Raw genomic sequence first — 125,816 nt, 5'->3', positions numbered from 1 at the left:
CCTGTTTTGAAAAAGTGGCTTCGATGCACTCAAGAACCGAACTAATGGCGATCGCAAAACGCCGCCATTTCTCCCGCAGCGGCCACTCCGGGAACTGCAGGTATCAGTTCAGGTCGAGTCGCTCAAGGGCCGGTGGCGCCATCTCGCAGCGCCATTTCGCAGGAGCAATATAAGTGAATATTCATGTTTTTGCTAGTCGATAAAGGGTGGCGCTGTTATAGTATTTAGTTTGGTCTCGGTGGACGCGAGGGGTCCGGTTTCCAAGGGCGAGTTTCCCAACTGAGTGTTGTAGTAACTTTGTTCATAGAGTACGTTGAAACGCCCTCTAGACGCTGAGCTTCGAAACATACGTATTCCATAGAGAACACACTGCAGTTACCATAGCAGCCGTCCCCCAGAAACGGTGGCGCGTCGAACGACGGGAGGCGAGCCGTGGCGAGAGTGAGGGGTAGGGGTGGGTGTACTGTTCGTGCAAGCAGCGTCTATGGGCATTTCCATAACTGACCTAATCTAGTAACGTAATTGGTGCACACACTGCATGAACACGAGTGCCGTGTCAGCGTTCGGCCGGGGCTCGTGTCCAATCAATGTGCCGAAGGACGGTCACAGTCGTGTCACTAGACGTGTCCGAAAAATCGCACGACGCCTTTCGTCAATCCCACGTTGCAAGGCACGGCGGTGGGAATTGTGGGGCCGTTCCGAGTTGAGCACTCCGTACACCCTAAATGTGGCTCGATTCCTACTCTCTTACCACTGCGAGTTAAAAAAAAAAATTATCAGAGAAAACGCATGACAAAGTTCCTACGTATACCTGGTTTGTTACCGTCCTGCTTCCTTTACGTTCTAAAATCGCGAAATCCTCAACAAACATGAGTAGCTCCTATTTATGCGCCGTACATCGACTAGCTTTAGTGCGTCGAAAAGACGGCATGAGAGTTGCCGTGTGTTTCGCAGTATGGTCTATTGCCGAGCTGTCGCCGTGTGGTCAGTTTAGCTGGAGGTATAGTGCAGGCTGTTTACAGGTTTCGATTATTCGATTTGGTGTTGGTCTGGTGCGCTATGGTTCAACATGGCGTTCCGATGGCCTCCTTTTCGAAGCCAACAGGGGGTCATTCTGTGGCAACCGGGTGCTTTGCAGGGCTGGCCAGAGGCGAAGCAGGGACCTCGCCACAACAGAGCTAACTGAGCCTCACAAGAGTAGCGACACCGGGGAAAGGTGGAACCTACGCAGCAAATAGACTCCAATAGGTGCCGGCGGAATGTGGCAGTGAAGTGTCGAAAATGGCGGCTACAGGACGAAAGCTGTAGTCTACTATCGTAACCCGGTGGCTCCGCTGCCGTCGACCATCTGGTCACATCACAGGCGCCGTTCATAGTGAAGAGTCGCTTCGTCATGACAAACAATAACTCTCTTTAATTGCATCCATTGCCACATAATAGGAGATGTATCTGTACACACAGCAAAGCGGTGCCCAGGCGCAGTGATCACCAGAAGCCCGGTGGGGTGCTCACCAAGCGGCCCGACCATCGCGGTGGAGGCACTCGCGAGAAAAGCGCGGGGAGGCACAAATAACCGCGGATCGATTCAAATAAATATACGCTCTCTGGGTTACGCGATGGATTAGCCGAAAGAAACACCTCGGTCACTGGGTCCGTTATCCGTGAGATCTGTCCATGTAATACAGGTGCGGGCGTTCTTTGTTTGGTCAATGAAGCTGCGAGTCTTGCGCACTCGCGGTGGTGGTGGCGGGGGGTGGTGACGATGACGATAGGAATGACGGTGAAGGGGTGGTGTTTGTTCGTTGTTTTTTTTCTCGTTCTTATGTACACTAACTTGCCACAACGTTGTCGGCAGAAATTGGTATCAAAAGACTGCCCAGGGGACGTAATACTGAAACTTATGTACACACAAACACACGTACAAAACCCAAACTTCGCATTTCTGTCTTAGTTTGGCGAACCGGGCATCAGTAACATATCTGGGCTAGGATGCGTCACTTTAGTCGACGAAGGCACTTTTGTTTTTCTTGTTTTTTTCTTGTTTTTTTTAACAAACTAACAAACGGTAGGGGACAAAGCACTGGTTTACTTTGATTGTTTGGTGCTGCGTAGGTGGTTGTTTCGGACGCGGCTACAATTGTGCTTTTTATGTAGTGAAAATAAAGACTAAACTACACACTGTGCATTGAAGCTATTGTAAAAAAAAAATATAAGAACAGACACTAAACCGAACGAGAACTCGCTTGCCAGAACAATATTTTAAAATTTTCACTTTTTTCTGTATTTGTAGTCAAGAAGCGATTCTGTGTTCGACCTGTTCGTACTTTGAGACGGCCAAATAGCTTACGTTGGTGGCTTATTTTTTTTTTTTTTCTTTTCGTTACAAATTGCACTTCCAATACTTTTAACTTTTCAAACTCACCACAAAAAAAAAAAAAAAAGAAATCTTAATTTGATGGCAACACTGTTTCTGGAACTGTCTCGTTTCAAACGTGTCGGACGTACTGTATTCCAAAGAATTTGAACGCCACCTTGGCCCGAGACATCAAAGTGAACATGAAAAAGTTTGAAATCACTTACGAAGAATAAGGGCAGTAACCACAGACAAAACGAGCACGCAAATCTAGCACGAGTGCTGGAAAAAAAATTATAACGGATAGTTGCACAATAGTTTACCTCAACTGGTTGAAGGGGGTGTGAAATGGTATGAATCGGACATGGGTGGGAACAGTCCCCATCTCACTCAGTTCTTCGCTTGTTTTGAAACAATTAACCGCTTTACGTCTTCCTACGGCTGGCTCTTGGCTAGAACGTTCCTGAAAAAATGATTGTGTGGCTTCTTAGGAGCTTTCCTCGGAGCCGCTTGCACGGCAATCAAAACGGACGGAAATGATATCTGGCCTTGGGTTGCGTTCGATTATTCAACTCTCGCGAACGCGGGGGTCGAGGACATGCTACTCCTACTGTCCAAGAACATTCTCTCGACACCTTGCAGGCTAGTTTCTTTCACTGAAGGAAACGTAAGTGAGAGTCGCCCGGAGGTACGTCACATTGCAACCACTAGGTCCCTAACTGCACTGGCCGCGACATTGCAACCACTAGGTCCCTAACTGCACTGGCCGCGACATTGCAACCACTAGGTCCCTAACTGCACTGGCCGCGATCGCGACTCCTGGTGAACCCCTGCCGAAGGAAGTTTACCAGTGTTGTGTCGGAAGAACATCAAGGTCGCGAGAGTTGATTAACCGAACGACACCTACGCGGGCACGATGCAGTCGCCACGGCATGTTGGCTTTCCGTGATGAATCCGGTGTCTTCCGCTCTTTGGTGCCCGCAGAGTTTCTGCTGCGTCATCGCATGTCCCACCGGTGACGTCACCACCGTCATTCTCGCACACTCGCAACACATCGGTGGTCTTGCAAGATTTGTTCCGGAGAAGAGAACGCACTGCACAAGGAGATTTGGCGTCGTTCTCTTCAAATAAATAAAGGCACTCGGATAACGGCTCGTTGTCCAGTCCTGGGCCCTTGCAGACGGCCCGATGGCGGACGGTGGCTTCACTCGCGGGGGCTGTGAGGAAAGGATGGTCGACGTGGAAGGGTATGGAGGCATGGGCATCCTGGCTCCAAGTGCCAGGTTCTCCGCTGACAATATGCCATACTGCCGCCGCCGTCTTCAGGCTGCAGACTTCTCCGCCTCGCGGATTCCAGCTTCATCTGGAACAGAAGAAGGAAATGGTTTATTATTACTGCTCTCCAAAGAGACGGCCTGCCGATGCCATAGGCTGACTTTTTGGACACTGGCCTCCGTATTTAAAAAAAAAAATAATGGTGGATATTTTGTTTATGTTGCGCCCGACTTGCTTGAAGACTGAAAAGTTTACAATGGACCCTCAAGCTGTGAGGAACGTTGTGCCCTGCGCTATATTTTCTTGCCCGCACCAAGCGGAAGTGTTCTTTCAGAAAAATCTTAATAAAACCGCAATAAAGAATTACGACATCAACATCGGACAGCTGAGGTCTTGTTACAGAAAGTGCAGCATGGTCTAAGGTGACTTAAGATGGTTGTGGCATTCACACACTTCATGTGGGTATGCTGCATTTACGGGACATGTTCCAATGACGGTTATAAGTGTATAGCTTACATTTGTTAAATAGGCTGAAACGTCTTTCATGCGACTTACTCGGTCAGGACTCGACAGATGCCGCCTCTTCAGCCATGTTCCTGACACTTTGAGATGCGTGGCAAGCGGCAGCCACTTCCGCACCCGAGCTGAGGCTGCAGCCTCCCGAAGCTGGTCGGTGCCAGTAATGGTGCGGTACTCCGGCCATGGGCACGTCCATCTCCACAGGCCTGTGCTCCTCATCGCAGGACAGTCTCGGAGGCGCGAAGGCGCCTCGGTGGTACAGGAACCCTTCGCGAAGATCTGCCGAGCTCTGCGCGGCCGCCGCGTACTGCTCCTTGCCGTCGGCGAGCTCCAGGGTCAGACTGAGCTCCAGGTAGCGCGGGTAGTAGGCGGGCGGTTCCAACGCTGAAGGGTACGGAGCCACGCTTCGCGCCGCCTTGGCCACTTCGGGGTCGTCCAGGGACACGTAGGTGGGACGCAGATAGCCCGCTCCGCCGGCGATCATCTGGGACACGTCTTCGGTGTTGGTCGGCGTCAACGACTGTTCCACGTCGGCCAACCGGTCATCTGGAAGTTTCGTAGGGGCACGAAATGCAGCGGGCACCGGTGCCGCTGCGGCAAGGACTTGGCCCGGCCCACCATAGTATCCAGAAGGCAAGAGGGGCGCCAGTTCCGCAAAGGCGCCATAGCTGGGTCTGGGCGCCTTGGGGACCGGAGGACTGCCAGGACAGGGGGACACGGAGCGCTTCAGGCTTCCTGTTGCGGAGCCCCATTTGCGGTCCGGCGAGGTTGGGCTGCCGGCAGCAATGCTGCTGTAGGGTAGTCCGCCGTGCGGTGGTCCTCCGTACTGGAGAACTCCTGGGTGATGTGGGTGTTGGGGCACGGGTGTTCCGTTCAAGTGATGCGGTAGCGGGTAAGGCGAGTGGGGAAGGGGCGCCTGGGGCTGTTCCCGGGGTGGAGGATACGGCATCACGGTGGCGGGGTAGTAGGCGGGCAGCCGGGTGGCCTCGTAAGCGAGCCCGTAGTGCATCTTGGAGTGGAGCGAGTAGTACTGGTAGAGCCACGAGTTGGCCCGCATCACCGCCGCTTCCCGCTCGCTGCGGGAAAAAAACAACAACAAGGAAAGTTAGGGAACTCTTGATAGAGCTGATGCGACAGATATTGTGAGTTAATTGCTATCTAACGATGGAAATATTGTTCATATACAAGGTGGCAAAGGCAACCTTGTTAAACTAATAGCTTACGTTAAAAGTTTATACACTTCATAAAAAAAAAACAAAAAAAACATCGTCGCCGCCTTTTAGTTTTAAATTAGCGGAATTCGTCAGCCCGCCCCTTGCTACCCTTCATTTCATGGCGTGTATTTCACTTTCAGTTCACTAACGGGCACATATCATATATTTCACGTGATTATTCTACGTGCCCTGTTTACGCAGCTGCAGTTATCACGCATCTCGTGACTTGTTCCTGCACTTCAAGAAATGCACCTTCGTGAGCGGCGACGATCTGGCACCGGCCGCACAAATGCGGCAGTGCTTGTCGATATCGTGTGCCGCCTTTGCGTAGCGCTTCCAGTATCAAATGACTGTTCATCCCGCACTTTGTATAAAAGTTTCGACCCGCATACTTCAATAAAACGACAAATAGTCCGATCTCACCAAGCGTTCGGCGCGTGCGTGAAGCCGCCATAACTTTAGTTCTTAGAAGTGAGGTGAATGTGCCCGAGACAGGCTCGTTCCTTATCGTGCTCTGCAGTGCATGCGCAGAGCTCCAGCGAGGATGCCGCACGCGCAAGAAGACTGAGGTTTCTGCGATGCATTGCATCAGTGGTGGCGTAGTGACAGTGGCTGGTGAGGTCGATCTATTGAATGCTAGCCACTGCTCTAGACAGGTCAAAGGGCAAGGAGCAGGGTTTCATTTCATTTCATTTATTTTTCCCTCAGGGCCCGAGGGCATTACAGAGGGGAGTGGGTTACATAATATAAAGTAAATCTAAGATATGCACATGAAACAGAACAAGAAAAATAACAATAGGTTAGTCAAATTCTGGAATATAAATATTGGCAATACAGTTTTTAAACGCCACACCATCGGAAATCGATACCGCAGAGGCTGGAAGGTGGTTCCAGTCAAGAGTGGTGCGAGGTATGAACGAACTATGAAAAGATGTAGTTTTACACGAGGGTACGTCCATTTTATGTTGATGATCGAGACGTGACGAGATGTAAGGTGCAGGTGTTAGTAACCTTTCACGTAGGAAAGGGTTATGATGGTATAGCTTGTGATACAGGCACAAGCGAAACATTTTTCTGCGCAAAGCAAGCGTTGGCAGTTTTAGGCCCAATTTCATTGATGTTACGCTAGCGATGCGGTGATAATTAGTGAGGATGTAGCGAGCAGAACGGTTTTGGACCGCTTCAACTGCAAAGGTTAGTACGTCAGTACCGGGGTCCCAGATGCAGGAGGCATAATCCAGTTTTGAGCGAACGAGTGTTTTGTAGAGAAGTAATTTTAGCGACACAGGAACTGTTGAAAAATTCCGTTTTAGGAATCCGAGCATGCGGTTAGCATTATTTGTTATGTATTGGATATGCCTGACTTTTGGGAGAATTCCATGAGAATTGGTAGGATCCGCCTTCTCTGGCTACACTCCCCCCACTCCAGGAATAGATGGTTGGATGGTAATGAGTAAACCTTTAGTGTCAGGCGGTAGCTTGCGCCACCTGGCCACACTGTTCTCGAATGGAGGGATGAATGGATGCTAATGTCTGCACCTTTTATAACGGGTGGTAGCTTGCGCCACCTAGCCCAGAAACCAAAGAAAAGAAAATGATTCCTTCCCTCGCTCTTCTCCCCAACTGCTGAGAACAGCGTGGTCTGCCATACAGCCGAACGCTCTAGAAAGCTGATCCAGGGACGCACTTCAATTTCGCGTGTCTCTGAGCCAGGCGAAGGGTATGACCAGGCATGCTCCAGCAATGGTCTGCGCTCACCTGAGCACTTGGTTGGTGCACACGATGACGGGCTGCTGGGAGCTGTCCGAACCGTCCTTGACTTGGAGCACTGCGTGCACCCAGAGCCACCCCGACCGGCTGGTCTGCAGCCGCACCAGCAAGATGCAGGACCGCTCCTGCTCCGACTGCGTGACTGCAAGGGACGCGCGAACAATGTCACCTCTCACTGCGCTTCAAAGGTCATCTCCCTCTTCTTTGTCATGGCATCCAGTCTTATGCAAGTCTGTTCTTGTAAACAGGGAGAAAGAGATAGGTAGTTGTTTCGAGCCCGCTTACAAGTTCTGCCTCTGGGCACCGCCATCTTGCTGTTGGTGTGTGTAGAACGTCTGATAGTGTAAGGCATGCCCACGGCTGCCAGACGGGTGCCCCAACAAAACGTGTTTCACCCACGGTGGCGATTCTAGCCTTTGAAGTGTGTCTGGTTGCAAACGTGTATATGTATATATATATAATATACAGGGTACACTAGTGCGCTTTTGTGCAGGTGAGCTATGCGGTCAATGGGGCATAGTATAGGGGTCTAATAACGATCAGTCTGCCAAAATATATTGATTAACATTTTAATGACTAAAAATAAACATACGGTACAAATTAAAACCTTCCTGAGGGTCGTCGAAAACCACTAAATCAGTCAATATGAGAAGGACTTGGAGCACGGTGGAGCGCTAACGTTACCGCTCTTGCAACAAGAGCAAAGTAGTGTGTGATAACTCGCCCGTGCGGTTTTTTCCGACTCTTATTATAGCCTTTCCATAAAAAGCGTATGAGGGCGCGTTCATTCCTGCGTTTGTGTGTTATGCACGCGCACTTTCTGGCTCATGTGGATTGTGATTTTGTAAAGAGTGGAAGCGTTTATACTTTGTCTCACCTTAGCGCGGACTATTCTTAGCCGCGCATGCTAAAAGCGCGAGCTAGGTGCTTTGGATGAAGCCTCGGCGGCTGCGCGGAGTGCTCCAGTCAAAGCAATCAAAACTTGACGCTCGCGCTTGCACAGCCTTCGCAGTTAGTCCATGCTAAGGTGAGACAAAGTATATAGCCCCAGCCTTTTGCCTGTTCCTCAAGTGGTAACTTTAACGCACTCGCGCTTTCCAAGCGCTCAAAGTCTTTCTAAAAATGATTGATTTAGTACGCTCAGCAAGTTCTTAATTGAAACCATGTGTCTCTTCACTAATTAAAAAGTTAATCAACAAATTTTAGTGCAATATTTGACTTATCGCGACGATTAGCACACTACATTATATTTCCCCGGCCGCAGGAGTCACCCGCACAAACCGCATTAATGTAGCTTTCACGGCTTTCTCTTTTTCTTTTGGAAAATTTTTTTAAGCTTTAATGAAACACATTGTATGTGTGGCTGGACTCGAAACACAGAGGAGCCCGCGCCGAAAGTGTGCAAACAGGACTTGCAATGGACATAATTAACTCTCACAGTCAGGCAGTACGGCTTTAGAGCAATCAACTTTCGGGGGTTGGCCTGGTGAGAAGGGAACGGCAAGAGGAACTCACTGAGTCTGTGCTTGGACTGGGCCTCCCGGAGGTGTTCCCAATGAACCAGTTCGTACCAGGAGATGCTCTGCAGGCTCGACTTTTGGTACCCCAGGTGGAACTCGCCGCTGGGGACAGGGGAGAAACATCCGAGGGGTCAAAAGCCGTTGCTAACTAATGCTTCTACTGCTGCGATAACATGAAGCGTGATCTGAACAACCCGAATTCAGAGTCCGTTGGCCAAGACGGTCACTATAAAGCTTCATCGTTTTTGGGCGGTATCACAGTTATCGAAAACTGTTGATCGTCTGGGACTGGAAGGGTAACAATACAAGAGGCGACCGTTGCTGAGTGGAACTAGCACGCATTCATCTAAATAAGCCTTTTTCAAAAGGCGGCGCCAACGCCTCTCTGCCACTGCTAGACCACATACTCTGAGCACGTCTTCGACACGAAGGTGTACGTCAGCGCTCGGTGTGAACTCGCTTCAGCTTGTATTGGAAACGAGCGCTGCGTCAGCGTTCGTACTATGGATGGATGCATGTTAATGGCTATACCCTTTGAAACTGGCGGTACGTTGCGCCACCTAGCATTGGCGAACGCCAAAGTTGCTTGACGGACTTCTGAAGATCTGCTGGGTATGAACTAGAGTAATATAGGCACCTGTGTTCGTCACGTTTTTCTTTTTTTATCGTGCCGTAATGTGTCTTATTCCACTAAATTAGTTGATGCTTCCGAGATATTTACCGTGGATGACGCACGCCTGCAGAACAGGGCAACACAAAGAAATATTTGTAATGCACAGCATAGCGATCTGGGTCATTTTGGCGAGTGCCGCTCGTTCACCTACACGCTTTGCTTTTGGCAGTTTGTCAACACTCGAGCGAAACATTGTATGCGGTACGCCTGCAAGCACTGTCGTTGCTGTCTGATCCACAAAGCAAACTCGCTGCAAGCGCTGCGGGATGCTTTATCGAAGGTCGCGAACACTCTGGTCCAACGAACGCACGCTTAAAAGATCACAGTCTTATAATTATAATGCAATTAAATGCAAAGGTGCAAGCGAGCTGGACATGTCCCTCTTGTTCCCCTTCTCCAGTGATTATTTTCGTCAACAGTCTTATACTTTGTTTTTCTTTTTTGTCCGAAGCCCTAGGTGAGATCGATGCATCTTGACGGCATCTTAGCATACACGGATTAAGAGTCAATTCTCGGACCGCTCCGCTTTGTATATACATTCTCGAGCGCGATCATCGACCAGGAGCCATCTCGGTTATAAAAACGTCTCGTTTAGTGTTTTCTTTTTTTTTCTTTTTTTTTTTTTGGGTAGATTGTAGAACGTAATCGGGATTTTGCTGCACTGCCTTCTTAGAAAAGAATTGTATGCCTCTTGGATTCTCGATAGTGGATACGCTTATACGAAGGCGCCACACGCAGGGAGGCAGGCCCAACGATAGACCGAGATATGGAGATAAACCCCGAAGGATTGCCGTTTTTTTAATCTGTTCCGATTCGAGATTCTCGGGGGAGGGGGGGGGGGGGGGGGGGGGGGGGTACACCGCCGAGAACGCGCAGCCGCCGTGGAAGTAGCGGTGGGATCGTATACATCAGGCACATTCCGGAGGACGAATGGGCCGAGAGGGGATGGATGCATTTCGAGCAGTTATTGTATACGCGGTCCTCCAAAAAACAGGAACAAAAACTCGTTCCTCGTTCCTTCTATACCTTGAACGCGATTCCCGTTACAAGCTCCTAGTGGTTCGAAAGGAACGCGTTTTCGTTACGTTTCTAAGATTACATGTCGCTACTTTAACATGTACCGAGTTCTTAACCTGTGACGGACTGTATGTCTGCTCCGTTTCACTCCAAGTCCGACGACAGCCGACGCTATATAGATACGATGGAGCCGATGAAACAGCTCCAAAAGCGCATCGTCACGGCACTCGCCGTTTTTGTACTATGTCACCGGCTGAACCATATCACGCACTGCGAATGCGCCGTGATCCTGCGCTTCTGCGCGCCATTGGTTTAGACGGTGATACCAAAAACACGAAGAAGACGCGAGCGTCGGCTGCAGTTGCGGACACAGAGTGAAAGGGAGTATAATAAGTGATACGAGTAGGAATGCGAAAGCATTCGTACACGCAGCGCACTCCTACAAGCAGCGCGCCAGGTCTTCCTTTTGCACACGGCGCTCAGGCGGTGACGTAACACTCCCCCACTGCGCAGGCGCGTCGAACCCCGTCAACTCCACGGCTTCCGTGGCGATGCATCTGCGTTGCTGTGCTTTTCTTTGTGTTCTATTTCTGAGACGCGTCCGCTTCGACCTTGAGCGCCCCGCCGGCTTCCGTAAAGAAGCATCTGTGTTGCTGTGCTTTTGACCAGTGGGAATTTAGCTGCCGTTTCGCTGCTACAGATGGTTACAGACAACGCCGGCTTCGCTCCATGGGACACTTAATGTTTTCGAATTAAAACTACCCCGCGCTTTAAACAAAAATATCACGGGTCATATTATTACACGCATGTGTCAAGAAGCGGATGAAGGCTTTAAATATCTGCCCCACAGTAGCACCGTTTGGAAGGAAAAAGAAGCGTTTAGTGGGTGCGATCGACACACCCCTAGATATCACTTGGCGTCTCATCGCTGTCCCCCCCGTTCCGTATACATTAGGCGTAACGACCCTGTTCGGACCCATTTTAATTATCGGTTTCGGGGGTCGATCCAGTGCCACACTGGTTTTTATATAGACGGTGCAGCTCTATATGCACGCCCTAATAGTCAACAAGGCGTGGCATCCATATTACGGCCGCGGGTACATGTAAATGGTTCTGCGGGCGCACCCGCGATCCCGCGTCGTTAGATGGTACAGGTGTGGCCCCGCTTCTATGATTCGGCCCACGAAGCGATTAGTGGGGGAATTAACGTTGCGGGTTCTGTCCTCACCTCCGGTGTGAAATTGAAGGCGGTAATGGGGCGAGATTAGATTAGCTCATGGCAGACGATAAGTAGCTGACGGCACGTGAGGAGCGCTACATCAGCGCTTCGCTGCATGTGAGAACCGGCCTTTAATGTGAAGGCCCAGGCGCTACTGCCGCTGCGTTTGTTCTTGTCTATTCGGGATACTACAACGAAATTTCGGTGCTCATGTTTTTGGTCTATATGTGTTCAAAAGAGCAGTATCACATGGAACATACCAATATCTTGTTAAAAAAGTCTCGAAAAGGAATTTTAAAACGAATTAAACGATTAGCAAAGAGCACCTGGTGGATGTCGCTAACGCCTCGTTTGTAATGCTCGTCTAGGAACCTTGACAGCTAGTGACGGAGGTTGTCTCGTCTTCGGCCACGAGGAGAGAAGGGGGGAAGGAGGAACTCCCTTCTTCCCGAGAATCCCTTTTGTGTGTCGCAGAAGTCGCTATTGTCCCCCTAGAAGATTATAGAAGATTAACCCGTCACTCAAAATTCGTACAAAAGCAGCCGCTTCGGTGGCTGAAGCGACTAGGCCACCCTCTCTACGTCTGCCTCGCCGTAGCTTTGCTCGTCTTGAGACGACCTACGTCACGATTACGTTGGATGTCACGTGCTCTAAGCTGGGCCTTCTCCGAGCGCTTGCCAGAGTGGGCCGTTTATAACGAAAAATACAGCCACCAGGATCAAAATACAAACGTGCGATTGTCATTTACGGATATTGTGCATCATATTCAACCTATTTTTGAACACGACGGGAATATTTCAAATTTCGTTGAAGTATCCCTTTAAGGCCTGTTCCCACATGCAGCGGAGCGCTACAAGCATAGCGCTTACCTCGCGCTAAGCGCGTGCTGATGGGAGCGTTCACCAGCTTTGTATTGCACCGTCGATACTGTTGCTCATGGCAGACGATAAGTAGCTGACGGCACGTGAGGAGCGCTACATCAGCGCTTCGCTGCATGTGAGAACCGGCCTTTAATGTGAAGGCCCAGGCGCTACTGCCGCTGCGTTTGTTCTAGTCTATTCGCGAAATAAAGTTATGGTTTGAAGAACAAAGCTATCGAGCCGTACATTACCGATTTTAAGATATGCGGTGCTTCCAAACTTACATGCGAAAATTGCCAGGGGTACCACCTCGGTGGCAAGGAGTTTCACTTGGATTGCAAGGGGTGCAACTTTGGCTGTAGGTGGTACTACATGGGCTGCAAGAGGTACTACTTGGGCTGCAAGTGGTTCCACACGGTGGCTCTGCCGCGGGACCGCAAGGGCTTTTCTAAGGTTTGATGCCTCTAGAACCTAACTGGCACCACTCAAACACTGAGCACACGGGCCAGCATCTAGAACATGTAAAGCCCGCGCACTAGCATTTGGGCGTGATCACAGCTTGATCAAGCGCACACACAGATTGGAGGCGAGCGCTGCTTCGGCGTTCGGCTGATCTTCGTGTCCAATGAACGCGTCGAAGGACGCCTGACGTCGAGCTCGGGACCGATTGCTGAGTTGATGACGTTTCACGAAGGTAGATGAGGATGTTCGCAGGCTCTTCATATCCTAGGTGGTGTTGACACGCAGGAAGTGTGTTCACGTGGTGCAAGACAGACGGTCTATACTCGTCCGACCAGCACGTAGCTTCCTCCGCCTTGGCAACTCTTCGGAGTGCGTACTATACGTAAAAGTGAAGCCTGCGACGCGATAGCGAGCACGAGATTTCTCACACTCACGTCATGCCCTGGAGACCAGCGCGATCGGCTCTACAAGTAGATGCACCGGCGCCATGACGAGTGTAATGCCATCGAAAGATGTCCAAATGGTTCGCTTGAAGACGCAACCTGATCATCTTCGTTTTTAATGGACATAAAACCAACAAAAAACAGACTAGGACTAATTTTTTGCGCCGTTTTTGTTTGCGTTTAAACAAAACCGCGTGCATTTTCGAGCCTCAACATGCCCCGAAAGTTATAAAACCGCGTTCCGGCCCTATAGCACCCGCATCCCTCTTTGGTCTAGACCGCCCTTTACCCGTCAAATCGAAATCCTGTCAACGGTAGATAAAAGAAGGAGGGGAGTGGACGGGCTAAATCGTTCAACCACCGAGCGGACTCATATATATATATATATACCGGTATGTATAGATGCCGTATCCGTTGACGTGTAACAACACGGACGACGAAGTTGCGCTAGAGGTAATTCTCGTTTCGCTTTTTCATTATTTTTATTTTATGCTTTAGGTAAATTCTAACGCCGACGCCAAGGTCCGTCATGGTTCCGGGTTTTGCGGCAATGCATATGCGTGTTGCGTTGCAAAAGATACGCTTCCGTCATCGCATAAATCTCGACTCTTCCCTCCACTGTAACATAACGTACCAACCGAGCAACAAACATACCGGAACACCACGGCTGGCGGGTTATAATATAAAAAAGAAGGACAAAAAATACGCAAAGAAACCAAAAATGACGTCAGGAACCCCTGGCTGCACAAGGTCCGTGCACAACAACACGGCGGACTGAGGTAAACCCAGGCCCCGTCCAAAGGCATCTCGAAAGCGCAAAAATTCCTCTCGCGGCGTTTGGCAACGTTTCAAGCGCCGGGTTTTACGGCGGCGGCGCTTTAATTGCGTTAGTCACAGCTCCGGCGGTCGGCGGACCGCGAGGGACGAACTCCTTCTTCGGACAGAAGGCGCACGCGCTTTTAGCATACTTTAGCAAACACGCCGCGTGTTGTTCGGCAGCAACCGCCACAGCAAGCAAGCAAGCAAGCAGCGAAGGAACCCGCACATCCGGGTAACCCTGCATTTAGATTGGCTGCTCATTCGCTCCGCCACTTTTCATTCTGTTGCGTTCGTTTGTCCTGTTTTAGGCTTCGTCTGTTTTTTTTTTCTTCTGTTTTGTTGTTGTTGTTGTTGTTTTCGGCGAGACTGCGAAAGCGTTATCGTTTCGGTCCTATCGTCTCTTTTTTTTTTCTTTTTTTTTTTTTGCTTTTTCGATGACTCCCTTCTCCTCCCCCGAAAGAATGGCGGTGCCCGCACTAGAGGCCAATTTGTGTAATTACCTAGCATCGTGTCCTGCACTCCGTGCCACTCCTAAGACGGATCGAAGGCGACGCTACGAAACCGTCTCCCAGCCAATCCGGTACAGCGAGCGCATGACCACTTGACCTCGCGCTCCGCCCAGCCAGACGGTCACGTGGTTGCGATCTCAGCGCTGGGATAGGCTGGGTGATGGTTCGCAGCGCTGCCTGCGGTCCAACCTTAAAGGTGGGACGCGGCATCGCATTTTCAAACCCTATCCAGATATACGAACGCGACCGGCTCGTCGAATCCGATGCCTATGGTCATCGACAGTTTAAGAAACCAAGGGGCGCTGCGGACCCTCCAGGCTCCGCCCCGCCTTTCTTAAGCCGACAGTGACTCTGAGCGCGTTGATCACGAAAACGAGGAAGGCTTTCTTGGCTCGTCGCTGGCTCGGGAAATAAAACTTCGCCGTCGAACCGTTCGACCTCTCAAGAAAGTGCCAACCACATCGGTCGCAGCTCGTCGAAAATTCACCGCGCGTTCGTTGTAGTAGCGCGATTACAGGTCGATAGATTCCTTTCTCGCGCCTTCGCGCACACTTGCGGAGTGCGGTCATCGCGCGCCAAAAATAAGTTGGAAAGAACTGGCGAGCGGCCTGACCCGTTTCGAACAACCGGCCAGCGCGCGGTGGTAAAATGCCGCGTGCCGTAACCATCCCGTGTGTCTTGTTTCGGTGCGTCGTTATATTAGAACGCGCGCTTACGCACAAACACGCAAAAAAGAAAAGAGCGTGTAAGTGTGTGTTTGTCTGGGTTCAAAACGTGACGAGATATCTGAGTGCGTCGTTATATTAGAACGCGCACTTACGCAGAGACACGCGCAAAACACGTATTAGTGTGTGTCTGTCTGGGTTCAAAACGTGACGAGACGTTTCATCCCCAGTATAACAAAAAGAAAAAAAAGGAGCGTCCGAGAGTTTGCTTTGGGCGCTTATATACAAAGAAACGTTCGCCTAATAGAGATAAGGGAGTTTTAGTAGATCGTTTTCAAATGCCGGCTACCTCTACGGTCGCGCGCTTCAAAGCACGCACCGAAGTGGCAGCGCGAGATCCCGCTACAAATAGCGTGACCCGAAAACACGACCTACTAAAACTCTCTATATACTGTTCTTTATAGTATATCTCTAATAGAGTTATACTGTTCGCCATATAGAGATATACTGTTATAACGAACATGTGTTTGTTGTTCTGGTTCGCATGCCTGTTTCCGCAAATTTTAAGTTGCTCGCTAATCCCGACGTGACCTTGTGTCATCCTAATTTTACCAAGAGCGTACCACAAAGAGCAGTTTCCGACTCATGTTTTAAAGTTTCGGCGACGAAACTAGAACTACATATCGTGCACCTTTTTTGCTGACGTCATCAGTTTGAAGCGTGAAAACGGCACCTAGTTTCTGCAATCCCAATAGGAGCAAAGTTTTCATTGCTTTCATTTTCGGTTTCATTGGCTGGCACGCGATGACGGGGCTCCCATTGGCCGCTGTGCTCGTCAGTTTCCACGACCGCTCACCCCATGGCGCTGCGTGTCCATCAGCGCGCCGTCGGCACGGAGCGTCCAAGGTCACCAGGGGAGCACGCGCGCTGATCGGCGACGAAAAGTACGCAGCAGACGAAAAAGGGAGCGGACGAGCGGCTTGCCTGCTTTCGCATTCACAACTCATAAGTGCTTAAGTGTACCTCGAGCTTTTTTTTTTCTTTTCCGACGGTTAGTCAAATATGTGAGCTCTTAGCTCACATATTTGACTAATCCGCCTGCATCTTGCAGTAGGGGAGTCACGTGGCAGGTGAACGAGGCACGACCATGGGTCCAGATGGCTCGCGTCTCAGGCCTCCTGTCAGGGGCTAAGATTGAAACGCTACATGGCGTCATCTGGGAGGCTACTTTCACCAAACAATCATTCTATCACATATTCGGCAAGGAAAACTGCGGATGGTCGGATACGACCTGCTGGTTCAGGTTACAAAACAGTCGGACGAGAATACGCTCCGACACAATTCATCTTGAAGAAACGAAGCTCGAAAGCGGCCGCTCTTGCACATTTCACGCGAAGCGAAAATGCCACGTAGCTTAGACGTTACACGCACTAAAGGGAATGACGGTAAACGAAGCTAGCAGCTCGGGACGTGCCGGAGGCAGGGTATAATCGCGCTGGAGTCCAGGCGGCCCATTATAGGTTCGCCATCTCCTCGCCCCCGTTTTTTTATTTTTTTTTCCGAGTCTGTTCTTGATTAGAGACAAGCTGTAAAACGCTAGCTCGCCATGTGTTCCAATCCATGGCTTCCTCTTGTGCGCGTCTCTGTAGACAACATGCATGGCTCGTTTGTCAATGTCCATCGGCTTTCTTCTATAGAGCCTCTCATCCGAGAGAGTGGTCAGATCGCGGTCAAGCGTGGCCATCTTTAGTTTCGTTTTCCTCCACGGTGGGAGGATCCTGCCAATTTTTTTTTTCTTTTTAAGTGAGTCGACGATTCTTTAGTTGAACCAAGCGTAGCCGCGCTGAGGTGCAGAGTGGAGTATTCGTGTATCAGATACAAAGACGCGAAGCGAGGATCATAGGGGTTGCCAGACGTTGGCGGCCATAGCTGTGTGCTCCGTGGTCAAGAGCGTGCTGCCGAAGCAAGCTTTTGTTTGGATTCCTTTTTGCGCCATCAGAACTGTTCACAACACGCGATACCTCGTTTTACCCAGATTTCCTGCTGACGAGGACACCTGAATACTTCCTAATGACGTTCGCAAGCACGGCCTCTGCTGGCTCCGCCATCCATGCTGCTGACGTGAGCAGAATTAGATCATCTGACAGGCAAGCATTGCTACGGCATGCCCACGGTTGCCGAACTGGCGCCCAAACAAAGCATATTGCATACACGGTGGGCTAGACTATAGCTTTTGAAACGTGGCTGCATGGCAACCGAGGTTCCGCGCTAATCTTGAGAAGTACTGTTTGTTCGCCAACAAAGTTTTCTGACCGCTAAATAATGACGCCCATTAGTGGATAAATAAATAAATAAATAAAATAAAAACCTAGCGGTGTGTATTCGGAATGTTTCCAATCAGTGTTTGCCCTTCGTTGGCGTGCATTGACCGACAACTCAAGGGAAGCAGGGCGCGTAGAATCTTGCGTGCCTCTTATTATGGCTCCATTGCCAATGAGGCTGCGACATTAGCTAATAAAAACGTTCGAAAAAGAAAAACGAATTTTGAAGCATGTAGCATGGACAGAATACGCCGAACGCTGAGCTTTTTAGGTTGTCAGTTACTACAGTAAAATTGGGCCATCGCAAGGGTGCCGGAACAACTTGTCTCCCAAATCACGATGAAATCACAAAAAGAAAACAAAGGGCTAAAGCACTACTCGGTTCACTTAAAAACGATAGGGAGCTTCAGGTGTTATGGGAGGTGCTTAAGTAATATCTGGGCAGTTCCATAGGTGCACTACATACATACGCTATACTAGGGAATAATAATTATATTATGAATAAAAAAAGTTAGGTACGCTCGGATATAACACACCAGTGTTCGACTTTCTCATCGGCACATATATATGTTTCTACTAGGCCGTGAGGGAGCGTGCTTGAAAGCATTGCCGCAGTCCTTTTTGTCTAACCGAAAAGTTACCTCCCTGCGGTATTACCACACAAAGTTGCTTCATGGTGCCTTTATGATATTGTTCCACAATAGACCTCGACATTAGACGGCTGAATTATGACGCCGCTGCATTTTTTTCTTTGGGCACGCCATATTTGTGAGGTGTTCTTTCTTTCGCTTTCCTTTGCATCCTTATAGATTTTATCTCCGTTTCTATCGCCCAAGCCGGGCGACAGAGATTTGTTCCCGACCCTCGTCGTCTTAGCTGGTCGGGACGTTCACAATCATTTGACATCAAATGATCATCTGACACTATAAGAATAGCGCAAATCGGTTGCTCTGTTCTTGAATAGTACATCTCCCTTAGAGCTTAACTGTGTATGCTGAACTATAGAAAAGGCGAGCGAACTCACAAAAGCTGCAACACACGAGAGCGAAACACGATCGCACATTTCCGTAGTTTTAAGAGGCGGAGCTTCGCAGATGGGCTCATAAAAAGCAGCTTAGCGTTCTAAACACGACAGAGGTAATATTTATGTTAATTGTACGCTTAGACACCGGCAAATTAATCGGCCCCAATGGGTGTTTGGTGTCTTCGCCGTAGGTGAGAAAATTAGTTAGTGCAGTCTACCACTGCTAGCCCGGGGTCTTTAACGTACATCACGCAGTTGAGCCTTTCCCCAGCACACCGCCATCATTAGCCAGGACCCACTAGCTTCAGCTCACATCAAGCACATGCTTGGCCCTAAAGCGCACTTCCTCTCAAATTTCACCCATGGTCTATCTATAGCAGTTCTTCACGGGTGTCCAAGCACGTACGTATATACACGCAGAGCTCGGAATAAGAGCCGAAGAAACGCTTCCACGACGCCATGATGGCCGATTGTAGGCTCTTTACCGCCAAACACATCCACGTCCGTATGGAGCTTCGCCCCTTCCCGCCTTAATTGGACGATGGCCCGAGGGCCGGTCCAGTCGGTCAGCAGATCGTGCTGTGGCCCTCCTATTCCCCCCGCGCTTTCGAACACGGTACACATGCGTGTCCCTCGTGAGACCCTTCTCCCGCTCACGGGACTTCCTGCTGCAAGGGAGCCCTCCTCCGAACGTGACGGTGGTATTGAAGTCCTGCTTGTGGCGAAGATATATAGGCCAACCGATGCTGCTGCTGCATGCTGCAAACTTCCAAATGAAACGGTTTCCTATAACGAGAACAAAGGGTCGCTGCCAGCAGAGACGCCTGGCCGCTCTCTGCGCCGCGGCCCAGAATAGCGGGGGAAGGGCCTCTTGGGCATGCAGAACGCATCTGTGGGCAAGAACGGGGCGCGTGCGAGATATGCGAGGACCAATTTGACCGGCGCGCGAATCAGCGGCGCCGAATCGCTCATTACGCATTCACGCGGCCGATTGCGTCCATCGATTCCGTGCGTTTCTTTTTAGTTTAGTCGTTGAAGGGTAGGTTTGTATCGGGAGGACCACCCATGAGGGCATACATTCTTGAAGGATGTTGCGGATGTGTGGTGATTTAGGAGACCCCTTTCGAGAACTAATTCAAAGGGCGTTTCGACGCTGACTGTTTCGTCTGGCTCTGTGGTGTTCGGCGTCCAGCCTTGTAGCCACTCAGAGGCTGGCGATGAGTGTAGACCTTTTCAGCGCTTGGCACGCAGGTAAGAAAATATAGAGTCACTGGAGTGTGGATACGTGCGCTACGTGATCTTCTGGGGAAAGAAAAAAAGAGCTACTGTGCATGCTGACTTGTAACAGAAAGAATACAGTGTAATCCACTTATAACGATACCAGATATAACGATATATCGCTTATAGCGATCAAATTTTTTAGATTTGATCGCTATTTTTTTAGATTTGATTTGATCCAGATATAACGATAATCGGCTATAACGATTGGATTTTGCGGTTTTCTCAATATCGTTATAAGTGGACTGCACTGTAAACAAAAAGGACGGACAAGGACGGACATCTTGCTGCAGAACGCGTTACAGCCTTATAGAACAATGATGGCAAGCGCGTAAAAGGCGAATATTGGAATGATTTAGGATTGAGAGTAAAAGTATAGGATGTCGTCGACGCGCTTTACGTTTCACAAGCAAGTGTTATGCTATATATCCTCAGCGGTTGCAGGATTTCAGCACCACGAAATAATAACAGCTATTATATTAAACAACCCGGACGATAGGCCGAATAACATCTACACTAGTACCCAATATTAGCCGAAGATAGCCTAAAAAAAACCTTAAAATAAATATTAATAAAAACACGAAAGGCACCGCTTCATGCTATTCAGCATTTGTGAACGTTCTGTTGCCATATCCGCGGCTTTTCGTCGTGAAGCATGCGATCGGCCGAGTGAGCGAGTATTGTTTTCGGAAAGTCAGCCATCTTAACAGGTAACAATTATCTGATGAGAAGCAAAATGCTTAACTTTATCTACGCGCACGTGTTGATGGCATGTGGCTGACAGATTATAGAGCTGAAGACGGCAAGGACAGAGGGACCAGGAAGAAGTTTTAGAAGCATGGTCCAGACCATAATCTAGGTCCACAGTATACTGACATATTATAGAGCTGGAGACGGCAAGGACAGAGGGACCAGGAGGAAGTTTTAGAAGCATGGTCCAGACCATAATCTAGGTCCACAGTATACTCTGGACCAAGGCTTGGTATTTGACCCACACCTTAGTCCAGAGTTTAAGGTCCGGTGCTTGGTTCAGAGATGCCTCCATAGTACCAGGGCGTTCATGTCCCGGACCTCGTGTCTTAGTTCAGCGGGCATACTGGAGCTCAATCCTGAGCTCATTGTCGATTCATCGTAGAAACATGCTTCCAGTATCACGAGATTTTTTCGCCCTCGTTTAAAATAAAAGCTGGAACCGTCGCATATGCGTGCATCAATCCAATACCAACCTGCTAAATAAAAAAAAATAATGTGCTACTCACTTGCGGTCAAGGTGTAGGAACTTCATGTCCATAGAGTGGATGGAGGTGAAGACTGACGTCGATCCCTGGACGACGCACTCTCGGGTCTCGGGCATGGCGACAGGTGTACACGTGGCCAGGAACACGGGCTCGTTGCGACTGCAGAGCGGCAGGTAGGACGCGAAGTGCCCCTGCACCAGTACGACCTGCGTGGCGGAAGAATACCAGCACACTGTGTCATCATGGCTGCTGCTTCCTCTCCAGAACTCGCCGTTGTCACTGGCGACACTATTTTGTGTGGAACGTCTACACGAGATCTAAAAGCGTCAAGACCGATTTATATTTCATAAAATAAAGACATTCGTTGTTCAATTGACCCGCGAACGCCTTATCACAGCGTCTACCCGATCAATATGTTTTTCTTCTTCTTCCGAGAATCAGGTTTTACGCGGGAAAACTCCCAACGCCAGTTCCCATTCTTCGTCGACAACGACAGTATACACATTCTCACCGAGTTCTAGAGAGCTTTCATTTCATCATCGATATCAATCAGGGACAAGCCTCCTCTTCGAGCGTCTGGGAAAAGTCAGAAACGAAACGATGCCAGCCACGGTGAGACAGATGGAAAAAAACCTCATCGTTGGTCCGACCAAGCGGAACGCAGCCCAGTACGCACACACACGGACAGCAGCGCAGGTCTACCGCAGCTCTATGTCTGGCAGACCGGGAGACCTGCCAGCTCATCCCACGTGCGTATGCGAAGCGACCAAAAGGAAGGGGAAATTGTTTCGTTCCCAGCGCCGACAACAAAAGGATCTCAATTTCGAGGCACAAATCGGTCCCCTTCTCTCCGTCGCGCCCCCTAACCTCCTCGTGTGTCAATAAACAGGGGAAGAGCCATCTTCAGGACATACCAGGCATGCCCTCCCGCGCGCCTCGTCGATTACGCCGAGCCCCATTCTCGTTCGGTTTCCGTTTCGACGTCGAACACAATAAGGTACGCTCCGCTTATAGTCACGTCGAACATGCAGGGCGGCTGAAATGGCATTATAAGTGGCCGGAATCGTAGGCATGCGAAACTATTGGGCATTGCTTTAGCCGCTTTAGGCACTTCCCAAAGAGACCGATGTCGCAGATGGCTGGCAAGATACGGAAGTTGCAAGGCACAACGTTAGCTTTGATCAAAAGTTGCAACCGAATTCGTTTTACTAAGTTCAATGGGAACATGTCATTAGCTAGCAGACAAACAGACACTGTTCGTCTCTTGGACATAGCTTGGACATGCATAGTATTGAAAAATATTTTTCATTTATTTTAAGTTCGCTCTTTTCATACAGGTATAGACCTGTCCTCAAACCATATACCATGATCGCACGGCTAGGGACCTTGAGGCGTAACTTCAGATTTGTGCGGAGTGTTTATTCTTCACGCTGTACGCTGTACGCAGAAACGGGGCAACGTTTTCCTACGAACACCCTGCACATTGTCGTTCTTACGGGAAGCCGCATCGCCAAAAGGTTGATCTCCTGTACACAACCAGCGTAAAAGACTCAAAAACTAGTGCAGTTTAGTATCCAAAAAAAAAAAAAAGCCAGCATATTTATTTTACGGCGAAATGGTTCGGTACGTCGTGGTGCAATGCCCCTGTGTCAAATCCGTCAAGAGTTTCAGTGTTACTATAAACACAGTGTGACTGCACGCGATGTCGCTATAAGCCGAGTCGTCTGTATTCTTCTCAGAGAAGCGAATGCATGCGATTTTTTCGGGGTGGTCGACGGGTCCTCAGAATGACTCGGTAATAAGGAAAAAAAAAAAACAAAAAAACCAACGAGCAGGGCGATAAAAATAAAACGAAAACGAGAAAACAATATTCTTTAATTGAACACAGCCACCATTGTGTGCCATCGACCATACTGGTGGATAGTATACAGACTGGCGGCCGTCTGACCTTAGAGCTTTCTCGTTGTAAGAGCGAGAGAAAAAGACGAGAGCGAGAAGAGAGAAAACGAAGACGGCACTTTTTCCCCGGCTGCCGAGGAAAGACGGAGTCGGGCAATGCTAATAACCCGGAGGAACCGTCTTCCATCGGTGCCGGGCGGCTGCATGATCGACGGCCCATACACGTCGCCCAGAGCACTCGGGCGTCTTCTTGCTCCCTCAAGTCTTGACTCACGGGAGACACCCGAGGCATTGCACGGTCCGTTCACCCTTTAAAGGTGACAGTGCGGCAAGCGCCGGACCAATCAAACGCCTCCTTTTCATCATGTGACTTCGCTCTGGGAGGGTGAGCACGGGTGGGAGCGTAATCCCGTGCCGAGGAATAGACGCGGGACCGGTCCAAGGAGGACGTATAGCTTCCAAAGGCACTGTCAGCTTGTAGAGTTGAGCGGAGTTTAGCAGATTAACGTTTTTGTGGCGATGGTAGCTAGTGGTTAGCGGGTTGTCGGTCATCGCGGATTCCTAGGGGGGCCGCGTCTGGTTTCTCGAAGCGTACACGGGCCCTAAGTGGAAGCGAGCTGAGGGAGCCTCACTTGCGCGGCCCAGGACGGCGCGTGTCTAGTTTAATCTTTGCGATGGACGTTGAGGAACCGTTTTGGAGGGATCGAATTAGGTCGGATGTCTCGTCGGTTTTGGCGCGGTCGGGACGACGCTGACCCTCACTCTAACTGGCTCCCGATTGAAGCGTTAATGGGGACAGCTGAATTTTGACAAAAGATTTGACTAAAAAGCAATGAATCTAGGTATTGAAACATTTTGTTTAAATAATCACGTATCAACTAGCCCATCTCTCCATTCCAGTACCGAAACAGCGGCGTCTTCGTCCGTCCCATCGTGTACTGTCAAAATTCAGCTTTCCACATTAACCAGCACGAAACAACTAGCCCAGCTAAAGCCCGTAGCGATGTAAGCTTTACGGAGATTAAATGAATAAACAAATATTGAAAATGATTTGTCCATAGTTTTCTTACTGGGGGCGTGGATGTCAGGCCGTTTTAGTGAGCCGTGTTTTGCGTTTGCTTCATATAAAGAATCTCGGACAAGAAGTACAGAGGAAAAAAAAAAAAATCTCACTCGGCAATTATGCTTGGTCAAGTAATCATTTATGTTTTCTAATTATGTTGTTTTGTTTTTAAATCGAGCGGCAAGATTGAGACACCGTTATCAAAATGTATGGTTCGCGGTATATGGCTATACGTGTTTTTGCTTGAATAGCTTCGGGTGCTTGTTGCAGACGATGAAGGCAGCGTACATCGATCAATCGATCCAATTATTAATTATTTTATTCAAGAAGAAATGCGAAGTCGATCATCTTTAAAACGCGATGAAGGATTGGAGCGATCAAGGTCATGCGATGGGAAAGTGCGGGTATCGGGGCTACTAAGCATTACCTCCTGGCGGTAATAAAAAAAAAAAATTGGGCTGGGATAATGTTTTTGCCCTATCAACGTCTCGGTGTTTATCATCATCAATTTGATTATTACAATCCGAACGATGACGATGACAAGATTAGAATAACTAAGGTGGGACTAAAAGATTCAGGGCAAAACTAGGGGCGAGAGGTTAGAGCATTCGAAGGCTCTGGTGCTGAGTGCTGGTCCTTGCACTTGAAGCAACTTTAACGGGATTAAGAACAGGAATTGGTGAGGAGTTCGAACTATAATGGGCGCTTTGTACATCTCGTCTTCCACACAGCTCGGTGCTGACTCAACACAATGCCTGTGCACTGGATTTTATGTCCTCTATCACAATCAAACAAAAATACGCTTCATAAAAAAAATCACGTGTAGTGGTTGATTGCTATTTATTAGGGTGCATAAATACGCTGACTATTTTTGAGCAATGTGTCGCTATTTCAATCGCATAAAATATTAGATGCAGGCACGAGCTATTTCACACTATGTTGGAGCTACTTAAACATTGCTTCACCACTCAGCTTACATGCAATGCGCTAAAACCAACTCTCTGCAGCTTACCATTTTTTTTTAATCAGAAGGGTTGGGTAACACATATCCTGTATTCAATGAGGTGACTTTGCCCACCAATGAGATAGTTTTTTTTAAACACGACATACTGTGCGCGACACTTTTAGCTGAAACAAGCGATCGGCGGTGTTTTTTTTTTTTATTCCCCTTTTTTTCTAAAATATAGGCGCTGTCATCAAAACTACCGTGGTGCTGAAAAGTGCTCATTAGTGCAGTAACCTAAACGGCAGCATTTGGTGCCTGCAATACCCTTTCAAAATAACAGTGAAAGAAAAAGACTGATGTCGTTTTTTGCACTATCGGGTCGCCCAGTGCATGTCGTACGCTTTGCATTTTTGTTGTTTACTTCTTATCTTTCATCTTTCCTCTCAGAAAAGCTTCTAATCTCGGACAGAGTGCGGAACCTTTGTCCCGACATCATAACAAGGCTGTACTTCTGGATCTTCCACGTCATCTATTGGAGGCCGTTGCCAGGTACACATTGAACGTGGGCACTGCCCTGCGTCTGCGTTCAGCTGGAACTCGTGTCTTCACTGATTAAATACGAGCCCCAAGCCTAACGCTGTCGCAGTACTCGTGTCTAGCGTGTACCTTGTACTGGCCTCCGAGGTGTGACGTAGTAGATCCCGCACTATAGGCCTTGTCATTTATGAGGCGCGTTGCTTGTCTCCCTATGCCCCGCGTTAATCCCCTTTTCAGCTCTTTCACTACTCTCACGGGTTCGGAGAAAAGTACGCCGAGAGGACCATCTTCCTCGCAGAAAACCAAAGTGGTACGTCGGTATTTGTTACAAAAAAAAAAAATCGGTTGTGTGTAGGTTTATACAGCCTAGAACTTAGTCTGCCTCAACGGGCGATGCGTCTCCCAGCTGTAGATGAGCAATTTAGCCAGTGAAGTACAACCGCTAGCCTGGGGTCTCTAACGTGCATCACGCAGTAGTGATCGGTATTTGTTAAAGGGACCATGAAGGCGATCTTTAAACTTCTTCCTCCTTAGCTTTCCTCCTCAACTCAAAAGCGAAATGAGAAATCACGTGGTCCTGACGTAGTATTTTACCTGGAGCGGATGACTCCGAGCTTCCACCGTGATGTTCTAAGCACACCATGGAACAATTGTCGTTTGCAAGTGACGATAATATTAAGTGCCGTTACGGCGCTCATCGGCCGCGATCGCGAATCCAAATATTCGTCGACAAATCGAGTGTTGACGAGCGCATCCGTCCGAGCGACGCATTGCGCTCGTGTCCACCGCGTGAGCTGGTTTCGACTGACGTGCTTTGGGCACTGCAAATGGATCACAGTGAAAAGGGCGGAGAGCTTTGGAAGAAAAGGAGGTCCAAAAAAGTTCGCTATACTTTCAAACTTTCGCACGAAAAAGCGAGGCATCTGTCTTTCTGGCTTCGTGTACTTAGTTTTCTTTTGCCCCACTAAACGATTTGCGATTAGTAAAATTCCAGTCTAAAATAATTTATCACAGCCCAAAATTTGTGTTACGGTCCTTTTATTATATATGAGACCATTTCAATAATGCCATTCCGCGTGCTGCCGTCATCGTCTACTGAACCGTGGAACGCGTTTAGGGCACGCGCAGTATACCGCTCATTTGTGGAATGCGAGACGCTGAGCGTATCTTTAGAACCCAATCACTCGTCATTTTGTGCGAAAGTCATACGCTTTGAAAAGGCATATACTCGTAACGGACGAAAATAATTCGGGAAAGCATAGAATTCGACATAGAAGCAGGGAACAAATTAGAATGCTCGAGCGAGTCGGTGACTAAATACGTAAACGAGAAAGAGGGACATAAAGGACAATACAGACGACACGGTATTTTCGAGCCGCGTCCTCTGCATGCCCTTCTGCGTATTTCGTCTTCATAGGCAGGGAGAGAAGGCGTACCTTCTGGTCTCCGAAGCGCATCTGCCGCCTGGCGTTCCTGGAGACGTTCATGCGGCAGAGGAAGAGCCGGGCGTCCGGGGCCAGACTCAGCGGGTTCGGGCTGCGCATGAGCTCGGCCTGGATGGCCTGGTGGTCCTGCTTCTCGATGATGTCGTACACGCTGTCCCCGTGGATCAGCAGGTCCTCCTGGGACGGGGCACGGGACCACGGGAGTTAGTGCTTTCACATCGATCGCCGGGAGACGCCACTCGAGACCGAACGATGCTAAGCTTAGGTCGACACCATTTCACGCGTGAAATTACGAGGCGCCTGGAGATTCACTAATTTTGCCATCGGGTACAGGCCGTTCCAATGTTCGCAAGATGTCCCAGTAGAGCTTGTGGTACCCTATGCCCTATGGGGCATAGGGTACCGCAAGGACACGGGCACACATAAGGCTCATTCACGCTGTCCCATTTTCTTACTTTACGTTACGTATAAGTCACCGAAGCAATCGTGTCTCGAATGTCGTACGTCATGCTTTGTGCTTTAACTGGCAGCCTCCATTAATAGGAAACAGTGAGGACCCGGTGACTTCAACGTAATATTTCGTAACGTAACTTAACGTAAGAAAACGGGGGTGTGTGAACCAGTCTTTAAACGTACACAAATCTGACTTCAGTAGCACTGAACTGCTGCTAACGGTGCCCGTGTAAATGGGGTTTTACACGGGCAACACTAACCACGGTTTAGCGTGACTGAAAAATAAACTAAAAACCCCTTGTTTAGCAGCATTAGACCCCTTTTTTTTAAGTGTGTGTTTTCTAGTATCTGCTCCTAGGCCACCATGTCTTGGGATCCCAGCTCGAGCATGTACTGGAGGACACGAACTCTGCGAGCGCTCGGTCTGTACTCGGGTGCGCATCATTCGACGCGAGTGGCGCGTCATTACTCGGCGTAAATTCGGATCCAATCGCACGCTTCGCGCAGAAAGCGATGCCCAAAAATATGGCGGCCGTCAGTGTTGCTTGATAGACTTTTCAAAACAGCATTTTCACTACAAAACCACAAAGGCAGTGACGCGCTAAAAATAAAAAAAGATCGTTTATATGACGACCGCCGCGGTGATTTGTTTCGCCAGCACGTTTCGAGTGTGCAAGAATCAAAGAACGAAGAAAGGTTACAAGCAACTTATATTCGTAGATAGCAAAATACGGGAGGTACGATTGCCTCTTTACGTTTTGTTCTTTTTCTGAAATACTGATTTTGCGGTGAGGGTGTAAGCGTGCTTTAAAGTCACAGCGGGAGCTCCCGAGCCATTAACCGCTCTTATGCGATAGCGCTAGCTGAACCCTCTGCTTGGTACTGCGTTACGCCAAGGTACAACTGTCAATTACAAGCTAGCTGTCAGCTACAAGCGCTAGCTGTCAGTTAAAAGCGCTAGCTGAACCCTCTGCTTGGTACTGCGTTACGCCAAGATACAACTGTCAATTACAAGCTAACTGTCAGCTACAAGCGCTAGCTGTCAGTTAAAAGTGCTAGCTGAACCCTCCGCTTGATACTGCGTTACGCCAAGGTACAAGTGACAGTCCTCGGCACGTCAATGCTTCGTATGCCGCGCGCCAAGCTATTCCATAGTTTGTGTAACTGCGAACTGCATCAATGCTCAAAATCCCCAAAGCTGGATAGTCCCAAGTGGACTCTAAATCTGCTCTAAACGCTCTGTTAAATATGTATGTATAAAGAATGGCCCAAATTTTTAATTGAGCCATGAAATTCTACAACTTTGCCACATATAACGTTGCGTTACAGTGAATTTCTGGTCATATCGGTATACACGGGGGAACACCTATGCAGATATATGGGCTGCTAGGGAGGCCGAAGCGGATGAAGTCGACCTCGAAATTCCTCTATCAAGATCAAATTCCAACTACATGATAATGTAGTGATTGCGCAGGCGAGCTGGTGGATGTTAACCATTTTGTTCTTAGCCCGAGACTGAGGCAGGAAAAGAGGAAAGTTTCAAAGTAGAAGAAAAATGAACAGTCGAGGACACGTCTCTAGAGACGTGTAGAGACGTGTCCTCGACTGTTCATTTTTCTTCTACTTTGAAACTTTCCTCTTTTCCTGCTTTATTCTCCAACTACATAATCGGAAAGATTTTAAAATGTATTCCATCCGCGTTTTGGAGAGACCCATGCCATTATTACGCATACCTGAAAAATATTGATCCAGATATGACATTTCGAATTCCGAGAAACTTGAATAGAGGAGATAGAACTGTGATACGCCGGCTACGCCTCGCTGTGTCACACACAATGAGAAATCTTCGTAGGATTGGTCGAATTTGCTCACTCACATGCCCAGTATGTTCAGTACTTCGTGTCATCAAACATATTTTATGCAGTTGACAATACTTATCACAAAGAGAAACACTGATGCAAGCCGTGAATATAAAACACGATGAATTTATTGAAATTACTCATATATTAGGCCCTCAGACATCAGCCCATAATCAAAACACGGCCATCAGTGCCCTCCCACTATTTCTCCGAGACACTGGTTTAAAAGACAAACTGTGAAATGAACTGAACTCACTGCTTTTTCTTGTGTGTGATTGCATTTTCCTAGTGCCGTACACTGTGTGTACGGCATATATATATATTTGTTGCTGCTTTCACTAAGGGTTATTTCATTCTTATATATTTATTTATTTATTTCAGGAGGGACATACGGCCCACAAAAGGACCGAATATTTTTCTTTCTAATCCTCGTTCATTCAAAGTACTCTAAATGTTTGTGTAAATAGTGTATATCTTGCTTTTGTTTTGTTTTATAACCTCTTTCCTTTTCGATTCTCTCCCTTCTGTTCTATCGGGTCCCCAACCCTACTCCTCTCCTTCTTTTCTTGGCGAAGTAGCAAATCAGCTATAAATGCAGGTTGACATTTTCGTGTATGTATATCAACAAACCTCATCTCTCTCTTTACTCCATAATTTGGTTCACACCCTTCATTCGAAGCATGAATGTCCCAGTAGCTCGCGGTCCTAGTCAAACTTTCAGACAAAACCAGACAACAATTGGACAAAATTTCGAATAAGCGAAACTATGCTATTAAAGAAAGAAAGAAAGAAAGCAAGAACGAAAGAAAGAAACATACATACAAACAAGCAAAACAAAAAAAAACAAGGCTATTTAGTGTACGGAAATCGCAAGAAAACTTCGTTAAAATTATATGCTTGTGTTGTTCCTTTATTTTGTGTGTGCCTGTGCGTGCGCGTGTGTGTGTATGTGTGTGTGCGTGCGTGCGTGCGTGCGTGCGTGTGTGTGTATGTGTGTGTGTGTATTCGACCGGCGCTTCCTTCTCGATGGTCGTGCGAGCCGGCAGATATCGAACTCGTTGCTGCGCGTCAAGCACGCGCGCTAACGTTCTGTGGCGCGCTCCATTGTGCCCTGCGTGTAGAATTCAAATCCAGTAACCGGATCAGCGGCGGGCGAGCTCTGTTCTCCCGGGAGCCATTTGGACTGACGCTCCGATCTGGCATTGGCTTGGCGCCACCGGGCCTCGCTCACGCCTCGACTTGAGCGCCTGCAGCGGTGCTCCACTTGACCCTAATTAATTTTCTCTTCCTTCACAGCTTTGAGCAATTATCCCCGGGGATCGGGGCGCGCCGCCGCCACCGCCGACCGACGTGTGCTTACGCGGAAGGCGTTTGGTTCTCCCGGGTTTTGTTCCAAGACGTTTATTTTCTCGCTCTCTGCGTGGTCTTGTGGTTCAGCAACGTAAGCTTGGTGTAACACACTATAGTCCTGGACTAGTTAGTAGAGCACTATTGACCCTCTTTGAAAGTGCGCGCCACCTAGGGGCCGCTGCGCCAATCGTGCGAGTTCGTCATTGTTTTGGTACTCGAGGGCTGCGTGAGCGCTCGGAGTGAACTCGGCTCAGCCTCGTGTCGAAAAAGAGTGACGTCATCGTTCGGCGATGACTCAAATCCAATCAGACGCCTCGTGCACAAAAAATGACGATCGACAATGTTTCCCCATGAAATTTTGAAAAAAAAGGGTCTATCGCAAAAAGTTTGATGTTCCAAAAGACTACTGAGGAGAGGCGCTCTTTTGTGTGTGTGTGTGTGTGTGTCTGTGTGTGTGTGTGTGTTAATATAATTGTTAAAAAACGCCAAATTTTCTTCACCAACTGGGTGCCTCGAAAGTTGATTAAAGTATGGTCCTCCCTTCCCCTTTACCGCCCGTAATGACGACTTCAAATATACCTCATTGCGGAGGATGTCAATTTGTTGTCGGTCTCCTATCGGCTGCGAGACGACTGACTCACGCCGATCAGTCAACATACATCTGGTGACGATTGTAGTGTTCTCTAGTGGCGCGGACAGCTAAGAAATCCTGAGCGTGGAGGGTCCCCGACCATTTTAATTAGCGTCTTTTTGCAGCCAATGAAAGTAATGCATTACAACGACGAAGAACGAATGACGAAAAGCATTTAAACACAATAAACCACATCGTACCTTTCTCGAACTGAATCAATGACTAAAGAGCGTCTCAATGTATGTATATGTGTGGTGACGTGATTTTTTTTTTTTTGTAATTAATGCAAAACAGCATTTTCTAGAGTGACGATTATCAAAAATTTACAATTTACATCTTGTAAATGGGGAAGGATAAAAAAAAAAAAAAAAAAAAACGGACGGACACACATCGTTCCCCATCTCAGGGTTTACAAGATGTCGATTAATTACCAGCTCGCCTGCACTCTCTCACTGCTTACAACAATTTACAATTGTAAAAAAAAGGAGGGGGGGGGGGGAGGGGAGTCAATCTCCAATTAGTTCTTGCAACATAAACATGGGTATTTTTTTATTTAAGCGTACGTGTTATGCCGTCTTTTTTACATTAATGTTTAAATGAGTCAATAAACCCGAAATCGATTCACGCCCTTTATGTGTCACCCTTTCAATAGCCAGAAAATCTTTATTGATGTAAGGTGTTGTTCTCGTGTGACTAAGGCCTTCCCGGTACTGCTCGCCTTCTTTCAAAGTACCTTTTTTGAATCGTGACCGGTCCACAGGGAACCCAAGCAGATACGCAGACATCCACACCTGCAGGGACGACTTCTTCGAAATAGCTTCGACACTTCGCTCGAGGCGCGCGAACTTCGTCGGTAAGATTAAACTCGGCCAGAGGCGAGAATAAGTACCCCAGAAATAAGAAAAATAAAATAAAAAAATAAAGAAACTTTCCGCAGATTACAAGAAAGCCCAAGCGGCAATATAGTACCCACAGGTGCGAGTAAGTTGCAAAAGATAGCAGGTTGTTCTCGAAAATGAGCTTCCGATAACGTGTAGCGACTTTCGAGTGTACCTTGGTCTCGCTTTTACGAGCCCATAAAAAGGAAACAAGACGGCAGGCATATCGATCTCGGAATCGTTCCAACATGACGCCAGGAACCAGATCCTTGGTATACAAGTCATACAACAAGTATATAGACTGTTTCCTCTCTCGCTCTCTTACTCTGTCTTTATGGCGTTTCGTTTTTTTCTTAAGCTCCGTGAACAAACAAACAGAAGCGATTGCCGTAGAAGCCGGGTTTTTTCCCCCAATAATCGTGCCTCGGCAGTCGCCACTACGTACCTTACCAAGCCCTCCACCAAACCACCGCAATTACTTCTCGGGAATGATTATTTTACGAAATGTATTACTTGCGCATCACGAGTTTATATACCGCAGTACGTTTCAGCATTATCGCTTATCCTCGTGCTATCTAACCCTGCGTTTTAGTTAGCGATATGGCGTGACCTTTCCGAGTTATCACGGAGTGTTTACACGCAAGCAACGTATGAAACTATCGCTTTTTTGTTTTTAGACGTAGGTACGTTTGTTTTGTTGTAGTAAATTCCTCTTTTATTGACTCAGTGGGCTCGTTAATTACCTTACTGCAATACGCATATGCACTGCAAATCAAATGTGTCTGTATTTCGAGTACAAGTATAGGCCTTGGGCAAGGTTAATGTAGCAATCATCTGCTCCGCGCGCATTTACAAAGAGATAAAGCTCTGCCACCAAACTTACAAGCAAGAATGACCATGTTGTAAGGGGCAGAATGCCCTTTTGCGTATTAATTAAAATCTCGAGTTTTCAAGGAGGGCGTGCCGCTGCAGACTATTATGGAGCAATCTCTTTATTAAAAATAAAAAAAAAAAATTATATTTTATCTAGTTGTGCCAGCGGCTCACCCGATAGAAACCGAAATAATTGGACCTAATTATTAAGTCGTTCTAATTCAAACCGCGAATTCGGTGGGGACCAACTCGTGAATGTTGTTCACTGTTAAAACACTGAAATAAGTTTGAATGCTTCATGGGTGATATCGACGTGCTAGGCCCGTAGAACCTGCATAGCTGGGACACTCGACACTGACTAGAGCTTGCAGGTGTCTCCGGTGAATCGGTGGCCGAGTGGGCTTGCGCACGCCAAATCGGGGCATGTGGAGCGCAAGCTCGCGCTGCAGAACCCAGGGATCCTGGGCTCGATCCCCACCCCTGCCCATTTCAGTCTGGACGAGCATCGTGCCGGCATCCGGTCATGGTGCACGTTAAATACACAGGGCTAGCGGTTGCACCGCCGCTGGCTAAATCTCTCATCTACAGCCGAGACACCAGACGCCCACTAAGGCAGACTATAACTTCCGGCTGTATAAACATACAGACAACATTATTTTAGGTGTCTTTGTTTCGAAAGTGTCCCACATATGAGTGGTTTCGTTTTCACTCATCGCCTTAAATTTAATCTCGGGTACTACTATCTCAAAGAGTTCATAAGTGTATGCAAGTTCTGCAAAGAGCAACGCTTCAAAAAGGCTAGTCTGGTCGCCTTGGGTGAAAAACGCTTTGTTGGGGCATCAGTCTGATAACCGTGGGCACGCCCTAGCAAGGCTCGACTAGCAGACGGTTAGTTCTACACGCAACACAAGCGAGATGGCGGCGCCCACAGGCTATACACATGCGGACGTGTATACTGCACCGCGGTGCACGTGGATCCCCTATAATATATCCTTTTCAGAAGGGCGCGCCATCTAGTAACTGCTGCGGCAATCATCGGAGTCCGCCCATGCTTATGGGCACGTACACTAAGCGCCCATTGAACACGAGGACTCCGTTCGACGTGAACTCGGCTCAGCTAGTATTGAGAAAAGGTGCTTCGTCAGTGTTCGGTGGGGACTCAAGTCCAATCACACGCTCGGTGCTCAAGAAATGGCAAGCACCGCCGTTGCTTGATGCAGTTTTGAAAAGGATCTATTGGACGTCCTTTTTTTGTTAAACCAGTGAGAAATGTAATGGGCGCCATTCTTCAACGGCCGTGCTGCTGATGTGTTTTGTTCATCGCATAGTGGGGGGGCCTGGATAAATAGATAGATGTATCGGCTACAGGCTTTGTATTACGCGGTAGCTTGCGCCACCTAGCCTAGAAACGTTTACACCCATCACCCGTGAAGTTTGCTCAAGCTTCCTTCCCTCTTTAAACCGTCTACCCCATCAATCGTGTGTATTATCACACTTGTCTTTGCTGGTTACGTGCCTCGCTAAGGTGTACCCGCTGTTGCCAGAATGGTGCCCAAACAAAGCGTTTTACATCCCGGTAGCGGGACTATAGCGTTTTGAGGTGTGGTTAGCTGTTCGAACACGCGACTCTATGAGCTACCGAAAGCCCAGGCATGTGGCGACCTTGGCGCCGAGTCCGCATCGCAGTATATATAATCTGAAGCATGTTTCTGCTTCCTGAAAGGGAGAAAGAGAGAGAGAGAGGGGGCCTTAGGGGAGTGAAGAAGTCACGTGACTATTAACTGCTCATTAAGATACCGGAGCCGTGAACCAAGCCACCTATCCCACGCCTGCGTCGTCACCAGACACCCCGCGGGTAGGCATGGAAACAGCTTAAAAAGAAATCTTCAAACTTCTTTCTTTCTCAATTGGATGCGTTGCGCTATTCACGACACCAGCCACGTCAGAATTGATGGATGGATGGATGCTACCAAGAGTTCATCCAGGATTGTCCATCGGGGGAAGGGGGATTAATGTGTGTTGTGTGTGTGTGTGGGGGGGGGGGGGGGGGGGTAACACATTTCTGGTAGGGGCTGCGGGCTGGGGTGGGTGTCCGAATAAACTATACTGGATGCTGCTGAACCGTTTGGATAGGGCGGCGACTTGCGCCACCTACCGTGCGATGTAAAACAGCATTAATGCGTATGCCTGGCCTTTCGCGGAATCCAATAGCCTACTCCTTCCAACGTTCGATGCAACTCCCGTGCTCCACACGGCGTACGCGGACGTACTCTCTCCTGCGCCCGGAGCTACATTCCGGGTGTCTCCGCGGGGCCGCGCGATTAGCATGCGCCAACCTTGTCCCACTGAGAGTCCGCGGCGACGGACAAACGAACAAATGTCCGATTTAATTTACGAGCGCCCGGCAGGCAGCCGTGCCCGGAAGCACTGTACACTCTTTTGCGACGCGTTGGCGCGCGCGCTTGCATTCGCACCCTTTTACCCCCATCTCTCTCCCCGCTTTGTCTTCGGTAACATACCCTTTTTTTTCACGTAAAGGCGCTATTAAGCGGCAAGGGGACTTGAAATTACCATCCTGCCTTCTCCGAGGCGCATCTGAGTCGCAGAGGAGACGAGAGAGGTAATGCAACTCCCCTTCCCCACGTCAACCGTAGTTCCAGCTTTAGCCGCTGCGTGGCAGATCGCCAGGAGAAGCGGCCGCCGAAATGGAAAAAGTTGCAGCGGCAGACAACGGATGAGAGGAGAGGCACGTGACTGGCGCCCCGCGGCGGCGGGTCACCGAAACACATTTCTCCCGGGCAACCGATGTGTTTCGTGTCCTCGCCGCTGCAAAAGCTGTGCTCTGACGTCCAGGTTCCCCGAGAAATGGCTTTTTGATGCTCTGTGCTACCAGATCCTCACGCTCGAAATCTGCGACCGGGCACTCTATGGCTCCGCCGTCGAACTGCCAGGCTTTGTGAGTATGGAGGAGGGTATGGCTATACCCACTAATCATGCATTCCAGTTGGAGCTCGGCATTCTGGCGTCCCCGCGCCCTCTCGTCTCCTGCTCTCCCTCAGTTTCTGCCCGCACAGTGGCCGAAATCTTTACGTGCACCGAGTCCCGCGCATCTAATTATCGCTCCCCAGCCAATCGGATTGCGACATCATGCCGATGAGAACTCCGAAGGACCAATCGCGATGGCAGGAAGCGTGCGCATAATTATAGGCCCCGCCCCGCGTCTCTTAAACTGTCTGTGTCCACAGAGACAGTAATCGCGGTCTCGTTTTGGGGGGAGGTATAACCGTCCGTAGTGCCCGCAATCTGACGGAGGATCATTACGAGTAAACGCACACGGTCCTTTCCTTCTTAATGTGAGGCGTGTTTGCTCCTCGTATGTCGGTCCTTTCACACCGGTCATACAAAAACCGTCCGCAGGAAACATATCAAACACTCGGACGCCATTTTCGGGTCGACAGATCGTTGAGCTGCGAATCTTTCCCACCACCTTCAACCGCGTTTTCTTCCGTCAATCGGGTACAATTAATCGCATACCGCTAAAAAGATAAAAAAAAAAAAGAATGGCTGACGCTGGATGTCATTTAACTACCTCCTCCCCCGACCCTACGAGTTGGCAGCTCGCCGAGACGATCTTTTCGAGCACGACTATAGGAGAAAGGCGCGAGACAACGGGAGACACAGGCACAACGCTCCGTCACCGCTGTGCACCTGTCTTTCGTGATGCGTATATACGTGCTCGATATCACTTTCACGTTTCGGTATACGGGGTCGGACAATCAAACGGCTTTGTCTCCGTCTATCTAGCGTGTGTATACATTCAAGTTCTGAGCCGGATGTAGCCGGAACGCGGACTGCAAGCGTGCACCCAGCTTCCCTCCCCTTTCCTCGCTCGAGGAGGTCACGAGCCATCGATAGATGCATCGCCCGATTACCGCAAAATTAGGCGCGAGCAGGCTCCAATATAGAGAGAACGAGCAAAGGGGAGGGTAGTGTATATGAGTGTATAGAGAGAAAGAGGGTGATAGTGGTAGAGAGAGAGAGAGTAGTGGCTAACGACAGCAACCCGTAAGTTAACTCGGGAGTCGGGCGAGGGGCGGCGCCGCAGGCAGCAAACGCATTACGCCCAATGGACGTGCACAAGAAACGCTACACGCATGGGTCGGCTCGGCGCTCGTTCTTGTCGCGGATAAAGTGGCGTGTTGGCCAACCGTGCGCGACGTGTCGACTAAGTGATTCCCAGGGAAACGACTCAAGTGTGTCTCTTTTCACTCTTGTGGTGTCTAATGTCGCGTTTAGTTTTAAGTGCGCCAATAGAGTCTTCTTGAAAGTGTGCGCCAGCTACTACGCGAATTATACGAGTCCACCATCGTTTGGAGATGCACTCTGAGCTAGTAGTATAGACCGTCTTCGTGTGACGGTTGCCTTATTGAAATATAACGTAGTTTGGTTGGGCGACAAAAAATAAAGTAAATTGTGTAAAGGGATGGTGAACCGAAATTTGGATTTCGCAATAAAAGGCCGCAGAAGCGTTGAACGGGACTTTACAAACTCCAAAACATCACTCATACGTCGTGGATATCTCAAACGGATGGCCGCATTTTCGTAAAAGATAGGCGCGATCGAGCGAGGAGTGTGACGTAACAATTCCTTTCGAACAGTTGAGAATGAGGGGAAGCGGCCTCGCGTCTCTCCTCTTTTCGCTTCAGTTCACCTGCTCCTCCAGGGGATGAGACGAAGAAGAGAAGGAATGAGAATCGCGACGTCACAGGTCTCGTCGGCCCCGTCGTGCCCGTCGGCCCCGTCGGCCGTGTTCAATCGCGCACTTGTTTTCCAAAAAGCACGGCCATCCGTTAGATATATCGCGGGATGAGTGATGTTTCTGAATTTTGCAGCGTTCCGCCTATCGCTCCAGCCTCGTGTTGTGAGCTCTGAATTCCGGTTCAGCATTCCTTTAAGCATAACTATAATTAAAATAAAATATATATATAGTTTATAGAAAAAAAAAGTAGACCCATTGGAACGATCCCCTTGAATTCTAGCGCCTTCCAATCGACAAGTAAAGTGATTTGCTATTTTGCCCCAACTCACGTCCAAATTCAACATGGCGTCCGTGACGAAGAAACGGTCTGTACTGGACGCGAGGTGTGCGTCGGCATTTGAAGACTTGGATCCGATTAGACGCTTTGTGTCCTAGACATAACGACCTCAAAGGTTGCTTGGTGGGGCTTTCAAAAGGGACGTTTGCAGGTACGGCTTCTGACCGCCGCCATATTGCTTCTGGTGGTGGTGTATCGTCTGATAGTCAAGTATTGCTGAGGCGTACCCACAGCCTCAGCAATGCTCGACCATAGGCCGTACTTGCAAATGTCTGGAGAGCAACCAAAAGGCAAGAGCCATGAAAGAAACGTCACGTATTGTGGAGTGGGATTATCTTCGCCAATTCTTCTTCAGCCAACACCACCGCAGAATTATAATCATAGCCCGTGCACTCGAGTTTTCGACGTACCGATAGTAAAATCGAGCACAGTCGCGAATAGATCTCTCGAAAATTCGACGCGAAACTAGCGGCGTAGTGCCGTGCAAAGCATCTTAGAAATCCCTTGGCCACAGTTTCAGTTTCGAGTAGTCAACCTTACTTTACAACAGGCACGTAGCCAAGAAACAGGGGAGGGGGGGGGGGGGGCGCACGCCCCCCCCCCCCCCCCCCCCCCCGAAATTTTCTATTTTGCTGGGGCTTCCTCTCCCCCCTCCCCGAAACAAAATCCTGGCTACGTGCCTGCTTCACAACATTCCGCCATGACCAGGCGTTGCCTGTAGGTGTTGGCTGTAAGTGTTGCTTACCAATACAAATAAAATGGGTACTTTTTTTTTTGACGTGCCAGAGTTTGTTTTTATGTAAACCGGACTACCAAGGCACATGGAGGGATGGATATACTGGAACAGTCACCTTGTTCCACATTCTCTCCTCAATGGGCTTGTTAATTTATTCGTGAGCCGGGAGAGTCATTTTGCCCTTTGGTGCGGTAGCCAGGCCATAAGAAAGGCCCTACTCCTACTCCTCGCTAAGCCTGCAGCAGGTCCTTGCGGCCGCTGGAGGTCCGTGTTTCAATGGGGACTCTCGCGAAGATGAAGGGGTGCAGTGGGACCGAGCGCTAAGTTTATTTTATGCGGTGCTGAAATGCACTACTTCGTCAACGGGTCAATTGAAATCGAAACCATGCCAGTCCTCCACGACAAAAAGACGTCCCATATTGCAACGCGCGCAGTGTTACTTACAGGGATTTTTGGAAGAGTCTATTGGACACAAGCACTGTGTCAGCGGTCGGCTGAGCTTTCTTCTTCAAACAATGCGTCGAAGGACGCAGACTCGGGCTCGATCGCTGAGTCATCAGAGTTTGATGACTCAGTGACGTCATCAGACTCTGTACCATCAGAGTTTGATAGCGTCACGTGGGGGTAGCGGAGGCCGCTCACAGACTTTGATTCTTCTAGGCGGTGTTGCCTCGGCTAAGGGCGGATGCGAGTTAACATTTTAGAAGTTCGCTGTTAGCGATGCTCTCGTTTACCGACAGTTCAGCTTAACCCAACAGAAGGTTAGCCCTGTCTGAGCCTATACCTACCGAACATTACGTAACTAGCCCGACCCAGACTAGCCTAACGACGGAATCAGGATTCAGGCCATCATGTCGAGCCGACAATAGCCGGGCTTTTGACATCAGCTAACATTTTCATTCACTGCACACTGTATTGCTCTATAAATCGGTATAAGATACACTCAGATAGAGTAAATCATATTGGGGATTAACCGCTCCCGAATAATACAAAAATGGCTAAGCAGTGAGAGCGCGAGAAAACCGGTTTATATGCCTGGAAAACACGACAGAGTTCATGATCCGTTATCGTGCAAATAATAGCTAGAGGTGCACAGAAACTAGCGTCAAAATTTTCACCACTTACACAACCTCCGAGGAGTTTTCTGAAGTATGAAGATCCTCAGATAATGGAACGGAAGAGGGAACTCACCATCGAGTGCCCCAGGTACTCTGCCGCGTTGTCGGAGATGTAGAGCAGCTTGCCATTTTGCGTCATCATCATCAGGAAGCCGCTCATTGCCTGCAATTCGAGGGAACGAAAAAAACAAAGATGAGCCGCTCAATTCACACCCACTGTTGACGCACCTCGTGGACAGTTTTGCGTCACCTTCTTCACAAAGTCATACTTCAAATCATTCGTTTTCATGGGGCATTTATTCCTAGACGTTCCCTATAATTACAGCTTGAACCGAACCGTTGGGCGTAATGAGAAAAATGTCCGGCATGTGACCTTGAAACGGCACATATTGCAGAACAAAGAAATCGTCGTTCATCAATACTATATAGTCGTTCTTTTAGGGTCAGCTCATCCTGCAATAAGCCATAGTGTCCTCAACTTCATGCGACTGGCATTTTCCTAGTCCCGACCACCGTATATGCTAACATCTTCGTCGGCATTGTTCTACTGCCAAAGGGATATAGATGCCATGCCAGGAGCTCGATCACTTTTCTTCGATTCAGGCGTGCTCTACGAAAGCGAGCCTGCAGAGGATGCAAAGTTTAGAACTGCGGCAAGACGCATTGCAGTGTAGCACTTCACTGCGAACTGAACTGTATGCTCTGGCGCAAGCACGTAGCCAGGTTTTTGTTTGGGGGGGGGGGGGGGGGGGCGCCCATGACAAAATGCTGTATGAGGGGGAGGGGGAGAGGAGGTTCCAGCGAAATGGAAGATTTCGGGGGGGGGGGGAGGGGGGGGGGAGGGGGGGGGGGGCGGGCCCCATAGGCCACCCCCCGGCTGCGTGCCTGCTCTGGCGGCAGGCTTATGTTGTTGCAAATGGCAAAGTTGTTGCAAAAAACTTGCCAACAGACTCCAGCATATGCCATCGCCAAAAACAAGCATATAGACGCATGAGTTGCACCAGGACCTTTGTCAGGGATGCAGGGGTCACGGAGTCGCCCATAGCGTAGCGGGTCGTAGCAGCTCGATCGCGTGACTGATCTCGAAGACCCCGAGGAATGCCAATCATATCCTGGTCATAAGGCACCGCGGTGTTCCCTGAGCGCGCGGCGCTCTTCCGTTTTAGTGCAGGATCATCGATGAGGACAGCTTCACACGCGAGCCCCTGCCGGCCCTATAAGCCGTCATCCGGGCGTCGTAAAGCACGCCCTTGCAGGGTCCCTTTTTTATTGAACACGCTCGGATCCGACGCTATCTCCAAAGGACCTCGCACCGACTACGACGTCCGATGGCCGTCTCTTTTACGGTGGAGCGTTAAAGGAGACACACTAGCACCTGCGTTCCGTTCTCTTCACAACTGGAGCAAGGGGAGGCGACGGCAGAAGCGCTGTTGGACGCAGTAAAGTCATCGAGACATCCGCCGCCGATCACCTTCCCTTTCTCTCAGTTCAACCTCTCTTCTGTTTTTGTTTTCAGTTTTCGGTTTACGTGAATCCTGTTAGTGTGGACTCCTTCGCAATGTGTGGGAGGCGCCTTGCAGAGTGCGCCGAGTCCGCGATCTCACGATTGTCTTCGGTGTGGGCGCTGACGGTGAAGTTTGGCTCGACGAAAATTGCGGAGAGTTACATCATCGGCGAACAATGCGCGGTTCTGTCTCGGGATGCGATATGACCGAACGGCGGCAGTGTATGCACACGTGACTGATTTCACTTTCCTTTGTTCTGCACCCTGAAAAAAAGAAAAAAAAAAAAGAATGAAGCCCGCCCGTTTGTTTTTTCTGCATGACACTCGTAAGGCCGACCACATGGTGAACTCGATGAACGAAGAGACTGACAAAAAACGCTTCGACCTATAGAACACGTCTGCGATGTGACACTGATCATCACGTTTCGTATGCTCACGTCCCGTTGACATTTAGGTCGAGACGGCTTTATCGGCTTTCGTCATATGCCGAGCTCCTTCTGTATACACAGCTGTGATTGGCTCTCGTAGCGGGCTGTGAGAAAGTAGGACCGTGGGAAGTTTTCTGCATAGTCATCCTCTGTTGCATGAATGGTTTTAAATGTGGTAACGGTTCTTTACCTCACGTCCCTAAAACATTCCGCGTATTACATCGAAGCGCATGCGATGGGGGAGTGAATTACACGTGATGCCCTCAGTGCCCTCCTTAATGTGCGCATGTGCGGGTGTGCGGCACGCTATGTGCCGTTCTCTCCTCCTTGTCGCCCGCACGTCGCTCACGGGGTGCGCCGCAGTCCACTTTACAATGCCTCGCAAGAGGAAGGAACGAACTGAAGAGGAGATTGCTGAACTGAAGCGGCGACGTGCTGAGTATGGCCGCACTCGACGTGCCGAAGAGGTATCGGAGGCAAGAGAGGGCGACGTTCGGCTGGGCAGAGAAGCAAGCCTTCAGAGAAGACAAGCTGTGCTTAGAACTTCTACCGCATGTCACCGTAGTCTGCAGTGAAGCATCGCAAAAACGTAACCTCGTTTTCTGAGTAGAAACCGATTGATCTTGAAGACGAATTGGAGTGACACGGGTTAAAATGTATGTTTGTCGTAGTATTGAAACTGATATTCGTCATTTCTGTGTTTGCAAACAAATTCATGTGGCGCCACCTACTGGGTAGCCTCGGCACACTTCCGGTTCACGTATATTTCCTAATTTTTTTACTCGTCGTTCTTTTACCATAAGAGTGAATTAAGTCTGACAGTGCTATAAGTGGCCATTTCGAGAAGATAGCGTGAATATGTGATTTCGAAAATACCGCGAAACCCGCCGTCTAGTTCAGAACCGGAAATGGTGCGGGGCTCTTTGCACAATGGCGCCACCACATGTCAACTCACGCGCGAAAGAGCGTAATATAGTGAAAATCTACTGACCTGCTTATTCTTAACATGCACAACTTAAGCTGGCATCTAGGTTTTATACGAAAATGCTGGATACCCAATAGTGAAGAAATGGGCTTCTTTTCGGGGTCGCCATTGCACATGCGCAATAGTAGCAGACGTGGCCGTCCGTCGTTTTTGGTGGCGCCTAAGTCGTGCCATATGCCAGTGGTCACTAAAGACGGAACCGCATGCCAGCAATTTGGCGAGCGATGAGACGAGAGACGGCATAAGCGACGAGAGTCAGCGACGAGCGACGGAGGTTTCTCACTGTTGCTCGTCGCGTCGCTCGGTTTTTGGATTTCTAGAAAACGTCACTCATCGCCTTGGTTGCTTGCTCCCGTCGCTTTCATGCGGTTTGCTTCATCGCGCGACTGAACCAGCGTGTCGCCGTCGCTTGACTCGTCTCTCGTCAAAGCGCTTACATGCGGTTTATACATAACAGACCGGAGATAATGACCCAACGTTTTGACTGCACCACGGCATAATTCTGTCTTGCCTTCGTTTGTAAAACAAAAACAGAGGTGCACTAGTTTTCGAAAGTTTTCTTGGTCACCAAAAACCATTCCTGGTGTGCAGAGAGGAGGCGGCGACTAACTGCGGAAAAAGGCCTAAAGGACAGAGAAATACATAAGTTTTGAACTAGAACTATTTTTCTTGACTTTCAGTTAGTTTTCTAGGAAGTCTCTGCAAGTTAGTCTCTTTTATCACCTTAACTTCAATATAAATTATTTCATTAGAGAAATCCCAATTTAAGTGAGGAATGGTTCGGACATGAAAATAAGCACGACTTTGAGGCGGTGGTCACAAGTAGACTCCATATCTGGAAATTTTATGAAAGCTCCACATATTTAGTTATTGATATTAACATTCGCAAACATCGATATATCATCGATAGCAGACTTACACTGATTTGAAAAAAAGCTCTATAGGGGAAAAATCTGTCATTATTGCCAGCACGCTTCAAGAGCACGTATTACTTTTGCTTAGGGCTGGGAGCAATGCTATTAAGATATTTAGAACGAAATATTTAGATTAACGGGGGAATTTGTCCCATCACATCACATCTATAAACATGTGCAAGCGTTGCCACTTCTCAAAAAAAAAAAAAAAAAAAGGAAACCGCGTCTGCTCACATCGACGCTATTTTGTGCAGCATAGCCTGTCGTTACGTCACAAAGAGAATGCACACCAGAAAAAGCCGGAGAATTCACTTTCCCGCAGAACACGAAAACAACCACTTACGGCGGAAAAAAAAAAAAAAAAATCTCTGCGATTGACGCAGCTTGACGTACGTTTAGGTCCGAAAACTGCAGTGTGCGCGGGGACAATCAACAAGTGGAACTCTGCGCATATCGCATTTATTTTTGCCTAATCTTATTTCAAGCTTAGTTATTCGCTATGATTTTTTTTCGACACTAATTCAAAAATCATTGACAATTCCCTTTTTATTTGGGGGGGGGGGGGGGGGGGGCGACATGGTGAATTTGCTCTGTGTTCCAACATTTCTTTAATGTGTACGAGTAGACACCGATCGGCACCGTAAACGTCAACAAAAAAAGAAAAAAAGAAAAGAAGAGCAGAGGAAATTGAGGAGGTAACCAGCAAAAAAGCAGAGCAGTAGCCATAGCCACAGACAAAGCGGGCGGCGTCTCTGCTTGATATACAGCCCTCCTCGCAAGCTGCATAAGAACAACACCGACAGCAATAACGAACAAAGAGGGGGGTTTACGTGCGTTGCGGTGTGGCGGCGGTGTCGGCCGGTGGATACACGTAGCATATCGCCAGCGCGAGTCGTGATCTGGGGTCGTGATTGGGCGAGGGCAGCTTCACGTTCGCCGCTGTACATACGCCTCTTGGCGAGCAATTACTGAAAGGAGGGGGCTCAATTTCGCTCCGCCTTTATACGACGCCGGTCCTGTTGCCCTTTCTTGCTCTTGTTGTTGTTGTTACTGCTGTACCTGGCGTTGTTTCGAAGTGAATTATTCGCCGCCCTTTTTCTTAAAAAAAAAAAAAAAAAGAGAGCAAGAAATAAATAAGCCGTATAAAACGCCAGGGAATTATAATACGCGCTTTGTTTGGTGGAGGGGCCGTCCTTATCTTGGTGCGGGATGAGTCGCGTGACTCCTGGATCCTGGTATGGTACACGGCGAGTAAAAGGCCATCTTGCCTTTCTTGACGAGCTCTCCATGGCATCGGCAAAGAGAAAAATGCTCTACTACTCTACTTTTTTTTTTTTTTTGTATACGAAACCAGGTTGAGGGGAGAGGAGGCATTCACATGCAGTCGAACTTGAAATAGATCATACAAAAGAAAGTCTGCAGCCTGAGGCATGTTTCTACATTGGTCATTCAAAAAATTGTCCGCACCGCAGTATTCACTGCGATTAGGTTCCGACGACGACGAGACTTTCCAGTTGCTGGAAGATGTGCATCGCCGTCGTCAACGACGTTACGTGTGACGGAAGACTTTGAAGGACGTAGCCGTCCAACAGGAGACACGATTTTTTAATTTTTTTTTTTTTTTTTGCGGATTTAGTAGGGACCGACTTTTTCGAGCCTATACAACGTCCCGTACTGGAAAGCGGCACTGAAAGAGACGCAGGGACGGAGGGGGGCCAAAAAAACATGGAACAAGGCGCCTTGTCCTCTTTTGGTCTTTCGTCGTCCCTGTGCTTCTGCCCCAGCGCCTTTTTTTTTTCTGGTGCTTAATTAATTGATTGCCCAGACCACTCCTTGGTGACGGGCTAGCTCAAACTTGCGAGAGCAAAAAAAAAAAAAAAAAACCCGTTAAAATCAGAGATAGAAGAAAGAGACAGAGATAGAGATAGAAGAGAGGGAGAGACAGATTTAGAAGAGATAAAAATGGAGGCAGAGATCTCTATCTCGGTCTCTTTCTTCTATCTCTGATTTTTTTACGTTTTCCGTCTCCCCAGTTCAAGCTGGCCCTATCCTAACCAACCCTTTGCTCTTATGTCAGTACCGACCGTTTCGGAATTATTAAATTCAAATGCCAATAAGCCTCGCTGTGGAACGGAGGCTGTTCCTGTGATTATCAAATAACAGCCGCTCTGGCGGTTTTATGAGGAATCATCGCGCACTAATGGATTCGCGATAATCTTGCATGCCTACGGACAGCATAAACTGTATTGTTATAGTGAATGACCACATTGGAATTCATCACACCGGAACTACCAGGCGATGATCTAATGACAGGCCGACCCTCCGAATTATGAAAACGAATCGAAGCCATTAGCCGGCATTCTTTTTGCAAACATCCAACGGTCGATGACCGGTAAGGTAACAAAAGATGGCGCAGCTGCGTACAAAGTAAATAACAGCCCATTCTCCTCTGGTTGGCGGAGCGGCCACCATAACACCGCCTAAGGACACGGGGCATTACATAACGCGCGGATCACCGCTCCGCCGCGCATGCGCATGTTAGACGAGAGCCGCGTCCGCCATCGCGTTACAGCGATGGCGATGGGACGGCCCGGAGTGTCAGAGGTTAATGCGGGCTCCGCCACATCGCAGACCTTCGGAAAGGTCAGAGGTCAGTACCGTCTTTTCCCTTCCCCACCTCCTCCCTCTCGTATTGTTGTCATGCCTGCTAGCTATTAGGGATTTTGTTTTAAGATTCGTCTGTTCGCTTGCTTCTACCGCTATCGCGTTTATAGTATAGTCGTTGCTATGGGTTGTTTTTGACGCATTTCGTTCGACCCCTAAGCGGGGGGAGGAGGGGTGGAGAGAGAGAGAGAAAGAGAGAAAGAGAGAAAGAGAAATGGGGAGGGGGGGGGGTGTAGAAGGTGTTTTGTTCTGTCATCCGGGAACCTCCGTCTGAGCTATACCCTCGGGGTGGGGAGAGAATCTTCGCCTCTTATTCGCTCACCGTAATTTAGTCGCAATTTGGAACCCCTCCGAGACACAAAAGGTGCCGAGCTTGCGTTCTGCTGGCGGGTGTTTTATATGCTATAGCATAGATCGCGTACGTGAGTGCTCGCTCGGATCCCACGGTGAATAGAGATACGTGTCAGAGCTTCTAGCCTAGAACAAATCTATAAATTAAAAAAAAAAAAAAAAAAAAACATAGTGGGGTGCGAGCTTTGGAACGCAGAAGGTCGGGTCGTTAGTTGTACGACGTTCGAACGAAGACGGATAAACGGCGCCAGGGATTCAATAGTAATCAAAGAAGTGTAACAACGAGGAACGCGCTATAGCTACTTTGCGAGAGGTCATTTTTCAAACCTGGAGCGGGAAAGAAGGTTGGGGGAATGGCGGAGCATGTTTGGAGACACACGACGCTGCTTTGACGTTGTTGTTGTTGGGCGGTTCAGGAAGAAGGTTGGTTCTAATCTAATAACGGGAGGGCAATTAGGAAGGGGACATCGTGACGCATCGCTCGTCGCGCGAAAAACCTGTTGAAGATTATGGAGCTCGGTGTGGCTGTTGATACTTTAGGGAGCTAAAGTGTCGCCCCCTACTTCTTTTGCTGTTTTTTCCTTCTTTAATTAAACATTAGCCGCGCGTGGCCTTGTAGCCTTATACTCCAAAACAGCTTCATTGTTTTTTTGTTTTGTTTTGTTTTTTTTTCTTGGGGGGGGGGGGAACATTGAGATTTTGGTGCTAAGTTAGTATAGAACGTATGTGAGTGCTGCTAGAAAACAGAATAGCCGAATCTAATTAGGTGTGTTTTAAAGTGTCACCTGACGTCCTAATGTTTTTCTTCATTTTTTTTTCTTTGTTTTTCCGTCAGGTTAATTTTTACTGGCTGTTAACAACAACTTATTCCAGCAGTCAAATTGTGTGTGTGTGTATGTCCGTGTGTGTGTGTTTTAATATAGCCCTACTGAAAACACAGTTATTGTATCTTTCTTGAGTTCATGACAAAGAAACCAAATGCACCTGTGTGTAAATTGGAGAGCATAGACACACTTATCGCAGCTCGTCTGCTGCCGTTGTACGGAAACGAAGAAAATCGAGCAACCGTAACCCCAAAAAAAAAAACTTAAAAAAAAAAAAAAAAAAGAAAACGAAGGAAGCACCGCGAAAGGCGAGAAACCTCAAGATGATTACGGGAAGGCCGGGGACCCATACGGCAAGCCATAAAGCTGCTGACTTGAAGCAATAAACCTACATAGTCTGAGGTTGACCGCGACAACCCATAATCAACGCTCGCGATCGTCGAGCCTCTTCCTTTGTTTTAAAACGTTTTCTCCGTTGCTTCGGTTGTTGCTTTTTGTTGTTGCTTTCAGCCTGGCTTAGAGAGGTCGATGGGGCCACGGTTGGGTGGTGTAGTGGGGTACGGGAGCAGGTAATGACAGGTCACAAGTGTACGTGACTCGGTTAAACCGCAGGCTGCGAAGTTATAATTAGTATATATACACACACACGCAGCCCGCACCCATATTGTTACGGGCGTCTCAGCAGACGCACGCGTTTCGATCTGCGCCCAAGTTTGCCATTCTGCGCGCATTTATCGTGGCTGCGTTTTAGGGGAAGGTTCGAGGGGAGGTGACTCGTAATCGAACTTGGAGGCGTAAAACTGGTTTAGGATGACTGACAGGCGTTTCATTCGTTCCGGCTGCCACGTGTTGAAGGGCCGACTTTTTCACCTTTTAGCTAATGCATGTGGTTTGATTTGTTCGAATCAATCGCCGTGTTTTGAGGTGTGAGGTGCCGGTCGACGAGTCAGGCGTGCCGATCTGACGAGCGAGTGTTTATTTATACACCAAATTAACTCTCTGACGTCACACGCCACTGGGGTGGCGCTGCCGTCGGCACTGCGCATGCGCAGAAGCTTTACCTCACGCGAATCTGGTTTATGCACAAACATGGGCTCGTCTGTAAACACTGCGTCGGTTTATAGGATGGTTGTCGGTCTCTAAAGTGGTATCGATGACACCCATAAACGACTCGCCGTGTCTGCCAGGCTCTGCAGTTGCATAACCCGATTATAATGTATTCTTTATAGTAACAGTTTGTATTTACCGGAGGCCGGATTACAGTTTTTTTTTTCCTCTTCAGAATGGTGGAGGACATGCACTATATGGTAGAACACTTAGTTCTGTGAAACGTCCTTTAGGGTGTTTTAGGATGTCTTAACGTTCTGGGGACGTCCTATATGAACCCGCCCACAGGACGTCCCCACTGAACGCTAGCTACATCCTAAGGGCATCCTAAGGACCATTCACAAAACTTAGTGCGCTACTATAGGGTGGTCACTGCGGAGCTTCAAAAACCGCAGGGCCCGTGCACCGTTCATCTCATTACCGCTCTCTACAGCCAATAGGATTGCGGGAACAGCCGAAGAAACGGCGTGTAACCCTTTGTCTCGCAAAGCAAACGAAACTAAATTCCACTCACTTTGGAGAAACCGAAGTGCAGCATGGGAACCTCGGGCATGACGTCATGTTTCCGGAACACTGTGGAAGGAGGGAGAAAAAAAGTGTTTTGTTACTTCCAGTTCGTCGTAGGGTTCACTTTCTACAACACCACACCTTCGCCGTATAAAAGTTAAAAAAAAATATCTGCTGGAGTTGTTTGCGTCTGTAAATTTGACACGTGCACGAATACGACTGGATCATTTCCGTTTATAGTCGTCTGTCTCCTTTTCGCACCGTTATGATTTCCGTTTTCTTTTTACAACATCCCCTTCCCTTCTGACGTCATCATGATGCGACTTATACAGCGCGTCTCGCAGCGCACTCCTATCGGCTTGTGAGCATTCGCTCCTATAACATTCTGCTCGCGATCGAATTAAGCTATTGCAAACGCTGTAACGCAATAACCTTTTGATAACTGAACCAGCACGAGGTGCGAGTGCACGGACTCCAGTTCCGAGAAGATGGGAATCGTCCCCAGCGTGGATTGTCGTCCAAGCACGGAAGTGGGGATATATATATATATATATATATATATATATATATTATTTCTTTAATTCTGCGCGGTTGTGTGTTAAAAAAGAGAATTGCAACAGTGACCCCTGGTGATCTTCTAGTCACCAATGGAGCAGTCGGGTAAAGATTGACATGCCACCCTTCAGTACTAAGTTGAGAACTTGCACGCGAACACTGCTGCCTCGCGTTTCGCTCGCATTAATACCCGGGGCACATCGACCGCCGCCCATTTCAAGACCTACGCTTTACCAGTTCGGCATGATAAGAAAATAATAAAAAAAGTACGGAACATAAAACGGACTAGAGGCACTCCTCGCGCCAGCCCACGCTCGCTCCCCCTCCCAGTCTTGCCGCCCCGCAGCATCGGAACGAAAGGAGGACAGCCTCGATATCAGAACGCGCGCAACCCACACGGATGGAGGAAAAACAAACAGTGAATGAAGCGGATAAAGTGCCGAATGAAACGGGGGCCCTATTGGACGGCCGCTGTTAGGGCGTTCGGTGCCGCCCCCCAGCGGCTGGGTGGGGAACTTTTGGGCGCGCCCTCCCCTCTGTATACTCTTTCGCCTGCCCGCTTCGGCATTATTACCGGCACGCACGCAGAGCACGTTATTGCACTCGAGTGCATGCGTGTATACTCTCCTAGCACAGGTAGTAGGCACACGCACTGTCGCTTTGGAAACCCGTTTCGAGGATGACTTAGTTGCAGCGCTATTTCGCCGAATCGGTTTCTTGTTTCTGTTTACTGCTTTAGTTGTTCTCTTAATTTCAACGTCGGGCGTGCTTCAGGCGGACGATTTCATACTCGATTAACGCGTGTTACAAAATGTGGCGCGAAAAGCTACAGAAAAAAGAGTCGGTTATATTTTTAAAGGCAATGTTTGCTTACTTTTTTATTATATCTTCATTCAAAACCACGAGAATTGAGGAACGCAAAAAGAAAAGGGGGACAAACACTTGATTTACTGTAATTTCAGTTGCTGTAGTTTGTCCGGCTCGATGACACAGCAGGCTAGATTCGAGTACAGTTCCTCGATATGCTCCACCGAAGGTTGCGCATCTGATTTTCCCGTGCCGCCACGCCGCTATTCGCCGAGATCGATCACGTGAGGAGCAAGGCATCCAGCGCCGTGCAGGAAAGTCACCGCTACCGTCGCTCCGCCGACGTTGCACGCTCCCAGGCATGTGTTCTCCTGCTTCCACCTCCTTCTCCTCCTTTTCTGTCTTTCACGCATGGCGGCACGCGCGGTGCCGCTATTCGCCGAATTCAGTCACGTGACGAGCAAAGGATCCGGGGCCGTGCAGGAAAGCCGGCGCTACGGCCACCCGCCGAGGCTGAATACGCAACTCTGCTACCGTATAGGTATAGCTATATATAGGAACTCTATACATTCGAGTATTGAAAGAGCTGTGGCTGTAGCTCCTCGTGCCTGTATTGCATACACTAAACGGAATGGGCGATCGCTGACACATCTTCGGCGCAACATGTAATTTGTTTCCGTCTGCATGCTTGATTTGGTTGCTGTTGTTTTTGATGTTTTTGTTTTGTTTCTTTTCTAACCAAACCGCTAATTTCCATCTTGTGCAACCAAGTCACACAAGTCTGGGAATCCCAGAACAAACTGGTCAAGGCTATCCGGAAATAGAGGATTTCAGGATTACTTCACTCTAGGCTCTGGGTGACTCGTGTGCTCAGTGCTCCTCCCACAAGCAGCAGTCCCAGTGCTCATGCATCATAGAAAAGAGAAGGGACTCGCTGCGGACATAATATTTGAATTATTTGCGAGCATTGATCGAAAAATGTTTATTTCATACATATGAGTATGCTTCAAACCTCTCTGCAGACAGTGTTTTTTTTAGCAATTTGACAGGACCGCCGTACGAGGAGCAAACACGCCTCAGACAGTCAGTGCCTGCAGATTGTTTTTTTTTTTTTTTGTACGATGTCTTAGCGTTGTGACCCCGGCTTAAAGGAGTATTGACACCCCGAAGGTCGCTATTTTTTTTTTTTTTTTTTTTGTAAAAGACGATGCAAGTTGTAGTCATAAACACGCAAAAATATACCACAACACACACACAAAAAAAAGTTACCGCCCGCGCGCATGCTTTTTATTTTTAATTTTTGGCACCTTTCTCTCTCGCTCCTCATTTCCTCGCTTCTTTTTATTTCTGACGTAATTTATTATGAAATTTAGAAGCTTTCTAAGTGACATTTGATAATATTTAATAACGGCATTCGTTAAACATGTTTCTAAACGCAATTCCAAACGCACTACGGCCGTTTTTTTTTTGTTTTTTTTTTAATACCGAAAATTGGAGTTTAGAGTGGTGTCGCCTCCTGGCTTTTTATCCTCCCTCGGAAAACATGGCGGCGGTCGACGGATGTAGCACTGAGGATGATCGATGAGTCGGAGAATCAAACGAAGTTCTCTTCTTTAGGTGCCCGACGGCCCCTCAGATGTCGAGAAGAAAATCGTCAAACGGTCCAAACAACCAGGTTTGGTGTCTGTGTACATAGTTTCGGTTGTGACTCCGCCGGGGCAGCCTTTCACGCAGAACCGGCACGACGTGGCCCTTCACGTCGCTCACAAAAGTCCGCTGCGCGTTCTCTTCGACCACATACCGTTTTAAAGAATTTGAGATCACTGAAAGAGACCTAAAAGAACTTCGAACTCGGAAATGAAGCGATGTCTGCTCACAGCGATTAGGAGCACGCACTGAGCGGTTGATCGCGAGACGCGGGCGAAGACGTCACGGAGCTGTAAGAGAAACTCGAGTTGCAGGACGACTCAATCTTTGACGTCACTGCACTGCCGCGGATCGCGCAAGAACTTCAAATTCGGCTTTTGGAATTTTTTTTTTTTTTACTTCTCAAATACAAGTTTCGAATTTTGAGGGTAATGCCAAGGTATCGTTTCCAATCGTTTCGGATAATAAAATTTAAAAAAAAAAAAAAGATTTTGACCTGACAGTGCCTCTTTAAGACAGAGCACACTTTTCCGGCGTTTGGTACCAAAGATTAGCCAATATATATATTTTTCCTCTTTTATTTATGAAGTACTGCAAACCACACGTGTTTCTAGCTCGGACGAATAAAAAGCGACAAATGTACACCAACGGAAACTGGAAGCTCCCAGTTTTCTTTTCCTTGCAGGACGAGAGCAGTAAAAAAGCTATTATGGTCGCGCTTTATATCAGATAAGGAACTAAGGCAGTGAGCGTGAACGCCAAGTATTGCTCGAAAAAGCGATCATCCAAGGTTCGAGAGCTACACCTCGCGCCTTCAAAAGTTATTTTTTTTTTTTTTAGTTTAGAGGAGGTTACAATTTACGATGACACGCGTCTTTTATCATAATACTGACGAGTACATATATACTATTTATTTTGTCTCAATTAAAGAGCCCGGGGACAGCAGGCCCTTATCAGAAGCCAGTCTATGCACCGAATCCGGCAACGCAGAATTAATTTAAGGAAACCTCGGGGCACCTGTGTCCGACATCACCGCCAATCAAACTCCGATTTAAAAGATTTTTTTTTTTTTTTTTTTTTGTGGCGGCCACTACAGTAATTTACAGGTTAAGAAATGAAGGGCGTGGTGCATTCCGAGCATTTTATTATCGCTTTTGGAGCCGGGGACTAGAGATGACTTAATCTTAATATGTATGTTAGCAGCTGACAAAGGAAAAAAAAAAAGGAAAGAAGCACCGCTAGGTGGCGTAATTCACCGCCCGATTCGAAGGTTTTAGCAGCTCCATCCATAATCCACCCAACCATCCACTTATGCACACCCTGGTTTGAGTAGAACTTTTGATGCACTCGTCTTAAACCATACGTTCTGTGCCTCGAATGAACTCTCGAATGATGAAATTCTGGAAACATATACTATATATATTCCGTCGCACCCCACAATGAGGGTGAAGTGTCCCTCTAGCTTAGCAGACGTATATATGTATTCTCGGTCGTCGTATCGTCTGCTCCCGTCTCCGAAGACCGAGAGTGAAAGGACCAACGTGGAAAGGGGGCTGAGGAACAGGTAAACGGGGAGAGGAGGCTATAGGGAAAGGAGGGGGGTTGCTGGCGGCCACTTTAATCGTTGGGGTGACCCGTGCAAACTGGGGTCTATCTGCCCTCTCTCTCCCTGCCCGAGAAGAGCCTCGGGGCAGTCGAAGGTCGGTGTCAGAGGTCGTCTGAGCCGGAACTCCAGTTTGCATGCCGCGCTCCCGATGTAATTAAATAAGCCCGATAGACGGCTAGATGGACGCCCAGATAGACCGATAATTGGAGACATGAAACATGCGCGGCTAGATCTTTCTAAAAGAAGAAATGTGGTTGAGTAACCGTCTAATGGCTACCTTTGTTTTTGCTACCTCAGTTTCTCTTTTTTTAAGTAAACGTTTTTTTTACGTAAAGATTCTTCTTAGTTTGAATAAAAAACAGAAGCTAAATGTTTCTTCTTTTATTTTTTCATGGCGCTACGGCTAATCACGTTTACTCATACGTTTTCGCTCGAATAAAGTTCGTTCTCGGTCGTACTCTATTATTAGCTTTGTCTGAATCTGTGTAACTACACCGCGAGACGTAATCTTTTGGCTTCTTAACTAGTACCACGGGACGTACACTGCGGTACCATCCCGGTACTGGTAAGTTGGCGGCCAGTCGACTTCGTGTCAGCACCAGAGACAACACCCACGAATATAGAGCGATAGAAATAAGCCCTATCCATTTTCTTCTTCAAACTTAAACTGGAAAGTATACTCCCTCACCAACAGCAGCAGATAGGCACTTTCTGCGCAACTGAAGGAGAAGTACTCAAGAAGAAAGCATTTAACCCTCGTGTCGATTTTAATAGCTGCACTGCATTGCCTCTCAATATAAAGTGATAAAAGCCTAACTGAGTGCACGTCCGATGATTTCTGCGTGTCTTTGGCACGCGTGCTCTTCACACTTCCAAAGATATTCCCAATTCCGACTCGTACACCTCTACTGCAGAACCTGCAGCAACCCGGAGTAACCTCCCCACCCCCTTTCCCCCCTGTAAGACAAACAAGAGAGTGAAAGGGGTCCTCTTTAAAGAAAGCACCTGTTCTGACCGGGTCTCTGTCTTTCCTTTGTTTGTTAGCCCCTATTCACCATTTTCGAAGAGAGCAAAGCGCGCCGGAATGGATAGATGCCCGCAGTGGCCGTACACACGCACTGATTGAGGGTTAGGAGAAAAATGGAGGTCCCGCGGCACCGCGTAGCAGACTGCGCTTGGGGCCGTAGCAGACGCCGCATCGGCCGTGGCGTCGGCGTCGTCTGCTCGTCTTGTACTCTGGCGCGCGCTAACCGACCGGACTTGAAGCCGGATTCTGTGATCCCCTTTTCAAAAAATAAAAGAAAGGACCCAGTCCCGCTGTCCCTCCCCCACGCCATTCTGTACGCCTTCTTCGAGTTTCTCCGACCATCGGAACTGCTAAGGAAAACAACTGTACAAATAAAAGACGTAACAACCAGAGACCGCCAAACGGACGGTAGACGAAACGTCGTCTGTTATACAACCTGTCGTTATGAGGCTTTCGTTGTACTTCCATTTTGTGCCGACTTTTCTTTTTTGAGATGGTGCGTATGGACCGCTACCGCCTCTATGGCGGCCGGTATGCACAAAGGGCACCAGTGTATAATGTGGGGTATGGGACGCAGATTTGTGGTCGACTCGGCTCGACTTGGCTTCGCTGCTGGATTAGAGGCTAACACGGGTTTGCGGGGTCCGAGTCTGTCGCCAGGTATTACAGGGAACTTGCCGTCCGCTGAAAAGAAGATGACTGGTATTGGGCGCTTGCAAAGCCGGCGGATACCATTTTCGGCTTGGGCTTGTTTTTGCCGGCACGTATCGCGCATGCGCGGAGAAGAACGTCGTCATTTTGGGCAAGGGTTTCATCGGCGAGGTCTTGGAGTGTGCTTTACACGGTCTCTTGTATACCTAAAATATTCTTGGACAGACTTTAAGAGATAGAGAAAGAAGAATGCGATTTACTTGCTGCGCAAACTTTCTCTTTTAACTTTTTTAAAGGCGCTAGTATTTCTTTATGTCACCTACACGAACAAACAAACAAAAAAAATTCACTGGATGATGTGCCTGGTCTTTGGAATGACTCGCAGGAGAGGGGAGCGAGCTGAACATAATATAGCTGGACAGAACGGCGACGTGATAAGTAACCGTGCTCGATGTGGCAAAAAATACACCAGTGCAGAAAGAGAGAGCGATATGGATAGAAAAGCAAGCCTTCATAGAAGGCAAGCAACGCTATACCGCATTTCGACAGAATCTGCAGCGAATCAAACACCGTAAAACGACAGCCCCGTTTTTTCTTTGTGCTATATATGGTTGTATTAGCGATGACTAATTATATTTATCGACATAGTTCGCACAATCGTAGAATGAACCATGATGACAGTATGGCATACATGCTCGAAACACACATATATGTATGAAGCAAGCATACTTTCAACAAGATTGAGTCTAATTCTGCGCAGACAATTCTCTCACCATGCGCGTGCGAACATCGCATCTTGTGTATGATGTATTCGAGCAGTCTAAATGTGGCTTTCTGGCTTTCCACCAAGGAAGTTTGGGCGACTACTATGCGTTTCCGATCCATATACATGAGCTTACGAACTGAGAATTGATTGCTGAAGAGATGGCCGGTCGTTGCAGAATCGTGCTTTGAGAAAAAAGAGAGCCTGCCAGTATCCCAAGACCGTACAAACACTCGTGTGGCTCTATCCTGTGTTGTCGAGATCTCTAATCCTTCAGAGCCACGACGGAACTTCCATAGCGAAGCGTGCGATGTGATTCAGCGATCAGTCAAACGCGTCGTTGGCTATACGAAAGCGAAACAAACGAGCCGTCGCTCAAAAGGTCGTCCTGAATTACTTCCAGCTTGATATCTTTCCCACGCTCGGCCGATACGCGCAGGGAGCCGATACGCGCGCGCTTGAGCGTTCGTAAGGACACCTCCATTAAACAATCGGTAGTCGTGTTGCCTCGCTTGTTCCGTGCGAAGACTCGAGCATTTGAATAACCTGGTGGATAAGGCGTGTAAATGGTATATGTGGCTATTGGGGAACCAGTAGCCACTTCAATCTTGATTTAAATAGCTCTATGTATTCTCTTTCCGAGTGATCGCATCGGCAACTTTGGTGGCGTCACAACTGGGCTCGGTTCATCCCAAATGCCTGTGCAGTCACCAAAAAAGACGTTATCTCTGTGAAGGGGCCTTTTGTACGACCTGTTTATCTGTTCGCTGCTTGTGAAGTCGTAGGAAACCTAACTGACTATTAGTGGGAAGCAGCATCCTCTCAGAGCCGTAGACAACCCTAAAGATAGGCTGAATATTTACATAGCGGGATACGTTTTGAGGCAGGAGAGATTCCGAAATGGTGCTTCTATTTCGGACGCTGACCCCCAAAATAAAAGCAGTTTCGGAGTCGCTCAACGGGAACTTTTCTTTTGTGATAGTGTTCTATGCAATTTTCATTTTATTTTAGTTTTAAAATAAATAACGAATATACCTTAATTACGAAAGTGCACGCGAAGTCACCTCTGTTTGAAAAATGGATAAACTAGAGAAAGAGGCGGCGAGAAAAAAAATTTTTAAAAGCAGCGATCATCTGTCTTAGTGTAACAAGCGATGTTGAAATGCCCATGCGGCGGGCTACGGAACTGGTAAAAAGAAACGTGCCAAACGGTTCGTTAATGCGTCGAGTTCCGCTTCCACGAAGTTGCAACAAGGTAACGAACTTCAGTCGTGCACTTAACGAATTACAGCTCGAAAGTAACGGATTACACGTGCTTTGCGACGACTTCGACTCTCAAATCGGATTTTGTTGGCTTTTAAAAAGTACCTGATGTCAACACTGTAGTTTATAAATGAGCGATTCGGTAATTTCCGTACAATTTTCACCGATATATCTGTGTTCGGAGATCTGCGTTTCGCCCTTGTTCCCCTTCTCCAGGGATTATTGCCGTTAACCTGGGATGTTTATTCCTCGTATGCGATTGCACGACTGCACGCCAGTTATTCGTGACTCCAATTCAGTATAGGTGGCGCCGCTCGTTTTTCATAATGGCGGTTAGAGTGAGGATAGGAGATGCATGCTGGTGTACCAGTTGCTGAGCCTGTCTAGTGTGCTGGCTTCACTGAGCGACACGAACCATTCCCGCTTATACGAGGACGCTAGGCTGTTATGAACGCAGGTCACCTCTTTTTAACGTAATATTTACGCCGGGAGGCACGTTATAATTCAGGAATGAAACCGAAACTAGCTTGGATTTAATTTCTGGAGTTTCTCTTCTAATTCAAGATGTGTGTCACAGCGTAATTATTGACCTAACAAAATTGTTCGCGGAAACTTTTTGTTTGTTTTGTGACATACGGGTCTGGACTAGGCAATTCTAAATATTTTGCAAAAAAGACAGGGTCCTTCATACACCTTACAGATAACACAGAATGTTGTATGTGCTGAAAAAAGTCTGTGCTGATATTTGCCTGTTCTTGCTGCTTTTTCTCGCTCAGATAATTGTCACGTGAAATAATGAACTGCGAGTCTTTTAATAGGGTTTTGGGTACTTATATGATTAATTGCTTTAGCAGTCTTCACAGCACAAGAATAACGAAATCAATTCAATTACAAAATATTTGTACGAATAATGAGTTTAGAATATGTTCACAAAATGTATAAATTAAGAAACGCTGTTCTCACTACAAAAACCCAGAGGGAAATCGAGTCATACAGCAGAAGTGTTTCTTTTTGTTTTGTTTTGTAAGTAACTCGTGATGTTTAGGACTCCATATTACATCTAGTGTTTGGCTGTTCGTCCATCTTGACAACGATGTCAGATGTTTTCATATGTTAAAACTAAAACAAAACGAAACCTTTCTGGAAAGGCTATTATGATTAAGCGGCGTATTTTTGTGGTCATGGCGTTTATTGATGGGCCCACGTTGCCGCGATTTGTATTAATAATAATGATACAATCAAGATATTTTAATTCGTAGTTTTTCAAGACCTAATCTAAATTTGTTTCTTATGACTTAATTTCAAGTGCGAGAACAAGTATGGCAATTGAAAGTGTGCAAACCATCCCTACTGGTGCCAACTGCAGCATTTTAATTAACAAGTTATAAAGTAAACATAGTCTAAAATCAATAGAAACATTTTAGACAATCTGAGAGATTCATATAACATTACATTAACAGTGGATAAAGCATATGGCTCTATCAAAGTCGCAATCGGCAAAATTTCCAAAGTCGCAATCAATCCTTTCAAGGCACAAGCACCCCCCCCCCCCCCTTTTTTTTTTGTTTTAAATAAATAAATAAAAAAAAATTACAAATTTTCGTAGAACATTAGTTTCTTTTTGCCAATCTCAGCCCTCCCAGTTCGAAGGAACGCCTATCCGCTTGCGCGTCTGCATCACTGCAGCACGTTTCGTTGGCTTTGAAAACCGGTGAAACAGAAGTGAGAGCATTGCGTATACGGAGCGAACGCAAGCACTGTGCGTTTGCGCTAGCGTTGAGTGTTCTACATTACGCATTCGCGGGCCCAAACTTTGGTCTTAGACTGGAGCGTGGCGACGACGCGCATGCGCAGCACTACATTGGGACAGTGACGAGTGTTGTCTGCATCCGGAAATGACATTTCGCGTGCCATGATCACGAGCAGTTCCACCGTGACCTCCGTGACCGGGGGACCCTCACTCGAGCGCTTCCCGTTTTTGCCGCTGGAGGGCGAGCAACGAGCGGGAGACGCCAATACAATTCTTACTGAGACTTAAATGACCGCCACCTCGGTTGGTCCGAGTCTTTAGTACGCCCACGAGAGTTTGGGCTCACTAGAGCGACAAACAGAAACAACCGACAGCGACAAGCCTGCAACACATGCAGCATGCTCGCGATGGTAGCTTTGGCTGGCGTTTAGTCGTTCCGTGCTCGTGAAGGAAGCACGAATGATTGCGAGCCTGCCAAAGATAGTACCTTCGCGTGCATGATGCTCGTATTTGAGCATAGCCTCCGTTATTCTATAGAGCCTGTCAAATCGCGAAAGACTGATTTGAGGCTTGTTGCTATCGTTTGTTTCTGTTCTGGTGGGACTAGGGCATTACGATGACGTCGGTTTTCTAACGTAGAATAACAGTTGTAAGCTGTCTAATAAGAAAAAAAAAGTATTATTTATATACGCTTTGAACATGTTTGCAGACTCCCTTGTAGGATGTATTAGACCGCTGTATTAGGTGTAAGGTTCGAATCCCACCGAGGTGCCCGCACTTTGACGCAGTCTCGTTGCAAAGAAGGTCCCCGTTTAATCGACATTTCGATTGAACATTGAAAACATCTGCAGGAGGTCAAAATGTTTCCTCAGTTCCTCGCTGGGGCTCAGCAAATGCTCTCGTTAATTTAACGCGTGGAACCCAGATTTTTTTTTTTTAGGTTAAAGTGGTTTTTGGGATGAGGTGCGGGTTTTGTTACGAGAGCTTGGGCCGTGTGCCTGTATGAAAGTATACGTAAAACGAATCTTATCGAGTTGTAACAGAGAGAGAGGGAGAAAGAGAGGGGCAGCATTTGCGATGCCGCTCCACAGATGGCGCTCGATTTCGCATCTTCCTTCACGACCAGCGTCTTTATGTAAGTGGTTTCCACCTCCTACCCTTTACGCAAACGCGGCAAGAAAGATTATGCGCATATTAAGCAGGATCCATGTATACGAGTCGGAGTCGACAATTAAGGTAGAATCGAAGCGATAAAAAAAAAATCCTAAGGAAACTAACAACAAAAACCTTCCGTACGGTTCCCGATCGTGTCGGAAACATACAACGCCCCAGCGTTTTCTTTTTGTGCTGTTTTTCATTCGTCTATTTTTTTTTCTTGGTTCTCTTAGGTCTCGTGTCGTTTCTTCGCGTTTTCGTTTTTCCTTCTTCTTTCTTTTCTCCGTCGTGTCTTCAGGTAGCCGTGAGAACGATCCCCGCCAGTCACGACCGATCCTCACGACGTGGAAAGATCGGGCAAGGGTGAAAACATAAATACTAGTACATATATACAACGCGCGCACTCATAGATGTACGGTATATAGACGGGCGACCATTTTGTTTGCTCGGCACTGCCCGCCATTTCACTTCCTAACGCGTGACGCGTTTTAGGGGACGTAAACATTCTTAAATGTTACAGTTTTGCTTTTCAACACTCTTAAAGGCCTGCATATATAATTTAGAGAAGAGCAAAAACGCTTTCTTTTTCTGCTTGAACTGAATTCTGAGGCTTCTTTGAACGGCACACTGGGTATCGGATGAGGGACGACCGTGCGTGCGGCTCTGAACAAGGAACTGTTTAACTGCTAATACATGGCAAAAGACAACTTGCAGACACACTGCCCGAGGCGTGTTGTTTTCTTGTATGTCTGTCATACTGGTCGTACAAGACAAAACTGTCTACAGAGATATTCGAAGCATACATCTATGTGTGAAGCAAATATGGTTGAGATTTGTTTGTGATACTTTTGTTATCGCGTGTCAGCATGCGAACGCCGTGTCTTTTGTGTGGTGTATGAGAGCAGCGTGCCTGCGACCGAAGACATTCGGGGTTCCCGTCACGAGTTTCCCGTTTCTGAGATTCATGTCTTCTCCGCGAGGCAAGAATATAAACAAGCTATAGTTATCGAGAGTTGAAGAAACGCAGGACGTGGCGTAATTACAATGGCGTGTCCACGCTTGACTGTTTCCTCTGCGTTCACAACTGCTAACTTTTCGCTTTTCTGACTTTTATTGGATGCGGAGCCGCGATAAGGTAGTCCAGTCTGGGGAGTGCGCTTGAGGTAAGGTAACGTACTCGAGTCTGGAGATTGCGTTTGTGTAAAGGTACTCGAGTCTGGAGAGTTGCCTTTTCGGTAAAGTAAGTATACTCGAATCTGAAGAGTTGCCTTTTTTGTTGAAGTAAGTTACTCGAGTCTGGAGAGTTGTCTTCACGGGAAGGTAAGGTACTCGAATCCGGGGAGTGCGCGTGATGTAAGGTAACGTACTCGAGTCTGGAGATTGCGTTTGTGTAAAGGTACTCGAGTCTGGAGAGTTGCCTTTTCGGTAAAGTAAGTATACTCGAATCTGAAGAGTTGCCTTTTTTGGTGAAGTAAGTTACTCGAGTCTGGAGAGTTGCCTTCTCGCTAAGGTAAGGTACTCGAGTCTGGAAAGTGCTTTTGTAGCAAGGTAAGGTACTCGAGTCAGGGTAGTTCGTTTGTGGTAAGGTAAAGGTACTCGAATCTGGAGAGCAGCCTACTCGGTAAAGTAAGATACTCGAGTCCGAAGAGTTGCCTTTTTGGTAAGGTAAGTTACTCGAGTCTGGAGGGTTGCCTTCTCGGTGAGGTAAGGTACTCGAATCCGGAGAGTGCGCTTATGGTAAGGTAAGGTACTCAAGTCTGGAGAGTGCGTTTGTGTAAAGATACTCGAGCCTGGAGAGTTGCCTTTTCGGTAAAGTAAGTTACTCGAGTCTGAAGAGTTGCCTTTTTTGGTAAAGTAAGTTACTCGAGTCTGGAGAGTTGCCTTCTCGGTAAGGTAAGGTACTCGAATCAGGAGAGTGCGCTTGAGGTACCGGTAAGGTACTCGAGTCTGGAGAGTGCGTTTTTGGTAAAGTAAGTTACTCGAGTCTAAAGAGTTGCCTTTTTTGGTAAAGTAAGTTACTCGAGTCTGGGGAGTTGCCTTCTCGCTAAGGTAAGGTACTCGAGTCTGGAAAGTGCTTTTGTGGTAAGGTAAGGTACTCGAGTCTGGATAGTTCGTTTGTGGTAAGATAAAGGTACTCGAGTCTGGAGAGTTGCCTTTTTGGTAAAGTAAATTACTCGAGTCCGAAGAGTTGCCTTTTTTGGTAAAGTAAGTTACTCGAGTCTGGAGAGTTGCGTATTTGGTAAAGTAAGATACTCGAGTCCGAAGAGTTTCCTTTTTGGTAAGGCAAGGTACTCGAGTCTGCAGAGTTGCCTTCTCGGTAAGGTAAGGTACTCGAATCCGAGGAGCGCGCTTGAGGAAAGGTAAGGTACTCGAGTCTGGAGTGTGCGTTTGTGGTAAGGTAAATGTGCTCGAGTCTGGAGAGTTGACTTTTTGGTAAAGTAAGTTACTCGAATCTGGAGAGTGCTTTTGTAGTAAGGTAAGGTACTCGAGTCTAGAGGTGTGTTTGTGGTAAGGTAAAGGTGCTCGAGTCTGGAGAGTTGCCTTTTTGGTAAAGTAAGTTACCGTACTCGAGTCTGAAGAGTTGCCTTCTCGTTAAGGTAAGGTACTCGAGTATGGAGAGTGCTTTTGCGGTAAGGTGAGGTACTCGAGTCTGGAGATACGTTTGTGGTAAGGTAAAGGTGCTCGAGTCTGGAGAGTTGCCTTTTCGGTAAAGTAAGTTACTCCAGTCTGAAGAGTTGCCTTTTTGGTAAAGTAAGTTACTCGAATCTGGATAGTTGCCTTTTTGGTAAAGTAAGTTACTCGAATCTGGATAGTTGCCTTCTCGCTAAGGTAAGTATACTCGAGTCTGAAAGGTGCTTTCGTGGTAAGGTCAGGTACTCGAGCCTGGAGAGTGCGTTTGTGGTAAGGTAAGGTACTCGAGTCTGGAGAGTTGCCTTCTCGGTAAGGTAAGGTACTCAAGTCTAGAGGGTGCGTTTGTGGTAAGTTAAGGTACTCGTGCCCGGAGAGTGCGTTTGTAGTAAGGTAAGGTACTCGAGTCAGGAGAATTGTCTCTTTTCTTTTGACGTGCGAACGGACTGTTCGTTATCCAGGTGGCTTATGTTTGCTGCATAGTCTCTTCTCGAACGGTTTCACGACTTCGGCGCTAGGTGGCGACAGAAGTTGACGTTTCTACCGCGAGTTGACGTTGTTGGTTGACGCTCCTATACCGCGAGGTGGCTCGCCCAATTCGACGCTGCCAATAGTCGGCGTCAGGCACCTTAGAGGCTATACGCCAGCTCGACCTTCTGACGTCACGTCGCTGCGGTGGCGCTGCTGTCGGCACTGCACATGGGTAGACGTTTTAACCTCACTCGAATCTGGTTCCTGCGCAGGCGCAGTGCCCGCACTTCGTTTGAGCAACTGTAGGCTTGGTCGTCAGCAGTGCGCTGGTGGACGCACCTATCCATCGCGTACGACCCGGGCGAAAAAGTGCCAAGTCACGGAGTCGTGGACGCATGCGCGTCGTCTGGTACCCCTCGGAAGAGAGCTACTGAGCATGCCCAGAAAGCGATTCACAGCCAAATAGACAAAGGTGGCAGCGCGCATAAGGCGATTATTGCAACGGTCTTATAGAGGTTGCTCTCGGTGTGTTCAGGGGGACCTACACCAGCGCGAGTGATGAAATTACCGCAGAATTATGACAGTCAAACGTAGAAAAAAATATTAAAACACGAAAATGTTGTTTTGTGGGAAAATATGAATAATGTTACGAAGGACGGTCTCCATCTTACAGTAATAATAATAATAATATAATAATAAATAAATAAATAAAAAAGATGCCGAGAAGCTCGCTTTCGGTTTTTTCCGTAGGTGCGAATGATGAAAACGAAGAAAGCAGAGGAGGGCCCGGAACGAGAAGACTTAAAAAAAAAAAATGAAAAGCAAGGAATGGTTCTCGCGAAATCACGGGACGGGGATGTGGGGAGGAAACACGGTCGCATAACCCATCAACGGCTTTTGCGGCCGCGGACCATCATCAGGGCGCGAATGGCACCCCGCGCCCGGAGGTGGGAGGCATATATGCTGTCTCGCCGTTAAAAAAGTCCTCCGCCAAGTCGTTCGCGCGTCGGACGGTCTATACGCGCCGCTGCAAAAAGCCGACTCCGAGTTCTTGCACTTTCGGATGTCGAAAGTGCACCCCCCTGCGCGCTGTGAGACGCAGGATAGCGATGCAGTGCCAACCAACACACTTAAATGGAAAGTGCTCAATCTTATACGTCACGCACAGTGCACACTGCTCATACGTATCCACAGATAGGTCTCCAGACATGTCCGCGGTCAGTTTTTGTATGGCTAATGTTACAGGGCCGGCCATACAAGGGAGAAACACGCCGAAAACAGCATCTGCAGACCGCCATTTCCACAATGTATTGTCCCTCTAACCGCACCTTTAGAATCAAGCCTTTTTGCTTCGTAATTGTTTGTCAGCGTTCTTACTGCCTAATCCAGATATTTCATTGGTTGCGGAGCGATGATAAGCTGTTGAAAATTCGTTGTAGCAAAAGTAATACTTTCTTTTCTTTTTTCTTTTTTTTAAAGCTACCTCTACGGGTCGAAACTTTGGACATGAGATGGACAACAACAACGACAGCGACCCATCCACCGACCTCAGAGTACCATCAACTTCTGCCGAAATAACGCCACCCCGAGAGACAATTAGACATTAACTCTCACATTGTTGTCGGAACACAAGAGTATATACCTCCGACAGAGACCTCGCCACGGCTGAACACAAAAAGACAGCCAGCCAATAATCATCCGCGCTCAAACAATAAGAACGTCTAGCCATGCAGCAAGCGGCTCCATGCAGCAACAAGAAACAACAACAGAGCCGCGGCGTATTTGTTTCCGTACCACCTGCGGTCATAGAGGGCACGATCGGCGTTTTCTCCGCCGTATACACTTTCGCGAAACAACAAGAACTATAATACAGCAACAAACAGCGTGTCCATAATGTGGCGTGTAGCGGGGCTGTCTCGCGTCGGTATATGGTAGTATAGTATACATCTATCCGTGCGCAAGACGTTGGCCAAGCCAAGACGTGGGCAAGCCTATACGCGCAGACTCGCACAGGGACGCTGCCCGGTAAAGACCGGTAAACGCAGGCGGCTGGTTGGACGCTCGTTGTATAATTGCATTTCGCCGATTCCGCCAGATCACGATTTTGTGGGCCACGACTTCGAAACCCGGGGCGTCGTGGGCATATACCGGGTTTTGTTGGTTGTGTTTGACTTGTCCGGCACCTGGCGTTTCTCGCCGAGCCGCCGCTTCGGCCGCTTATAAGGAGCAGTCCATTTTGTGTCTTCTGCGAGACTGAAGATATTCGGAAAGCAAGTCGTCTGCTTCGTGCGCAGAGGTCCTGGCGACCTCAGAACGACGCCAAGTTCTGATTAAGTTTGATTGGAAGGATAGGGGGTATACCTTAATGTTAGATGCCTTGAGGTCTACCCACTATTTCTTTTCCCCCTATCAGCCAATAAGAGCTCGACGTTCTGACATCATCGCAACCCGGTCACACTTGGCTGCAGTTGCGCTTAACCACAGTTGCCCCGCTATATTCTTGGACAACTTTCTGTGGCTGCGGAGTCAACGCCATGGGCGCACCTCGAGCGCCCATCAAGGCTGGGCGCGCGCACTCTTTACTTCTTCTGAAATAGCTGTGTGAGAGTAGCGCATGTTGTTTTTTTTTTTAGGTCTAAGCATATCTTCAGCCTCGTCATTGGCTGAGCTACCTCCGTAGCTTGCAGCGATTGGCTCTCCCAACTGCTTTACGGGAAAGCAGACACTGCAGGTTTTTTAGAGTGATACATGGTAAATGGCCCGTAGCCACGTGTTGAAGTCAGGAGGTTGCCTCAACCTTCCATCGCATATCACCTACATTCCGATTTTGTCGCTATGCCGCTGAACACCACCCAAAGAGAGACCCCAAATGGAGTCACTTTTGAGCTGTTTGAACTGAAACACTACAGAGAAATTGGGCACAAAGAAACAGGACGCGGATTTGGTACATAAACCTAACCAGAACTCAAATACAAGCTGACTCCACAAGTGAGGAACTTCTAGAATTCCGAGAGTTGTATCATGTAGTTTTAGGAGAGTCTATGTACGCTATACCTAGTGCACTATGCAGCGTTTAGTACATTATACAAGGCATATGTAGTAGAATACATAATATAAACAACGCGACTGGCAAGGACGAAGAAAGAGAAACTGGACGACACGACTGCTCGTCTCGTCCAGTGTCTCTTTCTTCGTCCTTGCCAGTCGCGTTGTTTATATTATGAATACGTATCAACTAGCCCAGATTTCCGTTATGTTAGCAGAATACATTATAATACAGTATAGTGCACTGTACTAAACATATGTAGTCGAGTACATTATAATGTAGTTTAGTGCACTATATAGGTATATGTTGTAGAGTGAACTGTACCTAGTTTAGTGCACTATACCGCTCATGTAGTAATAAAGTACACTATACCTAGTTTAGTGCACAGCACTAGGTACGTGTAATAGAGCCCACTACACTTACTTTAGTTCACTATTCTAGATATACTGGGTAGTGAAGTACGGTATAGGTAGTAGAGTCACTCTACCTAGTTAAATGCGCTATACTTGGTATGTGCAGTAGAGTACACTACACCTAAGGTGGTTCAGTGCAGTATAATATAGATATACACTATAGGTGGTAGCTTCGCTCTACAGAATTTAATGCACTACAGCACGTATATGTCGTAGTGTACAGTACACTTAGTTTAGTTCTATATATCCTAGGTATATGTGGTAGATTATGCTGTACGTAGTTTACTGAATGCACTATTATAGGCATGTTTAGAAGAGTAGACTAGCTATATCTCGTAGGGTACACAACACTAGAATTCCGGGATGCCACACAAAGCGGAGTCCGAGTAGCGTAGCGTATACACAACGCGTGACATGACGAACGTCCGGAGGCCTCTCGCAATTCGCTTCCGCTGCGCGTCAAAACCGGTGCGATCTCTGTGTATACACGCGTGGCGGTTGCAGTACAGCAACCGTCAAGGAAGCGAGCGCAGCACCTGTCCCTCTAATGCCCGCCGCTTCGTGTCCGCGGTTGCCGCATAATCGGCCGGAGTCGTGGCCGGACGTACGGCGGCGGAGCCTCCTTCCCCGCGTGCGGTTCAAGGCGAAGACGTGATCCCCGCGTGGTTCTGGAAGTCTGCCTCCGTTGGCGATTCCGTCCCGTGCGCGTCACGCTTTCTCCGCCTCATTCAAACCTCCTCCTCACTATATCGGCCTACTCCCTGTCCAACGTAAAAACAACCATGAAACAACTTTCTTGTTCTTTTATGTGTTTTTTTTTTTTTTTCAACTTTAGCTTACTCACAGGATCCGTACGCGTCACACCGAGAACCCGCTGACGTCATATTAAGACGATCGAATGAGGGACAGCACGGTATCAGGACGCTCATTAGAGAGTTTTAGAGAACCGCTTTTGCAGACCCCATAAAGTATACAACGGGCCCTCCGGTAGGAACTGCGCATGCGCGAGTGTTATGCGGTAGCACATAAGCATAGTCTCCTCTATACTTCCAAATCCTGGCAGTTCAACGACGGAGCCATAGAGTGCCCGGTTGCAGATTGGGAGCGCGAGGATCTGGTAGCACAGAGCATCAAAGAGCCACATCTCGGGTTACCTGGACGTCAGCTCACAGCTCTTGCAGTCGCGAGGACCCGAAACACACTTGTTCGCTCGGGAGAAGTGTGTTTCGGCGTCTCGCCGCAGCGGGGCGCCAGTCACGTGGCACTCCTCTCATCCGTTGTCTGACGCTCCACCTTTTCCATTTCGGCGGCCTCTCGTGGCGATCTGCCAGATTCTGTCAGTATATAGGAGGCTATGAGTGAAGTTAGCACTCGTGGAACAGGCGCGAGGCTCAGCGGTGAGAAAACGCGGACGACAATAAGGCCCGAGAACAGCGCGGGCGAGTCATCGTACCGGTATAGCCTTGCTCCTGCTGCAAGAGTGGTGACTTTAGCGCTCCACTGCGCTTCCCACGCGCTCCGAATCTTTCTAAAATTGTTCGACTTAGGGGAATTCGATGACGCGCTCAGGTAGTTTTAATTGGAATCACGCGTTCGTTGTCATTACGTAAAAAGGTCATGAACATATTTTAGTTAATTAGCCGACTTATCGAGACAATTAGCTCCCTGTATTATGTACCCCGTGTCGCATAACCCACCCACACAAACTGCATTAGTGTAACTTTCACCGTTTCCTTTTAACAAATCTGTAAAGCAGCGCGGGACACATATTGGGCAAGAGCGCCCCGTCGCCGCGTTCGGCTGAAAGTCGCGTTCAGTCGATCATAGCTCGACTCCCATTGAACGCCGACACGGCACCTGTGCCTAGTATGTGACCCGCGCTGGCCCTCAATAGGTGACGTATACAGAAGGAGAAACTGACGTCACCGCCGCGCTCTTGTCTCCTCTTCTCTCTCAGTTGCTACCCGTATATGGTTATTGCTGACTGCGGCATTCTATCTCTGTAGGTGGTGTTGGCAAATTTACAGGGGGTCCACTCGAGGGCTCCTGGACTGGGCACTTCTCTGTTTGTTCGTCGTCTACATTTTTTGTTTTGTTTACAGTAGGGTCTTTAAACATGCTTGTCCGTGTACGCGGGTGCTGCGGCAACGACATGCCGTGTTTCTTATAGAGTGAGGGACATGCAGATCGCATAAATCGGCATGTGCGTGCGTGTGCGCTCTTCTTCTATTTTTCCTCACTTTCATCTCCTTACAAACATAAAAATAAAGATGCGAAAAAAAAAAAAAGAAGACAAGGAAAAGATCAAGAACACCCGCTGTGGCTTGATTTCGCGGTCGTCGTTAAATCCGATACGCCGGTAACTCTTGATATTGGCGTTTTCAAGGACATCGGGTGCAAAAGAGGCGCTTAGAAGAAACAGAAACAGCTGTAAAAAAAACAGACGCAACTTGTTGAAAAAAAAACACAACAAAACAAACACGATAGAAATTTGTTTGTTTTTTCGGCATAACCTAGAGGCTCTCTAAATGCATAGCATTTGTAGGTCCTCTCTGACATCATGGTGGCAGCTCACGTGACTGCGGCACGTGACGTTACGTCACGTGACACCATGGTATCACGTCACATCCTGATGTCACATGTTCCCGCAAAGTCATCGTGTCACGTGACGACCACCGCGGCTACATGTTGTGGACACAAAAGCGCTACAAGAGCTGGCCCTTCGAATGCTATCCGCTTAGAATGATTCCAGGTAGGCATATCGTGCTCTGTGTGATCGCACCCCCCCCCCCCCCCCCCCCGTTCTCTTTCAGCCCTGCGGCCACTGATTTTTGAAACAGCATCAAATCACAGACCATTAGGTCCCTGAGAGATATGAACGTGGCACTCATACCCATAGAGGTAAACCCATCCAGGTATATATACAATTTCTCGTATATACCAAAGCACAGAGAGAAAGAAAAACCACAGAACGGAGAATAGTCCCGGCCATGTTCCATCTATAAAAGAGTCTGCCGCGGAAAATCCATCAGGCCCCGTTGCCGGCCTGCGCAGAATGGCAATCGAGCGAGCGTCTTGGAGTGGGGGGGCCCCCGAGGGGTCAATCAAGGTCGCAGCTGCGCTAGCGGGGGCGGCCCCCACGGAGGGGTCCTGCTTGCCCCCCCGGGGCCCATTAGGCCAGTGCAGCTGAGGTCACGACCCCACACGCCGCCCTCTCTCGTGACCCCCTCCCTTTCTCGGGGGCAGTGGAGAGGGCGAGGATCGTCGCTTTCGCTTTTGGAGCCGACGGAGGAATGGCACGGGTCTCCCTTGTTTTGTTTTTTTGTTGTTGTTTTCTTGGCATCTCGGTTTCTTTGTTCTGTGGGCCTGACTCTCCGCCACTCTCTATTGGCAACGTGCGCGACCAAAAACGTCGCCGTGGTCGGCTTTCCACGAGTGGCCACACATTCGCGCGATGCCGTCTTAAGAGGGATTAATTCTGTGGTGTGTGAAACGTACTTTTTTTATTTTTTTTTCGATCCACAAGCCTTTCTTAGTGGACTTTTTTGGCGGGTGAGGGAAGAGGGAGAATGAGAGAGAGGGATGCTTTCGTCCGACGGAAAGAAGAGGAATGTCAGACTGTCCACATGGACGGTGCTTGTTTAAATAAAACGCGACGACTTCGAGCTTCCTTCCACCGTGCTTTTTAGGCACGTGTGACGGACTTGGCACATGAGTCATACGAAATCCGATCTGCAGACATGTTTGAGCATGAATACGAATGAAGTAGACATGCTTCGAAGAGGCCTGATGCGGGTCCGCACAGAATTCACTCGTCGAGTCTGACGCGAACACTTTGTCTTCTGTATGGTGAATCATCATGGGGGATTGAGGGCGCCACCGAGAAACATCTCGGTACTAACTGCTACGTGTGACTATGATGCTTTTCTCAAAGCATGCACAGAGCGTGCATGCAAGTTCATGGGTTGTGCACAGTGACGTAAACAGGAGTGTGAATTGAGGTGGTCATCCCTCCCCCTAGCGTAGGCAGGGGGATGGACTAGGATTGACCCCCCCCCCCCCCCCCCCCCTCGAAATTATTTTTTAGTAAAGGAACACAAGTATTGATTGACTACCGAATAGTTCCAGCCAGCCGGGGGGTTGGGGACGCCCATGTCTGTACCGGGACTTGTACAGTACATCGACTACTACACGGGAAAATAAGACAACCCCCCCCCCCCCCCCCCCACCGTAAATCTTTCCTGGCTACGCCACTGGGTGTGCATGTCTGAATCTGAATGAATGAATTGGCGTCTCCGGAAACATAATTGGCAGCCAATGCTTCACCTTCAGCTTCCTCAGTCTGCGTTTGGCCATTATAAGATAGTTCGGTTGACACTCTAAGTCTTCCAGGAAGGCCTTTTGATTTCTTTGTATCAGCTCAGATTGCTTTTATGTTTCATGCAGTGATGACATGTTTCGGTCGGCGCATCTACATGTATGCCTTGATACGTGTGTGCTCTTCGCGTGTCTTTACATAGGCATGTTTGTGCCTCCTGCGTTTCTGACGCAAACGCGCGCCCACGCAGATGCAGGTTCGTGGCTCCCAGAGTTGAGATGCACACGGGTTTCATCTTTTTTACGCCATATGAGGCCAGTAATATGCCGTGTGCGTGCTGGCGTGTTGTGCGTGCCCCATGTTTTCGAACGTAGAGATGCGAATGCGTCACTTCTAGGCGAATGTACCAACACCGCCCAGATTACAAGACCGTATAGTGCTGACACTTTTGCGTTACCAGCAAAGGTCAAGGCTGGACACAGATTGGAAACGAGTGCTGCGTCATCGCTCGACTTCGAGTCAAGCTTTGAGCCGAACAGTGACGCACTCGTCGGCTCCAATCAGTGCCCAGCGTTTGCCTTCACTGGCTACGACTTTGTTATCTAGGAGGTGTTGCCCAAGCATCACAGAGTTGGCCAATCATTGGCCCATGGCTGGCAATGGTCCTTGGCCAAGTGGCCAGACAGTGGCCAGAGACTGGCCGGTGACTGGCCTTTATCTGGCCATTGGCCAATCGTCATTGGCCATCAGCCATCGGCCAAGCATTGGCCAATGAATGGCCACTCTCTGGACACTGGCCAAGAGACCATCGCCAGACATTGGCCATTGCTTGGTCAAAATCCGTGCTGCTTGGGTGGATTCTCACGCGTATGAATGAGGACAGTCACTTCCCGGTGTCCAGGCGACATAACCGAGAGGCAGACAGCGAGCCCTCCGTGTGAACGCCGTGAAATTGATGAAATCGAGAAGCAAGCAGACAGACAGAATATTGCATCTCGTCCAATTCTTTGCACCAGCTCGGAGCACGTGAAGTAAAAGCTCGAGCTGCAGAACCCAGGAACCTGGGTTCAACCCCCACACCTGCCCGTTTCGATCTGGATGAGCATCATACCGGCGTACTGAGTGGTGCACGTTCAAGATCCCCAGCTAACGCTTTGCACTGCACTGGTAAACTTTCTCATCTACAGCTGAAAGAGAGGTCGCCCGTTGAGGCTGACTAACTTCAGACTACATAAGCATACACACAAACAGCAAATTGCCGAACTCTTGGGTTCGGAAGGAAGAACTAAGAGCCGCATTCACACTGCATATGGCCGAGTCCCACTAGAGCGACAAACAAAAAACAAACGACAGCGACAAGCCTCAAACACATGCAGCATGCTCGCGATGGTATACCTTTGGCAGGCGTTTAGTCGTTCGGTGCACGTGAAGTAAGCACGAGTGATTGCAAGCCGGCCAAAGATATCCTCGCACAGTGTCGTACCAACTTGTTTTTGAGTGGGGGGGGGGGGGGGGCAAACCAGACCCTTCCCCCCCCCCCCCCCCGGGCCGGGGGGCGGTGCCCTTGGTATCCCTTGGGCGCTGCCGGCCAGCGTTTGCCCTGCCCAGTGGCTGCTGTTTTTTTTTGTTTTTTTTTTTTTTGGGGGGGGGGGGGCGAAACACATGCCTTCCCCCCCTCCACTCTAAGAACTGGGGGGGGGGGGGGGCAAGCGCCCACTTTGCCCCCCCCCCCCCCCCGGGTCGGTGCGCCCATACCCTCGCGTGCATGATGCTCGTGTTAGTGCATAGGCTCCTTTATTCGACAAAGCCTGTCAAATCGCGAAGGACTCTGATTTGAGGCTTGTCGCTGTCGTTTGTTTCTGCTTGTCGCTCTAGTGGGACTCGGGCATCACACATCATCAGGCACTGTCCGCAGGCTGCCTTTAGTACGACGTGTAAGCGGTGTCCGCGGCGTGAGAGTCGGCTCCGGGCAGCGCACTGCACCACAGAAAACGGAAGTGGGAGCCGGGCAAGTCCGGTTCGGGCGCCATAGGACCGGGCGACGTTGCGCCGCGCCCATGATGGAGCGGCTTCGCTTGACCCATACCGACGACAACGACCACGCGTGGATTAGAGGAGACGGGACGACCGCCGCCGAAGCCCCGCTCTGAACCGATATTACCTAGAAGACAAAGGCCCGCGTCTTTTCCTCCACATACGTCATCACTTGTGGATCCACGCAGCGGTGACGTCAGAACGACGCCGAGCTCTGATTGGCTTTGTTTGAGAGGATTAGTGGGTAGACCTCAATGCTACGTGATGCCTCAAGGTCTACCCACTATATTTTCTTTTTACAGTCAGCCAATGTAAGTTTAGCTTTTTGACATGATCGCCATCCCTGTGCAAGAAGCAAACGAACTTGCGCTCTGTGTAGCACGCGGTGACGTCAAGGCGGTCGCTTCTGCCGCTTTGCGGTGACTCTCGCCGAGCGTCGGCGGGCTTTCCGCTTGTGGGAACGGTCGGGGATACACTTACGATGACGTCATGCTCAAGGCCTTGCTTTCTAGCTGGCAACGTCCGAGCAGACCACATTCGAAGCCTTTTTTTTTTTCAATCTCGCTGTTTTTGTTTTGTCCTTCATCGAGATATGGAGATCAATCCTGAGCTGTGTGTCGGCCTACAGTCAACGACATTTTAAGAAACGCAAGGCGTGGCGAGTCCCGAAAATCTCATTATCGTTCTTCGGCCAATTAGATTGCGGCATTTTCCGATGAGAACATCGAAAAACCAATCAGGAAGCATTGAGCGTCAGCATAATAATCCACCCCTGCCTTTCTTAACCTACTAAAGAACGGGGATGACTCGATTTTTGTTTTCTGTATGTTGTTTCTATACAGGGACAAAATTAAAAGGGTTAACGGTTTCAAATCTTGAGCGTTCTGTGCATAAAGTTTTACCGTAATGACGAGTCAAAGTGTATGCAACAGAATTCACAGGGCCTGAAGACTGGAAGACGAATTAAGTAATGCTGTCTTCTAGACATAAAAAGAAAGAAAAAAAAGAGGGGGGGGGGGGGGCGGGGGGGGGGATTCGCCATTTCTTGGTTTCCGCCGTAACTTTTGTTCATGATTGCAAACGAAAAAGGAGCACGTTAGAAGGTACAAAACGCGTTCACACATTCACCACAGCGCTACCTCAGGGGTAAGCGCTGACCTTGCTGATGCGCAGCACTGACTTTGCGCTATTGGCGAGTTTTAGTAGGTTGTCCCAACACCTCCGATAACGAATCCCGATAACGATACGATGTATGAGCAAAGGCGTCTGCGGAGCTATCATTACGTTATCGGAGCTATCGGAGCTATCGGAACGATCTACTCCCTATTGATCCACTGCTGATGCATGGGCTGCATCAGTACTAATTTACGTTAAAATGAGCGATGTATACACGTGTGAACCGGACTATATAGAGGTTTGCTAGCACGGAGAAAAAGAACTCCAGAACGCGAAGAGCAGGTGAGCCTTCTAGAATGATGAAGCATAGTGAACGAAGTACCCTTAATCCGTTTTCACCGACATTAATTAAGAGGTTGGCAAATTTCTTAGCTTTCAGTCGACACTCTCCCGTAGTTTTATCAAACCGTCCGGTTGCGGACACCGGTTGCGTACTTGAACTGCGCTGTAGCAATACATTGCACCTAACCATCTTCAGACGGCTGAGGAACTTCCAGATATATTTTCCTTTTTTGCTCGGGGCTGTTTCACGTAGCTATAGATGTCTGATTTACTCGCGTCAGCAGGTATGGGCTGCAGCTGTAAACCCTAGACAAAGCGAACAAAGAGTACGGAACTGTTTTTTTTTTTTTGTTTTGTTTGTCTTTTTTGTTTCAAGAAATTCCAAAGGCGTGGGGGCCGCTACAGAAACGTCACACCCCTCCGCGTGTAAGAGTGTTGAAGACCTCTGGAAGAGATCAGAGGGCGGGGTGGTCCTCCCGCTAACAGCGTCTTGAAGAAGGAGATCCAGTTTCAGAACAGCAACACCGGAGGCAGGATTTATTTATTTTTGTTTCGCTTTTCTTCTCTTCGGAGCGTCCAAGAAGACCGCGCGGGCTCCACCTGGGAACACTGGGCTTGGCACTTAATTAATTTTTGGGGGTGTCTACGCCCCCCCGCCCAAGGAAAAAAAACATACAAAAAAACGGGCCCCGCGTTTGATCTACGCACGTGTCCTTATATACCTTCTCGGATTTCCCACAGAAGAAAAAGTCTGCCTTGTATATATACTGCGAAGTTGCCGCCGTCGCCTCGGGGATAAGATTGAACGAGACGGATGGTTTACACAGAAGCCTCCGGGGATTGGCACAGAAAAGAATAAAAAATGATGGCTTCAGTTTCGCTTCTGTGTCCCGAGAAAAACAATCTCGTCCATCGGAGGGAAAGGCGGTGATGGTCTCAAGACTCGGGATGGGTGGAGGCTGATCTCCTTCCATATGGAACATCGAGCCTTTCTCTTCTCGTCCCCCCCGAAACGCGAGCAAGCTTCGTGGTACGTCGAATCCTCCAGCACCACGTGACTAACGCGACAGGCTGCTGAAGACTGCTTCTAAATTGGTTATTTTGAGGTTGCGACACAATATGATATGCTGATTGATGTTAGGGACGTAGAGCCCCCGCTTCCGCTGAAAGAGGGGATTAACAGCCCTTTCTTTATAACGACGACGATGATGTTGATTATAATTATTATGGTAGTGGTTTAGCCATTACTCAGTTCACTCTACATCTCCTGGTGTAGACCAGGAGATGTGGAGTGAACTGAGTATCCTTTCCTCAGGGTCAATGAGGTCTTCCTTGTGGTATCGGCCACGCCATTATCAGGCTTTTCCTTCAGAAAAGCCTAATGAGAGCATGATCCTTTCATTTTTAACCGAAGATATTGGTTAGAATGCTTTGTCTATTCGAAGTGAGGTGACGGGCAGTTGACAGGTACTAGCACCAAAAGGAGGAGAGTTTGTTCATGTTTGAAGACAATTAACAATAGTTAGAACCTAAGCTTTGAACTAAAGGTGCAATGATAAACCCTGCTGCGTTTCTTTTTTTTTAAACCGGTTGAATTTTTGCCTGCGCGGTGACAACAATATTGCGGATGAGGACCGGCTTGCTGGAACAGTGTCTCAGCTGTGACTGGGTGAGAAAACGCACTGCATGCAAAGGGTAACTGGCGCGCGAGCGTCTTGAGACACGGTTTGAGTCCTGCTGAGCTCGTGCGCTGGCTTTGGCGGTGCTTTTTTCCCCCAGTCTCAGCTGAGACGTTGTTTCTAGCAAGCCGGCCCTGGCCAATAACTCACGTACATCAACGAGACGCGAAACCGTCCTGGTGTAGTTCGCTGACAGCGACCTCCTCTCTATAGCGTTCGCCCTGCTAAAGTGCAAAGAGTTGGGAGGAGTTTCCCCTGAACACTTAGCCTGTCAATCCGCATCTTGCAAGAATGACTGCCCGTGTAACATATCTCCAAGCAGCCACGCTGCAAAAGCTAGTCTGGCCACTATGACTTAAAAAATGCTTTGTCAGGATGCCAGTCTGACAACTTTGGGCACTCCTTAGCAAGGCTTTACTAACAGACGACCGACACACGCCGGTTGCAAGATGGCGGAGCAAGGACAGGTTCTTTCGTCGGCCGGTCGCGAAGTCCAGAGCGCGCTGCCCGTGTTGTGGTAGCCGCAGTCGCGTACCTGGAAGCGTATACCCTCTCCCATTGTTTACGGAAACGAGCGACCGGCATTGCGCGGCCAGGTGGTCGTACGTTTCCCGGATGACACCGCTCACAAGTCTTTGGCCGCGTGGCGAATCCACGAAAAATTCGTTTGCTTGCGGCAAGAAGATAATTCATTTGCGCGCGCGTGTGTGTGTTTGCATCATTTCATTTTTATATCTGCTTTGCTTTCATTCTCTACTTCGTTGTTTCTTCTTTTTGAACTGTTTACTGTTTGTTTTTTTACGGTCCACAGGAAGGTATTCTCGAGGACGGGCGTCGGGCGCTCAAGAGACATTGTCATGCCGCGCACGACTTAGATGACTCCTTCCGAATTGTTCGTTATATAGCTGCGAGGCTAATGAAGTCTTTTTGCGTCTACTTCTCTCACCGATTGAGCTGCCGACCGAAGCGTTGCTAATTCTAGCTCCGCGTACGTGTCGAAGGAGTGTCGAACAAGAGGAACGAATGATTTGCCTTAGATTATTTTGTCAATGAGGTAAGGTGTTCAGTCATTAAAACTAGTGACGTTGACACTTCTAAAACCATAATGATAAAGTGAGAACAAAAAGACAGAAAAAAAGAAAGAAGGTTATGTTTTTTTTTTGTTTTTTTTTAAGATCCGTGCACAAATGGCTGATTGAAAACTTTTACAGGGAAGGGCAAAGAAGAAAAAGAAAACATTTCAGCAAGTCACAAGCGGATCAGAATTCAGTTGGCATACTGGATGCTGCTGGTACAAACATTACGCGTTACATTTTGTATACTCAAGGTCGCGTAAGGGCGCCGTGGTTTGCAGACAAGACTAAGTACGGAATTTCGCCGGCTGAAATTACACGATGCTTGAGAGGTGCGCGGCTTACTGATTATACTTACCACCCCCCCCCCCTCTCCCCCCCCCCCCCACCCCCCTAAAGAACAAAGAAGAAAAAGTCCCCAACTATTGGAGTTAGTTACCTTATGCAGCTATATAACCCGTATACATTAGCTTGCGGCAAGTGTAAGTCACGTCTCATGAATCCTACCTCATCTGTGCGTGGCCCGCTGGCACGCATAGCCACCTAAAAAAAAAAGTTAGAAAATAAATAAAGATGCGCACCAAGTGCAACTCGATTTCTTTGGGAAAAAGAAACGTAATTACGGAAGCCAACCCTGCCACTTATCGAACACCAACTCACGACAAATCACGAGAAAAAAAAATATATATAATCAAAATAACAACAATAAAATAAACGGTGAAGAATCGAAATGGCTCAGCTCTGTTTTTCGACATTGAGCCTCCAGGGAGAAAACGATTGCGTATAGACAAGTTCCATTTTGGACGCCCGAATACGTAGCGATAAGCGGACTTCGTAAATAACGTGTGTGCGAACAAAATGAGGGGAGGGGGCGACGACCACGCCCCCTCTTTGGGGCAATCGTACAAGCGCCAAAAAAGGTTGCGGGCGGACACCACTTTTGCCCGATCGCAGCAATTCGAGAGCAATTTACCGGGAGTCCCACGTCGCACCGCCATCTTGTGTGTTTATTATTTTTTTTTTCTCGTATAAGTTTATATATATTATGTACTTGCAGAACCTACTGGTTTCGCCCAGAGACAAGGCAAATCTCGTTTTCTGAGCCTCCTTTACGTTTTCGGAAGTTATAATTCCGGGTTGAAGTCGAACCGAACGAAAAGTCGTAATTGTTCCGACTCCTCCTACCATTTACTAAAACGGACACGCGAAAGTTGCAATTTTCTTTCCTGCTCACAGATCGTTTTCGTTTGTTTGTTTTTTTTTCGGTAAATTTGTATCTGTATTCTTCTCGCACGGCTTTGTTTTCTATTTAGTCTGATGCTGTCCACTTGGTTTTTTCCGAATCGGCCGCACTGAAGCCGTCGTTCTGCTAGGTCATCTAAAACCGGCCACCCTGCAACTTTAGAGAGGCGTTGTACAGCGCCCCCTTGTGTCAAGTGTTCGAAATTTAAAGGAGAGGGGGGGGGGGGGGGGGGGGCGCTATGCTTTAGTGTCTTCCGAAGCAGGGGTTGCAATTACAACACCGACAACGACGATAGAAGCATCTACGTCTCGGCTGTTGACTCCTTGACGCCCTTGTTGTGAGTGCGTTGTTGACCTACGATTCCAGCGCCCTCTTGAGTGTGCTATACGCACTTCTGTTTGGAAGCCAATTTGTTATATGAATGTTTAGGGACTGCAAGTCATCTTGAAAATTAATGGCGTCTTATATCCGTTCTTCGTTGACTCCAGCGATAGCGCCCCCAAGTGAACAATATACGCACTTCTGGTGGGGTGTGCGATCCTACCGTTTCTTAAAGTGAGCAAGGTAATTACAACGACTAATCGAGCGACAGCGAGATCGTTGCATCAGAAGACGCCTTTCCCATAATTTTGGCGTCTCTCTTTGGTGTTATATAAGTGCTTTTCTTGTGGTGTTTCTATGTGCTGGTGGTGATTTTTTTCTGCAAGTTGACCGGCTGCGCCCGAGAAGGCGTCGCTGCTGTCGCCCGAGGGCACGCGATAGATTTTGAGCCGTTTTCGGGGAAGCCCGTGATGGTCGTCTGGTGTGGGCAGACGCGGGGACGAACGGAACGCCGGTTAGACCTAAGTTAGGCCTAACAAGGGGCGGTTCCATCGACGCCCTCTTGCCGTGGGAAAGTGAGAATAGATAGCGAGGAAAGTCTCCCAAGTGTGTGTGGACCCGTGTTTTACGGCGGCGTGTAGCTTTGGTTTTCGATGCCTTTTGTTTTGTTCGCCGTTTTTCTGGGCAAAAATGAATGCAACAAATGTACACTAAATATGTAATGTATAAAAAACGCAGGTGAAACCTGTTTTTAGTATAGTACAATATTTTTTTTTCATATCTGAAGTATTTTCTTAATATACCTAATGGGTGTTCGTTTCGATTCGTGTGTGTGTGGCAACGACTTTTAACATTGACGAATACATGCACATTTTAGTATGCGAGATCAAATTTGAAACATTTTCACGTGCATGCGCCAATGTACCTCTTTTTTGTGTTATTATTTCGTGCTAGTTTGACTATATCCGTAAACGTTTACCAGAGACGTTTATGTATGCGAGTATTCATTTACTTGTATACTACCGCCCTCTCGTGAAAGCCACCGAAAACAGCGTTTTCTGATTTTAAACGGGAAAAAACAAAAACAAAAGAAACAGCGCAAGAGGAAATTTGTATCAATTCCTAGATTAAATGAAAATAGCAACAGTAATAAAATAACAGCAATCACGAAAGTTTATTTGCATTTCAAATAAATATGCAACGAAAATGTGAGACACGTAAAAGATATGGACTTCTACGCGCGTGGCAAATAAACTTTAGAAAAAAAACAGATTCCTATTTCTCTGTGTCCTTCTTTTTCTTTCAGATATCAATTTTTTGTTTGATTTTCACATGAAAACTTTAAATACGAAATCAAAACGAGTCTCAAAACGTTGCTGTCGACGAGATCCCGATTTGTTCTGTCCGCTGCTTCCGCGGTGTTCATTTCATACCGTCGATATATACTTCACCACGCTCCCTAATGCCAGGATAGGCCGGCTCCTTCGCGTGACGTCATACGAGTGGACACGAGGGGGCGCCACCGAAACCTCTCGAGGCTACCACGATGGAACAACGCAAAATCATCATAGAACCATAATCGTCTAAGGACCCTTCATACGGGCATCATATTCGGTGACCAAGTCCATCCGCCCGCCTAGTCCCTCCGCAATTCCTGTATACATATACCCACCCGCACCGTCTGCAAGACGCACAAGCCGTAACCATAGCCCCCGAGGGCAGCCATAGATCGGGTCGAGCCTCTTCTTCGGTGCACTTTGGGTTAATTCTGCCTGTCACGGGGTCGTGGGAATGGACCTCTACCGCTCTTTCTCGGGGGTCGACGGCAAGACACCGGTGCTTCGAGAGCTGCAGAGCGCCGTACACCGTTCCGGCGCATACCAGACCAGTGCCTGTCCTGCGACCGTATTGTTGTTGTTGTTGTAGCCTCGACGACGGCGTAGCTACCCTCATCGGAGATGTAAGGGCGTGACCCCCTCCCCGATGGTCGGAGGTCGCGACCTCCCCTCATCTTCTGCTCCTGCAACGCTTCGAGGCGTGGACGCGCCTCGGTGAAGGATGCGGGACGAGATGAAGCTCGCTTCGCGTACCAGGACTAGATGGACCTCCGGGGAGGGACCTTTCTTCTCAGCGGTTCCCCCACCGTCCGATCAAAAGAAAAGTAGCGCCTACGTTCACGGCTGACGCGACGGGATGGGGAATTTTTTCAAATTTTTTACGAACACTTCTGGTATAGAATGGTGGGTCTTCAAGCTCCCCGTGGCCCTCTCAATGCCGTAATTATTTTAAGTTAATGTCACCAGACATTTTACGAGGAGATGGTGCTTCAATATATCGTTAGTTTTATCTCAATGTGCAGAGGCTTGTCAGAGTAATGAGAAACATATAGCAAGGGTTTGTGAAGGTGCCGCACATTGTAGTGTAAGGCTAAAGTAATCACAGTATACTACATGCAGCCTCTGTAACAGACTCTCGCATGCACCATAAGTATTGAAGACGACCAGACAGGTCCTTCAAATGCGTTTAATTTTTAAAGATCGTAATTTTTGTAGTCCCACAATATATTTTGCGTCCTCGTTAGCAAACAAAATATAGTTTATACGTTTACTAAATTACGATGGTTATGTTTTTCTTCATTGACAAGTTTTGTCTTTTATTCCTCATATGCTTCTTTTGTATCCCCTGAGTTTTACACACATTCCCTGCTTGTTGTGAAACTTGAAGCCCTTTCATTCATGTTGATTGAATGGTGAACTGGTGAAAGAATTGATTGATAAGTATTTGATACCGAGTTGTTTCAACATTTTGTTTTACTTTCCTGCGTGCGTGCAAACCGAAGCAAACAAGAGAGAAAAGAAAAAAGAAGGCCCGTCTACGCTTTTATTCAGGCGTTTTCGAATTCTACACAAGTTTCCTCCTGTGAAACATAGATTTCCTCCTGCGATACACATGCCAGTGATTCTATTTTCGGGACTAAAAACGCCGCCAAAAACTTTTCTGACTCCCTACTCTCTATATTCGTTTTCACATAAAAGAAACCGATTTACGCATTTCTCATACGCCGCGCGAAGTAGTCCTTACAAGATTTGGTTGTCGGAGGAAGAAGCGCCGCTTTTGGCGCTCGAAACGTGTACGTCTTGATAAGATAACATCTAATTTGAAATGCACCTCCATATATTTTAACTTTCCATATGAAGTGGGAAATTATTATTGCTCGGCGAAAAGCCGGACTACTTTTTCTACGGTTCTTGGAGTGAAAATGTGTATGGTGTATACACCTGGTTCACGGAATTCACGTCGATTCGTTCAGTCCTATTTTTGCCGGTTCATACTCTCACTGGCAGAATAAGAGCTTTGGCAAAGCCTCCTCTACACTCACAAAGCCTGGCAGTTCGACGACGGATCCATAAAGTGCCCGGTTGCAGATTCGGAGCGCGAGGATCTGGTAGCACAGAGCATCGAGTCATTTCTCGAGGAACCTGGACGTCAGCGCACAGCTCTTGCAGCGGCGAGGATCCGAAACACACTTGTCCGCTCGGGAGAAGTGTATTTCGGCGTCTGGCCGCAGCGGGGCGCCAGTAACGTGGCTCTCCTGTCGTCCGTTGTCTGCCTCTCCACCTTTTTCATTTCGGCGGCCGCTTCTCGTGCCGACCTACCGGGCTTTGTCAGTATATGGGAGGCTATGACTCAGGAGATGCTCCACCCACTCCTTTCCACTTTAGCGGAGCGAACGTTGTAGATGAAGTCACCTCCTCTCCAGCGTTTGCTCTGGCAAAGGTGGGGAGAGTTGGGAGCAGCTCCCCACCTCTGGCAGAGCATGTTTGATATGCGCCCTGACAATATTTGTTTTTACGCTGTATCGTCACCAGGCCGCAAAAGGACACGTGTTTAACGAGCTGAGAAGATTGCTCTGATCGACAGAAAGCTGTTTTTTTGTTTTGTTCTGTTTCTTCGATGCGGCCAGAGCACGATTTGGCGTCTGTCGTTATAATGGGGACTAGGTCATCAGGGTGCAGCGCTACAATTTATATTTGTATTATTATTATTATTTCTATTATTTTATGTATGAAGTCACGGCCCCTGGCACCGAGAAACCTGTTCGGGTTGGCCCCTGAGGAATCCGTTTCCAACTTCCATATTTCGTCTTGACAAAGTGACTCTTTCGCGTTGCTTTTCTTTTCTTTTTTTCTCTCTTTATTTTTTCCTTTTTGTTTTGTTCTAAGGCTATACGGTTACGGCTCACCGGCTTGTCGGAAGCAGCCATGAGGAATTGCACGTCGCGCGACAGTGGACGTAACTTGCAGCTGTTCCGTTTACGCGTGTGTGTGTGTGTGTGTGTGTGTGTGTGTCAGTATGTGTGTGTGCGCACTTGTCAACAGAAAGAAACTATACGCGGCCCCTTCGATACTCTAAAAAAAATTCGTAAAGCAAAAAAAAAAAAGGAAAAAAAGATTTCCGCAGGGTGAAAAGACCGCGCGGATCAGGATTAATAATTGACGAGCTTTCGCCCTTTGAGGTTACGACGCCAACCTCTACGTCTAGTGTGTATATATATACTATACGTCAGGATAGGATTATGCACCAAATGCGGATGTGTGTTGCCGGATAGCGAGGCCAATAAATAGTAATGCGCGAGGGAGCGAGGACAAACGGTTTACGGTATCCCGCAACTCTATGATTGCGATCTTTGTATTTTTGCAAAATATGCAATATCAGGTTTGACAATGCAGATCGGGTATCTGTTTCTTTCTTTTTTCTTTTTTTTTTCTGAACGAATAACGGCGTAATTTGGTCATTAGATTAGTGGTTTGTTCTCGCGCGTCCTAAATTTGAGAAGAGATTACCACAACACTAATAAAAAAAAAAACACTTTTTTATTAGTCGGACAGTGATATAGTAAGCGGTGATACGTATTAACTCATTTAACGCTTATCTAACAACGTCGCAGTTTTTGACTTGAAAGAAGATGTATTGTCTAAATCATAAAGCCCCAGTCGCACTGCTCATAAAATCATACAAAACACAGACGGTGGTCTCTGTCAGGCATAATGACAGAACTGTCTAGGTTCAAAGTGCGTGTTAGCTTCGTACGAATTGTAATAGAAAAACTGGGTGGTTTATTTAGGAACAGTTGTAATAACGTACATTGGTACAAACTCGGAAACTTGGGTGCGAGCCGGATGCCCATCCGACCGCCTCGATGGTCTCGGTGAACACAATATGGCGGATACTCAAAAAGGGGATGATGTCCATCACGCTAATGCTGACGCTAACAGTATGTATGTTTCGAGTGCTCTGCAGACCGATTTTGTACGACCAATGAGACAGGAGCGCAAAGAATAAACACGGTTCGGGACGCTTTTTTTTTTAAGCATAACTTTTTGGGAAGGACAAAAAGGGCACGATGGAAAAATCACGGCAATCGAAATGCAAATAGTGTGACAACCAACACAAACAATTAAAGGCATCGTGGAAAGAGGAAAGCTATGGCGATTATTATGATAGAACGCGAAGCTTGAGTTCACGTCGGCGACTTAATGTGCATACTGCGTACTGCGATACATACGCGGTTGTATAGCGAGATAGTTATCATCACTTTTTTGTTGATCACTAACCAGCGTTTTTATTTTTAAAGGCCGACGACCAGGCTCGATATTCTGCAAGGCAGAAGATCTTCCACACCATGGGGGAAGGAGGAAACAGGCAGCGGTGGACAGGGTAGAAGGTGGAGGGAAGGAACCGGGGGAAAAGTGGTAAGCGCCGACTGGTCGTTGGTTTTTAAGGTGAATTTTGTTACAGTCAGAGTCCGGGTATATATTTACGAGAACATCCCATGGAACCGAAACGCTAACTAAAGACCTTCGCAAAAATCGCCTTCTGCCCGCTGCCATTTTTGTCTGCCTGACGCCTTCTGAGCATGCGCCCTTCGTCTGCTATGCGGTACATAGGACGCTGCGCATAAGACCACAGCTGAGTGATTCAGCATTTTTCGCCCGGGTGATAAGCGATGCAAAGGTCTTAGTATATATACACAGTTCCGAGCTTATCACCCGGGCTAAAAATGCCTAGTCACTGGACTGTGCATGCATGCGCGGCGTCAGATATTCCTCGGAAGAGAGCCACTGCGCACGCTTGGTACCCGTTTCACAAGCCCAATACTGGCCAAGATGGCGGCGCGCAGCGGGCCATCATTGAGATGGTAACTGGGTTCTCCAGTAGTATACGTAAACCTCAGACTTATACGTAGCGAACAAATTACTTCTACCTATAGTTACGTTTTTCGATAACAAGTAACGTATTTAGTGACGAGGAACGTCTACAACCCTGTTTAAACAGTCTTGATTTAATTATAACCCGAGTATGCGTCTATTGTGACAAAGCCAGATAGGCAACCCGAAAAGCTGCTAAATAGTATGACAGTATAGCAACTTTTATTGTTAAACACGTCAGTCGGACTCCACAGCTGGGAATGTTCTCCACCCAGCGAACGCAATAAGGTTCGTTGGTCAAACCTTTCAGATTCGTGTACAGACCGAATGTAGACCCAGAGGTTGCCAACGCGGGAAGGCACACAACCCATTGTCAACTTTCAGCTTTATAAGCAGATAGAGCAAAACAGAGAGGGAGGGGAATCTCAGATTCGCCAGCTCTTGCTGAAGGACAATAGTGCAGTTCCTTCGAGCACGTCAGTAGAACGACTATTCAGCGCCGGCCGAGTTGTATTCCCAAGGAAGCGGGTAAAACATAACTGATGAAAAGTTGGAGTGGCAGCTACTGATTAAGCGCAATGACTACTGAAAAGCAAACAATGAGGCATGACACAAAAGCAGTTGTGTATTTCGTGGGCAAAGTAACGAGAAAACTAACTCGTTACATTTTGAGGTAAAGTAACGCGTTCCTTTTGAGAACCAGTGACGAGTAACGTATTTAATTACTTTTTTTGGGGGTAACGTCTGGCAACACTTCGGTGCCCGAAACGTGTCTCCGAGTGGTGTATTTATCGTTGTATATCTCGCCCATACACCGGAAGTGGTCCCGAAGTGGCAACAAGTGACGTCACGGAAGCCGGAGTGTCACGTTGTCGGATGCCGCGATCCTGGCGGTTGGGGGGTGCTAGAAGTCCCGCCTAGAAGGACGAGCAAACGTGAACATGTCGCTGATCGTCGCAGCGTCCCAGCTCCTGGCTGCCGAAGCTTCCGTGGACTGTTCAACTGGAGAGCGACCTGCAGCAGAAGCGGCTGCCACATCTGCCGTTGCTGCAGTAACACCGCCAGGATTGCGACCGGCAACAGCGTGTCACTTTTATGACATCATCAGGCGGAAATCGAAGGACCACTTTTTTTGGACGCTGTAAACACACCAGTCGGAGGACGCGTTCCAGGCGCCATATTCTTTCATTGCAAGAGATGCATTTTTGTTACACAGCTCCAGTCGTATGCTCGTTGCCGTAACCATTACACCGAGGTCGTTTTCTGACCTTTTCCATCTCCTCTCGTTTCTCTCTCTCTCTCTCTCGCTCTCTCTCCCAAATACATCTTCTTTCCCATTTACGCTTTCTCTCGCAGGCAGTTTGAAAAGCGGCCATCGGTGCAGGCGAAACGACATTGTCGAGTGTAGAAACGTCGCGTATATAATATGTCGAAACGCAAGGTCACGCAGGGTGTAGGCGGTGTGCGCTCCTCCGTTGCAACGGCTTTCCCAAGTACCTTTGCTGCACAACGCTTTGCGACACGTCTTCATCTTGTTTACTGATTTTTTCACCCCCCTCTTCGTTCTCCGGCCGTAGTTGTTACGAGCAAATCCATTATGCTTACGGTGATCGAGAACGTCGTATCGAAGAAGGAATCAGTTGATGGGATGCAAATGAGACTTAGTCACTGACATGATTAGAACGAAAGGGAAACCTTTAAGTTGTCCTGCCTCCAGGGCTTGCTCTCCATCTTGGATAACGTTTCGGCGTCTCGGGAGCTTCGGACGTGCACGCACAGCAAAAGCACGACGGAAGGCAAGTGCTGGATGCTGAACGTTTGAAAGAAACGTTGAAGTGCTCATTTTGTCGCTCAGTGACTCTAGTTGTCGAAATCGCTTTCGGTTTGGAATATACAATTTTATATGGTTCCAAGTAGTTCACTAAGGCACAGTTAAAAGTATACTCGAAAACTGCCACAGAAACGTCTGCATTTCCAAAGCTGATATGGCCACTCTACAAAAAGCAGGAGATGATCGATCTTAGCTGGGGTTACGGTAACTTGAACCGTGCCCTGTTTTGGTACGCGACACGCAAGCGTACTCACACGTGAGTCCGAACAGAGCTCTACAAGTAAGTCTATCTGAAAACGTTAGTTAGCTCCGGGATCCGACATCCTTTCTAAATAGATCGTTTTGTCATTAGAAATCCAAATGAAGTGCCTTCGGGCAAAATATAAGGAAAGGAACCAACGAGCTCGATGAGCCTCCTCGATCACCAACTCGCGAACAAGTAGCTTAGCTTCTGCATTTTTGCTTAAGTATCAAAAACGCCCTTCGGCGACCACGAGTCTGGGGCGTTTTATCCCGACCATACCATTACCCATTCCTCCCAGTCCAGCACACGATCGTCGACGCAGCAACATAGCTGCCGCCACCACATAATCCGCGGTACGCCAATACAACCCCCCTCCCCCCCCCCTTTTTCCCCCCGTCTAAAAAAGTAAAATGGTTTCAAAGAAACAAGCCCAGGCGAGACGCCATTCCCAGGGCCTCCATTACCCCAGAGAGCGGCGACTAGTTCCAATGCAAATGGGCCCCCCTTAATCAAGCGCCAAAAGGTCAACCCAATCCCTCCCGCCATCGTTGCCGAAATCCACCCCTCGAATCACCGTCGTCCCCTTCCAGGAATAGAAGCGGCTGCGGCGGCGGCCGCCCAAGCCACCAACCCCACCGTATCGTATACACCCCTCCCTCATTTGCATTAAATACGGCTGCAACTCGAACACACAAAAAAACAAAACACGACGAGACACCACGACGCTTCGGCGTTCACGTGACCTCCCGAGGGCCGCGGTCTGCTGCCACGTGACCATCGGCAGTCACGTGACGATGAAGAAGATGCGTCCGGAGGAACCGGGTCGACGTCCTATCCGTCGTTGACCACGCCTGTCCACGTCGAAGACGTGCGCGGGTGTCCTCAAGACTGTCCAGCTGGACAGAAGCCGAGCGTCTGCATGCGCTCGCCACGAGGAACCCTCTACCAACCACAACAATAACAGCGACCGCGGCAGACCGCAACAAGAGGAGCAGCGCGGCTTCAAGAAGCCACAGCATGCGGCGCGAGGCGGCACGTCTTCTCGCAAAAAGCAGCGGGGCGCCACGCCCTGGTGGAAGAAAGAACAAGCTCGCGGTCTCTTTAAATACAGTAGTCGCGGCGGCACGCTACCAGGCACGCTGGGGCGTGGTGCTCTAAAAGAAGCGGTCGCCGCTGCGGTTTCGGCGGGATGACCACACCTGCACGGTGGCTGGGGAGCTCCAGAGGCGACCCCGTGCACGCCTAATGATGATGTGTGCCAGATGAACTGTGCTCCTTCCATCTCCCCTGGACCATGGTCAAAGTCTGCTGCAGCGCGTGCGACGCTTTGATTGCTAAATAATGCGACGCTTTTTTTTAGATCTCTCTTCATCTTGCTAGTCGACTCCAGCGGTGGCTCTTTGTGAAGGAGAGAGAAAAGAAGTTTATTTTCTTTACCGTTTCTGCAGCCTGTCTTTGCGGAACTATCAGCGTCGTAGCACAAACGGAGGCGGGTTTTTCACTTCGCCCTTGATGGATCCTCTCAATGTGTTGACTGCGGCGCATAGATGCGGGGATACGGGAAGGACACTAAAAATACGCGTGGCTCTTTGCTGCTCGAACGTGACTTCGCGTCCAGCCAGGACTTCGGCGCTGGTTCTCAGTTGAGAGCGATTGAGGAGTTTACACAGTTCGACTGTATCGGCAAGAGTCAGTCGCGTGGCACAGCACCCTGGTAGGGGAACGTATCCGTAACTCCAGCCCGCCACTCGCCCTCTCGCGGACGAACGAGTAACCAGAGGAGCGGGGTTGGTGGCAGGAACTGTCGGCCTTGGTGAGGCTGTTCTGCTCGGCGTATTCGTGCATCGTGCAGTTTGCACAAAAAGAAAAAAAGCGAGTGCGTTATAATGGGAGTTATTGGGGTTCGTTTGCAACAGTGTTGCACAAAGAGACCAGGATGTCTCATTTCGTAGATCGCATACGCTACGGATTTCGGGTCCTGGGGTTACCAGCACAATCTGTGCTCAACATGACGGCAAAATCTCCGGCTAGTAGGGCAAAGCTTTTGCGTACGACCTACGAAGACTTCATTATTTCCAGAAACTAGGAGAGGACTGCTTGCGCAGTGGTGTATCGAGCGATAGACATTGAGAATCGGTTCGCATTTTATGCGCCGAAAGGCCGTGACAAGAAACATGACAGTTTTTTTGCAAGCACTTCCGAACGACAGGCTACCTGTACCTGCATTCAGTTAATTACGAAGGCAAAAAAAAGAAATGCTCTTACCATCTTTAAGCGCATCTGTGTGCCGATCGTGAGGTGTGCTGCGAACGGACAATTTTAGTGAGGCCTGTATGGACGATGCGAATATCACGGTACGCAGATATAGTATACTATATGCCTGAATTTGTTTTGACAAAGCAATAAATAAAAACGCCAAAGATGTCGATGGAGTCATTATGGAGTTCTTGCATAGCGTTATCGCAGGCTATCCGATAGACACGGCAGAGTTCTTGGCGCGTGCTGAAAATCATGTTTTAAGGTGCAGCGCGAACCCCTGGTCGGAATGACCCATCGTACGTTAACCTGCGGCTACGCTATGCTAATACTGCCTGTTAGTAACTATGGCACAGGTTGATTACGTGTTGCCATGCACTGAAACCGCGACGGTGTGCAGTAAGATGGGAGCCTCTAACATGGAGACATCAATACTGTAAACGCTGCTCTACCGGGGCTTGATGGTCGCCATGCGCGACTCACGTTTCAGAGCACTGCATGGTGGTCAGGCACAGCGAAAACACCACGATATTTTGACAACCCACAAAACGTATTTTGCCACACACTATGATGTGATCGGCGCCCAAGGCACGCTCGCCTTCCACAGAGCGTCAAGAGTTCTGTGGTGTTTCCGCAACTTCTGAAAAACAACATGCTGGTTCTCCTAACGTACGTCAACATCTACGTCACCATGTGATACGCTTCTCTCCTTACCGTTGTGAATTTGTAGCCAAATTAATTATTTCAAGAACGCTGACATGCGTCAGCGAGCAGGCGCACGGAAAATCTATCACACTCGCTTCCGCCATCTTGGAACTACCGCCCTGCAATCTTTGAGTTCCGAATAGGCCGAAAAAAAAAGTTATGAACGAAATGGTGACGCACAATTTGTGCACGACGGAATGATGGCATTCACCTGCCAATCTAACGGCGTGTTAATCTCCTCTTGCAAAACGTTGATATGCGTAATGAATCACAGTTTCTTCTAGAAGTGCGTGTCAATGACCCCATGTGTGAGTGATAGCCTGCCGATATAGCCATAGCGAAACCTCCTCCTAAGAGAGGATGCAGCGTATTCGGACACGCCAAAGTGTCTCGACTGAGCACGTTTTCTGTTTGCTATAGTTTTGAGCGCCATCCACGTCGTCTGCGACAAAGCACGAGGTTGAATAAGACGTCAACGAGACAAGCACCGGACGCTGTCCGGAACCGTTGTCTAGGAAGGGACGGTCTCGGACAAGAGCGTGTGTTGTCGGCTTGTATCGTGACTCTACGCTCCGCGCGTGTACCGCTGTGCACACGAAGACAGCTCTTTCGGCCACGACACATCTTCATCGACGATGGAATTGACCGAGCGATCAGAATCGTTGTCCGTACTGTACAAGAGATCGTCGACCGGGCAAGGTGCTTGGTATACAACAGCTAGGAAGAGACAAGGGACGAAGATTGGAGACAGCAAGGCTAACCTTGCATCGTCGTTCAGATGGGTCATCATCTGTATTGGTGTAAGGGAGCGAGTACTAAAGTAATGCGAAGAGGAAATAGAGCCCGGGGGAGATATGCAGCAGCAAGTGACGTTGTACAGTAGTCAAAGAGTCATATACAGTGCATGCATAAGCCACAATAAATATCCTCATCCAACTTTAATAAACCGGTGAGGTTGACCCATGGTCAGCTCCGTAGAGTTACTAAATAATGGCTTACACTCTTCTTGCTCGATAAGTCCAGTGTTCAAGATGGCCTTCAAGAGAAATTCGTAGGCTTCAAATTTTTAAATTAAGGTATTGAAATGCCCCCGGCCTTAGGACCTTGGTGTTATTAGTGATTGAGGAAGGGGATGGAAGGCTTCTAGGTCGGACGTATGTAGCGTGGTGCGCAATGTGAATTCGTTAGGACTTGCTCAATGACCGTGTCGTTTCTTACACCTAAAGCAACAGCAGCAAAGGCACAATGGTGTTTTATAGTCTGCTAAGTTCGGAACATTCTGAAGCATGCAGATGCGTCTTGAGAAAATGCTGTTATTAAGAGGGTGGTGTGCACGTTTTCCATGTCCGATCCCAATAGTTGATAAAATATTCCTTGAAAAAAAAAAAAAAAAGACATAATTGATGTTTTACAAATGCAACAACAACCCTCAATTTAAAAGAAGCCTGTTCCCTGAGCCTGAGCGCACTTAATCCAGAGTCATCAAAAGAACATAAACAGGGTCCGCCATTTGCATTCATTTAGGAGCGGAGGTGGGGAGGGGGGGGGGGGGGGTGGCACGGCCAAGAGGGTGCACCGGTTCCCATGCATCAAAACGCAGTGAACAGCACCCTGATATCTGGTGCACAGCAACGGCCAGACACCAGAGAGGCGAAGACCACCGCCGTCGTCGAAGCCAACTGCCAGCCTCGTAAAACATCGGAGCCACCGCAAATCATAACGGCCCTATAAAATCTCAACACAACCACACACACCAGCTCAAGAAGAGGGAGAAGAAAAAAAAGAAATGAACGGCAGCAGCAAGAAACACCAGGAAACTGCAATCAAAAACTCCCTCTTTCCGAGAAACACAAACACACACAAACCGCAAGCGGAACATAAACGAAATGCGGAAGGAGCTTCCAGAGGCTCTGAAGACCGTGCGTGAAGACTAGTCTTACGAGCCCTGAAAAACGAGTTCAGAGCAAGACCGATGAATATTCGTCTCGGCGCGCAGGAAATTCCCAGGAGCGTATGGGACGCTGCAGAAGGAGAGCTGGTGGCGCGGAAGCGACCAAGTCGCCGTTGGCTACCGTGTGTGGCGCGCTTCGTATATTTACCTGTCGGATGCACCTTTTCTTTAGGATCGCGAAATCGACCATCAAGAGTCCGCATTCGGCGCCCCTTATATACCTCATAACCAGGCAGCTTGAAGGGCCAAAGTTGTAAAGTGGGTGGACCGTATATTCCGACGTTTGCATTTAGGGACACGGCAATATATATAGGTGACGACGACGGTTCGAGACTCAAGCTCGACCGTTGTATATATTTATCTTGACACTCGTAGCGCGTATACTAGGGTCGGGGCTTGGGATCATAAAACTGTTGTTCCGTGACCGCATGTTTGACCCGGCCGTCATTGTATATGTTGATTTTACCAGTCGCTGAAGTTATACAGCTAAAACATAAAGTGCAGTCGACGTGCTAAAATTAGCGACTTGTGAGGAGCGACTCTTTTCTTCAGGATCGTTTAGTACAACAAAGTCACTCCAAGCTGCTGGCTGTCTGTACCGGGGCTGAACTGGAGGATTAGGGTACCTAAAAGTACTGACAACTTAACAAAGGCAGGGCTTGGCTCATTACGTTCACGCTTCTAGGATAGGGATTGGTCCTTCGGTGTTTGTATCGGCGAATGCTGCACTCTCATTGGCTGCCGAGCGATGACGAGGTGTTCGGGATTCTCTGTGTCCTGCGTTTCTAAAGCTGTCGGAGACTATGCGGAGCGCAAGATCGTCTGCTTCTTGTGCAGGAGTTGCGGTGACGTCAGAGCGACGCCGAGCTCTAATTGGCTCCCATCGGAAGGGCAGTGGGTATACCGCAAAGCAAGCGGCCTTGAAGTCTACCCCCTATCCTTCAATCAGAGCCAATCAGAGGTCGGCGTCGCTCTGACGTCACCGCAACCCCTGAGCAAGAGGCAGACGACTTGCTCTCCGAATAGTGCAATGAAGATCTTCAGCACAGGCGCTATGTACGGACGGTGTTCAGAAGAAACATCTAAAACAGGGTTATATTAAATGGAAGCTTTCTTCTTGTTTCTTTTTACGTAAACGTCAAGCTTTGCAGCCCCGATGATCGTTACATAAACATGGTTGACAATCTCAACTAAATTGCAATGCAAAACAAAATTAACGTTTTTTTGTTGTTGTTTTTGTTTTTACACACGCAAGGAGATCTTACACAAAGAGCTAACCCAGAAAATGGTAGAAACACTATGCGTACCCTCTGGAAAATTCGTATGGTGAAAAGACGCCGAGATGATGCAGTGTATAGCTTGAGTCGCGTCGTCGTCGGGCCGCGCGCAGGCAATAACCAGGCGAGGCCCTGTAACAACGAGAATCGACGCGCGGCTTCGCGTCCTTGGGCCGCTTACGGAATACCAATACCCGACGTTGCACTCAAAAAACCACGCCGGTATAACGATCAAGAAAAGGAGGCAACATAAGCCACGACCTCGTAGCACCCCCTACCGATGTTCTCGTATATACCCCCGGGACTCTTGAAAAAGTCCCCCCCCCCCTCCCTCCCCAGCTGCGAGGCATCCACAAGCAGCCACTATACCATGCATCTAGATAGAAAATAATGCAGAATAACCACACTGAATCCCCCCCCCCCCCTCATTTACACACATCCACACACACAAAATTCAAGCAGCGAATACTACCTATATACAAAGCCGGAACAGTACGGCACACAGGCTGGTGTGCCCACGCGCAGACAGAGGTACAGAACGGCTCGGCAAGCGCCATCAACCATCGATAAGCTCTCCCTCGTTGGTCGGACTTTGAGCGGACGCCGCCGAACGATGCGGAGACAAGCACGTTTGAAAAACCGCGACGGTAAGCAGCGGAGCGGTGGAAGGCCAAAGACGCATCTACGAGGTTAAAGACAAAAAGAAAAGAAGAGCCGACGATCAATGAAAACGTCGACGTTAAAAATAAAAATATCCTAACCCGGACTAGAGAGGAAGGAACATAAAACAAAACGCGAGGCGCAGAAGGTTCGGTCCATTGATTAAAGTTCGAACGAATCGCGAATATATACCGAATAGCAGCCGTTTTAGAAAAACAAAAAAATGCGTCGTTGGGAAAAAAAAGAAAACAAGATTCAAAGAGATCACAGCAAGAACACAAAGACGAAGGAGAAGAGTGCGGCAGTGTGCTCTAAGCCCAAAGGCACAGCGGGAGCCGCGTGGCAAGAAAAGAGGGGACGAGTCTTGAGGACGCCCGCCGAAGGCAAAGACAGGGCTTGAAAGAACCAAGCAACGCCAAAGAAGACGGTCGACGGGCGCGTGGCATGGTGAACGGTCTGGGCAATGGATCGCGTGCTCGCCCAGGTCGTTCATCAGAACGACAAATTACGGGCAGACATGGTCGGAAACAAGCGATTAGCTGCCGGATTATTTTCAGAGCCTCGCCGAGGTCCATGCATCACGACGTCGCTGGCCCGTGATGGGATAGTTCTCCTGGTGCGGGTACATGCTAGACCGGCTTGCACTGTCCATGTCTGCGCACTTCGTATGCCGGGAGTCCGTCTTCTGCGTTCATGTGCGAGCGGCCCAGACAGTCGTCTCGAGGTTTCTGATTCGTATTCCGCCGATAAGGTATACACTATAGACCTTTTTTTTCTTCCGCGTACCCTCGGTCCCAGTCACCCTGCGGACGCAACCCAACCCTGTGGACGCTACAGACACTTCAGCTACTGTTGGCAGGATTTCTTTTTTAATCTGTTTAGCCCAAACAACATTGATAGGGCGTTTGCGACTTAAATGGCAAAACCGCTTGAACATCGCACTGCGATTGGACAAACATCGCACCATAGGAACGGAGCTTTAGGAGTCTTACAATACGTTCCATTACGACGCGTTGCGCGGCCCTCGGTTGCCATATCAATCCGTGGTGGCACCTCGTCGGACTTTTCTACTATACAGTATGCTGAATGTTGGCGTGCTACATTCTATAATAAATTAATAGCTTGTCTTTGCTTCTGGACTGAGTAATATGCTAGGCTCACTCGTATATGAGAAAAGGGGAGATAGGTAAGTTTGTTTTCGGTCCGTTGCACAGACAATAAATACGCGATATCATATCACGTTACAATGGCGTGTCTGTAACATTGACCTTACCAAAAACGACAAGTATTGTTCTGTGAAGTCACATCTTAGCACACGGATGTTGTGAAGAGAGAGAGAGAAAGGAAAAGAGGGCAAACATGGCGGGCATATCATAGTCAGTGACGTGCTTTATTGCTTGATGATTCACGAGAAACTCGCGAGCACTAATTTGTAAAGTCAGTATAATTACAATGGTGCAGAACGAGGCGACATCTCTGTATGTTCTTTAATTATGATTCTATAAGACTCGTTACCAAAGTTCAAGAAAAAATATGTTTAGGGGGACAACTTTGTCTGGACGTTCCTAAAGTGACCGACTTTCTATTTCGAATAAAGCTCGGCTCTTTGTTACATCAAAATAAGAAGCATTTCTAACATTTAGGCCAGGAGGGAACGCTCCATAACCTTCTACCAAGTAGACTTTTTAAAGTGCAGAAAAAATGACATCCTTGCATCGACGACGGTATTATGTAAGAGGTTAATAGTAAGAATAAAAAAAAGAGAGGAAACCCGGATATTTCCTGGGCGAATAACCGGAATCCAACACCCATATCAACTCGCGCCTGCTCGCGCAGGGAAACAGCTGGCAGACGACAATGAGTCGACGCCATCGTTAACGGGCCGAAACAATAGCCCACATCTCCCTTTGTTGTGCACCTCGGCGCCTCGCATCCCTTCTGGCATTTTTCTTACCCTTCGAATTTCTCAAGCTTTACGTCATCACCCCTCCCCCTTTAGCCGAAGGTGCTAGAAGACAACGCAATAACGATAGAACCCGACACTCAAAAACAAGACAGTAGAAAAAATAAAAAAAAAAACGCGAGGCGTACATTCCCTTGAATCCGGCATCTAATTCGACGTCTCACACGCACTCGCGAGGGACTAACAATGGCGGAGCCGCGATCGCAGCGCCTCCCTCTCTCCTGGCGGTCATCAGGGGAGGGGGGCTGCCCATGTGCTAATGGTTGGACGGGCTCTCGCGTCGCTGGAGTGTGCTCGCTTGGAAAGGTCCGCACGATCTTGCAGTCAGATTCCCAAGGCGGCCTGTGTTTCAGTTATGTGCGCGAAAAGACGGAGTGTGTGTGAAGTATTCGGATCGACGGGCGGCTTTTAAGTATAAGGACGCGTCTGGCAGATGAGTCTCTGAGTTGGCGCAGGGTGCGGAAGACCTTGGACGCGATTGTCACGTCGTTAATGTCGCCCGAAGATGACCGGCGTACGTGAGGGACGTGGAAGGCGGCTGGGAGTCCTCGGTGCAACTCCCAGAGGCAGACGAAGGATTCTGAAACTTGGGAAGCTGGACGACTCGCATTCCCGTGCGAAGAATCTGGACTATCATCCTTTTTATATATTTTTATTTCTTTTAAAAATTGTGATTACTCTTTTTATATATTTCCCGAGACAAAAGATTTGGGGATTGAGAGCTCTTTTATGGCGTTGTTACGATGAGATGTACACTACGAGAAATATTTGGACTCAGACGGTCAACGCGGTAAGTAGATCAGGAACGCAACGTTCTCCCACTACATCGTCGCGAACGCTTTCTGTGCGCTGTCTTTGCGTTAGGTATTCTCACGGACACATTTTCGAGTAGTGGGAGAGGCAAACACTGTAAACTACATAATCTAAACCCTGAGACGAGGAGCAACAAGATAACGGACAAGACGTTTTTAATTTCTGCTCGTCACAGAAATTAGATCATGATGTTTCCTCTACTTTGTGTCGCAGCCAACGCTTCGAGCTGATGGGACAAATCAGACAACGTAAAAAGCGCTCTATCATGTTGTTGGTCATGTTTTTAATGCGAAAGCATTAACTGGGTCCCATGGAGCGAAGCCGGCGTTGTCTGTAACCGTCTGTAGCAGCGAAATGGCCAGTTAAATTCTCATTGACCAAAAGCACACCAAACGCAGATGCTTCGTCACAGAGTCGGCGGGGCACTCAAGGTCAAAGCGGACGCGCCTCAGAAAAATAAAACACAAAGAAAAGCACAGCAACGCAGATGCATCGTCACGGAAAGCGTGGGACCGGCGGGGTTCGCAGCGCCTGCGCAGTGGGGCAGACTCGGGAGTGTGATATTGGAGCGCCGTGTCAAAAAGGAAGACGTGGCGCGCTGCTTGTAGAAATGCGCTGCGTGTAGGAATGTTTTCGCACTCCTACACGTAAGCAGTCTTAAGTGTCTTCTTTAATTTTTTGTAGTTCTATGAGCCCACACCCACGATTGTCTCTGCTTACGCTTCCACTTACATCGCCAACACACACAAACATGTTTTTGTACGTGTTCTATCATCACTGAACCAATCATAAACAAAAATAAAAGCCCCATGACTTGCAGTTTTGACGCCGCTTGATTGGTGCCATAAGCTCGTAGCGTCGGCCGCGTCTGAACTTAAGCTGAAACTAAATATAAACAGCTCGCCTCAGGTTTAGATTATGATGTTCCCAAACCATCTCGCCTGCATACTTTGAACTTTCCCTCACGGTAAACTCTAAAATTGCTTCTTGAACAAAGCATAACGAAGACGGCTCGTTGACTGACAAAACTCACCTTTCTATACCTTATCCATAAAACACGTTAAAAAAACAATTTCTTATCGACTCGCGTGAGCGCACATGAAAATGCGTTTTCTTTTCTTTTCCTCTTCTCTTAAGTTGACCAATTTATTATTTGGGCCTCTTTGAAATAGTAATATAAACGACGTATAACTGTTCTAGTTACACTGGAACCGGACCTGACTTCTTAATGGCTACGGTAACCGCGAGCGCAGTACTTAAAACTAATTTCCGATCGATTATCCTAAGGGGCCGATTAAGCTTTAATCCCTTTCTCCGCAGAGAGAGACTCCGACGGGCGTAACAGGCCGGCACGACATCGATAGAGATTCGAAGGCCGAATCCGGAAGTAAGTGGTGGCCAGACGAGCCGGTGGGCGAATGATTAGCGAGTCAACAGAGCTCTAAGGACGTGGGAGGGAAAGAGACGCGAGTAACTTTGTGAGTGCTTTCCCGCGGAAGTAGGTAAAACAAGACTGCTGGCTCTAGAACTAAAAAAAGAAATGTACCAGCTGTTTCTTTCCCTCTGAGCGAATGCGGGCTAAAGCCGTCTTTGACCCGTACCACCTCTAGCTGATTTCGTTTACCTCGCATGGCGTTTTCTTTTTCTGTTTTTCTTTTTTTCCGCGATTTATTTTTCCATGCTTCACAGCAATTTCTCATTGTGCAGCATGGACACCCTTGACGACTTCCAGAGTACAATGATTGGGACAATCCAACAGGGTCGCCATATTTCTGCTATGGCGGGCAGTGATGAAATAAATGTATGCAACCCGGTCGCCATCTTTTCTTTTGTTTTGGAGCGAATCGTGATTGCTTGAACACAATGAACCGGTCGTCATCTTTCTTCCAAGTATACCGTGCAGTCACCAATCATTGCTGGCTATGGGAGAAATTACGCGAGCTTGATCATACTGACGAAGTCCAGGGAGCGCAAAGCATACCATATCCCGCACAACCCGCACACTTTTTTTTAATTATTATTTTCTAATGCTGTGTATGTGTGTGCAGCGCTCGTTCATGACGATCGTTCATGACGGTCCTTCATGACGGTCCTTCATGAATGTCTTTATGACGCTCTTTTCTGTTGGTCCTTTCTATGGTCCTTGATGACGATTTTCTCGAAGAAAACTACCCATAAATCGCATTACACGTTAAATTCGAGTGTAAATTTCGTCGAGATCCTCGGCTTAGAACAGTGCACGCTGAAACATGCACTGTCCCGAGGTATTTTAAATTTTTCCTGAAGAACTACACACTGATATTTACGTGTAAACAACATCGATTGGCTCTCAGTGTGCCTTGCGTGGAAGCTATTGCCACTGACAGAAACATTCACGCTCCCATAGCCTCGGTGATTCCTTCTTCGCAGCTCTTATCGCCAACTGTCTCAATCTCATTTGCTGAAGAGCGAAAAGATGATGTTCAGGACGTAGAACGTCCTGGGCATTTTAATCTGTTCCTTGCTGCATTTGACTTCACCGACTGGTTTCTTCCACATACTGGAAGCCATAGTCGGTTACAGTCAAGAAGGTAGGAGAAGCTACTCCCACAAGCGTGATGCGCCCGTTTCAAATCTCTCCGCAGTCGAAAGAAGAGTTCACTGGAAACGCTCCTTGTTCCGCTTCAATGGATTCCAACTTGTCTCCGATCCCACTTTTTAAGAAAACTACCTTTGTATTCATTGGAGGGGGTACCGAGCCCTTGAAAGCAGCCTTTGTATCCATCGGAGAGGGAAGCCAATCCCCAAAAGTCGTATTTGTTTCCATCGGAGGGGGAAAACTCTAATTTCCCTCTCGTGGCTTCCACAATGCTAAGTCAAAGTCGAAAAATAAAGCGAATATGTACAGAAAGGCCAGACCCTCCTCGCGCGTTGGCCGCGACGTCACGGAAACGATGGGACGCTATTGGATGCGGAGGTGGCGGAGGGATATATGATTCCCTTTGAGGGGCATTTGCTGCGACCTTCTTAACCTGTAACCGACTATAGAAAATGTTTCCTCTTTTACAGTTGCATTAACTTTCCCTACCACACTGTCGGCAAAAGGTACGCCGCAACTTTTCGTCCGATTATTATTATTCTTTTTTTTGTTGATGCACCGATTGAAGCATTGAACGAAGGAAGTGGTAATGGTACATAAGCGACGGTATGCATTGAGTGAGTTCGTCCCTGTCTTTCTGATCCTTTTAAACTTCTTCAGCCTCGCTCAGATTATCGTGGAAAGCGACCGAACTGCTCACACGGTTTCGCACACGAACAGAGTCCTCTGGTTTTTCTCCTCGATCGAAAAGGCAACAGCTCCCTTCCAAAAACACACACACACACGCAAAAAAAAAAAAAAGCAACATAAGGGGAGGGAAGTAGGTTCGAGGGGTCAAGGCCGAGTCCTCCTGGTGCGGGGGTCGCGGCAGGTCACGTCATCAGCGCTGTTTTCACTCTATAGGAAGAGCTGCACGGCTTCTGCTGCGGCCGCTTCGTCGTCGTCGTCGTTGTCGTCGTCGTGCACGCGCGCACGGCAGGTTCGTGCAGCACCCTCCCTCCCTGCCTTCCTCTCCGCAGCTCGCCGCCTCCACCGCGGACGACGCCGTCACGCCGCAGCGACGTGCGGTCGGGCTTCTTCGCCTACGCACTGCACGGGCTTCCAGCGTGTGCACCGCCTCGGAGAGCCACCGGCTGTCGGCGTGACCGGGCACGGTGTGTGCAGTGACACCGTCACACGTCAATCAGATAGCGAGCTACCCGGACTCAAGACGCCTTTACACTGCCTGATACGTCATAAAAAATAAATAAGAAAAGATACTGTGTGCGTTGCAGACATGATGGCAGAATTGTCTGGAGATAGGCCTCAAGCGTGATCGAAGCACTCTTGCTTCAGACCTATTTATGCTTCGAACATGGGTCGGCAGACAGTTTTTGCATGACCCATGTTCCAGGACCGCCATGCAGGAAAAAAACACGCCTCACTGCATGGCCAACTTTCAGGGACATTTCGTGGAATAAAAAAAAATTTCGAGGAAATATCGAAATTATAATTCATGTGCGCTCTATGATATCCAGGCAATCGTACACGGTCCTGGTGAACATTGCGATCTTTTGTCAACAAGAGCAGAAATTGATAGTTTTGTGAACGTGGTCCAGGGGATTCGATAAGACGAAACGAAAAAGAAACAAATGCATGTGTAGAACCGTGGAATAAAAAACTATACGCGTCCAAAAGTTTGATTACTAATATTGATGTTCTAGGAGTGTCATCTAAAATATTCCCCGAGAACATCGCGATGTGTGTTGTTTGTTCAGTTGAAGTTCCCACTCTCGAGGCGTTGATGTCCGAGAAAGTTGGGGATGGCAATGTGTGCATATTGTTTTTTCTAGGGTGTGTCTGCGAGGTGGCTGTGGCTTAATAGATTACCCATAGCTTCGCGGCGTTTTACGCATATTACGCACGTTTGGTGGAGTTGCTGCTGCGCAGTTCCTGCAGTTATTGTTTGGCAGTTGTTGTTCGGTTTCTGCTTTCCTCGAGAGGAAAACCAACAGCACTCGGTGTGCTTTCTATTGCCCGTGTCCCACTAGAGCGACAGACAGAAACAAAAGACAGCGACAAGCCTCAAACCCATGCAGCATGCTCGCGATGGTACCTTTGGCAGCCGTTTAGTCGTTCGGTGCTCGTGAAGTAAGCACGAGCGATTGTAAGCCTGCCAAAAACCCTCGCGAGCATGATTTTCGTGTTTGAGCATAGCCTTTTTGATTCTACAAAGATCGCGAAAGACTCTGGTTTGGGGCTTGTAGCTGTCGTTGATTTCTGTCTGTCGCTCTAGTGGGACACGGGCATATGTATTTCTTTCGAAAGGAAGTTTTTCCCGTCTTGAACCTTTTAGGGCTGAACTTAAAGGAACGACTAGACGAAGAACAACCGACGAACCTCGCCCGGTGGGGCACGAGCTACTGTTCTGACGCCGCCTAAATTCGTCGCGTGTTCACAGCGTCATTCGCTGCATAGAGTTGTTTTTTTCTTGATATTTGAGGGCGGTTATACGTGGGTGTCACGTGCCACAACAAAACCACACTATACCTCACCCACACTAACCACTAACCACACTAAAAAAAAAACGTACCAATATTGTTCATTTCCGGATTCTCTTTCGTTTTACAGCGGTGCCATACAGTACGACAATAGCCGTAAAAACTTTTCATCCCTAAATCAACTAAAAGTATCCATCGTTAATGACAATGCCTATTTTGTCCCCGAACGGAAGGCCACCGATTTGGCGTCGTTACCAGTACCATTGTTATTGTCCGTCTTCCGTTTCTAATTACGCTTCATTTTCTCTTTTCTCACTTCCCTTTATCACCCCCGCATGAAGCTTCTCGACAGTAATACCAATCCCTTGCAAATGAGCCCCGTTAATCTACGTATACAAATATGCAAGTACCCAGTCCCCTCGCATTTTATATATCGCTCAGCTAGTCACCTCGCAGAGTAAGTCGAAACGGTCGAGTCCATATAGGTCTTGCAGCTTCATACTTATCGCGTGTGTGATCTGATCTCATATTTTGTGGGAATTTCCTCTTGGAGGGGTACCACTTAGAAACACAGAAAGGTTCCATGGGTCCGGATAAAGACGTGTTTATTGACTGCAATGCCAGCACGCTTCGCTCTTAGACAATGAAAAGTCTGGGCGCTGGCTCAATTGCCAGTATCACCCGGTCGGTTTCCCGCGCTGCCGCATTAGGCAGATTCACGGGAAGTCGGAGGCCCACAAAGAAAAACCGAGCTCCGTAGAGCCAGGGCCTCCGCCGACGAGAGCCTCTGGCCCACCTTCGGGGCCAGCTTATGTAACCTCGGAGAATGGACGCGTCCGGGGAGGCCACTAGCAGTCGCGTCCATTATAACTCTCAAGGGTGTGCCGAAGGCGCGTTCACCCAAAAGGGCAAGGGAGAGCCGGCCCCTTCGGGGCCCACAAAGAAAAACCGAGCTCCGTAGAGCCAGGGCCTCCGCCGACGAGAGCCTCTGGCCCACCTTCGGGGCCAGCTTATGTAACCTCGGAGAATGGACGCGTCCGGGGAGGCCACTAGCAGTCGCGTCCATTATAACTCTCAAGGGTGTGCCGAAGGCGCGTTCACCCAAAAGGGCAAGGGAGAGCCGGCCCCTTCGGGGAATTTGGCCTCGTGGTTCCTTGTATCCGGGAGGCCGACGCCATTGGTGACGACGACTCCCACGGCCTGCTTGAAGCTAGGCCTGGATAGGGATAGAGGGAACCCAATGGTTCCCACAATTTTCATCGATGCCAATCAGCCCCTTACCTCGAGCAACGGCCCTCCAATCATACCGTTCCGGTATGTCGGCTGCACTGTATACTACTCTCGACATATACGCTAACACAGATGTCTGCACAGTTCTGGAGCTCGCTCGCGCACCGCGTTATCTACGTCCTAAACGACTTCGCGCGGATCCCCGCCGAATCAGCGGCGTGTACCGTATGCCCTCTGTCGGGGATGGCGGCCGAAATGATCCACTTAAAAACCGCCCGCTTTCCTCTTCATTTCCATCGGCATGCGCGTTGACCGCGCACCGTATACCGTCCGCCTCCGCTATCTGCTAGGCCTAATTCCGCTGGACTCGGGGATCGGCCCCTCGCCCTTTGTCCTACTTTGTCTGGAACAATACGGTGGGAGACGCCGTGCAGCCGCTGACAGCCAGCGTCTGCCGGCGGCCGACCGTAGGATTGATGGCCCTGGTGTGCGTACACAACAACGCCCGACCAGCGTGGCCGTTGCCGCTAACCCGCGTATTAGCGTCGCCAAGAGACTCGCAATAAGTAGAGCACAGACAGTTCGCGATGCCTTGCTCCTGTTCGGGGTGGGAGGAGCCTGATGTGGTGTGTACGCGATACCCGTCGTTGATTGGTGCGCGAACCACGCCCCGTTTTGATATGGAAAAACAGGGTCGTCCCAGGCTCGCATTTTGCGTCGGCCGGTAACCGGTATACACTTAATAGCCGCGAGGAGTTGGGAAAGACGCCGTTCGCATATTCGAGTCTTGAGGTGGGGGGTTCTCTGAACACTCGCTGCCCCAGGCGTTTGCATGGGCACGTAGTGCGCCTGGGCGCCATTAAAACAACGACAACTGTCCGTGTAACGGACTCGGGCGATGTAACAGATAGAATGTTGCAACAATTGTTCTCGGGTCGTTACATGGCGCGCGAGCGACCGGTGAGGCCGTGACCTCCGCAGTCGACGGGTCCCCAACTGCGAAGGGACCTCATCTCTACACGTCACTAACACCTTAAGAAACACCGGGCGTAGCGGGCCCCGTGCATCTGATTATCGTTCCGCAGACAATAATATTGCGGCATTAGCTTATAAGAACTCAGACGGACCAATCACAAAGCGTTGGCAAGACGAGCTCCCTCAACACAGCCGAGAGCAAAATGGAACACATCTTCCCGCCCCTTAGGTATTAGAGCACATTTCTGTCTAAGCCCCGCATTGAGCTTTTGAATTCTGATGATTGGGCTTTATATAAATTGTGACAATGGAGCACCAGAAGTTATTCGACCGAGGATTTCTAGGGTCGCATCCTGTGGAAATCGCTCAGTTCTGCTCGCCTGCGAAGCTGCATCCTGCCTCCGTGTACTGGCTCTGGAGCAATCTTCAAATTCAATCAGTGTTGTGCAGAAGTTTGCACAAGGGCGATAGCTTATAATATACTGGTACTAGGCAGTATAGGCAACGCCGTCGACAACAACATGGTCAAAACTGAGACGGGATGTTTTCCTTGCAAACAGGTAAACAAACAAAACAGCACGTCCGCTCTTTTTTCGTCCTGGAACAACCGTCAACCACGCCATCTCCAAGAGAATAACACCGAAAGAGAAACCCGCTGCGGAGCGAAACGACACCACCATCAAAAGATGGCGCCCGCTACCGCGTACAGCACGTGTATGCCGTGTACAGACGCCCGCATGCATGGCCGTGTCAAGATCCGTATCGAGGAGGCGCCGCCATTTCAGCACCGCACGTCTTCTGGAGTCGGTCTCTGAACGCGCAGCGAGATGACCCCGGCTGTTTTGTGCAGCAAACGGCAGGTGCCGCGCTAACGATCCGATAATAACAGCGTGCTGACCGAAAGCTCGCTCGTTCCGCGGTTTTCGCCTGCCTTCTGCCTTCTCGCTGAAGACTGTCTGGTACCGGCCTGGTGGTAGATAAAGGAGGAGCCTCCTGGTGCAGCGCGTAATGCCTCTAGATGCGGTAGGGCGATAAGTGCCTCGCAAACCGCATCACACCGAAACCAGCGGCAACACTTTGTTGTGGTGGGCTCCCTAAAGTATACCTGTTCCGTCTTCTCTTCCTATTGTTCTGGTCTTTTGTTCGTCTTAAGCTCCTACCTATCGCTAGTGTTTCTTTGTGTCTAATACGTTTTGTGCCTCAATGTTTTTTTGTTTTTTTTACACTGTTTGGTTTTACGGTTTTCATAATATTATAAAGTTTTTCTGCCTTCCGTTCCCGCATGCTCTGTCCAGGAGTGCCCGTGTATCTGCGGAAAAGATAAAAGTGCATGTATTGTTGCGGTGTGAATCCTATCTTGCAGGACGCGGTCTTTTTTTTTTTCGCGTTTGTTTTGTGAATTGTGAGTTCATTTACTCCTAGTGTTTTCCTTTCTCTTCGATGTTATGATTCCGGACTTCCGTTCATAAAATGTGTTCTCTTTTCCCGAACCCCATTCATGTGTTGTAACCGTTTACGCGTGAGAACGAATTTACGCCTCTTGTTTTTTTTTTCTCTCCTTCTATTTTGTTTCATAGAGGTGGGAGTGGCAAGGACATCCGCAAGGGACCCGGATTCCGCGTCTAATCGAAACAAAATTTACGAAAGGTGCACGATCGTCTCGGGTTTCATCGATAATCACCGTGAATTCAATACAGATCTGGTAGAGTTTGAAGCGCTAATGTTAGAAATCCACATTTACCGTTCAGATAAATTTATCCAGGCAAACTCCGGTGGGCTAAGTTCAGACAAAAAAGAAAGGAAAAATGTGCGAAGAAACGAAACCGATAGCTGTCGCACGGTTGCGCAATGCCGGTGGAATAATGCGGTCAGGTACGTGAGGACGTAGGTGCGACGCGGTTAATTCTCATACCCGTCATGGTCGTCGTCGTGGATGCCTCTGACGACCGCTACGAGTGCTCGGTGATCAGTGAAGTGAGCGGGTAAGCGCGGTAGAAGTTTGTAAGACCAGCCAACATTACGCGTAGCAACTACTGTCAAAGCGCGACTTCGCGTAACGCGAGTAATGTTTGAAAACAAGTCTTGCAGCAGACTACACGGAGATCCTCCCTTCTTCGCGCAATTCTTGGCGAAACGCCAGAACTGCCCTCTTCGCTCTATTCGCGCGGCACGGCCGACGGGCCGACCCGACTTCCCTAGCTCTCCTCGCGCCAAGAGGAAAGAAAAACAGTTTTTATATTCTTCACGCGCGCGCCAACGATATTTCTGCAGCTTGTCGTTCATAAAGCTATTTAAAAAAAATGCACTTAATGGCTATGTTTTCCTGCAGCCTGTGGAAATATACAGCAGTGAACGAAAGCACCAGAACGTGCAAACAGTTTACTTGATATATACGTAGGCACCACCTAATGAGGATAGGGGAACGCAATCTTCTCTGTTCAATGATATTTCTTTGATGTCATTTTGACACTCACATGCCAAGATTTGAGATGTAGCCATCTAGTTACGCGAACGTTAGCGAATAAAGTGTACTGTCGCAATCAATATATGGCCTTAAAAAGTCGGTCCGGCCTTTTTCTGCGTCTGTAGTTACCACAAGCTTTATTTTCTCTTTATCTGAAATGGTCCGAAGTCTGGGGCCTCAACTTCTCATTCCATTCCTAGTTCGGACTCAAAAACTGGCCGGTACGCCGAAGAGACGTGAAGGACTGTTTCAGCTCATATTGAAACGATGGTACACCTGCGTTCTACAGCTTCTTTTAGAGCGCAGCTCTTAGGGGCCCGTTCCCGGCTTGAGCGGCGTCGGCGTCGCCGTCGGCGTCGGCGTCGGCGTCGGCGTTGGCGTCGGCGTCGGCGTTGGCGTCGGCGTCGGCGTCGGCGTCGGCGTAACCAAGGTCACCCCAAGGTCACGTGACCTCAAGGTCATCCCAAGGTCACCCCAAGGTCACGTGACACCCCCCAGGTCACGTGACCACCCCCAGGGTCACGTGACCCCCGCCGAGGTCACGTGACCTCCCCGATGACGTCATCGATGACGTCACCGGCATCCGCATCGTCATCGTCATCATCACTGATGACGTCATCAGTGATGATGACGATGACGATGCGGATGCCGGTGACGTCATCAGTGACGTCACTGATGACGTCATCAGTGATGATGACGATGACGATGCGGATGCCGGTGAGGTCATCAGTGACGTCACTGATGACGTCATCAGTGATGATGACGATGACGATGCGGATGCCGGTGACGTCATCAGTGACGATGACGTCATCGGGGAGGTCACGTGACCTCGGCGGGGGTCACGTGACCTGGGGTGTCACGTGACTTCGGGGGGCATCCGCATCGTCATCGTCATCATCACAGATGACGTCATCAGTGACGTCACTGATGACATCATCGGCATGGTCACGTGACTCCCCAAGGTCACGTGACCCCCCCACGTCACTTCACCCCCCAGTACCCTTCCCTCCTCCTCCTCAAGAGCTGCGCTCTAATTCGGTGTTACAGGGAGTTGTAAACGGCTTTCACTTTTTTTTGTCTTGGCTTCGCTCTCGTAACCCGATGTCTCCACAACATTGTACTGTATACACGCGAGAGTCTGCACAACCTTTCTTAACAACCGGAGATAACGTCTGAGTCGAGACACTCGAGGTTCCAGAAACGGCTTTAAAATGGCACAGACTGCTGACTAGGTGGCGCAAGCTGCCTCCCAATTCTAAATGCTGTGCAGCCATTCATCTATTAAGAACTGTTCTGTAGTTGCCCTGGTCGCTTCGGTCTTCTGCTCGTGCGCGAACGAGAGGCAGTGGGCACGTACCGTGTTGGAAGTAGTTTGCTTTCCGCACGTACACGCAGACGAGGGCCATGAGCTGGAGCTGAGAGAGCCTCTGCCTCGTGGACGACGGCAGGGGCAGGAGGTCCCGGAGGTTGGCGATCTCGGCGTTGATCAAGTCCCTGCGTAGCTTGGAGGCGCCCTTGGTTGACTTGTTCGCCTCAAAACTGAAACACCAGAATGCGCGCACAGACTTACTCCTTCGCGTATTTATACCAATTACTCTTAGGTCATTCTATGTCTTAAGAATATGGATATACCCCCCTAACCTTGGCTTTGAGAGGAGGGAACGTTTAGGGTGCGGGTTTTTGACTGTGAGACAATGAGTACTCCTATAACGCATGAGTAGTCCGGTGTGTGCATGGCACTACCAGAACTTGATAAGCGGTACAAAGACGCCAATTTTGTTGAATCAATATCCACACCTCATGTACTGCAGCTTGTAGGGAAGGGTTATTATTGGAGCCTTCATAACATCGGGATCAGTTTGTGATTGTTGTAAATGGATAATAAAGGAATCTTAAAAGCCGTCCAGTGATGACATCATCATCTGGGCTGGCCACTGTCAGCGAATATGGATACCGAAGCCTAGTCGATAGGATTCGTTGGAACATCCAATCGATCCGGCATCGTCCGATTGAAAACCAAGTTAGCAAACAGACGAGAAATGAAACCAGAGACGACACACGAAAAAAAGGGGACAACACTCGTCTCTGACTTTTCTGACTTTCACAAGTGTGTCTTGCCTCTTCTGTTCCGTGTGTTTGCGCTGTACGTTTTAATTGACCACCATGCCTTACGAACAGCCTCCATTTTGAACACAAAACCTTGCGTTGCACGAGGAGTTACGACCCATTCTATTTGAGTCTTGTTACGGGACAGGACAGGACAAAGCATATTTTCAATCGGAAGCTTGAACACAGGACAGGACAGGACAAGAAAGGACGAAACATCTTTCCAACTGACAGCTTGAATACTGGACAAGACAGGTCAAAGGACCAGACGTCTTTCATACTGGTAACTTGAACATAAATGTTCAAGCCGCGCGTTGGAAACATGTTTCGTCCTGTTTTCTTCCCATATGTCGCTTTCCTTTTATCCCTGTAACTTTTACTAGCACGCTCACTATTTATCGAGCGTCTACAGATTGTTCGCAGTGACGTAAATCAGACAAACTACATTACTACTCGGAGAATAAACGCGAGCAGAAAAGTTGCATCCTCCTCGTCTCTTTTTACATTTTTTCAGCGAACCCGCACTTGCGGGTCCGTGGCTCGGTTTATTAACGAAGAAAGCAGCGCGCGTAATGGCGCCCAACGAATGGGATGTGATGTATTAGCTTGTGAACGGATAATAGAGTTACCAGGGGTCTTATATTCATATGCATATAGTAAGGAAGAAACATTTGAGCTGCATTACTGCTTCAATAAAAGTCGTTGGTTGGTCGCAGGAGGTTCGTCCGCAAGAAGTAGACAGTTAGGTTAAAAACAAATATGCTAAATTGTTTTAAATGTGATAGAATGCTTCGTAGACATTAACCAAAAATATCCCTAGAATTAGTACACAGCAATCTTTAAGCTATCTCTCTTTTTCTTTTTCTCTTTTTTAAGGACACGGTAGAGGACGGTGAAAAACTTTATCGCACTTCAACGACAATCTGCGGAGCGGTTTCGGCCACAATTTTTTGTCTTATGTATACGTTTGTTAACTGTATTTTCGTAGGCATGGATACGGGTTTTTGACAGTGAGACAATGACACTCCTACAACACAGTGAGACCAATGACACTCCTATAAATATAAAGGCACGCGTTAGTAGTGTTTTGGGAGGCGTGTTCAATAATTCGGATAATTCTATTTATGCTTCCAAAAGGACGTCTTTTTTTTTTATTTTACGAAATCGTTGACATAACTTTGGGAGGGGAGATGACTATAGATTGAGGCCGCCACTTAAAGACACCCGCAGACCGCGCCAAACGACGCGTTGATGTACTGATGACGGGACGATGATGTGTTTCGGACACATAGAGAGGGATGCACCACATTCCAGGCTACGGAAGAAACCACGTAAAGGCGCAAGAAAGAGAGAGAGAGGAGAACAGCGTTTAAAGAAACGTCTAAACTGCGGCCAAAATGAGCCCATGTACAAAGAAGAACAGAACGTCGCTCGGAAACAGTTTTGCTGAGATACGGACAATAAAATGTAAGTGTTAATGCTTCCATTCTATTCGGAGGAAGGAGAGAGAGAGGGGAGGGGGAGGGGGAGAGTATATCCGGGATTCCGGGTTCTTGCAGCGTTTCTTGTACTCCTCGCGTTTCTGAATGCAGTATTCGGGTTTTTAGATTTAGATTTTCTGTCCTTTTGTGTCGTTTACTCGGTTCATTGATGTCGCCGCACAGCCAACTTTTGCACGCTTTGCGTATATGATCAAAGAAATAAAAATATAAAAGACACGCGTGTAAAAAAAGAAATAAAAAAAGGGGAAGGGGGGTTACTGATCGAGTGTTGAAACAGACATCCGCCAACTTTTTCTGCCAAAACTACGCATCGCAAATAAAATGCTTCGGTGCCGCACTAGTCAGTGCCAAGAAGCCGACGTAATGATGTGCACCCGCGGATAACGTGAGCTGGAACAGCCAATCGTGTATTTTTATGATGCGTCCGCAGTCCCCACAAGCTCTATTATCTATCAACTTGTCAAAAAAGCTTTGAGCTAAAAGTTTGAACCACTGATCACTAATATACTGGAGAGTGCGCCAAAGACACACGAAATAAAATTGCTCATGACGCGATCAAATTTAGAATACAAATACCTGAAAATATAGAGCAATTATTAAACGGCTACTTCGATATGCGATAATAAATCTGAGAGTCAACAATACGTGGTATGTACGTTTGGCCCCCACAGAAAGCGTTAAGCTCTGCTTGTTTGCGCGCGTAAGTAATGCCCCTGTCACCACGCGGCAAAATTAATGTCATTTCCAGCGGTTGGAATTCGCCCCGAATCTCATTTGTTAGCCGTCACACGGGAACATTTAATGACATTAACTGAAAATTACATTCGCTGCCGAATGGGTTCGGGAAAACTCGTTCGCAGTTGCTCTCGGACGAAGTGAGGAATCTCGACGGCAGAGACGCAGTGAAGAGCAGATACGGGGAAATTGTATATTACAAAACGGAACAAACAAAATGTTGTTATTTATCATCATCATCATCATTTATTAAAACCTTGAAGGCCATTGCTGGCATTACACAAGGTGGGTGTAACTGCTGAAGAAACATATAAAGGAACAAACAAAAAAGTGGGTTACATGCTGGAAAACATTGTTATATAAAGCAGCAAAAACAGAAAAAAAAAAGAAAACACTTAAAACATTTTTAGGGAAAAACAGCTAATGAAACAGAAAAATACCCAAATAAAACATTTCTATAAACACGAGTTGACTTTGCTATTAGTGTAAATGCAGATGGATGGTCAGTTGGGATATGAAAGTATTATAATCTGTCTATATGAAAGTATTATAATCTGTATTATAATCTGTCTTACTTTTTTTTTTTGTATTTAGAGGTTTTACATTCGAGAAGATCTACCTTAATATAAATGCAGGATCTATTTTATTTTTTTCCATTATGATTTTGTGCACAAAATTCAGACAACAGTCTCAACCCCCCCCCCCCCCCCCCCCCCCCCCCAGGGGCCATTTTGCTTCCATTTAAAAAAAAAGTGGCGTCAAATTCGAAGTAGACCGCGCAAGGTAAAGCAACATAATACCATCCACATTAAAAACTGGATACTATTACAAGCAAATAATGCCAAAAACATTTTCAACATCTACACTACGTTATGTTTTCTTCAGAACGGTGCCTGAATAATTTGCTATATCGGTGTATTAGAATAAGCTTTATCGAGACGTTTAAATGCATCAAAATATTGCGCATCGCGTAGTTCAAGATTAACCTTTATGACCAGAATGACACTGGCTGTTGCATCAATTTTTGCGTGCGACTGGAATATAAAACTTATAACGATCCAGGATTTCTTCTTTATTTTTTTTTTTAATTGAAGATATACATTTGGAATACACTGAAAGTTTAATTTATTTCAACTTTCAGTTCTCGCTGTTGTTGTGCTTCACTCGAAATGACATATTTATGTAGCCACGAGTATCTCTATTAGAAACTAAGCCTTAATGAAATGTGTAAATAAATATATATATGTTCGGAATAAAAGAAGTAATCAAAATAGAGCCGACAGCTATAATGGAAACCGCGCATACATAGGTGCTCGACTGTGTTTATTTTGTTTTGTTCTTACACTACTAAAACGTATTTCTTTTTTTTTTTTTTCGAAAACTGTGCGAAAGTCGCCACGCGGATGAATGCAGACTTTCCCTGAGCGATACACGATCTATAAAATCTTAAAAAATAACTATAAAAAACATATTACGCGTCCAAGGTGCGCGGCGTAGATTAAGCGTTCCTACGCTAAAACATCAACTTTTTTTTTCGTGAGAAATACACGCATTATCGGAGATGTTTCATCGTGTTCCAATCTTCTTGTTTCTGTGTTGCGCGTGAATGTCCGCCAACAACACTTCTGAACAGTGTGCGTACAAAAGCGCTTCTGTCCGCGTTCATTCGGGTGTGAAGTGCGCCCTTGCTTTACACACGCGAAGCGATTACACATAGCCCAGACTCGTGAGTCGGCATTCTCAAAGACAGTAAAATTCTATAAAAATATATAAAAGCTCCATGGTATGCTGTATATGCACATACAAAAAAGCGTAGCCAGTCGAAAAAAACTAAAAATATATGTAAATTACCCCAAAAAAACAGAAAAAAATATTTTTTTCTTGTCCTCTTTGGTTCCCTCTCCCCCCCCCCCCCCCCCCCCCAAAGAAAAATATATATATATATATAAAATAAATAAAACTACAAGGATATTTAGAAGGTACTCGACCATTGTCGAATTGCTCATTCGTGTCCATACCTTCAACGCCGAAACAAAATAATAAAATAAAATTGCAACGCAGCGATACCAAAATAAGAACTGAACCACGAATGTTGTTTTTAAGTTGATTCGCTGTAGTTTCTTCTATTGTGAAGTTTTAGCGCGCTTCAAAAACGGAGAGAACACGGAAGTTCTGTTTTTTTTTTTTTTAGTTTTCTTTTGTTGTTGTTGTTGTGGTTTGCTAATGTTTCTTAACGTGCGCAAATCGGACTCAATACGCAACGTTTTTGTCGCTCCAACCGTTTTATGGAGAGCGGGGTTCGAATCAGTTCAACACTATAAACGCGAAAAAATATTTATTATTTATCTAACAACAGAAAAACAACAAACGCAGAAGTTTAAAAACAGCCAGCACTGCAAAAAGAGCCAACTTGAAGTGAAAAAAGGGTGAGAGAGGTGCGCGATGGAACTACAAAGAAAAATACTGAGAGAGAGCAAAAGATCAGGGCGAGCACATGGAAAGGGATAAAACGATTCACACAAAGTTCCCGCGTACAACTGCGAGATTTCGGCCCCAAAGCCAACGCGCCGTTGCATTCATGAACGTGTCGTGTACGCTCAAATGACTTTTCGTGCCTCGCACGTGACCACATAATGTGCACACGGCACGACGGACTGTTATATCCCCCCCCCCCCCCCCCCCCTTTCTCACTCCCCAGCTTGGAGCCGCTGCCCACACCACGTCCGCATAGGCGCAGAGAAAAGAAAAATACAGCAAAAAAGCAGCAATATTTTTTTTTTTGGGGGGGCGGGAGGGGGGGGGGGAGCGAGAAACATTCTGGAAGGTTACGGTCAGGTGTTGCAGCATCAACAACATTTCAAAGCCATTCACACAGGCTTACTACACAAGCGTAGTAGGCGAGCCGACGTCTTCTGGGCTGCAGTTATCAGAGACTGCATCTAGTTCTTTCAATGGTTCCGGTTGTGGAACCCTTTTTTATGCTTCCCTGTTTTCTCTGTCCCAAACTTGTGCAGTGTGTCTCCTTCTCTCCCTTCTGGACGACAAAAAGGAATGCACGCGTAACCGATGCTTGCGTTTTGATGCGCGGTGCATATGCTCGACGTGTTGTCTCGCGCAGTCCTCCGAACGGGTTCGCTTGTGTACAAAATGAGTGAACGTGCAAGGCATCGACTAAAGACGTTCGATCGCGCACAGTCGCTCCTGCAGTTCTAAAAGTATAATTCTTGATGAGTATTTATGGGGTTCTTCCACACTGGGACAAAGGGCGTGGGCGTTTATTTTATTTATTTTTTTATAATGTGGGACTTTTTGCATGAGGAAAAGACGGGCAAAATTTAGAAGGTATACGTGCAACGAGTGCAGTTATTAATGATTTCGCGCCTGTACCCCGATAGCTTCCATTCCAGACGCAGCCGACCCCACGAGCTCATGGGACCAATTAAGGAACGTCAATAGCGCAAGTCACTGGGCCTTTTTTTGTTTGTTTATGGTTGGTTGAGCGACGATAGAACACGTTCAGAGTCACGACGAACGCCATGATGGCCTTACTTGAAATAGTAACGCAAGCACGTTACCCGTTACTGTTTTTAAAATGTAACGAGTACGTTACTACACTAGTGAACAAAGGAACCCGTTACTGGTAACGCGGTTACTTGTAACGCGTTACCGCCAACACTGGTATCGGCTAATCTCTACGGCGTCATTTACGTCGTCATTTATAATTTAAAAAAAATGTTAAGGAAAAAATGTGATGACATAAAGCTAACCATATCTTACCACTGACAGCATATCCGGCATTGCTTTAAAGTGGCTCGCGAGCAATAGATTTCCAAGAGCTACAATCAGCCTCGATTTGCTTTTCGATTCAATCGGGTCATTAAGTTGCACGTTTGTGCACACACCGCCGGTGGTCCGCGCACGCGCACAAGTATTCTGATGCCCGCGTCTTCGACAGGAATGCGTCTCCCTCCGAAAACCGATGCGAAGCTTTATTGAATCAGCCAAACGACGACTCAGCGTCCCACCGAAAAGGGAGATTCCAGCACCCGCTTTAAGCGAACCACATAAAAATATATGTATATATATATCTACACCGTAGTATAAGGATACTAATGCTTACGTTTGCCCATGGAGGATTTTTGCGGCCAGACTCAAAGGGAATCGTAAAAAACGCGGAGGGCGACGGGCAATCCCTCCGGCCCGCGGACGACAGCAAATTCCACAGTCGGCACTTACTTACGGGAGATCGTCCCCCAAGGGGCTCCCCCAGCGAAACCATAAACACAGGACAGCGGCATCATTTTCGGCCCATGGTGATACACCTACCGGTCCGAGGGCGAGAGACACTCCAAATGTAGCCGGCAAAAGTTAACGACTCGCGGTAAAGCGCAAATCTAAAGAAAAAGTTATACGGCATCCATGAAACAGCACTGCAACCCGAAACAATAAAAACAAAATAATAATAAACAGCGGTGCGTATACAGCGCGAAAATAAAAACAATATAAAGCTGGATATTGTGCCCGTATATTGCGAACGAAAGGGATTGCGTCGGGTTCATACACCACAACAGCATACCAGCACCTTCATATGCATCAAGCATCCGGCAGGCACCAGTTGCTTGCTAACGCCACCATGCACCAGGGAGAAAAAAAAAAAAAAAAAAAAAAGAGACATCATTTGGAAGGGGGGACCATGCGCCCAGAGCCTGAAATGACGAGTTGGATGCAGCAAGCCGAGCAGGTCCGGCGGCGAGCGCGAGCCTGGGGTCATGTAAGCAGCGCCCCCGCGGCCACGGACGGAACAAAAAACGCGCGTGTTTCCGACGCGGCCGGGGGCGGGTCATTCGGTGTGGCGGTCGGTCATTTGGTGGAGCTACAGCGCTCAGGATCCTCGTGCCGTTGTTCTTGTTATGACCAGTTCCTTTTCTTTTTCTTTTTTGCTGTTGTTGTGATTGTGGCTTTCTTCGATGCGTGTGCGCTGCGTCTGGTCTGTACGGTCTGTGGTTCTATCTTACACGAGACATTCGCTTTCCATTACGTTGTTGAGGGACCGGAAAGAATCCTCCCCCTTTATTTCTGAAGTTTCGTGTTCTTACTGCAGGAGCACCGCCGAAGGCCGTTGGAATCCTCATTTGTGCGTGTGTGTGTATGTCTCTGATGGGCGCCAGCTGTGCCGCTATGATTGTTGGGTTGGTCGATGTGGATGGATCGAGAGCATCGGTGTCGCAACTAGAGTCAATCGAGAGCCACGCTAAGTGTCTGGACGCTCGATGCTCTATATCACGGGTGACATTCGTCTGTTCGCGTTACGTGGTGTGTGTCTACGCGCCAGTGACGCCATTTTGTTTCACGTAGGCCTTCAAGACCACCGTTGGCTAAAGACGGGGTTGAGAAGTGCAGCTTCTTGCTAAGGATGCTATACTCAATCGTAGGAAATAATTTCGACGAGCAGCTTAGTCCACGCTTGACCGTTAGGCAAGACTGGAGTAGCGGCAGTGGCGGCGTGAACTGGCAACACTGATCGCACAAAACTATAGGGTGGCGCGAGATACCGCCTGTTATAAATAATACAGCCATTGGCGTCCATCCACCCATCCATAGGGCCGCCTTTCTTCACCTAGCTTACTCATTGACTGTATCCGCGGTTAAGCAGTGCCTCTCATACCTCAATCTGAATATCGAGCTTTTACGTCTCAAAGCAGGTGACGCTATACGAGCGATGCTCCAAAGAATCATTGGAAAAGGGATCATCCAGCGTTTTAACCCTGCTCTTGGCGCTCCGGAGGCTAAAAAGAGAAAAAAAAAAAAAAAATACATCAAAGCCTTGTGACGTGACGAAAGGCATCGAAGATAATTAAAATTCGCGGCATTTCTGTACTCAGTCGACTTTCAATTACACAGTAGAATTGTCCTGAACTGTATGTAGTCGCCAGCCTCAAAAGTGCAGGGCACGGGCGGAGTCACGAGCGGCTTCGTACCACTCCGCAGCCAATCAAATTGCGGCATTTGCCGATAATAACGCCGAAGGAACAATCACGAAGCGAGATTCGTGAACATCATTAGTCCAAACCCCGGGTTAATTAACTTTCAAACCCCGGGTTAATTAACTTTTCAGTGGCTATACACCGTTGCGCAGTCTGAGTAAAAAGATGTCGCACAGACAGGCCAGTCTTGTACAGGTTACTCAAAAAAAAGAAAAGATGATTTATTAAGAATAAAGTTACACTTAGCTAAATATTTAATTAGATTACTCGATTACTTTAGAAGAAAGGTAATTGCTCGTTCCTTGAAGAAATGACCGTTACTTTCCTGATTACTTCAGTTTTCAAGTCGACAGATATTTTTGCCGGTTTGAAAACGGTTTTTTCATGCTGTCCAGTATTGGATTGAAGTCACCAAATCCTAATCTACTTACCCTTTTAATCGACCAATGATGATAAACAATCCTCTTGTCGGAAACTTAGTTCGAGGATTTCTTAGTAGGAAAATTGTACAAAACAAAGGGAGCCGTTAGAATAAAGAGGGGAAACTCTACGAGTAATATTAGTGCCCCCAAAAGTAATAACAATATTCTTGAGGTTACTCTCTAATAAATCTAATCTAATAACTACAAAATGACTCGAAAAAGTAATATATTACTAGTATATTTGATTCCTCCTTGTAACGAGTATCGCACCACAAGTCTGTAAACAGGCCCAAGGAAGCCGACGTTCGTGCCGTGCGTCGCCGTGCGCAGCTGCCGCGCGCAAGGTTTGTCGACGACACACGCCATCTCTCGTCGACGAGACGATTCATCATGATCGACGGGGCACGTTCGATGGAGTTGTCATTCGAGCTCGTCAGCGGGCAAAGAGGCGCGGACGGGAGCTTTGATGGATGTTGCGTCGAGAAAAGGGGCACTGGGATCGTTGAAAGCGAGCGGAGAACTCGACCCCGCAATCGAGTCTTTAGCGGGATGCAGTATAGGCATCGCACATTGTGCTGGCTGTCTTGAGTCGAACGCGAGTGATGTGACATAATGTCGTCACTAGAAACATCGAACTATGTAAGCGCTCGAATTAAAGATGTTCGTCCAGATCTCCCCGCCCCCGAAGTGGGTATTGGCGAAACACACGAATGCGCAAGTTCGTTCCGGATTTTTTTATGCGTCATTGTTATCCTGATATCGGGGCGAGTTACTCTAAAAGGCGTATCTACGTATTATAAAGCAGTTCTACTTGCGGAAATTTCGTTGTAACGCAGTGAGCGAAATTGCAACTTATTACAGTAACCAAAATACTTGTAACCTGTTTAATAGACCTTTTTCGAAATTCAGTGCCGTCTGGGCTCATATAGCGCAGTTTACCTTTTACCGTACTAATGGCGATAATCGACCTGCAGTCGGTAATATTTTGCCGGGTGCACCATCACTTTCGCTAGTCAACAGTAGTCGAGAATGTGCACTTTTTTGCCCCACAATAGTTTCTGGATCTCTCAGCTTCCACCGTAGTGACAAATATACAACCGGTAAGGACTACGAAGCACCGACCCATATGGAAGCCGTGATACTATATTAGACATCAAAGGCGTTGTAAAGCCGATTATGTGCCGCCAACATATCGACTGCACCCGAATTGGAAATGAACGCTTACGCAGCTTTTTTTAATATTCCAATTCCTGCGTCGCGTCGTACAAACGTCTCAAATGTCCTCGCATCCTCCCGCTTCGGAGCATTCATCTTCATCTTCTTTCACCATCAGTAACCAGAAGTGCCGCCATTATGGTACGACACATTTATGCCCTTCTTGAGATGATGATGACGATCAAAGTGGCCAGACTGAATTTCGGAGAAGGGTCCAGTCACAGCTCTGGCCAGAGCGTAAAGGAGCTGGTGTGTTTATCTATAGGGAGTATTCACTAGACGCCATATTTGTGGGTGATGTTTAGAGCGCATGCTCAGAACAAGCTCACATCAATAGGTTGCTATACTTCGTTTCGGCTTCGGTCCGAGCGCGGCCGATGTTATGAGCCGAAGGGCCAATCAAACAGCGAAAGAGGCACAACGTCATGGCATGCTTTCTGCAGTTGATGGGACCAGCCGGTATTCGCCGTCTCTGTGCATGCTCCACCGCCGGCTAGTCTTATCGAGCGCAGAGAGCACGCCATGACGCTGCGCGTTTTGCGGTGTTTAATTGGCCCTTCCGCTCATAACATCGACCGCGCTCGGACCGAAGCTGAAATGAAGTATAAGACCGGCACTTTCGATGGTGCGGAATGCACGCTGCAAAAGAACTGTGGAAGCTCGCCATCATCACGCGCTCAGCATTCGCGCACACAGCTATGGCCGCCAGTGAATACCCCCTATACACTGGCGAAGTCATTTCACCGAGACAAGCCCATATCGCAACGCACACTCGAAAGCCACGGTAACACCGTCAATGCAGCGTACAAGAGACAGTCTGCGTGCACTTCCCGAAGCGTGTCCGCAGATTTTTCTCTTATCACGCCTGCGGAGCAACTCCGCGTCATTTGTAAGATGTATGAGCGATGTGACTGTGTCCTTTATCCCAGCAGGGACAGCATTGGGCAGCTATTTACTCCGCCGTTCGAGTTTCTCTCTAGGACACCCACCGCAGTCGTAATAGCAGCTTGTCCGCGGCTCGGTTGAAAATAATAATAATAATAATCATAATAAAAAGCTAATAACGCAGCCGTTCCTATTGAGCCGTTTGCGGCGCCCGGCTGGCGGATATACGGCGGCGCCTTTTTTTCCAAATGGAGTCGTCAGGCCGGCATGAAGGCGGAACGGACCGTCGCTGCTGCCACTGAGGCACCCGTATACACAACTGGTCCTGTCCGTTCACCCCTAAGCTGACAGTGCTGTGGAAGCTACGCACACTCCCCGGCCCAATCAGCCGCCTCCCTTTCGTGACCTGACCCCTCTCTCTCCCTCTCTGTACGCACGGGTACGGTGGACGTGCGGCTGGTTCCACGGGTGACTACATAGCTTCCACCGCGCTGTCAACATAGAGGCTGAACGAAACACCGTATATACACAACAGCGACGGCGCGTGTACATATAGTAGCGTGCACCTATGCGCGGGCCGTGCTCCTCCTATACACAAGCCGCACGTGGTCGCCCTCGCGCGCGCGTGGCACACGTCTCTAAATCAATCCGGCGTCGCGGAAGAACTCCTCGGAGCGACGGGTCGTGCTGTCGTAAATCAGGGCCTCTTTCTGGCCTCTCTCTTTATCGTTGTCCGCCGGCAGTGTGGGGAAGGACCGGGGGCTTCGCATTTGCGCCGGAGAAGGCGTGAAAGCGTTGCGGTCGCCGCGTGTGTGACGCAGCCACAGACACGGGGATAGAGGAAAGCAAGCTGAACGCAACATGAAAGCAACATGAATGGGTTGCCGATCGTCGTGGTTTCCATTAACCGGGTGAAGACATCTTAAATTCTGGACTAGTCGGGTTTTGTGCGACGAAATATTAAGGGTATCTGGAGAAGTAGAGTAAACGAGACCATCCGTGGAAACAAAAAGAACTACGTAGTTCTCGACAGTTAAAGAAACGAAAAGGGTGGCGCGACTCCAAAGCATATAATATTATCTTTTGCAACCCGCGAGATAGGGACAGTATCAGAAAAGAACGAGAAAGGACTAATGACGAAGTAAATAAGAAGCACAGAGATAATAAGCTGTGGCTGCAACGCACATGCTTTTCTTACTCTCTCTCAGTGGCTATAACAGACCTTTTGCCGGATTGCACAAGCACCAAGGAGAATGCCGGGAACGCACCACGCGCTCCATGCGCTCGCCTTATCGGTATAAGATTATTGCTTTAGAAACAGTTTGTGCTCCAGTCGCCAGCATGTACCCCGCGTGGAACTATACACTCGCAGCGTGCTCCTCCGTGTTTGGGTATTTTAGCGAATGAGGTTTAAGGGCGGTCCAAACACTTGCGCCGAGTTCGACCGAGTGCGAGGGTTGCCATAGCAACAGCTGCGTTGGCTCCAGCATAACGGGGTACAAACCGGTTTTGTTGAAGCAGACGCAGGTGTTGCCATAGCAACCCGTATGTCGCAAGCCGCAGCAGTTGCACGCGGTCGCGCAGGTGTGCGAATTGCCCTTTATTGGTCAATAGAGATGTTTGGCCTCCCTGCTGCCCCAGCCCGGCTGCATGGTCGGAAGTTAAAAGTAGCGACCTTCACGGTAAAACGGTCTCTACACATTTGCAAGCTGCGATGCTTCAAAAGCTCGTCTGGCCACCGTGAGCACGCCTTATCGAAGCTTTACTATCAGACGATCTGTAGGCACTATAGCTTACAAGCCGCATTTGCAAACGCGTACAAATGCACTAATGCCCGATTCCCACTAGAGCGACAAACATAAACAAACGACAGCGACAAGCCTCAAAACCAGAGTCTTACGCGGTTTGAATGGCCTTGTAGAATAAAGGAGGCTATGCTCAAACACAAGCATCATGCGCGCGAGGGTATTATCTTTGGCAGGCTTGCAATCATTCGTGCTTACTTCCCGAGCACCGAAAGACAAAACGCCTACCAAAGGTACCATCGTGAGCGTGCCGCGTGGGTTTGAGGCTTCACGCTGTCGTTTCTTCCTGTTTGTCGCTCTAGTGGGACTCGGTCATAACAGCAAAGTCTGTTCGTGCTTGCGCCCTCTCTACCGTCTTGGAATTCGATACTGGTGGCGCCTGTTGTCGGCTATAGGTAGCCGCAAAGATTGGCACACCTAAGCTAATAGCATGCCCGATTATAGTACAACATTAGAAGGTTCAGAGTTGTATAGCCGAACGCTTTTGCAGCACTCCTTTATGCAATCTGCACGTTCGCGTTGGCGTTCATTTTGTCACGCCAACATCATCATAGGTCTTTGTAAACTAGGAGGTGTTGTTTAACCCCAACAAGACAGAGTTTTGACAGAGAGCCCTACGTCACAGGCGCAGTTAAGGTCCAGATGTCTTATATAAGATGCGCATAACGTCTTACGCAGACTGTCTTACGTCACCGAGGGAGACCGTAAACTGCGTTTGTCATCCAGGTGATGTGAGTCAGCGGGGGAGAAGACGCAGCTGCGCACGCGTCAGGTTGCACTTGTCGCCACACTAGCAGTCTTCTTTATTGCGGACGATATTTTTTCCCTCGAACGTGGAACTAGAGGTACATTCGGCTAAAACCCACGTCCTAATGCACACGTCAGTACAAAAAAAAATTGGTTGCTCGTGTTTTGTTCGTTCCTTCTCGCGTTCGTAACATGCTCCCATGAACGTTTTGTATGTACCAAAGAAGCTACGATAACAGTTGCATAAAAGCATAACGCAGCAAGCAGCACGAGATATCACTAGAAAAGACAAGTTACGACCGTGTCATGGTCGTCAGCCAGTCGCATCTTAGCGAGTAAACATGGCGATGTATACGGTGATCGTTTCAGCCATTAACAACCCGCTTTGAAGTAAACACGGTGGCCCGATCATACTTAGAAACTAATCCAGCTAAGTCACGAAATGAACGCGATAGCCTTGCCACGCTTCCAACCAGATCCCAGCTTGGTAGTCACAAAATAAACGTGGCAACCGAATCATGCTTTCAACCAATCGGAGCATCGTTACGAAAGAAACACGACGACCGGGTCATGCTTCCAGTGATTCGGGGCATAGTATAGTTATGGAACAAACGACTCGGTTATGCTTTCGTGGGTATCACGACCCTCCATGTCAAAAAAAGAAAAAAAAATGGCGACTTCATCTGTCAGGGTTGCCGACGCCGTGGTAACATGCGGAGCGATTGCAGAGCAGCGCTCGTCGCGCCATCTCGTGCTGCGCAGTGGAGCGAGGGTTGTTTACGCTCGAACGCGGCGGTTACGGGCTGCTTTCTGAGCATGCGCAAAGGTGTCGTGATAAATTTACGACTCCGCGCATCTGCGAGAAGAAAAGGTGCGTTCCTGGTCCGCCGTCTGCCTGCATAGAACGCGCGGCTTCAACGCGAGCTGGCTATTCTACGCGGGTCAAGCGACGCACACGCGTTCAAATAAATGTGCCGCGATTGACGTCATCATCTTGCGCGTTGTAAACGGCCAGAATAGCGGAAGAGCGTACGGTATTTGTCTCTATAACCAGCTCTGCTGCGTTTATCCGAGCTAAGATAGAAAAAAAAAAAAAGAAACTTAGAGTTGTTAGTAATCCATCTAATCTGCTAGACCGTCGCGTGTACACAAAATAAATGCCTGCAGGGATCGATTAAAAACAAAATCTGACGAGATGCCAGAAATCATACATTGTTAAAGCATGCTGAGTAATATTTCTATTTCAGTCAAATAAGCTAGCGACAAATGTATGCTACGAGAAGTGGCCGCCGAAATGGAAAAGGTGGAGCTGCGGACAACGGATGAGAGGAGAGCCACGTGACTGGCGCCAAGCTGCGGCGAGACGCCGAACCACACTTCTCCCGAGCGAACAAGTGTGGTCATCGCCGCTGCAAAAGCTGTGCGCTGACATCCAGGTTCTCCGAGAAATGGCTTTTTGATGCTCTATGCTACCAGATCCTCGCGCTCCAAATCTGCGACCGGGCACTCTGTGGCTCCGTCGTCGAACTGCCAGGCTTTGTGAGCATAGAGGACGCCCAGACACGAGTTCTCCTGTAACCAGAAACATTCTGCTGTATGAACCTCACGCGCGTGGGCCCTTGTCTTTATTCCAGAGATATGTGAGCTAAAAACATAAAATATACAACCACTTTTTTTTTCAACGAGCGAAAATGTTGAGTATGCAAAAAGGTCGTGTTAATAAAGGCAGCGTGACTTTAATCATCGAAGCTGAAAGAATACACGAGGTCGCGTCGACTAATCACGATCGATAAAGTACCACTCTTCAAATGTTTTTCTTTTTGTCGAATATTGATGAGGAGCTGTCTGTTGTCTGGCATGATCAGACCAAGATAGACAAATACCCACGCGCACTGACGAGGCTTGACATACTTACTGATTGTGATATTGACTCTAAAGCTTGGTTTCAAATAAATCACACTTGCATTTGAAATAAATCGCACTTCCACTCTCGGCGGTTAAATGACATGGGCGTGTTGTTGAGAGAGGGAACGATAAAGAGGAAGCGAATGATTTAACGAGGAAGTGTAAGAATGTCTATTGTATTTTGTTGTTTATGTTGGGTGTCTGCTTGTTGTTAGTTCTGGCCCACTAAGATGAAGCATGTATCGTGGGCTCGATCTATTTAAGACACAGTTTAGTAATTTAAAACGTATATAACACCCCCCGTCCCCCAAAAAATAAAATAAAAACAATTGAATGGAAAGAAAGGAGAACTATACGCATAAGAATTAGGGCTGGGCAATTAATCGATTAACCTTCCGATTAATCGATTAAGTTTTTAATCGCGATCAAATATTATAACCGGTTAATCGGTTTTTTAATCGGTACTCAAAAAGAACTGGACGAACGCATGGCTCTATCCTGGACGACCTGCCCGAACTAGGGGTGACTCGTGCCCCCCCCCCCCCCCCCCCCCCCCCGCACCCCGCACCCCGCACCCCGCACCCCCCCCCCCCCCCCCCCCCCAGATCCGGTCGTTTTGTCCCGAGCGGTTTTTCGTTCCCAGCCAGGTGCTATGAGCAAGGTTCAATTATCGCGCTCGCAAAGCGTCACACGTTCGAGGATATACATTACAGTTCTGCCGAGGCCAGAAGAAAAAGCCGGGCCCGCTATTGATCCGCGCGCGACCGCGAAACTTCACGCGTTGAGGATCTATTACACATCCTGCCCAGGCAAGACAAACAAGCAGAAAAACAAGCGGGGAAGCTAACAACGCCATGCTTACTTGTTCCAGTATTCGGCCCGCAAAAATGGACGAGTTCACGAGTATGAAAGGCAATCTCGCTGGAAAGTTTCGGTTTAAAGTAAACTCCAGCGGGTGAAGTTTTTAACTCGAAGGAAGTTCACTGCATCATCTGCAAAAAGCCGTTTTCGTACAGTGGAAGCTTAAGTTCGCTTTAGTATCACCTACGAGCGAACCACCCATGTACTCCGCTGCAGCAAGGACAATCCGCCAAAACGCAGACAACAATCAACGCCTTCTCATCGAGGTCCCTATCTCTGAAAAAAAGAAGAAGGCATTGCCCAAGCCCTGACTTCTTGTCTTCCTGTCGGAGAATGCGGAGAAACTTCTTTTTCTTCGGAGCTGGAGAAAAAATATGCGAGTCTTTGAATCGTCGAACTATATGTAACCTTACTTCTAAATGTCCTTTGCGCCGTGTAACAGAGAGCAAAATAAGTCTTCAAAGGCAAGACGAATTGTTGCATTCAATTTTAATATATTATTTATAAAAATCGACAGAACGGATTAATCGATTAATTAATCGATTAAAGGGTGGCGATTAATCGGGTTAAAATTTTTAATCGACGCCCAGCCCTAATAAGAATCACTAAAAGACACAAAGAAGAATTTTCTTTCTTTTTTGTAAAATATGAATTCATATGTTTGCAACTTAGGCACGCAGTGGTGACCACACCAACGTTATGCAGCGCCGGCGCTGTGCAACTTACAGGGGTGTAGTGCAACTTTCAAAGTTGCGCAA

General features: G+C 48.2%; 1 protein-coding gene across 1 annotated transcript; it reads right to left on the bottom strand.

Moving 5' to 3' along the window:
- Nucleotides 1-4,187: 4,187 nt before the first annotated feature.
- On the bottom strand, nt 4,188-108,606 carry LOC121834798 (neuronal PAS domain-containing protein 4). The gene is made up of 9 exons (XM_042288585.1): nt 108,533-108,606; nt 108,249-108,430; nt 49,355-49,413; nt 40,137-40,226; nt 27,061-27,246; nt 21,201-21,385; nt 8,647-8,753; nt 7,120-7,273; nt 4,188-5,223 (listed from the first exon to the last, which is right to left on the bottom strand). The coding sequence occupies exons 1-9, from the start codon at nt 108,604-108,606 to the stop codon at nt 4,188-4,190; spliced, it is 2,073 nt and encodes a 690-aa protein (XP_042144519.1).
- Between the last annotated feature and the right edge of the window lie 17,210 nt (nt 108,607-125,816).

The sequence above is a fragment of the Ixodes scapularis genome, unplaced genomic scaffold (assembly GCF_016920785.2).
Source record: "Ixodes scapularis isolate PalLabHiFi unplaced genomic scaffold, ASM1692078v2 PGA_scaffold10__122_contigs__length_95168666, whole genome shotgun sequence".
Lineage (NCBI taxonomy): Eukaryota > Metazoa > Arthropoda > Arachnida > Ixodida > Ixodidae > Ixodes > Ixodes scapularis.
This window is presented reverse-complemented; position numbering and strand designations above follow the sequence as displayed.

Coding starts and splice junctions, on each gene's coding strand:
- LOC121834798 (XM_042288585.1), bottom strand. CDS start 108,606: ATGCGTTATAGGAGTACTCATTGTCTCACAGTCAAAAACCCGCACCCT. Junction 108,431..108,532: donor TCCCTCCTCTCAAAGCCAAG/GTTAGGGGGGTA, acceptor CTGGTGTTTCAG/TTTTGAGGCGAACAAGTCAA. Junction 7,274..8,646: donor CCAGTCCAAGCACAGACTCA/GTGAGTTCCTCT, acceptor CGTCCCTTGCAG/TCACGCAGTCGGAGCAGGAG.